This window comes from Oryx dammah, unplaced genomic scaffold, assembly GCF_014754425.2.
Source record: "Oryx dammah isolate SB20612 unplaced genomic scaffold, SCBI_Odam_1.1 HiC_scaffold_28, whole genome shotgun sequence".
Taxonomy (NCBI): domain Eukaryota; kingdom Metazoa; phylum Chordata; class Mammalia; order Artiodactyla; family Bovidae; genus Oryx; species Oryx dammah.
The window spans coordinates 40,811,341-40,955,519 of NW_024070212.1; the positions used below are offsets into that span (position 1 = coordinate 40,811,341).

The window sequence follows — 144,179 nt, forward strand, 5'->3', positions numbered from 1 at the left end:
AGGTGCTAAACTTCATATTAAAAGCATAATTCATCAATTTTTTCAATAAATTTTGATTGTTTAAACTGTGCCAGATGAGTATTGTCATACTATTTTTACTCCTGTTGGTTATAGGACTTTATTAAAACCTGAACTTCATGGTAAATTATCTTTAAAGTATAGAAGTACAGCTGGACGAGCTGACAGAGTATTTGAATGAGCTAGAATCCTATTAAAATGGTGTTTTTTCTCTTTTTCATGCAGAATGAAAAATAGTAAATTATTGTCGTTCTGTCTAATCTGTTAAACTTGCTTGCTTCTCCCTTTCTTTGCTGTTTCTATGGTCTAGAGTAATACAAAGTTTGCTTATTCCATATCATGAGTAATGAGGTTGAATAAGGAGGGAAAGAAAAGCATTACAAGTTGCTGAAATTATTCACAGGAATTTGTATTTGATGAACATTTAAGAGAGCCACTCAAGATTCCCGAGCTGAAGGAATTAAAAGTGGAAACTGGGTAGCTTACTTCATTAGTATAACACAAGTTGGCTTCTGGGGGAAGGAAGCAAAAACTCAAAGATTGGGTAATGAACTGTTATAGTAAATAATTTGCCTAAACATGTATGTAAACAGAAAGGGCTGCTCTAATGGGCTGTTGGCAGACCACTGTAGACTTCCCTTAGGCCAGAGGCTGATTCCAGAGAGCACAGGAAAGGCAGGACAGGGATCCCTGGCAGGTTGCTTCAGCTCTTGGAGGTCAAAGTCCACTATGCAAAATGGCCAGCAGAAGGTAGTCAGGAAACCAGGATGGGGAGATGTTTGAAAAGAACTTAGATAGGAGTCTGATTCAGCAGAAATTCCTTGTACTTCCCGGCTAAGGCCAGAATTGTTTTTGTGGTGTGTTGAGGGTGTTTGTGCATGTGTGCTGAAATGGAGGTGGCTAGAGTTGGACACTGAATAGGAGAGAAGTCAGACAATTCCACATTGTGACTCTGCACACAGCAATGAAGTACTAGACAGGGCAGTGGGAATGGAAAGGTGAGTTTAAAAGATTTCCAATAAATGAGGAAATTTTGATAGGAGATTCAGGAAATAGGAGGTGGCAAAGGCACTATTTAGATTTCTAAGAATTCTTTAAGGAATTCTGAACAGAAATGGTAGCTGAAGAGATTTGAGTGGGAAAAGTAAAATTAGAGATGCTATTAGTTCTGCCATGGCGTGGCAAGAAGTAAGCCATTGATGGCTTTTGATTAACTCTACAAACTAGGGAGGAGTGAAGCTGTATTACTAAGCGCTACAGAAATGGTTAGAGAGCAAGCAGAAGTGCATGTAGACACACATGAGATATTTGACAACATACACACTGAGGATAAAGCCCTCACTATATAGCACAGATTGATGGTAAGAAGAGACTGCTTTGATAAGAGTATGTTTGAGAAGATGGAATGAGTGGGATCTGGGGTTTTGCAAAGAAGTTATTTTAAAAAAGAATTTCTTCTGATTAGAGGGAAAAATTTGGAAGGATAATGGTCAGATGTTTTTGGTCTTCATTTCCTGTAGGCTGAGATGATAGAGAACAAGGTGAGAAAATAATCTGAGGTTAAATATCTGGAGATACTTTGAGATTTGTTTATGAGGTAAAATAATGAGTAGGAGGATTTACAGTGAGGATCTTCAGTGTCGAGACATTTCCAAGTCTCCTGCCATCTCCTCTCTCCTGATCAGTTTTGCTGTTCCTGGGCCCTGAGAATCATTCTTTCCCTTACATTCCGTAAGTCCTCCAGAATCTGTTCCAGTGACTTAAATTCACAGCGGTCTTTTCAGTTCATCAAACTAATAGACAATTCAGGTTGTTGTCAGTTGTGTCCAACTCTTTGCAATCCCTTGGACTGCAGCACATCAGGCTTCCTTGTCCTTCATCTCTCAGAGTTTCCTCAAACTCATGTCCATTGAGTTGATGATGCCATGCAATCATCTCATCCTCTGTTGCCCCCTTCTCCTCCCGCCCTCAATCTTTCCCAGCATCAGGGTCTTTTCCAATGAGTCAACTCCACATCAGGTGGCCAAAGTATTGGAGCTTCATCAAACGAATAGACAATTCAGGTAAAGACTTTTTAACAGAAATTTTATTGGAAGAATTTTGATAACAATCATTTATTATTCTTTTTAAATATATCTGAGGTTAAACAAAATACATGAATGTCTTCAAGTAGAAAAAAGTGAAATACACATTTGGAATTTGTTATGTTGTTCTTAGGCAAATCATAATTGCTCACTCTAGTATATTCAAACCAAATTACAATATAGTCTTTGACATTCCAACCTAGCCTTGTGCTCAAATGTTTATTTAGAAATGTTTTGATGATGTACTCTTCACCAAAGGAATCAAACCCAAATCAAACTTGGCCATATGTTTAAACCATTAAAGACAGGGAGGTAAAGTGTTGTAGGGATATTTAAAATATACCAAGAAGGGATTTGGCAGCTTTTCATTCACAGTATTTCTGATACAGAAGACTCATTCTATTTGTTGATCAGTCTCACAAATGTTGGGGCAAAATATCACTTGGGCAGATATGTCACTAAATTTGCTGCTGTTAGAGGAAGAGATGAGACTACACGACAAGCTCTTGACAGGATATGTCTAGTTCAAAACAGAATACTGAGTCTAATTGACATATGATACATAAAATTCAAATACTAACATTCAAAACAGATTTTTAAGAGAAGTTTTACACTGGCAGCAGTAATGAAAAGAGACAGAAAATAAGAAATAGAAGCTCTACTAAAATTTAGTATTTAGAAGGGAAAAAGAAGACATAAACTACCTTAGGAATATTTAAATCACTTAATGAATACATGTAGTATTGCTTTTATAGAAGCACTTTGAAGATAGACCTTTGAAAGAGTTTTGGATGAAAATGCATCTGGGATAAATGAAATAGAATGTTATACACAGGCCCTTAAAGTATTGGATAAAAGGAATATTGCAATTTCCTATAAAAAGAGAGACTGTGGTTTCTCATTCAAAATACACAAAATATAAAAACTCAGGTGATCCAGGTTCCACTGTCCCAGTTCTACCAAACTGCTGTCCTAACACAGCTTGCAAAATGGAAAACATCTCTGTATTTTCACTGTTCCTGTATTAAAATGAAGGAGTAGCTTACAGGGTGACTTTAAAAAAAAAATGGCCATAGTGAATATAAAGTCACTTATCTGTGCAAAATGCCAAAAAAAAGTTAAGATGTCTTCTGTAATAAACAGTAAATTACTGGTTTTACCTTACCTGTGTATCCACTGCTGACTACAATAGTTACTCACTGGTTAACCAAACATTTACTGAGCATGTAAGTGTAAATTCATGCTAAATTTGGTGATAATAGGATGTATGAGACAAAGACATTCTTTTTTTACAGACTTTCCACCATAATCAAAGTTACAAATATTAAAATTTTCAAAGCCATGGGAAGAGTTCACAGTTAAATATTAAGTTTAAGCATAGATTAATACTAATTATGAAATATATTTCTTCCTTTTGAAGAGCTATAAAGTCTATAAAATGTAATGTAAATCAAATTGTACACATCCCTCTCATGCAGTGCAAAATCATCTGTACTTCTTAGAAGACAACTTCCTACCAATTAATTTAATGTCTCTTGGCCAGGAAGTGTTTCTCTTCACTCACACTGGCACTGATAGTTGAGTTAGTCCCTTTTAAGCAGTTAACTCTGTATCAAGAAAACATTTTACATTTTTCCAAAAAAATGGTCTTAAAAGTGCTTAAAGGACCTCTGATTGTTCATTTTAGTCTGCAGAGTTTAAGTTAGTAAGGTAGTAAGCATAGGAGAGGATCCAAAGAAGGAATGAGTCTAAACAAACGTTATGTGCTGTGCTTACTCGCTCAGTCGTGTCCAACTCTTTGTGGCCCCATGGACTGTAGCCCACCAGGCTCCTCTGTCCATGCGATTTCCCAGGCAAAAATGCTGGAGTGGGTTGCCATTTCCTTCCCCAGGGATCAAACTTGCTCTCCTGCTTGGCAGGAGGATTTTTTACCACTGAGCCACCTAGGAAGCCTCATAATTTTATAGGAGAGTGTATTTAAGTCTAATATAACTTCCTGGATCTTTAAATCACTATAGGATGACATACAAAAACCAGAGTAGTTGTCACCAAAAAGTACTCGATCTAGAATCAGTGCTCTACTACTGGCCATTCCCCAGTCAGTTCATTTAATGCTCAGCAACATTCTTTTTTTTTTTAATGAAAATATAAGGATTTTACATGTGATAACATGAAAAAGGCCATACAAAGAGCCTGATACATAAATACTTAATAAAGGGTGTTCTTTCTGTAAAATTTGTAGTTATGAAATGGTGAAACATAAACCAAAGACACCTTCATCAAAGACACATTGATTTATAGTAAATAAAACTATACTTATCTGCAAATACTTTTTTGACATATTTTTCATTGTCTTGATTCTGTGGTAGAGATCTAGATCATGAAGACTTTTAAGGGATCATGTCTTCAAACAATCTTCTCTGAATAAAACTTTTATTGAATGTTCTTCGAAGAATAAAATCATTTCCTTTTTTTTTGGCCAAAGTTCTTGTGAATTGAAAAATAATTTGTTTTGAAGACAGTGACAAAAAGAAAAACAAAGTTTAACTTTCTCAAGGTAATGCTTTTAATGAAGAGTTGAATGTTGCAATTTAGCATTTGGGATTCTCTATAAGACTTCAAAATTCTACCCGGTTAAAATTTTTGTTTTGTTCTATACAATATTTAATGCCCAATTTCGTGTGGCTCTGAGAATAATGTTAAGAATTCAAGATCCCTCCAGTGGCTGAAAATTTAAAGTAATAAGAATGAAATGATATGATCTGTGAATTAGCCTGGTTTCTAAAAAGTTATCAATTCACAGAACATAAACAAAATAAACTAAGCAGGCCTTAAACTGGATTTAGTCTTGAGCAATAAACAGAAAAATTTACTCACAAGTTAAAAGTATCCAATGGAGAGATGTCACTATTAAAAAAAAAAAATCAGGAACTGGTTACACAAGAGTAGAAAAGTAAAAAAGTAAAAAATTAATTATATCTTTCATAAAGAATACTATGGAAATAATATTCTAAACCTCATAATTAGCTATGAAAAATAAGACAGTAAAACTCCATTTATAAAGTGCCTTAATGTACCAAAAATGGAGGTCAGATGTCTTTTATTTAAAAATGCTTCTTCATCACATTTACATGAAAGCAAATATTATTAGACTGGAGACACAGCACAGAAGAGTAGAAAGAACTCTTGACTTGGGAGTCAGAAAACCTAGATTCTGGTCTTGACTTTGCCACTATAATTATCTCTGTGACCTTGGGCAAATGACAGCATTTCTGGGCTTCAGTTTTCTCATCTGTATAATGAGAGGTAGAACAAGACTGCTTCTATGGACAGTCTCCTTGTATATAAAATTCTAAAATTCTATGTTCAGCGATGAATTATTTTTATTCTTAAGCCCCAGAATTATATGAGGATATGCTACCATATTAATAATATCTATTAAATTGATTATTCTGTAGGAGGTTAAAAAAAATTATAGAACTCTGATCAACTGCATCTGGAGTCAGTGATTTGGCTGTTAACAAAGGTGCACAGAAGTCACAGTATTTTGGCTACTGGTGTATACAAACAGGCTTTGAAGAATGCTGGAGCATTCCAGGTATACGGGAAACGCCAGTTACATCTGTTTCCACTTCCTCATGTCTCTGCAGAAGAGGCTGTGGGGATGTATGAGGAACACTGAGCTACAGATAAACTAGATACTGTCATTCAACAAAGCACACAAGGAGCCAGCAAAATAAAGGAGCTGTGAATAGGTTAAGCCCTTCATCTCGATCAATATATTCTTAGATGTAAAAACACAAAACTAGTCTAGGTATATTTCTATTTGGGGAAGTTTACTTGGCAAGGTAAACATTCCCTGAGCAATACAAATTTGTTCTCCAGAGTATATTTTGGTTCTTAAAATATTAGCAAAATTATATCTCAGATTTTTTTCCCCAAAAATTAGCCCAACATTAGAATCCCCAATAGAGACATTCTAAATGTATTTTATAAGAATAGTCAAGTAATATTTCTCAGTGAAATTATCTACTTTAGCAATACTCTGTGCTAAGAACACTGAGAAGACAAAAGTATTTCCTAAGGAAAAAAAAATGTTTTCCTGTTGTACACACAGGTTTTGGAACATTTAATTAAATCATAAATGTTAATGCCAATCTGTTAAATGATATGAATTGGAGATCTCTTATAACAGGTGCAAAATAAAGAGTTTCATCCTGGTCAAATGTCCTAAAAAACCACACTCATGCACTTGTGTACTGAGAGTGTAAAAGTTAAAGTGATGCATATTTTGACAGAAAACTTCACTTGGAATGGAGGACTCAGTGAAAGGCAGAAGTGGATCTTCAGTGTGCACTGGTAAATTTTATAGGCCCATGCAAATATTACCTCTGTGTGCAAAGTATCAGCAATTCACATAATTAGTTTTTAAAGGCACACATCAAAGTCCCTGCCTTCATGCAAATCTGTCAGTTTCCACAATATGCCAAAAACCTAAAGAATATCTCAGGCTTGGCAGTGGATGCAAACTTCCAAGTGACTACTTATACTTACAGTGAAAAAGTAGTACTGTTATCAGGACATTTCCTTTAATATATCCCTCTTGAAATATCTTAACAATTGTTTCAGTTAAAAGCATTCTGCTGACAGGAATTTTTAGCTTCAGAACTGCCTGGCAATATGTAAAAATACTTTGAAAATACTACATAATCTGCAGATAAAAGAGAATATCGATAGTTCATGGCAATCTGCAGTGGTTTAGAAAAGCATAAAGAAAGTAGTCTGTAGTTTACAATATATTTCATAAATTGTAGGTCAGAAATAGAGCAATAGGTACTCTGAAACTTAAGACAAAACCAACAGTGATTTCTGCCACATCAGTGAAAAAGTGCTTATTACTTCATTCTAAACATTCATTTCCATCCTGCAGGGTTCCCCCCCCCCAAAAAATTAAAATATTTTTAAACTTTTCCCTTTCAGTTAAAAGGGAATGTACATTATGAGAAAATGAAGTACAGTGGGAAAATATCTATGCAGATCAATTTCTTCATAAAACATAGAGAATATTTAAGTAGAGTGTTCAAGCACTTATCTCAAATTGCAATTTTATTTTTCAAATAAACAAGAACCTAGAAATCAACTTATTTATGAACTTCCAAGATACTTGTGTTAGGAGTTCTATATTACCACATTTACTCCATAACTTCAATACTTCAAACTCAGTAAAATGCCGCTTTAGGATTTCTAAAAGCAACTGTATTTTTGCAATGCTTGCATAGGAAAACAATTATAGGACTTGGCATTTGAAGAATGGAAAAGCAAAATAACATTGTCACAACCTTTTCTGCTTTCACTCTACATGCTTTTCCCTTTCATTAAGAGAATCTTTAAAAACAGCAAAGAGATATAGGAAAGTTTATCATAGACACAGTAGCTTTTTAGAAATTTGAAATTTAGCAGATGTGATAAGTCAAAACACCTGTCTGTATAACAGAAGCATCTGCAAAGTTCTGAAAACACAGTCCACAAAATAATTTAATAACTGAATTTGATTTAAAAAGCAAAATAACACCTTTTATTTTTTGATGAGAGAGCAATAAAAGGCAAAATTTTCTGTATCTAAACCTATGCTTGAAGTACACAAAAAGACATCTGTATGTTACTAACAAGAGTCTTATTTTGTACAGAATACCCATTTAAAAAACAAACAAACATATACATGACCTTTGATGGAACATTTCTATGCTGGCAAATACATTTTCTGATACAAAGGCACTTTGAAAACCCAATATGGTTTGGTTCATAAGTTTGCAAGGTACAAACAATTTCACAAACATACGATTATATTGAAAAACGTCAACTACTGTGACATTACATATAAAACAGATTTCCATTTCTTATTTCTTTTCCTTTTTTAAAATAACACTGGTTTTGTGGGAATGAAAGCAGTGGTTTCCAGCAGCTTCAGTGAAGACATTCCAGATGATTAGAGACCCACAGTCTGAATTTCTTACTGGCTAGCATGAGGGGTGGGAGTGAGGGCATTTGAAATTAAAAAAAAAAAAGGAAACAATACCAAGAAAACAATACCCTGGAACAAAACTAGAAACCTCAGAAATCAAAATGGTTTGGTGAGAAGAGCACAAAGACAAGACCAGAAGTCCAGGAGAGATCCTCTTACTTCTGACCCCTTAGTTGTAAACTCCCAGCAGAGCACGAACGGTGGACTCTACCTGGTCTACTTGGCGCTGGGGAGTTGTAGTGACGATTTCTCTTTTTAGAAAGCTAGGTACAATGTTTAGGATTGTACAGTACCAGAAAAATTAGGTCCCCTCAAAAAGCATGGTTTCTTTTCACTCATTACATGGCCGCAAAGTCAATCTGTACATAAAGCTGTCTCACTCCGGCCTGAAAAGTTTAAAAAAAAAAAAAAAAAGAGAACATTAAACAAATTATAACAGACTATATATTTCTGAAAAATAGTAGGAAACTTTTTTTTTCTTTCTTTTTGAAAAAGGGAAGAATTATTTTTCTCTTCTGTCTTTGGGAGAGAATTCCCCATTTTTCATCATAAAGTGCCAATAATTTTATTTTAGAAACAAATATGTTAATAAGTTGTAAAAACAAACAAAAATATTCCCCATATAGCTCTACAAAAGAAAGCTATGCTACTAATTACATGCCTTGCCCAAGTGAATTTTGGAAAAATGAGGTTACCCATCTACCTGTATTCTCCTAGAGAGAACACCACAGTGATTGACGAGTTGGCTATTAAAATCAGAAGTCAATGCCATCTATATCTTCCTATGATAAATGATTTGTAAACACTGAAATAAGTAAAACCATCTATTAGTTATTGATTCCATTACACTCCAACTCCTCCCTTCAATTTTGGATACAAACTTGCTATTCAAGGACACTGCTCTCAAAATTGCCCCCATCTCTTCTGTATCAATTTTTCTATATTTGCTGTCTATAATTCCTTTACTCTATTCTCTCTTGAACCCGTTTCAACCAAACTTTTGCTGCCAACCACTTCCTCTAAATTGGTCAGACCAGTGCTCAATTCTCAGTCCTCATCTTAGTAACTGATCTACACAGGGGATCAGTTCCTCCTGCTAAAACACTTTTCCCACTCTTAGCTTCCAAAGAATACTCACTGGTTGCCCTTTTACCTCACTTATCAGTCTTTCTCAGTCTCCTTTGCGGGTTCTGCCTCCTGTCTGAACACTAAACACTCAAATACCCAAAGACTCAATCCTCAGATCCCTTCTTTTTTGGTACTTCCCTCTAGGTGGTCTTACCCAATATTTAGACTTTCAGTACCGTCTAACATTCTCACACTTTTTGTAGGCTGAAACCTACCTACCACCTACTTGACAGTACTACTTAAGAATGTCTGAAAGCACCAAAACACAGCTAAGCTGATCACTATCTCCTCCCCTCAAACCTGCTGATCAGGTATCTTCTCCAGCTCAATTCCTCCCTCAATGTTGCAACCGCCTTTCTTTCTCTCACTCCCAACCCATTATTAGCAAAACCTGTTTGTTTGCCTTACCTCCAAAATAATGAAAATCTAGAGTTTGATCACTTTAGGCACCTCCACTGCTATCCCCTGGCCTGAGTCACTAGCATCTCTTACCGGTATTCTGTAATGGCCTGTGAACTAGTTTTCACCCTTTTACCATTGCACTCCTTTGGTCTGTTTCCAGCAGAGCAACTACGGTGCTGTCACTATCACTCAAACCCAACAACAGTTTAATCTCCTTTAGTCCTTTGGTCTGAGTCCTTACAGTGGCCTTAAAGCTCTCCCATGATCTGGTCCCTGATTCCCTCTCTTGTTTTATTTTGTACTCCTCTCCCTTTGGTCACTCTGTTCCAGCCACAACTGGCCCTTCTGCCAGGAACAATGGTCCTCAAGACTGCCATGTGACATATTCTCTCTCTTGTCACATCTCTACTCAGATGTCAGTAAGGCTTGCCCTGACCACCCCATACCAAATGCAGTCAATTCATTCATCCAACAAATACGTTTTGTGCATCTCTTAGATTCCTGGTACTGTTCTGTCCCCTGGGAATACAACAGCCCACAAAACAGGTATAAAATACCTTGTGCTCATGGAGTTTATAAGCTATTGGGAACTAGGAAGGAGAGGGAGATAATAAATAATCAAGTATATATAGTATGTCAGATGAGATGATGAGATAGATATCATCTATCTATACATCTATCCATCCATAAAGAAAACAACAACAACAAAAAGCTTGGTGCAAGAAATGGTAAATGCTTCAGCACCTCTGGTCTCCCTACTCTGCTCTCCTTATCTCTAACACTTATCACTTTCTAATATATCATAAAACTTCTTTGCTGTGATACTGTTTACTATCACTCTCCATTGATAATGGACTCTCTCTGAAATAAAAAGATTGTCTAGTTTTTCACTGCTGACTCCCAGAACCTCAAGTAGTGCCCATCACACAATAAGTGATTAACAAACATTTGTTGGATGAACTGAAATTCTACTAATTTCCTTCTTTCAAATAAACAACTTGAAAACCATTAAAGCATACAATCAGTTACAATAAGCACTCTGTCAGTAACACAAAATGAAAAGTAAATTAGAACATTTAAAAGAAAGGAAAATCCAGAGTTGGGGGGGATCCAATAATAATGCTACGTTTTCATAGGAATTTCTGGGCTCCTCAAAGCATTGCTTCCAGCATGGCTTTCTTTCCCTCTAAACATTCAAGCTGGAGGGCTCTGCCCAACACTATGAATGCCCAAAGAGGCAGGAGCTGCTCTAATGAAATAAAAAGCCCGATAAGACCCTAGTGCCTTTCCAGCACAGAAAAGATGTTAGCTTTTTTGTCTCATTAAAAAGGAAAAAAAAAAATCCTTGCTGTGGTAAAGTTAAAGTTCTCTGAAAATGCATTTAATAGCATGTACCTTAAAGAGGTCTGTGGCAGAAAAAAGATAGAACTTAATATCTTATGATTTTAAGCTAAAAACTGAAACAGAATCTCAGTTTTTCTAATTTTAAAATTGTGGATAAATATCAATCCTACCTGTCTCACAAAACTGTTGTATATTCATCCAGTATTTGACATTTAATAAATCCTTGTTACGTAACAGGCACTATTGTAAGAATCATGTGTGAATATATGAGAACGACTTTACATGCTATAAAAAACTTATGATTGATTATATTTGATTTACTCAACCCACATGGGCCCCAAAATAACTATACTTAGGAAACCCTTTTGCAAATTTCTTGTATATCTAACCTCAAGTTGTTTTTCAGTGGTCGTGTCTAACTCTTTATTGCCCAAATAAACTGGCTTAATTTCTTTTCAACAAACTTGTTAATGAAAGTTAAATGGACAAAATAAGTTGGTCTCCCATTATTATCTCTGCCACTTTCCTAAATCCTGGCCCAAATACAGTGAAGATGGTAATAAGAAATGAGGTAGCCCAAGGCAATAAAAAAAAAGGGGGGAGAAAAACAAAGAGGCTAGGTAAATTGATCTTTGCATAATTATGAGTTAATTACTCAAGCTGGTATTTTTCCCCTGAGGGCCCACTGCTTCATACAAAAGCTGTGTCTAACAGGAAAAGTGATGTGTTTCATCCATCTGGCTGGATGGGCACAGCTTTAAGTCTTCCAGGTTCCCATTTTCCTTTCTCAATTTCCTTCAAAGTAGAGAGAAAAGCGAAATTTTCAAAGACTCCTATAGTATGTCACCTACTTTCTGAACGCAAACTAGGTTTCCTATACAGTTTATTCTCATGACAAATACTCCAGGAGATCAAAACGGTGCTTTGTTCCCTTAAATATTCTACTATTGACATTAGCACTCAGAGGCCTGCTGAGGGTTGTCCTTCAAAAAACTGAAAACCATAGAATACTTGTATCTTATATCCTGAGAATCATGTACAAACTATAAAAAAATATCAGTTAAAACTTTTTAAAATGGGAAAGACAGTTATTTTTGACACCTATGCTTCTAAGAAAATAACTGTTAATGTGATGTCATAGACTTAGAATATTTGCCATAAATATTCATTGCTGTGGCAAGGAAAATAAATCAGCAATAAAAATTTAGGAAAATAAACAAGACTATGGCTATAGAAAATTACTGATTGTACTTCTCTCTCAATTCTCAAAAACTACAGAAACTTTCTACTTTAGTTTTTGACTGAATGTATTAATCTTTACCCCATAAAAATGAATTTTAAAAAAACTGCCTTAGTCTTTCATGTGAAAACAAAATCATCTAAGAATTCATGAAATAGTGACTGAATATGATGAAATTACAAGTTATGAACAATCACGTGGGTCTGGACTCCTTTTTCTATAAACTGGGGTTAATACCCCACCTGTCTTCTAAGGATAGACTACTACATTAAGTACCCATCACAGTGCTTGGCATGTGGAAGGCTCTCAATAAGGCTAGCTGCTGATGCTGTTGTTATTTCCACCATCATCAACAAATGAGCATTTAAACCCTGTGGATTAATGAGAAACAACCAATACTTACAAAAGATAACCACCACCACCACACCCCCCACCCCCCTGCCGCCCCACAAACAGGAAAGGGTGGAAAAAACAGCTCGCCACCTGGAAGGCTGGATAGCTTTTTCCTCCTTTCTACTCTCCCCTCCCAGGAGACACAACAAGGTGGGGTGATGTCTGCTGTCAGAAACACTGAAGGGATTATGCATGCAGGAGAGTAGTTGAGGTGGGAGATTCTCAATCTTGGGGAACTCTCAACTGGGCTAGTGAGGAGGCTCTTCAGCTTCCTTCTGGGTATCAGTGTTAACTTCTCTTTTGAGCCTAGAGACTGGAGCATAGAAGGCTGAAGCAGGAAGCTGAGGAGTTAGGACTTAACAGGCAGAAACAGGCCAGAAGAGAAGAAAAAATGGAAAATACCAAAATAGAGGTTCTATTGAAGAGTAAATAACATGCATTAAGTTAAATCATCTTTTCTGCTTTGTGGAGCTGAGAAGGGTTATGAACCCAAGCATATTCTAGATTTTTCTTCTAACATTAGTTCTAAACAAAAGTGTGTCTAAAAAATTAACAGATGATATCAGCCAGTTCAAAACAAGAAACATAAAACGATAAACTGCCTTCCTCATCCAGTTTCCCAAGTCCACATCCTGTTCAAATACTAAATGTAAATAATGTTTTCTAGTTCATCAATTCCCAAAAAATACATCATTTTTAAAAAGTTAGTGCATGCAGTGAGGAGAATGGACTTTTTCAATGTCAACAAAAGCCTTGTAGTTTAAAACGGGATTATCACTTAACTAATAATCCCAAAGAAATATAAGTACTGAAGAGACTTCTACCAATTCACTTGTGTTATTCTACATTTGTGACAGCAACCCAGTTGCCGTAACCATTCATGATTGATAACTATGGAAAATGAGAATAAAAGACATGCTTAATGCACAGTTCCAAAGAGTCACAAAGCTTATAGATTTATAAACAAAACAAAAAGCCATAGTTCTCAAATTTAATGTTAACCTCAAAGTTATCTCCATACAAATTTTAACAAGAACAACCTAAAAAAATTTTTTTTAAATCAATTTAAGATCAGCTCTAAGAAAAATACATTCAAGTATCATAGAAGTGCCAGGTATTGAAAAAATTCTTCTTTTGGTCTTTTGGAACTAAGGCCACCAGTATTTAAAGTCTTTCTACAAGAAAAGTACTTAAAGCATTAGTGTAATTTTTTTCTAAAAACTGAAGCTAAGTAAAATCTATGATTAAGATATAATTAAAATTTTTTTAAAATGTAAAAAAACTTAAATTTCAATTCACGAATTGAAAATGTTACTGCAAGCCCTAGGATATACTCATAGCATAATGAATATGCGTGATGAGGGCATAAGCAGAAAAGGGAAAAAAAAAAAAACCCTTCAATTTCACATATTTCAGAACCAAAATAACTATCACACATCAACTTACAATCATTAAATGTGTGAAATGAAAGTTATGAGTAGGGTGACTTTACTCTCCCCACTGGGAAAAATGTGTTGAACCATTTTCACTGCAATCTAAGACAGTCCCTGGTCTCTGCAAGGAAAGAACTCAAGTTGGTTTGACCTTAGCTGATAAAAAGGCTTAAATATGTTTTACAGCTGCAAATTTTCAAAACCCAAATACAGCTTCCAAAACCAAAGAAGCAGCTGAGTAAACTTTCAATTTCAGCCATTTTCAAAGCCAAGATTTCTACGGTTACCAGAAGAACCTCCCTCCACATACTTCAATTACAACTTCAGCAGTTCTTAGCACAGACACCACTGCTTGTGCATCTCTAAACCTGGAAGTCACACTCCTTTCTCAGAGGGAGAACTGTGATTTAAGTGCCAAAATTTTAGGACAGCACGAGATATTCTAGAGCTGGACAGACGCCCATGCTGTGAGGGTGGAAGGACACGGTATAACTAGGAGAAAATCAATAGACTGACGCAAAGAATCATGATCTAGAAATGGCAGTGGAAAGCAAGGTTGTTGAAGGCTACTGAAGGCTAGCTATGCTCTCCTTTTTGCCTCTGAAAAAGGGACGAGGTGTGAGGATTCTGACTTACTGTGAAGGTTTTTACATGCTGCATTATGAAACTCATAATAGTATAGATTTCTTACCGCATCTGCTAAGAAAAGACTTGGTTCTTAAAAGTCTAGGATAAATAAATGGTACTAGTATATTGTTTTGCAGTAGATAAGTCTTGCTGTTGCCTATGTTATAAGACCATTTCGTTAATTATTCCAAAGGAACATAACCATACATCTCTCTTTTATTAGACAAGAGAGATCATTTAATTTATGCTAAGGTACTGAATTCAAACTGTCCATCTGTCCCTCTCTCTTTCTCTCATTTGTATATGAGGCTTAGAAGGGTCTTTAAGGCTTTAGAGAGAAAGTAACAGTTGAATTGGACCTTTACATTAGAGTAGGATTTTTGTCTCATACAGATAAGTAGATAGAGTAGGACGTACATGGCAGTGAATAACAGCAGTAGAGAGGCTGAAAAGTTAATTGGGTCATGCTAGATAGTCTGGGCTTTATCCTGGTGGTAATGAGGAGCCACCGAAATTTTATTTTCTAACTTTTTATTTTGAAAAGACTTAAAGACAAAAGAAGAGCACAGTAAATACCTATCTACCCATCACTTATATAAACCAATCACTAACGTTTTGCCATATTTGCTTTTTTTTCTGTATGTGTATTTATTTGTAATCCTTTTCACTTTTGCTGAAGCACTGAAAAGTTAAGACATCCTGATGCTCTGGCACTAAAGCCTGTGGCATGTATCTCCTAAGAACATGAGTATTCTTCTATAGCCGCAATACCATATCATACCCAAGAAGTTTAACACCTACACAATTATGTGAACCATTACGTATTTATATTTCAATTTCCTGATTATCCAGCAGTTTCCTTTGTGATGTTTCTCCCCAGTTTAAGGTCCAATCAGGCACCACACACTGCATTTAATTGTGAAAGTGAGTGAAAGTGAGGTCACTCAGTCGTGTCCCACTCTTTGCAACCCCATGGACTGTAGCCTATCAGGCTCCTCCATCCATGGGATTTTCCAGGCAAGAGTGCTAGAGTGGATTCCCATTTCCTTCTCCACTTTAAAGTCTTCACTTTAATTGTGAGGTCTCCTCTAATTTAGAAAAAGCCCCTATAATTCCTTTTATTCCTTTCATGACACTTTTTAAGAATCCAGGGTGACAGGCCTCAAGCTAGGTTTGTCTGGTTGTTTACTAGTGACTGGATTTACATTAACCGTTTCTGACAAGAATACCACACAGGTCATGTATACTTCCCACTGCATCACATCAGGAGGTTTGGGTCAGTTTTTAAGCACAGATTTTTATGGCATCAGTGGAATCAGTTTCCACATTAGACATATGTGTTAGATAAATTTGGCAGCAGTGTCAACATCTACATTTTCTGACAAATATTTCCAGCAAACCAGACTCCTCCTCCAAAAAAAAATCTGTGGTCTCTCTCTCCTCAGATATTCTTGACATGATGTGCTTATTTTCCAGTAGGTTCAGAATAACCTAGTAATCACTTTTAGTTTATCAGTTACTATGTCAACTCATGATGGCATAAACATTACCTGATATAATTTGGTTGCAGCCATGAACTGACTAATTCATGATTCCATATATAGAATTAAGAAAAACTCAAGAGCATCTTAAGTCATTAAATCACAAAGAAGGAGCGGTGGCTTTGCTATTGACAAAAATATTAAGAGAGTTTGCTTTAAGTTAAAGTGACTGACCAGGCATTATTCTTATTCCAAATACTATCTTAGAATTCCTAGCTTCAAATAGCATTTAACATGTCTTATAAGGAGTATACAGTAAGGGAGAATCTACTTTTTCATAAAGGAGCTCAAATCAGCTCAATAATGAATAAACAGGACTATCTTCATTAACAGTATTCACTAAAGCAAGGATCTCCCAAAGTTGACTCTGTGATTGAAAAAATCTTTTATATGTACCCCACAGTATAAAATATATATATATTTAATATGTTAAATAGTAAATGTTTTTAAAACTAGTAGATACAATAAATTCTTAGACCCTTCAAAGAGGTTAGTAAAAATATCATACCTGAGTAAAAATGTTATGCGTTTGGCTTAAAATCCATCTGGCATCAGCATCAGGTGCTACTACTAATTTCAAGGTCCCAACATAAACATCAGAACATAAGGTCCAGAAATGCTGTTCTTGTAAACTGTAAACTCCTTGCAACTGCTGCACCTAAAATATGAAGAGCAGATATTAACATTAAATCAAATATAAGTGGATGCAACTTAAATCATTACACAACACATCAGTAAACATGGATTCTACCCTCTAAGGAAAAATGTGGGCCGGTGGCGTGGGTTCGAACTGATTAACAAATACCTATTGAGTACTTACTATGTGCTGGTACTATGACAGGTGTTCAGGAAATATAAAGGAACACATATCAAAATTTGTAGGGCATAGGTGAGAGAGTGCCTCGGGGAAATTTACATTTTCAAATACAGCTGACTGGAGAACAGTGCAGGGGAAGGGACGCCAGCCTGCCTCTCAGTCAAAAATCTGAGGATGCAACCAACCATGGATCGTGTAGTACTGTGGTATTTACTACTGAAAAAAAAAAAATTCCATGTATAAGTAGAACATGCAGTTCAAACCTGTGTTGTTCAAGAGTCAACCATACATCGATCAGAGGATAAACATAAATACAAATGAGCTAAGAAATTAGGAAAAGAACAACAAAGTCAACTTAAGAAATAAAAAGGAAAGAAATAAAGGATGGGAAGCAGAAATGTGGAAATGATGGAATTCTCAATGTCAAAACACTACTTCTTTGAAAAAATCAGTGAGCTAGAGAGTCAGTGTCTTATACACAGTGGGGGCATATTTTAGACAGGATGAGTCTTCATTGTGTACAACTGTCAGAAACTACAGGATCTTTGCACTCCCAGGACCCAGGAAACTAAATGCCAACATATACCCTTCCCCAGCTCATGTGACAACCAAAAACGGGAGGGATGGCTCTAAGTCTTTCCAATGGCTCCTTAAGTGTTTCTCACCCTGAGGTTGAGAACCAGTGACAAGACAAACTCTGATGGAGTTAAAAAAATAAATAAATATGTAATTAAAGTACAAAATGAAAAAGGAAAACTACCAATAATCGATTTAAAAAACCATAAAAGGGAATACTATATGAATGTATCAACATACGAGTATACAATATATCACAACCAAGTAGAATCCTATACTTCTCACCATCTCTACTGCTATCAGTCCAGTTAAAGCCACTCTAGTTTGATTAAGCGGTCTCCGTATTGCTAGCCTTGCACCTCTTCATCCAGTCTCAAAATAGGAGCCCAAGTGAGATTCTGTTGCTTTAAGTCAGATGCTTTCATTCTGCTCAAAATCCTCAGTAGATTCCCATCTTACTCTGAATCAAAGCCAATGCTTCCACAATAACTCACATGGACCCATGTGATGTGGCCACTGGTCATGCACCACATTTACGAGATGATCTCCTCCCCCCCCCGCCCCCCCCCGCCCCTTGCTTCCTCTTCCCCAGCTATAGCAGCATTCTCGCCAGTCCGTGAAGAGTCTGAAACACTCCTGTCTCAGGGTTTGCTATTCCCTTTGCTTGGAGTGTTCTTCCTTTCACAATAATGACTGGCCTACTTCATGTGGGCCTTTACTCAGACGCCAACTTCTCAGGAAGCCTTTCTACTGTTATCCTAGATAAAACGACGTTTTCATTTTTACATTTCTCTGCTTTGTTTTACTTTTCAGCAGCTAGTGACACACGCCACATTACTTATGTTATTTATATTGTTTATTGCTTGTCTACTCTGACAGAACTCAAGCTCAATAAGAGCAGGGATTTATTTTTGAGTTTCATGTTTGTATCCTGAACACCTAAAACTATAAGCATCTAAGCCTGGCCTGCAAGTAAGTGCTCAGTAAACAGTATATTTATGTATATAAAATGAATAAACACTCAATTTTGGTGTTAGCTTTGGCAGCACATATACCAAAATTAGAATGATACAGAGATTAACTTGGCCCTCGTCCAAGAATGACATGCAAATTTGTGAAGTGTTCCCAATTTTTGTGGTGATCATTTCACAGTGTACATGTGTATCAAAACATCAAATTGTACACTTTAAATATATATAATTTTAATTTATCAATTTTAGCTCACTAAACCTGGAAAAAAATAAATAATAAAATCAGAAAAACAACAAAAAACACAATTTTAAGAAACTAGACAAAAATGAATAAATTTTGGGAAATTATTTCAGAATATATAGAAAATCCTGTAATATAAGAAAAAAAAAACCCAGAAAATATGAAAGGACCATTAAAAATTGAAAAGGTAATAAAAGTTCTCTTTCATAAAGCCTCCTCAGCCCTGTCAAGTCCCAGAGGGAAAACTTTCAAGTAACTTAACCTCTTTAGTTTTGCCAGAAAATAAAAAAGAGGCGCTACCTCATTTAAGGAAAAATAATCTTGATCCCCAACCAGATAAAGACAGTAACATGTAAGCTGAATTCTCTTATGAATTAAGTAAGCTAAATCCAACAGTATATTAAAGAAACAACGTGTCATGACTAAGTTAGGTTTATCCCGAGAGGGAAACAATAAACAGAAACAGAAACATAAACAATAAACAGAAATTCTATTACTCTTATTCTTCAATTAACGAAGCAAAGGAGAAAAATCACACAATCATTTTAATAAAAGAATTGCAATTACTTAATAAAATTCAACCCCTATTTATGCTTAGAAGGACACTTCCTTAACTTACTAAAAGCTATCTACCAAAAATGTATAGAAAACACTTATGAAAAAAAACATTAGATGTATTCCATTGAAGATCAGGAAAATCTTTACAAAGATGCCCAAACTATTGGTATTGTTCAGTATCTCTGTAGATAGTAGATCTGGAAGAGATGAACTAAGATCAGAACACAGAAATTAAAAGAGGCTCAATGTAAAAAGATCTTTATAACAATTAGATCAACTTTAAATAGAAAGAGGTTACTCTGTGAAGAGATTAACCACTGGTTCCTGGAAATGGTCAAGAAGTTGGATGACCAACTAAATGTTGCAGAGGAAGTTCCTGCAACAGACAGAAGTCTGGACCAAGTGAATAATAAGATCTTTTCAAATTCTGAGATTCTCTGATTCTTAAGTAATCTATTTGAGATGTTAACTATGAAAAGGTTGAACTTTTTATCAAAATACTTATTTTTATCAGAATCTGATGCATATAGGATTACCTTCTATGAGCTCCAAGACTCCTGGTGGGAAATTGAGACAATACCCACTATGCTCATTTAAGAAAAAACAAAACTGCTTTTACTGGGGAAACAGAGCAAGGTGGACTTTCTCTTCCTCTTTCAGGACTCTGATGACAGAGCAGTTTGAAGTTGGATATCCTCTACATTTTTCTGAAGAGTATCCTCACGAATGGTGTGCTGCTGCTGCTGCTGCTAAGTCGCTTCAGTCATGTCCAACTCTGTGCGACCCCATAGATGGCAGCCCACCAGGCTCCGCCATCCCCGGGATTCTCCAGGCAAGAACACTGGAGTGGGTTGCCATTTCCTTCCCCAATGCATGAAAGTGAAAAGTGAAGTCGCTCAGTCATGTCCGACTCTTCGTGACCCCATGGACTGCAGCCTACCAGGCTCCTCCACCCATGGGATTTTCCAGGCAAGAATACTGGAGTGGGGTGCCATTACCTTCTCCCACGAATGGTGTAGTGAAACACCAATGCTGACTGAGAGATTTCTTCTACCTCCATAGAAATAGCAGTGTAAGTACATTCTTGCAAGTTATTCTAAAGCCTAAGTTAAGGAATGACTCTTACAGAAATTGGCATTAACTTTCCTCAAATTAAAAATGTGCAGAAAGTGTAGTTACAGATGAAAGTCTATGTTGCTCTTCTTGTTCTGACAGTGTGGTGTAACAAAAAGAGCAAGAGCTTCTAAAGCCAGAATTATATGGATTAGAAAGCTGATTCAGCTGCTACCATCTGTGATCTTTGAGTTATTTAAATCTTCTGAGCCTCAATTTTACTCAATTTTCCTGGGGAAAGGAATAGGAAACTTAGCCTGTATGGTTAATTTGAAGAACAGAAACAATGTATGTACATCACTTAGTACAGGGGCCAGCTTAGAGTACGCATTCACTAAATTGTCCCTTTCTCTTCCACAATTATGCTGACTGGTCCTCCCTTAAAATCATAAAACCACAAAAGTCAAACGGGCAGCATTTCACTTTCCCTATCTCAGAAGGAACTATTCTACACTTTCTCTTTTTTCCTCTGGTCTTCTCATTTCTCTGTATGATTATACTGCCCTGTAAGTCAAAGAGAAAATAGAGCCACACAGAAAAGCTCTTCTGACCCACCAAATCTACCAGTCAACCCTCATCTATTTCAGCATTCTCTGTCTTCCCTTGTGGGATACAGTACCCCTGGCTCCTAGCTACAATTAATTCCTCCATAACTCTTTGGATCCTATCCCTTCTCACTTTCTCAAGAACTTCATTTCTTCATTAAATTAACCTGCTTCACTACCATATCATCAATTTCTTCCTCTCAGTTGGCATGTTCCCATTAGCAACACACATGCTCCCAAACTGCACTGCACAATACAGAAGTCACTCAACACACGTGACTAAATACATGAAAATGTAATGAAATCAAAAAACTAGCTGCACTAGCTCAAAATCCTTAAGCTTCAAATGCTCAACAGCCACAGGTTCCTTGTGACTTCCATACTGGACAAGTAATTACTGAATACCTCCGTTACTGGGGAATGTTCTATGGGATGTTGTTTTAACAAATTCTCTTCCCCTTCTTACTATATCCATAGCCAAGCTTTCAGCTCATTTCTCTACTCCCTTTAACAACACTTCTTAAAAGAAGTGACTGTAACCACTATCTCTACTTCCCCCATTCATTTCCACCCTAACCTACTATATCAAACTTGCACAAAATCTACTGAAAATGTTTTTATCAAGGCTATTAATGCCATTCATGATGCCAGTCAATGGTCACTTCTTTGTTTCTATTAGAATTGCCTCACAGAAATATTTGGCACAGTTGATTACTTCCTCCTTCTTCAACTTCTTCTGGGTTTTCCAGCTCCCTTTCTACCTATGCTCTAAATCTTGAGAGTTGAAACTTGAGCTGAAGAACAGCGCTGAATGAATCCTTCCATGGTAATCTCATACAATCCTAATGTTTTAAAGGCTATTTATATGTTGATGAATCAAAACTCCTCCTAGTTCTCATCAGTCCCTAAAATTCCAGATTTGCACATCCAAGCACTTCAGTGACATTTCGCTTGCAAGTATAGTAGGCATTTCAGTCTTAACATATCCAAAATAGAACTCTTGATATGGGAGGATTTTCCACTCTCACACCTGCATCAACCTCAACAAATAGTATTAGGATCTAGCTAGTTGCAATTCAACACCTTTTCTCCCCTCTAAAAACTTACCCAAATTATCTACTTAGCTCCACTGTCACTGCTACCACTGTAGTCCAAGCCATAACTTCAAATTAAATGAGAATAGTTTCTTAATTGGTTTTCTTTGCTTTCATTCTTCCTAGAGTTTATTCTCTAATAGCAAGCAGAATAAGCTTTAAAATTTAAGTTCTATGACACTCTCCCTGCATAAAAGCTTTCTAATGCTTCCCACAGAATCAGAATTAAATGTAAACCTCTTAGTAAGACCAGCACTTCTGTATCATCTGTCCCGTCATTCTCTCCAGCCTTTCCAGCCACTCTTCCCTTTATCTATTATGCTTCAGCCACAATGGCTTTTCCTCACTGTTTTTCAAATACACTAAATTAATTCCAGCCATAGAACTTATTGTATTAGCATTTTCCTTTGCTTGGTCATATGTCTGGCTCCTTCTAATCAACAAGATTTCAGCTTTCTTGAATATGACATCCTCAATAAATCTGATGTAGCCATCCATGTCTACCACCTCACTTTGTTTCATTTCTATTATAGTAATCATCACTGGTATTTTCTTATTTATTTCTTGTTTAGTGCCTGCATTTCCCCACCAGACCATAAATACTTTGATAGACCTTGTCTATCCTGTTTACCATTACACCCCTAGGACCTTAGAAGAATATATGGCATAAAAGATGGGGGGCTCACAAAATATATGTTGAAGAAATGCTTATACCATCTGCTATTCATATTTATATTTTTAAAGAGCTGCTGGATTTCTAGACTACATGAGGACAATTTCTACCACATTTCTTTAGTGAAGCTCAATATTTTCCAGTGATTTTATTCTGGTTTAAGTGGCTTTCATGGTCAGCTTTTAATCTTGGAAGAAATACTAAATTGTATACACATGCTACCCATATTTATAAAAGTTGAAACCCCCAACAATTTGGAAACAACTAAAACCCAATGGTTTGGAAGCATTGAAACTTACCCTCTGATAGCACTGAGGTAAAGTATTTTCCAAAAGCGGAGGAGTTCTCTGCATTAATATTCCAACAGACTCTCTTAAGAGAGGAATAACACTATAGAAAAGGAAGACAACAAACTTATTAGAGCAACATTCTGATCATCCCATCCTGCAAGAAAGTAATAATATCCCTCCTGACAGCAGAATATAACAAAGATTTATCAGAATAATATGAGGAAAAAGAATCCAGTCACTGTTCCAAATTTTTCATGGGACAAAAAAGTTATTATTTAAGGTAAAAAGTAGAAGACTTAAATGAAATATATCAGAGTATCAAAAAAGAGTTAAATGAAATATTTCAGTGTATGAAATATTAGTATAATACTAATATTATACTACTGAATAGTACTGGAGCATCTAAAAATCTAAACACAAGCAGTCATTTAACTGCCATTTAAAATATGACTTCAAATGGCTAGAATCTTCCAAGATAATCTATAAAGCATATCATGGCCGCCTGGTCCTTAACATTTATCAAACATCTATATGCATTTATCTGAACAGTTCTGTAAAGGAAAATACAAAAAAAAATTAATATAGTATATTAGGTTCATTCATTCAATGTTTTTCCAATCCAATTATGTATCAATCTTCTTTGATTATTAAAAAAAAAAAAGAAGCCTGGATATCACCACATATCTAGTGAAGAATCAGCACCTCTAGTGACAGGGCCCAAAAGAGTGTATGAATTGGTGTAATTAGTCTGTAACTGGTATTTGGAAATTATAGCTTTAGGCTATTTAGATGGTTAAATGCACACAAAACAGTTAATGGTACAGGTGACTCTACTGCAACAGTCTTCTAAACTAGCCACACATCAAATTCACCTTAAGAGTGTGGTTTGTTTTCATTCCTAACATACTGAATGAGAATCTCTGAGGCAAAGGTGAAGTATCAATATTTTTAGAAAGCCCTCTAGGGGGAGTCCAGTAAGTCACTGAAGTGAGCAGACACTCACTGCTCTAGTGCTTCATGCTGACTGGAAGGCAAGGTCAGGAATAGCTTCATTACACTTAATAGCTGAAGCCAGTGCTTTGTTTTAAACTTATAGAATCTTAATGTTTCTAGAGAAAAACCCCTCCTGATTATAGCTAAAGGTATGTGTGCATGCTCAATGTTGTCCAACTTTTTGCAACTCCATGGACTGTAGCCCTCCAGGCCCCTCAATCCATGGAATTCTTTAAGCAAGAACACTGGAGTCAGTAGCCATTTCCTACTCCAGGGGATCTTCCCAACCCAGGGATCAAACTTGTGTCTCCTGAATTGGCAGGTGGGCTCTTTACAACTGAACCACTTGGGAAACCCCAGAAATCCAATAGCTATAGGAGATAAAGAGAAAACAAAACAAAACAAAACAGACACCTTTTAAGGAAGGTAGAAGGTGAAGTGGATAACTAAAAAGATTAGTGTTATTTCTGACAGACAGAAAGGAAAGAGACGATATTAATGATTAGAGGATTACGGACAATGCTTGTCTTGCTGTTATATTCCCAAGAAGGCCCAGTAAAGTGCAGTTCACAAAGTGGGCCTACAATACTTGCTGGTTAAATGAAACATAAATGTATCTAGCAATTAGATGTTTTAGAATCTAGATTTAAAAAGGAAAGGCCTCAGAGAAGAAATTAAGAAATTGTTCCCACACTTTGTGTACAGAGATAAGTAGCTGGGTAAGGAGGGTAAAAGTAGGAACAGAGACACATAGGAAAATTAAACAGACACTGAGAGATATTGAGATACTGAGAAACTGGAGTCCAGGGAAGCAACACCAAGGGCAAGTTTAGAAACCTAAAAGTGTGGCGAGAATAGCAGTAATGCATATAAAAGCTCAACATGGACAGGAGTTGAAGACACATTCAAGCGAAAATATTCTTCAGTTAGATAGTGATTTGCTAGTCAAAAACAATTAGATGCCACCTTTAATTGCTTCTTCTCCCTTAAAACCTTCATGCTCTAAATCACCAAGTTCTCATGACTTAACCTGCTAAGATTTCTTGCCTCCACCTGCCTCCTTCATTCTATTACTTACATCTACAATAATCTCTGTATCATTTCACTTGGATTATCAAATAGCCTCCTAAGTGGTCCCTTTGCCTCTAGTCTTATTTTCTTAAGTCCACTGTGACAGGCAGCTTCAAAGATGGATCCCAGAGACCCCTGCCTCCCTAGTGTGCGTGCTCTTGTGTCATCCCCTCCCCTTGAGTGGTCTGGATCCAGTGATTTGCTCCTAATGCATCAAGTATGGCAAGTGATGCTTCTAAAGTAAAAGACTCTGGCTTCCATCTTTTCCACCCTCCTTCTTGCTCTCTCGCTTGTTGAAAGCTGCCACACTGTGAGCTGCCCTAGGCAGAGGCCCAAGGCAAGGGGAATTAAGACATGCTTCTGGAGAGGAAACGAGACCCTCAGTCCAAGAGCCCCAAAGAAAACTCAATACTGTCAACAACCACTTCAGTGAGACTGGAAGTAGATTCTCCCCCAGACAAGCTTTAGCATGACTAGAGCCCTGGCTGACACCTTGACTGTCACCGTGTGAGGGAGCCTAAGCCAGAGAGCCCAGTTAGCCATGCTCAAGTTCCTGAACCAAGGCAAAGATAATAATGTGTGTCATTTTAGCTATGCTCTTTTTGTGTAAGTTGTTATCTTACCAAGGATAACTAATAGAACCATTCTGTATCAAGCTATTAGGCTAATCTAATTAAAATCAGAATCTGACTCTATACTTCCCTCAAAAAAAAAAAAAAAAAAAAAGGAAAATCCATTAGCAGCTCTCTACTGACTGGTGTGCTGCAGTCCACAGGGTTGCAAAGAGTCGGACACGACTGAGCAACTGAACTGCACTGAACTGCCTGGGGAATTAAATGTAAACTCTAGCTTCACCTCCTATCATTCTTGCTTCACATTTTAAGCTCTCTAAAACATAAACCTGCTTGTACTTCACTTTCTGCTGTTTCTTCCTTTCATGCTTTGTCTCATGCTGTAACCTCTCTAGATGTCCCTAAACTGTCCTTTAATCTGGCTTCTAGTCCTTCTTTAAAATCTCAAGTGTCGCCCCTTGTAGGGGATATTCCCTGATCCCAAACTGTCCTCCAAACTCTATGAAGTTCTTCTCTGTGCTCTTACAAAAAATCTGTGATATCTATAGTAAGGCTGGAGGAAAAATGGGTGGAAAGCAACTAGAATTGGGGTTAAGGATTTTGACAGTGAAAGAACAGTGGTTATCCTTTCATTCAACCTGAACAGTAATGTCTGTTGCTATCCACTGTGCTGTTATTAAAAAGGTGAAGGTTCCCTGGAATTACAAAAACGGCAAAGAAAAGCCTCATAGTCAAACAACAAGGCATAATTCAATTATGACATTCTTCTTTCCTCTCTCCATCCTCATTTCTCAGGAAAAAGAAAGGATCCATAACTAAATGCTTTTATACATCTAACTTAAACAATTTTTGTTTTCCTACTTTCCTTATTGTACTTCTCAGGAAATGAGGCATAAAAGTAGTTCCCCCAGAATAACTGTTTGACAATAAGAAAAAAGTATTTTTTTTCACGTGCCCATAAATTTAGCTATTTTGATCATTTCTTCTTCAATCTTTCTCTCAAGAAACTGCAAATAATGCCTGGAGATACCTGATGTGGAAAAATCACTCAAGTGTAAATCATACAACCTAGGTTCTAACTCTGCCATTAAACAGCTTTAGACAAATAGTATAACCTTCCAAAACATCCGTTTTCTCATCTATAAAATAAGGGAATAGATAAAATTTCTAGGTAATTTCTTCCATCTTTATTTTCATTCAGTAAGAAAAAAAATGGTCAAAGTACAAGGAATACTAGAGAAAGAATATATTGGAAATGAAATATAAGTTGCCTTTGTATACTAAAAAGCAACAACATGCCAGTATCAACTGAGATATACTTTGCAAACCAATCTAATCCATTACTAATTAGGTAAGTCTGCAAATAGATTTTATTATGCAATCAATACAAATAAGCAATAAGTACTACATGCTTTGCTTGGCATCAGATCTTCTAGAATCAGATGGAATCTTACTCTAGAGTTGTGGAAATGGAGACTTGGTGTACCAAAGCAACTTGCTTAAGGTTAAAGCTAGTAAATGGGAGAGCTAGAATAATAACAGGTCTTCTGACTCCAAAATCAATTTTGAACAGTTCAAGTCTACAAACATTTACTGCTTATTTACCATGTGCCAGGCATGTGCTAGGCACCAGAAATAAAAAGATAAATAATTCACAATGCCTTACTTCAAAGGAACTCAACAGTATTGAAAAAGCCTGTAGAGATCAATGGAAACTACACAACAAACATTTATTGGATTGACCCACCATTTGGAAAAAGATGCACATGAATACAAAACAACTGTAGATTAAAAGCCTGTATCCGTTTTCATTTCCCAAGAACTTCTGGCAAACAGTTTTTTAATTAGTATGTTGATAACTTACTCTTAAATATACCTTTAAAAATAAATAATACATCTTTCCGACTTTCCTGGTGGTGCAGTGGATAAGGATCTGCCTGCCAATGAAGGGAACATAGGTTTGACCCCTGATCTAGGAAGATTCCACATGCTTCAGAGCAACTAAGCCCATGCACCACAAATACTGAGCCTGAGTGCCACAGCTACTGAAGCCCCAGCACCTAGGGCCTGTGCTCCACAGCAAGAGAAGCCACGATAGAGACAGCCTGCCACAGCTAGAGATAGCCTGCACAAAGGCAGCAAAGGCCAGGTGCAGCCAAAAATTAATTTAAAAAACATATACCCTTCAAAACAACGTGAGGAAGAAAGGAACAGAAGAGAACATGGATTTTACTGTAACAAAAGGCATGCAATATGAGCAGTGATATTACTTAAATAAAATATAATCTTGTAAAAAACTTTTAAAATCTTTGTTTTAGTATACCTAAAGCTAGTTTAAGACTTTCCCCCAAAAGAGCTAAAGCACAATTAATACAAGAGAGATAAGTCCAATCTAGATTAATCCTTAAGGAAATCAGTTTTAAAACAGTAAAGACATTTCTTTAATACAGTCTCCTAATAAGTCACCAAATACATGCGCAAACAGTGACAGACTTTATTTGGGGGGGCTCCAAAATCACTCCAGATGGTGACTGCAGCCATGAAATTGAAAGATGCTTACTCCTTGGAAGAAAAGTTATGACCAACCTAGATAGCATATTCAAAAGCAGAGACATTACTTTGCCGACTAAGGTCCATCTAGTCATGGCTATGGTTTTTCCAGTGGTCATGTATGGACGTGAGAGTTGGACTGTGAAGAAAGCTGAGCACCGAAGAATTGATGCTTTTGAACTGTGGTGTTGGAGAAGACTCTTGAGAGTCCCTTGGACTGCAAGGAGATCCAACCAGTCCATTCTAAAGGAGATCAGTCCTGGGTGTTCTTTGGAAAGACTGATGCTAAAGCTGAAACTCCAATACTTTGGCCACCTGATGTGAAGAGTTGACTCACTGGAAAAGACTCTGATGCTGGGAGGGATTGGGGGCAGGAGGAGAAGGAGACGACCCAGGATGAAATGGCTGGATGGTATCACTGACTCGATGGACATGAGTTTGGGTGAACTCCAGGAGTTGGTGATGGACAGGGAGGCCTGGCATGCTGCAGTCCATGGGGTCGCAAAGAGTTGGACATGACTGAGCAACCGAACTGAACTTAATGTCACCAAGAACAACCATCTACAAATTTATCCAAATCTTTGTTCAAATGTTTATGTGTATAATCAATGGTGTTACCTCTCAAAGTCTGCTACTCTCTTTGTAAAAACAACAACAATGAACAACAACTAGTACTTCTCTTTTTCTCCTAAAATTTACTTTCATATGTGGCCCTTTGTTTGAGGATTCTAGAACTGGTAAAGCTCCATGATCACAGATAACACAATATTAGAATTAACGGAATTTAGAGATCCCCCATTTTAACACAATCCAAAAACCATAATGCAGAGAAATAGTTTAATAAAATTAATATTAGAAGCCAGCATCTATTTTAAAATAATTAAATGAAAGCTATAACTGATATAAGACAATAATATATAGAGAGACCAATGAGGTTTTTACTGACTCTGCTACACTATAAAATTTCAAATGGTTGTCTACTTAGGTAGAATTTTAATAAAATATTTACATTCAAGAGCAGCAAGCATTTCACCAAGGCACATGGAAACATCAGGCTAATTTTCTCCAATAATAATATTAAAATATTGTTAAGAATTTCAGCTGTAGGAGCTATAACTAGGTCATGAAACTGGGGTGGGGAAAAAAAGTACTTGCTAAATCAAGTGTGGTGATAAGCAATTTAAAATCAAAGTCAATTTCTATAATAATCTCAAAGGTTATAAAAATGTAAAAGAAACCTGCAGAAACTCTATTTTTGTTTTTTTAAAATTGTGTTTAGCTCAGGAGTTTGTGCCCATATTTTTCTGATTAACTACTGTAATAGGGAATCATAAAACAGATTTTAGCATGGACCTATCTAGCCATAATGAAAGGATATGGGGAAAAAGACAAACTTAGCAAATTCCTGACTGAGCTAAGACTTAGAGCAGCATCCAAACCCCAAAAGTAAGCATTTGGAAACAATTAGAGGTTCACTTCTGGTTGACTAACTCAATTCTAGCTTTAACAATGAAATACCATTTTCCTAGCATATATAAAAAGAATGACTCATTAGGTACGAGTTTACCAGTAAAACATGCTAATATTTTTATTCCTCAAAAGCTAAGTCAAATTTACAGTCATATAATCAGAAATTTACAATTAATATGAAAGTTTATATGATTGCAGATTAAATAAGCAACAATTAGCTATTACTCTTTATTACCAGTAACTCTGCAAATGAAAATTTTACTTCAAAAGCATTTAGTGAAAGTCTCACCATTTCAACAGTAAATAAAATTGTCTAGCAATAATTATAAATAAATCAAAGAAAAGGATGTACATTATGAAAACTTGAATAATAATCAGACTAGCAATAATCATAATCCTTAATAATAAAGAATTCCAGAGAGGAGAAACCATCACTTAAATCTGAGAACAAATACCTATTAATAATAATTAAAACATAATTACTGATTCAACGTTTTTGAACTGGCTAACAGACAAGTCTTCCTGCATATTATCAGTGGTTTTTATAATCCACAAACATAAACACAGCTGTACTTTATAAAAGAACCTATAAATTTGAAGTATTTTCTAGCATATGTCATATACTCAAAAATGTTTAGTGGACAAAAGAAGCCAAAGAAAATTGACCCTGAAAAGCAATGTATTCTATATTTAGGCATGGTGGTCCTGTTGATAAGCTGCAAATATACAGTCATATTTGCACAAATACAATTATTCCACTGTAAAAAACAATTACCTATAAACCCAGAATTTCATAAGCCTAATACAGAACAGAAAACCTAAAACCACAGGCATTGTGATTTACCTTATAATTATACTGAGTTTCTGAAATCTATTGTTTAAATCAGTGTATATTTACAGAGTACCTATTTTACTCAATAACAGAGACAGTATGATATCCTAAAATACCCCTAGAACTTAGAGCCAACATCATGAAAAAGTCACTCTTTTCTCTAAAGTTCTGGAACTTAGTTATAACACTTAATGCATCTGGTCTCTGGACCAAAAGCATTTGTAAATAACGTCACGTTAGCAGATAATAATGTCTTTGTTTAAACAAAACTTAATAGTTTCTTTAAGTACTATTAATTAAGTACTTTAAGTACTTTAATAATTTTTTTTTTCCAATTTGATCCTCACAACAATTTAAGTAGCTTTACGAAAATGTTGGAATAGGAGATACAGACAAGATCATAAGAGCTTATTTAGACCAACTCCCTCATTTTATAGAAGTGAAAACCATCTCAGAGAGATTAAGACAACTTGCTCTCTGTTACATATTGGTAAGCAACAGAACTAGAGGTAATAACTCCACACTAAAGCTTTCTTCTCTACACTGCAGTGTCTCATGAAGACTGAGTCCTCTGGGGTCAGAGACCAGGTTGTATTCCTTTTATTCCCAGTGCCACGTACAGTGCATGGAATATAATAAGTGCTGGGCACATGTCTGCTGAAGGTACAGTCTATTGTAAAATTTCAAACACTAGTGGAAGATTATTAAAATGTCAAACAGCCCTTGTTTGATATGGCTTTCAACACTTCACAATAACAGCTAAATAACAAAGCAGTAATAAGGCCCTTAAAAGAATCATTCCCCCAAAAGAATCTTTAATAAATAGAAGCAGAAGTATCTTATCCTCTACTCAAGTATAGGTGACAAAGAATTAATTATACTTAGGCAGGAGCAATCCGCATTCCCAACTCTTAACATCCAACTTGTTATCTTAAGATAAAGGCTTTTCATTCTCTTGAGAAAGAATATTCTCATGAATAAAAAACTAAAATCACACCAACAATATAAATAGAAAATAAAAGTGATAACATATGTATCCAGGAAGCACAAGGTGCAAATAAGTATGAAAAATGAATGAGAAGTCATGCTAATATCCTCTCAAGAGGGAGGGAAATGGGGAGACACAATGGAATAGAAGTAAGAGGGCAAAGAACACCACAAGATACAGTCTTGAGAGAAGACTGGAATAAATCTTATTATTCGTATTAAATATGGTAACATTTGCATCTAAAAGCTAATGAGAACTGGAGGCACCTCTCTACTCCCACTGTGACCCACTGAAAACGGTGGCTACGCTAACATGGACAAAGGCAGGAGATGAAGCTCTTTAAGGAAATCTGCCATTTAAAAAATGGTGAAGAAACAGGACTTTATTTCAAAAACCAGATGAGACGGCAAGAAATATTTATATCTTAATACTATAAAAACCAACTTATCATTAAATGGCTTCAGCAATTACAAGTTTTAACTCAAAACAAAAAGGCCTTAAGATCAGTGAGAAAAATTGATCAGGGTGCTGATCAATACCTAGGTTCAATAAGGCTATTAGTAATCTGAGTTAAACTGTGTCTAGCCACTTCCAGGTTAAGCAGTTAACACTTACACAATGCCTGCCAAGCGGCAGGTCTGGTGTAGACTTAGTATATCTTAACTTACTTAGTCCACATATAACAAGTTATGAGGTAAACGTAACTGTCATTTCCACTTTCAAGATTAAAAACTGAGGTTAAGTGACTTGCCCAAGGTCACACAGACAAAAGGTCGAAACAGGATTTGAACCCAGACAGCTATGCGCAGAAGTAAACACTCTTAACTGCTCAGTAAGACTTCTTCTAATTAAGTCATCAAGGTGGCTCTGTTAGTGCTCCCAAAGCACCTTTACCTAAAGGAGAGCTCTGACTTCATGTCAATCTATGCCAAAACCAATACAGAATTGTAAAGTAAAAATTAAAAATAAATAAATAAATAAATTTTAAAAATAAATAAGTAAATAAATAAAGTGAATTGAAGGCCTGGATCATAAAAAGAAATTTAAAAGCTCAGGAAAAGATGAACAGTAATAAAAATATGAAAGTCTTCTGCCATCTGAGAGGTGACTGGTACAGTCAAAACTTGAACAGAAGCAAACCCTGACACCTACTTTCTGTTTTGTGCCCATACTCAATGATAACTTTCAAAGTCAGATGTCTGTGGGAAGCAAACCTAACATAGGAAATGAAAAGCAAAGGAAAAAGTACCCTTATTTGCTTATCCAAATTAAACCTAAAATATCACCGTGGGAGTATATTTTTTATTAAATATCTCAAAGTAGATTTCTAATTGCTACACTGCTACACTGGAGGCTGACTACTTTAAAATATTTAGCTGATGAGGCAGGAGTAGAAATCATGTTTTCAAAGGATAAATAAAGCAAGAGAACAGACTAACTTAAGTGCAGGCTATACCTAGTGGTGGAGAATTTCAAAGTAATTACACGTGAATTAACAATGAACATTGAAAATGTATAATCAAAAGGTAGTAATATTTTTTCTTTTGGTAGGTATAAATTAAGAGTTGAAAAAACTCAATGTACTTTCAACCTTTTAAAATTTACTTTTTTAAAGGCTAAAAATGTCTATGATTCCAAAGTCAAAAGTATATTAAACATATAAGTCTCATTTCTAATCCCTTCCTCAGTCTAGAGGTAACTATGTTTATTATATTCGTTTTCAATTTGTTCTGTGAACATACAGATTATATATGCATCTTTCCTTATGGAAAAGATAAAGTGCTACTTCTTAACCTGTCTTATGCTGTACTCTTATATATCAGGTGCTATATATCAAATGCTATTTTGTTTTCTTAACAACATAGCTTGGAAACAATGCCTCATTACCAAAGCTAGTGGAGGCGATGGAATTCCTGTTGATCTATTGAAATCCTAAAAGATGATGCTGTGAAAGTGCTGCACTCAATATGCCAGCAAAGTTGGGAAACTCAGCAGTGGTAACAGGACAGGAAAAGGTCAGTTTTCATTCCAGTACCAAAGAAAGGCAATACCAAAGAATGCTCAAACTACCACAAACTGCACTCATCTTACAGGCTAGCAACGTAATGCTCAAAATTCTCCAAGCCAGGCTTCAACAATATGTGAACTGTGAACTTCCACACGTTCAAGCTGTATTCAGAAAAGGCAGAGGAACCAGATATCAAATTGCCAACATTCGCTGGATCATTGAAAAAGCAAGAGAGTTCCAGAAAAACAACTACTTCTGCTTTATGGACTATGCCAAACCCTGACTGTGTGGATCACAGCAAACTGGAAAATTCTTAAAAGAAATGGGACTACCAGACAACCTGACCTGCCTCTTGAGAAATCTGTATGCAGGTCAAGAAGCAACAGTTAGAACTGGACATGGAACAACAGACTGGTTCCAAGTAGGAAAAGGAGTACATCAAGGCTGTATACTGTCACGCTGCTTATTTAACTTATATGCAGAGTACACCATGCAAAATGCCAGGCTGGATGAAACACAAGCTGGAATCAAGACTGCCGGGAGAAATATCAATAACCTCAGATACACAGATGACATGACCCTTATGGCAGAAAGCAAAGAAGAATTAAAGAGCCTCTTGACTGAAAGTGAAAGAGGAGAGTGAAAAAGTTGCCTAAAACTCAGCATTCAGAAAACTAAGATCATGACATTCAGTCCAATCACTTCATGGCAAATAGATGGGGAAAACAGTGAGAGACTTATCTTTGGGCTCTAAAATCACTGCATATTGTGACTGCAGCCATGAAATTAAAAGATGCTTGCTCCTTAGAAGAAAAGCCAGACAGACCTAGACAGCATATTAAAAAGCAGACATTACTTTACCAACAAAGGTCCATCTAGTCAAAGCTATGGTTTTTCCAGTAGTCGTGTATGGATGTAAGAATTGGACTATAAAGAAAGCTGAGGAATTGATGCTTTTGAACTGTGGTGTTGGAGAAGACTCGAGAGTCTCTTGGACTGCAAGGAGATCCAACCAGTCCATCCTAAAGGAAATCAGCCATGAATATTCACTGGAAGGACTGATGTTGAAGCTGAAACTCCAAAACTTTAGCCATCTGATGCAAAGGACTGTCTCACTGGAAAAGACCTTGATGCTGGAAAAGATTGAAGGTGGGAGGAGAAGGGGACAGCAGAGGATGAGATGGTTGGATGGTATCATCTACTTGATGAACATGAGTTTGAACAAGCTCCGGGAGTTGGTGATGGACAGGGAAGCCTGGCATGCTGCAGTCCATGGGGTCTCAAAGAGTTGGACACAACTGAGAGACTGAACTGAACTGAATCATATAGAGATCTTCCTTATTCTTTTTTGTTATAGTAAAAAACATATTACACTAAATTTAAGAATGTATAATTCAGTAGTGTCAAGTAACACTGTTGTACAAAAGATCTCTAGAACTTTTTTTCATGTTGCAACACTAAAACTCTTTACCCATTAAACACTAAATTTCCCATCCCTCCTGCTCCTAACCCTTGGCAACATCCTCCTACTGTTTCCATACTTCTGACATACTTTACATGTCAATATGATTCGACTCATACAATATTTGCTCTTTGGGACTGGCTTATTTAGTATAATCTCCTGAAGTTTCATGACGAAGTGTATGATAGAATTTCCTTCTTTTTAAAGGCTGTATAATATTATACTACATGTATATACCACATTTTCTTTATACATTCATCTGCTGATGGAGATGTGGGTTACTTCTACCTCTTATCTATTGTGAATAATGCTGCAATGTACATGGGTATATGAATATCTCTTTGCAATCCTCTTCTGAGTTGTTTTGGACATGTACCCAGAAATGGAATTGCTAGGTTATATGATAACTCTACTTTTAACTTTCTGAGGAACATGGATACTAATTTCCACAATGGCTGCACCATTTTACATTCCTTCCAAAAGTAAACAAAGGCTCCAAATTCTCCACATCCTTGCCTACAGGTATTATTTATTCTTTTGATAGGGGACAACCTGATGGGTGGGCTTCCATGGCAGCTCAACTGGTAAAGAATCCACCTGCAATGCAGGAGACCCCAGTTTGATTCCTGGGTCAGGAAGATCCCCTGGACAAGGGATAGGCTACCCATTTCAGTTATTCATGGGTTTCCCTGGTGGCTCAGAAGGTAAAGAATCCACCTGCATTGTGGGAGAGAGACCTGGGTTGGGAAGATCCTCTAGAGGAAAACATGGCAACTCACTCTAGTATTCTTGCTTGGAGAATCCCCGTGGACTGTAGCCCAGCAGGGTCTGGACAGGACTGAGCAACTAAGCACAGCATGGCATCCTGATGGGTGTAAGGTGATGTCTTGTCATTTGGATTTGCATTTCCCTAGTTATTAGCAACGTTGAGCATCTTTTCATGTGCTTATTGGCAGGTATAAATCTTTATAGAGAAATGTCTATTAAAATCCTTTGCTTCTTTTCAAATTGGTTTATTTTGTTTTTGTTGTTCAGTTGTAGACCTTCTTATATAGTCTGAGTATTAACATCTTACAAGATATATGATTTGCAATTATTTGCTTCAATTCCATAAACTGACTTTTTTGACAGTTCCAAAAATTACTCTGCCAATTGTTTCTTTTGATGAGTAGAAGTTCTTAAGTTTGGTAAAGTCCAATTTGTCTATTTTTTATTTTGTTGCCTGTCTTCTTTGGTTTCCATAAAAAAGAAAAAAAATCACTCCAAACACCAATATCCTAAAACTTTTCTATGTTTTTGCCTAGGGTTTTAATAGCTTTAGATCATATGTTTAAAGTCTTCAATCCATTTTGAGTTAATTTTTATTGTGGTGTAAAGGTCCAATTTCATTTTTTGCATGTTGATATCCAGTTTTTCCAAAACCATTTGTTGAAAAGACTGCTTTATCCCCATTGTGTAGTCTAGGCACTCTTATCAAAAATCATTTGGCTATTTATATGCAAACATTTATTACTAGGCTCTCTATTCATCTTACTGCTCTCCATCTCTGTCTTTATGCCAGGACCACACCATCTCAATCACTGTTGCTTTGTTGTACATTTTGAATTCAGGGACTGGGAGGCCTCCACCTTTGTTCTTCTCTCTTGAGTTGTTATATATATTCATAGTCTCTTCATATTCCACACAAGTTTTAGGATTTTTTAAAAATCTATTTCTGCAAAAAGATGCCATTAGGATTTTGAATCTGTAGATCACTTTGGGCAGCATATACATTTTAACAATACTAAAGTCTTCTGATCCACAATCACGAGCTATTTTTTCATTTATTTATATCTGCTTTTATTTCTTTTAGCAATATTTTATAGTTTTCAAGGTATACATCTTTCACTTCCTTGGTGGAGTTATTCTTAACTTTTTTATCCTTTCTGGTGCTATGCTAAATGGCATTGTTTTTAAAATTTCTTCTGACTGGCTCTTGTTAGTGTTTAAGAATACAACTGGGTTTTGAGTGTTGGATTTACATTTTGCAACTTTGCTGAATTCTTTATTAGTTCTAACAGTTTGTGTATGTGTGTGTGTGTAGTCTTTAGGATTTTCTACATGTAAGATCATGTCATGTGTGAACAGGGATAATTTCTTATGATAATCCCTTGTATTTTAATTAATTTTTAAATTAAAGTATAATTGCTTCACAATGTTGTCTCAGCAGCCAGGACATGGAAGGAACCTAACTGTCCATGAATAGATGAATGAATAGAGGAGATGTGGTACATAAATACAATGGAATATTATTCAGCCATAAAAAGGAATGAAATTGGGTCATTTGCAGTGATGTGGATGAACTAGGGTCTGTCAAAGAGAGTGAGGTCAGAAACATAAAAACAAATATCGTATATTAATGCATACATATGGAATTTGGGCTTCTCTTGTGACTCAGCTGGTAAAGAATCACCTGCAATGCAGGAGACCTGGGTTTGATCTCTGGGTTGGGAAGATTCCCTGGAGAAGGGAAAGGCTACCCACTACAGCATTCTGTGCTAGAGAATTCCATGGACTGTACAGTCCATGGGGCTGCAAAGAGTCAGACACAACTGAGCAACTTTCACTTCTATATGGAATCTAGAAAACTGGTATTGAAGAACTTAATCTGAGGGAGAGGGTAGGATGAATTGAACAAGGATAATTGTAATTCTTCAATTCCAATTTGAGTGTCCTTTATATATTTTTCTTGTCTGATTGTTCTGGCTACAACATTCAGTATTTTGGTGAATAACAGTGGGAAAATCTTTTTTTTTTTTTTGGTGGGGGGGTGTTAGTTCTTGAAGGTCTTGTAGGTCTTCATAGAATCGTTCAACTTCAGCTTCTTCAGTTTTACTGGTTGGGGCATAGACTTGGATTACCATGATATTGAATGGTTTGCCTTGGAAACGAACAGAGATCATTCTGTCATTTTTGAGATTGCATCCAAGTGCTGCATTTCAGACTCTTTTGCTGACCATGACGGCTACTCCATTTTTCCTAAGGGATTTTTGCTCACAGTAGTAGATATAATGCTCATCTGAGTTCAATTCACCCATTCCAGTCCATTTTAGTTCGCTGATTCCGAGAATGTCAACGTTCACTCTTGCCATCTCCTGTTTGATCACTTCCAATTTGCCTTGATCCATGTACGCAATGTTGCTCTTTACAACATCGGACCTTGCTTTGATCACCAGTCACATCCACAACTGGGTACTGTTTTTCCCTTTGGCTCCATACCTTCATTCTTTCTGGAGTTATTTCTCCACTGATCTCCAGTAGCACATTGGGGACCTACCGACCTGGGGAGTTCCTCTTTCAATATCTTATCATTTTGCCTTTTCATACTGTTCATGGGGTTCTCAAGGCAAGAATACTGAAGTGGTTTGCCATTTCCTTCACCAGTGGACCATATTCTGTCAAGTAGGAAGTCAAGAAACACCTGGAGTAACAGGCAAATTTGCCCTTGGAGTACAGAATGAAGCAGGACAAAGGCTAATAGAGTTCTGTCAAGAGAACGCACTGGTCATAGCAAATACCCTCTTCCAACAACACAAGAGAAGACTCTACACATGGACATCACCAGATGGTCAACACCGAAATCAGATTGATTATATTCTTTGTAGCCAAAGATGGAGAAACTCTATACAGTCAGCAAAAACAAGACCGGGAGCTGACTGTGGCTCAGATCATGAACTCCTTATTGCCAAATTCAGACTTAAATTGAAGAAAGAAGGGAAAACCACTAGACCATTCAGGTATGACCTAAATCAAATCCCTTATGATTATACAGTGGAAGTGAGAAATAGATTTAAGGGACTAGATCTGATAGACAGAGTGCCTGGTGAACTATGGACAGAGATTCGTGACATTGTACAGGAGACAGGGATCAAGACTATCCCGATGGAAAAGAAATGCAAAAACGCAAAATGGCTGTCTGAAGAGGCCTTACAAATAGCTGTGAAAAGAAGAAAAGCGAAAAGCAAAGGAGAAAAGGAAAGATATAAGCATCTGAATGCAGGGTTCCAAAGAATAGCAAGGAGAGATAAGAAAGCCTTCCTCAGCGATCAATGCAAAGAAATAGAGGAAGACAACAGAATGGGAAAGACCAGAGATCTCTTCAAGAAAATTAGAGATACCACGGGAACATTTCATGCAAAGATGGGCTCAATAAAGGACACAAATGGTATGGACCTAACAGAAGCAGAAGATATTAAGAAGTGGTGGCAGGAATACACAGAAGAACTATACAAAAAAGATCTTCACGACCCAGATAATCATGATGGTGTGATCACTCACCTAGAGCCAGACATCCTGGAATGTGAAGTCAAGTGGGCCTTAGAAAGCATTGCTACAAACAAAGCTAGTGGAGCTGATGGAATTCCAGTTGAGCTGTTTCAAATCCTGAAAGAGGATGCTGTGAAAGTGCTGCACTCCATATGCCAGCAAATTTGGAAAACTTAGCAGTGGCCACAGGACTGGAAAAGGTCAGTTTTCATTCCAATCCCAAAGAAAGGCAATGCCAAAGAATGCTCAAACTACCGCACAATTGCACTCATCTCACATGCTAGTAAAGTAATGCTCAAAATTCTCCAAGCCAGGCTTCAGCAATACGTGAACCGTGAACTTCCTGATGTTCAAGCTGGTTTTAGAAAAGGCAGAGGAACCAGAGATCAAATTGCCAACATCTGCTGGGTCATCAAAAAAACAAGAGAGTTCCAGAAAAACATCTATTTTTGCTTTATTGACTATGCCAAAGCCTTTGACTGTGTGGATCACAATAAACTGTGGAAAATTCTTCAAGAGATGGGAATACCAGACCACCTGACCTGCCTCCCGAGAAACCTATATGCGGGTCAGGAAGCAACAGTTAGAAATGGACGGGGAACAACAGACTGGTTCCAAATAGGAAAAGGAGTACATCAAGGCTGTATATTGTCACCCTGCTTATTTAACTTATATGCAGAGTACATCATGAGAAATGCTGGGCTGGAAGAAACACAAGCTGGAATCAGATTGCCGGAAGAAATATCAATAACCTCAGATATGCAGATGACGCCACCCTTATGGTAGAAAGTGAAGAGGAACTAAAAAGCCTCTTGATGAAAATGAAAGAGGAGAGTGAAAAAGCTGGCTTAAAGCTCAACATGCAGGAAACTAAGATCATGGCATCTGGTCCCATCACTTCATGGGAAATAGATGGGCAAACAGTGTAAACAGTGTCAGACTTTATTTTTGGGGGTTCCAAAATCACTGCAGATGGTGACTGCAGCCATGAAATTAAAAGACGCTTACTCCTTGGAAGGAAAGTTATGACCTACCTATATAGCATATTCAAAAGCAGAGACATTACTTTGCCAACAAAGGTCCATCTAGTCAAGGCTATTGTTTTTCCAATGGTCATGTATGGATGTGAGAGTCAGACTGTGAAGAAAGCTGAGCACCAAAGAATTGATGCTTTTGAAGTGTGGTGTTGGAGAAGACTCTTGAGAGTCCCTTGGACTGCAAGGAGATCCAACCAGTCCATCCTAAAGGAGATCAATCCTGGGTGTTCATTGGAAAGACAGATGCTAAAGCTAAAACTCCAATACTTTGGCCACCTCATGCAAAGAGTTGACTCATTGGAAAAGACCGTGATGCTGGGAGGGATCGGGGGCCAGAGGAGAAGGGGACGACAGAGGGTGACACAGCTGGATGCCATCACCGACTTGATGGACATGAGTCTGAGTTAACTCCGGGAGTTGGTGATGGACAGGGAGGCCTGGAGTGCTGGGATTCCCATGAATCGCAAAGAGTCGGACACAACTGAGCGACTGAACTGACCACATGGGAAAATTGGGCATCCTTGCCTTGTTCATGATCTTAGAGGAAAAGTTTTCAGTTTTCCCCAGGTGTAGTTTCTCCTATATGGCTGTTATTACGTTGAGGTAATTTCCTTCTATTCTTGGTTTGCTGAGTGTTTTTAATCATGAAAAGGTGTTGACTTTTGTCACTTTTCTGCATTGTTTTGAAATAAATACATCCTTTCTTCCTTCATTCTACTCATGTGGTGTATTATACTGACTGATTTTCATGTGTTGAACCATCCCTATTTTCCAAATATAAATCTCCCCTAGTCGCGATGTATGATCCTTTTTATGTGCTGTTGAATTTGATTTGCCTACTGTTTTGCTTAGGATTTTTAAGTCAACACTCATCAAGGAGACTGGTCTATAGTTTTCTTGTTGTGTCTTATCTGAAATTGGTATCAGGTTAACACTGGCCTCATGAGTTTGGGAGCCTTCTCTTGTCTTCAAATCTTTGGAAGAGTGTCAAAAGAATTGGTGCTAGTATTTCTTTAAATTTTTGATAGAATTCACCAGTGAAACCATCTGATCATGGTCTTTTCTTTGTTGAAAGGTTTTTGATTACTGCTTTAATCTTCTCACTAGTAATATCTTTGTTCAGATTTTTAAAATTTCTTCATGATTCAGCCTTGGTAGGTTACATGCTTCTAGAAGTTTAGCAGTTTCCTATAGGTTATCCAATTTGTCTCCTACAATTCTTTCTATCTCTGTGATATCAGTTGTAATATCTCCTCTTTCTTATTTTAGGTAACTGGGTCTCTTTCTTTTTCTTAGTTGGTTTAGGAAAGTTTTGTCAATTTTCTTGATCTTTTCAAAAAATTAACTCTAGGTTTTGTTGACTTTTTCCTATTATTTTTCTATTCTCTATTTCATTTATCTCTGCTCTAACCTTATTGTTTCCTTCCTTCTGACTCCGAATTTAGTTTGTTCTTCTTTTTCTAGTTCCTTGAGTTGTAAGGTTTAAGGTTAGATTGTTGACTTGAGATCTTTTTATTTTTTTAATGTATGCGTTTATAGCTATGAACTTCTCTCTCTGTACTGGTTATGCTGAATTCCATACATTTTGGGATGTTGTGTTTTTCTTTTCATTTGTCTCCATGTATTTTCTGAATTCTCTTGTGATTTGTTCTTTGACCCATTGGTTGTTACAGAGTATGTTAATTTCCCCATATTTTTAAATGCTCTTGCTTTCCTTTTGCTATTGATTTCCAGTTTCATTCCACTTGTGGTCAGAGAAAATATTTCATATAGTTTCAACGTTCTACACTTTGTTACGACCTCTTTTGTGACACGATGTGTCGTACTTTTGGGGGTATGTTCCACATACACGTGAGAAGAATGTGTACTCTGCTGTAGTTAGGTTAGGCCCAACAACAACCTGTTAGTCCCAACTGGTCTGTAGTGTTCAAGTCTCCTCCTCGCTTATTGAGGCTCTAATGACTGACTGGTTTATTTCCTAGTTGCCCTAAGGTATTGAAGTTTCCTGCTATTACTATGTTACCATTATTTCTTCCCACCTCTTCACCAGTGTTCCATTTATATATTCATGAGATCTCATGTTAGCAGCATATGTACTCACAAATGTTGTATCTTCCTGGTGAACTGACCTTTTTATCCCTATCATTTTCTTCTTTCTCTCTTGTGACAGTTTTGGTTGTCTGTTCTGGCTAATATTAAGTATGGCTACCACTGCTCTCTTTAGACTCCTGTTTGTATAAAGTATCTTTTCCTATTTTTTCACTTTTAGTCTCGTTGAGTCCTTATATCTATAGTGAATCTCTTGTAGGCGGAATAAAGATGAATATTGTTTTTTAAAAAAATCCATTCATTCAGCCAGTCAATTCAGCCTTTGAGTTGATGTTTAATCCCTTTACATATAAGGTAATTACTGCCATGAAAGGACTTAATACTATCACTTTGTTCAGTTTTCTATCTTTAGCTTTTTCATCTCTTTCCCCTCTTTGCTGTCTTCCCTTGTGTTTCACTGATTTTTTTGTAGTGATATGTTTTGATTTCCTTCTCATTTCCCTTTGCATATATTTTATAAATATTTCCTTTGTGGTTATCATTGCATGTGACAAGTTGCTTTTCTCTTTCTGCTTTCAAGATCCTTACTTTATATGTAACCTCTGACAGTTTGATTATGATGTGTCTCAGTGTGGGCTTCTTTATTTTTATACTTATCCTAGTTCAAGTTCTTTACATTTCTTGAGTTTCTATATCCACTTTTCTTCTCAGATGTGGGGAAGTTTCAGCCACAGTTTCTTTAAATAGGTATTCTGCCCCCTTTTTTCTTTACTTTCTGGGACCCACAATCCACAAAGCATATGTTATTCTGCTTATCTGTAAACCCTCCAGGATTCCTCCCCACCCCGTTTTTTTTGCTTCTTTTTTATGTTCTTCTGCCTCAATAGTTTTTGTAAGTCCTGCCTTCAAATTCACTGATTCTATCTTTTGCTGGTCACATCTGCTCCTGAGGCCCTCCAGTAAAATTTTTAATTTGTTTCTTCTTTTGTTTAGCTCTTGTCCATTTCGGTCTCTTTGATGATATTCCCATTTTGTTCATGCACCATTTTCCTGATTTTGTTTAGTGTCTACCTGTGCTTTTTAAAAATTATCTGAGCATCTTTATGACAGTAATTTTGAATTCTTTACCTGGCAATTCATATGTCTCCTTTTCTTGAATCTGGTTTCCGGATATCTAATTGTTTCCATGGTTGGCTGTTTCTTTATATGTCTTATTTTTTATTGTTGGGATTTCAGCATCTGAAGAATCAGTCAACTCTCCAAACTTTGTGGTCAGATTTCACGCAGGAAGGACTTTCTCTGCATAATTTGGCTGGAGATTCTGAATTCTCAAGTGTTTTCTGGTATGTGCCCTCTCTGAGCTTGCGCATGTAATCTCCTATTTCAAAAAGTAGCTGGCTCCTACTCGTGAGTTCCTCCTGGTATCCATCTGTAATACTGCTGCCTCCTGGACTTGTAGTAAGGCACAGTCCTGGGGTTCCACCTAGTGTCTGTCTGTGGTACTGTATCCCCATCCTCCCAGGCAGCTCAGTGGTAAATGCTTGCCCAGCAGATTGGGTTGGCTCCTTGGATAGGGAAGATCCCCTGGAAAAGGAAATAGCAACCCATTCCAGTATTCTTGCCTGGTAAATACCATAGACAGAGAGCCTGGTGGGCTACAGTCCATGGTGTCAGAGAGAGTCAGACATGATTTAACAACTGAATAGTATCAACAGCAACCTAAGCAGGCACCCATTTTGGTCAGTACTTGAATACAAGCAAGGCAAACCTCTCAGGCAACTCTGCTAAAAGTCAGTTTATATTAAACTCCTTTCCCTGCCCTGGAAGAATATGGGGATTGTGGCCTACTTCCCAAACAGTCTACCACATGCAAGAAAGTAGGAAGTGCCATGAATTTCCAATCAAGCTTCCATATGGTTAGATTTCATTAGCCTAGTGTGCAGAAACCTGCGCATGCGTGTGTGTGTGTGTGCTGTGCTTAGTCACTCAGTCATGTCCAACTTTTTGCAACTCCATGGACTGTAGCCTGTGGGGATGCAGAGAATTCCCTTACTAATGTACATTTGTATTCTTTCCAACCCAAGCACATAAAGCCACAAAGAATGGCCTTAAAAATAAATCTTTATAGATTTTTGCCAATTTATCTTTAGGATACATTCCCAGAAGTAGGATTGGTTAATCAAAGGTAAACATCCATTATGAAAGATGTTTGTTAAAGTTCTCTCCACAGAGATAGTACCACTCTCACTTCTATCAGCAATGTATCAGAATACTTATTTTACCTATGCCCGTGCCAAATATTATGCAAGTTTCTGAATAATTGTTCATCTTATTGAGAGAGAAGTGACATTACAGTGAAGTTTTAGTATACATTTCTTTTTTTATGAGTGAGGCTAAACTACTTTTACACATTTAAAAGTCATTTGTATTTCTTTTCCTTTGAACTAAATGAATTTTTTTTACTTTTGCTCATTTTTCTTTCAGGCTTTTAAATTTTTAAATTTAAGAGCTCTGTCTATATTAGGGAGATTAGTCCTTTATGATCTAAGTGGCAATTATTCCAGTTTATTATGCTTTTTGACCTCCCTCATGGTGCTCTTTTTTCTTTTCCAATGTAACTCAATTCATCAATCTCTTCTCTCACTGATTCTAGGTTTTGAGTCATAGCTATTCCCCTAACACCCTCATGCTGTAAAAGTAATTCAGACGTTGAGTTTGTGTTTTACTTTTAGAACTCCAATCCATTTGGATTTATCTGGTATAGAGTATGAAGTACCGTTCCAATTTGTCTTTTCTACATCATTATCCAGTTATTAAAAAAGAGCCCATCTTTCCCCCACTGACTCAAAATGCTGCCTTTATCCCTATAAAATGTCTATCTGCAGATAAATCTACTATAATTCTAATCTGCTCCATCTCACTATTTTAATTATAAGGACTTCATATCTTTTCCAAGGTTTTCTTGGCTATTTCTGCTGCTTCTTTGTTTTCCCTTATAAACTTTAAAATCAACTTTTATTACCTCCTCTCTAAAAAAAATTTTTTGACTTTTCAAAAATACCAAGTTGTTGTTGTTGCTGTTGTTCAGTCACCTAAGTTGTGTCCAACTCTCTGTGACCCCATGGACTGCAGCATGCCAGGCCTCCCTGTCCCTCACTACCTCCCAGAGTTTGCCCAAGTTTGTGTTCACTGCATTGGTGATGCCATCTAGCCATCCCATCTTCTGACACCCTCTTCTCCTTCTGCCCTCAATCTTTCCCAGCAACAGGGACTTTTCCAATGAGTCATTCACATCAGATGACCAAAATACTAGCGCTTCAGCTTCAGCATCATTCCTTCCAGTGAATATTCTGGATTGATCTCCCTTAAGATTGACTGAGTTGATCTTGCTATCCGAGGGACTTTCAGGAGTCTTTCAGCACCACAATTCGAAGGCATCGATTTTTTGGCATCTGCCTTCTTCACAGTCCAGCTCTCGCAACCACTGGGAAGACCATAGCCTTGACTATATGAACCTTTGTCAGCAGAGTGATGTTTCTCTGCTTTTTAATACACTGTCTAGGTTTGTCATCGCTTTCCTGCCAAGAAGCAATCATCTTCTGTTTTCATGGCTGCAGTCAGTGTCTGCAGTGATTTTGGAGCCCAAGAAGAGGAAATATCACTACTTACACCTTTTCCCTTTCTATCTGCCATGCAATAATGGGGCTGGATGCCATGATCTTAGTTTTTTTTAATATTTAGTCTTAAGCCAGCTCTTTCATTCTCCTCTCCTCCACCCTCATCAAGAGGATCTTTATTTCCTCTTAGCTTTCTGCCATTAGAGTGGTATTATCTGCATATCTGAGGTTGTTGATGATTCTCCTGCCTATCTTGATTTCAGCTTATAACTCATCCAGCCTGGTATTTCTCATGATGTGCTCAGCATATAGGTTGAACAAACAGTGACAGCAGACAGCCCTGTCGTACTCCTTTCTTGATCTTGAAACAATCAGTTCCATGCAGGAAACTGCTCTTCTTGACCCGCATACAGGTTTCCTCGGAGACAGGTAAGATGGTCTGGTATTCCCATCTCTCTAAGAGCTTTCCACAGTTTGTCATGATCCACTCAAACGCTTTAGCATAGTTGATGAAACAGAAATAGATGCTTTTCTGAAATTCCCTTGCTTTCTCTATAATCCAGCAAATGTTGGCAATTTGATCTCTGGTTCCTCTTCCTTTTCTAAACCCAGCTGGGACAACTGGAAGTTCTCGGTTCACATAATGCTGAAGCCTAGCATGCAAGATTTTAAGCATGACCTTACTAGCATGAGAGATGAGTGCTATTGCCTGATGGTTAGCACATTCTTTGGTACTACCCTTCTTGGAAACTGGTATGAGGATTGACCTTTTCCAGTCCTGTGGCCGCTGCTGGGTCTTCCAGATTTGCTGACATAATGAATGCAAAATCTTGATAGCATCATCCTTTAAAGATCTGAATAATTCTGCTGGAATTTTATTGCATCCCCTAGCTTTATTAACAGTAGTGTTTCTTACAGCCCACCTACTTTGTGCTCCAGAGTGTCTGACTCAGGAAGACTAACCACACCATTGTAGCAATCTGGCTCATTAAGATCTTTTTTATACAGTTCTCCATGTATTCTTTCCATCTCTTCTTGCTCTCGTCAGCTAGGTCTCTACCATTTTTATCCTTTATTTTGCCCATCTTTGGGTGGAATGCTCCCTTGATATTTCCAATTTTCCTGAAGATATCTCAAGTCTTTCTCCTTTTGTTGTTTTCTTCTATTATTAAGCACCATTCATTGAAGGCCTTCTTGTCTCTTCTGGTTATTTTTTGGAACTCTGCATTTAATCTGTTGGTATTTCTATTAGAATAGTTTAAAATTTATAAATAACATAAGAATTAACATGTTCATAATGTTGCCTCTTCAAAAACACCATAACTGAACAAAAAAAGATTCTGAAGGTCTACCTTGGTGTTTTTCAGAAGTGTTTAAAATTTTTCTTCTACAAGCTTTATACATTTTATCTCTAGATTGTCTTTGTTATTGCTACTGAAAAGGTGTCTTCTCTTTAACTGTATCATTCAACTGGATTTTGCTTATATATATATATATCCCTGGGTTGGAAAGATCTTCCAGAGTAGGATACGGCAACCCACTCCAGTATTCTTGCCTGGAAAAGTCCATGGACAGTGGATAGTTATATATGACTGAGCACACACCAAGTGTACTAATTTGTACATTAATTTTGTATCTGTAACTTTACTAAACTGTCCATTTTTCCACTGATTCTTAGGAGGTTTAAATAAATGTATTTTACGTAAAAGAATAATCTCTTCTTCCTAGTTTTTCAGGCTCAAATACTTTCTCTTATCTAATGTTATTGGTTTATGATCATTAACACATTATCATACTTGCTCTATTCCGTCTAGTATTTCTAAGACTGTCTACCAGCCTTTCTTAATTAGGATTTCTCCTCTGAACCACTGAACACACAAAATGATTTGAGTGACTATTCTCAATTCCATCAAGTGTAGTACAAGGCTTCCCTGGTGGCTCAGTGGTAAAGCATCTGCCTGCAATGCAGGAGACATGGGTTTGATCCCTGGGTCAGGAAGATCCCCTAGAGAAGGAAATGGCAACCCACTCCAGTATTCTTGCCTGAGAAATCTCATAGACAGAGGAGCCTGCTGAGCTACAGTCTATGGGATCACCAAAAGTCCAACATGACTTAGCAACTAATGACAACATACTTCATATCCAGTACTTTCCTAGATGTGTAGGTGAAAAGTTAATAATAATTACATACAAATGGATACTTCAGGGCATTAGGGAATTCTCTGCAAAAATGCTGCATGAGAAAAGCTGTTAGATCAATCAGTATTTATAAATGCTCTATTGGTTTTACATATAATTAAAAAATACAATTACTATGCATTAATATTCCCATATGTTCGATTTTACAAAATGGATACTTTTTACTTGGGGAACTGTTTACCTTTATCTTAGCCTCCAAAAGTATGGTTCACAAATTATAACCACTTGAAAGACAAACCGCAAAGGAAATTGTTAGGCAACACCCAAAACCATTCTTGAAAAAAAAAATCTGTAATTTCTCATATATATTAAACTATTTGAGGATATGGTAGATACTTACCTGCTTTAAAAAAATGCTTATTAAATTTAATATAGGCTACAAATAATTACCTATTTGACCACAAGATCAACAAGCTTTATCAAAATTAGTATCTGATCCAAATCCTGTATTCATGTACAATGATAATCATCTAGCTAATCATTCAGAATTTTGAATTTATAAATTTAATTCATTATTGCATAATCTTTCCATTGCAGACCTCAATTTATGCCATTACTTGTCATTTCTAAGGCCTATACCTCAGTTTGCTTCTAAAAGTTGGGCTATTTTTTCTTCTATATAATAAATAAACATATTATTTGAAATACTTTTGCATCTAACAAAAAGACAATTTATTTTATTAAATAAGCTTTTCTTTGTATTTACAAATGATTACAGTGAAAGTCACAGAGCACCACGAGATAATAACTTTTGTTAATTGCAGAAAAATGATTTTGAGAAAAAAAATAAAAAAACAAAAAACTCCAGCAAGGCTTCAAAAATACCACACCAGTAACCAAGCTTTTTTCTGCATCCTGTTTATATATTTTTTCCCATAATGCACAGGTACCCCTTTTAGTTAAGTGAATCAAGCATAAAGCTACAGATTTATGTAGCCTTTAAATTAACATGGTTCTCTTGGCTAATGGAACTATAGAGAATTTTTTTTTCTTATTCTTTTTTATATTTTTACCAAGTTTATCAACATAACTACTTTCAAAATTTTAAAAAACTACTTCTGAACATGTGATTTCCATTAAATCATCGGTCTCTCCTCTGAACAGGCATAGCATGTTGCTACTCTACCTGAAAACTGGGTATCGCCTGAGGAAAATCTTCCCCACAGCATTTTCTCTTCCATACCTCCTGCACTACCGAGGCTTGTGGGGAGGTAAATGTCCTCCTCACTTATCACTACAACTGTTCCTCCTAAACCCCCCATCACAGTTCCTTTAAGGCCCACACCATCAGATTATTCCACCCTTTCTCATTCTCTCTTAGCGTGTGTGCTCAGCTGTGTCCAACTCTTTACAACCCTCTTTGCAGGCTCCTCTGTCCATGGAATTCTCCAGGCAAGAATACTACAATAGGTAGCCATTCCCTTCTCCAGGGGATATTCCCAACCCAGGAATTGAACCCAGGTCTCCTGCACTTCAGGCAAATACCTTACCATCTGAGCCACCAGGGAACCCCTACCCTCGACCCATCCTAATTAATAGAGATACAATTCTTTATAGCTTTCCTTCAGACATTCAAGAGTTTAGCAACAGGATTATTCTCTTTCCACCTCTATCCTTTTCATTACTCTATTAAATATCCATGTGAACAATGCATTCCAACATTTGGCTTTATATGATGATCCTTTGCTGAATCCACCCCTAAGATCAGACCTAGATCTTAAGATCTCAGTTTCAAGCATCTCACAAACCTTCCTACTTCTGGATTTCTTCCCCTAATCCATCCTCCCATCCAGTCCACTCCTATCACTTTTACCTTAAGAATCTATTATTACCTTTAAACCTTAAGTTTCCCACCCTGCCTTGCTCCTTTCTCACTCTGTCAGTACTCATCCAACAAAACCCAAAACCTTTTAAATCCAATTCTCTGCCTACGATTTACTTTTTACCCAGTAGCTAAACAAGAGTGGGCGAGGGGTGGGGAATACACCTGCTGGTTGTTTTCACTTTAAATTCATGACCACAAATCTCACAGTGAGATTTAGTGATCTCACAGTGAGACTTTAGTGTTGCCAGCAGTCACACTGCTCTGCTCCCCTTTACAGTAAAGAGCTTTGAAAAGCAGTTGACTACAGTTATACAGATACAGATATACAGTTATACAGATAACTACTACAGTTATCTCTGTTTCTTCTCTGCCAAGCTCTCTTAAAGCTACTCTGATCAGGCTTTCATTGTCATCACTCTTCTGGGCATCTTATCTAAGTTATCAATTATCAGCCCCACAGCATTTAACAAGGTTAATCATTCCCTCTTGTTTACAACACTTTCTTTACATGGCTCCTAAGCAAGGCATGCTCATGACTTTCTTCCCGCCTCACTGGCCACTCCACTTTACTCTCCTCTGCTGGAGTTGCTTCCTGTTCCCCATCTCCCCTACGGCTCAGTCTCAGGCTTCTTCTATCTATACTCATTCTCTGGGCAAACTCATCCAATCTCATGGCTTTAAATACCATACATAAACGGAGGACACCCAAATTTCTATCTTCTACCTCACCTCTTTCTCCAAACTCTAGATATACCTACCTGCCACCCCGATGCTGGAAAAGACTGAAGGCAGGAGGAGAAGGGGACGACAGAGGATGAGATGGTAGGATGGCATCACCAACTCAATGGACATGAATTTGAGCAAACTCCAGGAGCTGGTGACGGACAGGGAAGCCTGGCATGCTGCAGTCCACGGGGTCACAAAGAGTCGGACACAACTGAGGACTGAACTGAACTGAACTGAACCTGCCACTCTCTACCCTGCTCACTGCCCTCCCCTGTCACCGTTCCTCACATGCCAGCCCTGCTCCCATCTCAGTGTGTTTACTTCAAGTTCCCTCTATCTGGAATGTCCTTCTGACTAGTTGCAAGTTCCTCTCCTACAGTATTAAGGTCTCTGCTCAAATGTCACCTCATGCAGACTTTCCAAGTCCTTCTAAAATATAGCCTCTTCACCTACTTCACAGAATTTATCATCATGTGACATTACATTATCTACCTGCATGTTCATCTGTTTTATTGACTCTACCCTCCTTACAACGTAAGCTCCACTTCAGTTCAGTTCAGTTCAGTCGCTCAGTCGTGTCCGGCTCTTTGCGACCCCATGAATCACAGCACACCAGGCCTCCCTGTCCATTACCATCTCCCGGAGTTCACTCAGACTCACGTCCATCGAGTCAGTGATGCCATCCAGCCATCTCATCCTCTGTCATCCCCTTCTCCTCCGGCTCCCAATCCCTCCCAGCGTCAGAGTCTTTTCCAGTAAGTCAACTCTTCGCATGAGGTGCCCAAAGTACTGGAGTTTTAGCATCATTCCTGCCAAAGAAATCTCAGGGCTGATCTCTTTTAGAATGGACTGGTTGGATCTCCTTGCAGTCCAAGGGACTCTCAAGAGTCTTCTCCAACACCACAGTTCAAAAGCATCAATTCTTCAGCGCTCAGCTTTCTTCACAGTCCAACTCTCACGTCCATACATGACCACTAAGGTAAAGTATCTGCTACATTGTTTACCAACTAGCACAGAGTGGGCACTAAAACATTTGTCAAATCATTTAAAGATAGGGTAAAGCTGTCTGCTTTATCTCCAAGTGGTGGGATTAAGAAGATATTTCAATAGACAAGTTGTACATTTCAGTAACATACGAGTTTTTTACAATCAACATGTATTACTTTTGCTGACAGAAGAAAAGAACAAGTAAAAGAATAACAAAATGAAAAAGAATCAAATTATATGAATTTGAGACTATGTATTTTTGTAAACTACTGAGAAAAAGTTTTATAAACAGGTCCCTAAGGCTTACACAAGGACACATAGGTTTTATAGGTTCATCTTGAAAGCCAACTGTAGTTGATTGGTTGTGGCTGCCTGAAGAAGTACTCCCTGAAGCTAAACTGGGTTCAGCAGAAAAGATGGTGCCTTTCCAGGAAAATGGAAGTGGTAGGAATTGTGGTATTCATGCCACATAAATGGCACTCCATGACTTTATATGTGAACTACTGGGTTGGCCAAAAAGTTCATTCAGGAAAAACTTCAAATGAACTTTTTGGCCAACCCGGTATTTCCAATCTTTTATATTCAGCTGAGTGCTCCCAAGAATTCCGTACTTTTACTTGCATCACCTACCTGAGATCTCCATATAAATGTCTAACGAGAGATCTCAAATCAAGCAACAATCAAAACAGAACTTCTGATCAGCAATGCCTTTGAAACAGATAAACTCTTCCTCTAGTTTTCCCTCTTTATCAGTAGAGGCACCTTCATTCACTCAGTTGTTCACATAAAAACTCTAGGAAGTATCCTTAACTTCCCCTCTCACTCAACCCTTCACCTAAACATTTGTATCTATGAGCAAATCTTATCAGCTCTAGGCCCAAAGCATTTTCTAACTTTAGCTAGTCTTTCCAACTCCTCAATTATCAGTAGCTTAGACCAAGAAACACAGGCCTCTTATTTGTTCCACTATAACAGCTTTCTAGCCAATCTGCCTAGGTGCCCTCTTTCCCCCCTTTAATCCTATTATCTTCACAGCAGCCAAAATACATTTTTTCAAAATCATTTTTAATGATACAAATCAAATAATGTCACCCCTTATGGTTTCCTCCTCTACCTGAAATAAAAATCCAAACTCCTAACCCTGGCTCATTTTCCCAGGCCTGTCTCCCCAACTTTATTTCTTTTTTTTTTTTCCCCAACTTTATTTCAAAGCACTCTCCCCTCACTCCCTATGCTTCTGCCATACCGACTTCCTTTCAGTGCTAACATTCTTTTCACTACAGGGCTTTTACTCTAGATGTTCCTTAGGCTAGGGTGCCCTCTTAGACATTTTGACTCAAAACCCTCCCTCTTCAGAAGTCTTCCCTTATGACTCAAACTAAAGTGGTATCTCGAGGGGGCAGTCCTGAGATGGTGGAGAAACAGGACAGGGAGACCACTTTCTCCCCCAACAAATTCACCAAAAGATCATTTGAATGCTGAGCAACTACCACAAAACAACTTCTGAACACTGGCAGAGGACACCAGGCACCCAGAAAGGCAGCCCATTCTCTTCAAAAGGAGGTAGGACAAAATATAAAAGACAAAAGGAGAGACACAAGAGTTAGGGACAGAGACCCGTCCCGGGGAGGGAGTCGTGAAGGAGGAGAAGTTTCCAAACATCAGGAAACCCTCTCACCAGCAGATCTGTTGGGGGAGTTTTGGAATCTCAGAGGGCATCATAACTGGGAAGAAAAAAAAACACAGAATACGTGCCTAACTGCAACTCCCAATGGAGAAGTAGCCCAGACACTCGTGTTTGCCACCAGCAAGTGGGGCTGAACAGGGAGGCAATGGTTGCAATGCTTAGGGTAAGGACTGGGCCTGAATGCCCTGAGGACAATCTGAGGGTGCTAACAGGAGAGAGCAACCCAAACGTGGGATAGCCAGAGAGAGAGAGAGAAAAAGAGAGAGAACTTTCCCACGAAAAGCTCTAACCTAAGGCACAGCCTGACCTACTCACAGAACAAAGGATTGAGAGAATACCAAAGAAGAGCTAGCTGGCTGCAGACCAGCCCACCCTCCTGCTGGAGACAGAGAGGCAGGTGGGCAACAGCCAGAGCCAGTGGATGAGGGGCAATCTCGGCCCCAGAGATGGCATCCTCCACCAAACTGTAAGCAGACTCCCAGTTGCTAACTAAGTCTTCCTGGGATCTTGGAGGGTTGACCTCTGCCAGGAGGGGCGCAGCCAGAGATCAGCGCCCCAGAGGAAACACAGGGCACACCTGAGATGGCACTCTTATGGTGAACCCGGGAAACTGAGCAGCCAGGACCGGGGAGGTGATTAAGAAGCACAGCCCACCTGGGACAGTGCGCTCACCAAGCACCTGGTCGCCTGAGCTGCTCCGACCTGGGAAGGGTACAAAACGCACACCTAACCAAGTCTGTGCCTTTGTGGAGTACCCAAGAATCTGAACCTGAGCAGCTTAGATCCAGGAAGTGCATGAAACCTAGGGCCAGCTTTGGACAGTTCCCCTGCAGAGCAACCTGGAGCCTGAGCAGTGTAGACCAGGAAAGCACACAAGACATGAGCTGGCGCAAACCCAATGTGGTCCATACACTGTGAGCACTTCCCCCACACGCCAGTGATATTTGTAGTGTTCCTCCATCCCCAGAGCACAACTGAATAAGTGAGCTTAAATAAGTGACCACTTTTGCCCCATTGTGTCAGGATGGAAATTAGACACTGAAGAGCTTGCAAACAGAGAAAGAAGAGGGAACTGCTCTGGAAGTGACAGGTGCAACAGATTAAAAGCCTGTAGTTAGCACTGACTAAGCATTGGAAGGGGCCTATAGACCTTGAGAAGAAGTATAAGCTGGAACAAGGAACTATCTAAAACTGAACTGACCCCACACTGCCTACAACAGCTCCAGAGAACTCTCTAGATGTATTTTTACTACTATCATTTTTTAATTTTTTTTTTAAATTTTTAAGTTTTAAGTGCTTCTTCCAGCCCAGCATTTCTCATGATGTGCTCTGCATATAAGTTATAAGCAGGGTGACAATATACAGCCTTGATGTACTCCTTTTCCTATTTGGAACCAGTCTGTTGTTCCCCGTCCATTTCTAACTGTTGCTTCCTGACCTGCATACAGATTTCTCAAGAGGCAGGTCAGGTGGTCTGGTACCTATCTCTTTCAGAATTCTCCACAGGTTATTGTGATCCACACAGTCAAAGGCTTTGGCATAGTCAATAAAGCAGAAATAGACGTTTTTCTGGAACTCTCTTTCTTTTTCCATGATCCAGTGGATGTTGGCAATTTGATCTCTGGTTCCTCTGCCTTTTCGAAAACCAGCTTGAACATCTGGAAGTTCACGATTCACATATTGCTGAAGCCTGGCTTGGAGAATTTTGAGCATTACTTTACTAGCATGTGAGATGAGTGCAATTGTGCGGTAGTTTGAGCATTCTTTGGCATTGCCTTTCTTTGGGATTGGAATGAAAACTGACCTTTTCTAGTCCTGGGGCCACTGCTGAGTTTTCCAAATTTGCTGGCATATTGAGTGCAGCACTTTCACAGCATCATCTGTCAGGATTTGAAACAGCTCAACTGGAATTCCATCACCTCCACTAGCCATACCTGCACTGAAACCGAGCTGCACCCAAGAGCCAACAAGTTTCAGACTAAGACATACCATGCTAATTCTCCAGCAATGCAGAAACGTGGCCCTGAGCATTAAAATACCAGCTGCCCAAAGTCACACCAAAACCACAGACACCTCAAAATTCACTACTGGACACTTCATTGCACTCCAGAGAGAAGAGATCCAGCTCCCCCAACCAGAACACTAATACAAGCTTCCCTAACCAGGAAACCTTGTCAAGCCACTAGTCCAACCACGAAGCAACCTCCACAATAAAGAGAAAGCACAAACTTCCAGCATACAGAAAGGCCACCCCAAACACAGCAATCTAAACAAGATGAAAAGGCAGAGAAATATTCAGCAGGTAAAGGAACATGATAAATGCCCACCAAACCAAACAAAAGAAGAGGAGATAGGGAGTCTACCTGAAAAAGAATTCAGAATAATGATAATAAAGATGTTCCAAAATCTTGAAAACAAAATGGAGTTACAGGTAAATAGAGAAAAGAATTGAGAAGATGCAAGAAATGTTTAACAAGGACCTAGAAGAAATACAAAAGAGTCAATCAATAATGAATAATGCAATAACTGAGATCAAAGGCACCCTGGAGGGAACCAACAATAGAATAATTGAGGCAGAAGATAGGATAAGTGAGGTGGAAGGTAGAATGGTGGAAATAAATGAAGCAGAGAGGAAAAAAGAAAAAAGAATTAAAAGAAATGAGGACAACTCAAGAGCCCTCTGGGACAACGTTTTAAATGCCCCAACATCCGAATCACAGGAGTCCCAGAAGAAGACAAAAAGAAAGGCCATAGAAAATATTTGAGGAGATAATAGTTGAAAACTGCCCTAAACTGGGGAAGGAAATAGCCTCCCAAATCCAAGAAACCGAGAGTCCCAAACAGGATAAACCCAAGGCAAAACAGCCCAAAACACATATTAATCAAATTAACAAAGATCAAACACAAAGAGCAAATATTAAAAGCAGCAAGGGAAAAGCAACAACACACAAGGGGATTCCCATAATGATAACAGCTGATCTTTCAATAGAAACTCTTCAGGCCAGAAGGGAATGGCAGGACATACTTAAAATGATTAAAGAGAAAAACCTACAACAAATATGAAAGAGAAATCAAAAGCTTTACCGACAAGCAAAAGCTGAGAGAATTCAGCACCACCAAACCAGCTCTTCAACAAACGCTAAAGGATAATCTCTAGATGGGAAACACAGAAAAGGTTTATAAACTCAAATCCGAAACAACAAAGTAAATGGTTGGATCATACTTATCAATAATTACCTTAAACATAAATGGGTTGAATGCCCCAACCAAAGGACAAAGACTGGCTGAATGGATACAAAAACAAGACCCCTATATACGCTGTCTACACAAGACCCACCTCAAAACAAGGGACACATACAAACTGAAAGTGAAGGGCTTAAAATAGATATTTCACGCAAATGAAGACCAAAAGAAAGCAGGAGTAGCAATACTCATATCAGATAAAATAGACTTTGAAATAAAGGCCGTGAAAAGAAAGAAGGACACTACATAACGATCAAAGGATCAATCCAAGAAGATAACAATTATAAATATATATGCACCCAACATAGGAACACCACAATATGGAAGGCAAATGCTAACAAGGGAAAATTAACAGTAACACAACAGTAGTGGGAGACTTTAATACCCCACTCACACCTATGGATAGATCAACCAAACAGAAAATTAGCAAGGAAACACAAACTTTAAATGGTACAATGGACCACTTAGACCTAATTGATATCTATATGACATTTCACCCCAAAACAATTAATTTCACCTTTTTCTCAAATGCGCATGAAACATTCTCCAGGATAGATCACATCCTGGACCATAAATCCAGCCTTGATAAATTCGAAAAAACTGAAATCATTTCAAGCATCTGTTCTGATCACAATGTGGTAAGATTAGATGTCAACTACAGGAAAAAAATGATTAAAAATACAAACATATGGAGGCTAAACAACATGCTTCTGAATAACCAACAAATCACAGAAGAAATCAAAAAAGAAATCAAAATATGCATAGAAACAAATGAAAATGAAAAAACAACAACCCAAAACCTATTGGATTCAGTAAAAGCAGTGCTAAGGGGAAGGTCCATAGCAATACAAGCTTACCTCAAGAAACAAGAGAAAAATCAAATAAACAACCTAACTTTACACCTGAAGCAACTAGAAAAAGAAGAAATGAAGAACCCCAGGGTTAGTAGAAGGAAAGAAATTATAAAAATTAGGGCAGAAATAAATTAAAAAGAAACAAAGGAGACTATAGCAAAAATCAACAAAACTAAAAGCTGGTTCTTTGAGAAGATAAATAAAATAGAAAAACCATTAGCCTGACTCATCAAGAAAAAAAGGGAGAAGAATCAAATCCACAAAATTAGACATGAAAATGGAGAAATCACAACAGATAACACAGAAATACAAAGGATCATAAGAGACTCCTATCAGCAACTATATGCCAATAAAATGGACAACTTGGAAGAAATGGACGAATTGTTAGAAAAGCATAACTTTCCAAAACTAAACCAGGAAAAAATAGAAAATCTTAACAGACCCATCATGAGCACAGAAACTGAAACTGTAATCAAAAATCTTCCAACAAACAAAAGCCCAGGACCAGATGGCTTCATAGGTGAATTCTACCAAAATTTAGAGAAGAGCTAACACCTATCCTACTCAAACTCTTCCAGAAAATTGAAGAGGAAGGTAAACTGCCAAACTCATTCTGTGAGGCCACCATCACCATAATACCAAAACCAGATAAAGATGACACAAGAAAAGAAAACTACAGGCCAATATCACTGATGAACACAGATGAAAAAAATCCTCAACAAAATTCTAGCAAACAGAATCCAACAACATATTAAAAAGATCATACATCATGATCAAGTGGGCTTTATTCCAGGGATGCAAGGATTCTTCAATATTCACAAATCAATCAATGTGATATACTACATTAACAAACTGAAAGATAAAAACATATGATTATATCAACAGATGCAGAGAAAGCCTTTGACAAAATTCAACATCCATTTATGATAAAAATCCTCCAGAAAGCAAGAATAGAAGGAACATACTTCAACATAATAAAAGCCACATATGATAAACCCACAGGAAACATTATCCTCAATAGTGGAAAAAATGAAAGTATTTCCCCTAAAGTCAGGAACAAGACAAGGGTGCCGACTCTCACCACTACTATTCAACAGTTTTGGAAGTCTTAGCCACAGCAATCAGAGAAGAAAAAGGAATGCAAGGAATCCAGATTGGAAAAGAAGTAAGACTCTCACTGCAGATGACATGATCCTCTACATAGAAAACCCTAAAGACACCACCAGAAAATCACTAGAGCTAATCAATGAATACAGTAAAGTTGCAGGATATAAAATTAACACACAGAAATCCCTTGCACGCCTATACACTAACAATGAGAAAACAAAAAAAGAAATTAAGGAAACAATTCCATTCACCACTGCAATGAAAAAAATAAAATACTTAGGAATAAATCTACCTAAAGAAACAAAAGACCTAAATATAGAAAACTATAAAACACTGATGAAAGAAATCAAAGATGACATAAATAGACAGAGAAATATACCATGTTCATGGACCGGAAGACTCAATATAGTGAAAATGAGTATACTACCCCAAAGCAATCTATAGATTCAATGCAATCCCTATTAAGCTACCAACAGTATTTTTCAGAGAACTAGAACCAATAATTTCACAATTTGTATAGAAATACACAAAGCCTCGAACAGCCAAAGCAATCTTGAGAAAGAAGAATGGAACTGGAGAAATCAAACTGATTGATTTCAGACTATAATACAAAGCTACAGTCATCAAGACAGTATGATACTGGCACAAAGACAGAAATATAGATCAATGAAACAAGACAGAAAGTCCAGAGATAAATCCACGCACCTATGGACACCTTATCTTTGACAAAGGAGGCAAGAATATACAATGGAGAAAAGACAATCTCTTTAACAAGTGGTGCTGGGAAAACTGGTCAACCACTTGTAAAAGAATGAAACTAGAACAGTTTCTAACACCATACACAAAAATAAACTCAAAATGGATTAAAGATCTAAATGTAAGACCAGAAACTATCAAACTCCTAGAGGAGAACATAGGCAAAACACTCTCTGACATAAATAACAGCAGGATCCTCTATGACCCACCTCCCAGAGTAATGGAAATAAAAGCAAAAATAAACAAATGGGACCTAATTAAACTTAAAAGCTTTTGCACAACGAAGGCAACTATAAGCAAGGTGAAAAGACAGCCTTCAGAATGGGAGAAAATAATAGCAAACGAAGCAACTGATAAAGAATTAATCTCAAAAATATACAAGCAGCTCATGAAGCTCAATTCCAAAAAATTAAACGACCCAATGAAAATATGGGCCAAAGAACGAAACACATTTCTCCAAAGAAGACATACAGATGGTTAACAAACACATGAAAAGATGTTCAACATCACTCATTATCATAGAAATACAAATCAAAACCACAATGAGGTACCATCTCACCCTGGTCAGAATGGCTGCTATCAAAAAGTCTACAAACAATAAATGCTGGAGAGGGTGTGGAGAAAAGGGAACCCTCTTACACTGTTGGTAGAAATGCAAACTAGTACAGTCACTATGGAGAACAGTGTGGAGATTACTTAAAAAACTGGAAATAGAACTGCCATATGACCCAGCAATCCCACTGCTGGGCATACACACCGAAGAAACCAGAACTGAAAGAGGCATGTGTACCCCAACGTTCACTGTTTACAACAGCTAGGACATGGAAGCAATCTAGATGTCCATTGGCAGATGAATGGATAAGAAAGCTGTGGTACATATACACAATGGAATATTACTCAGCTATTAAAAAGAATGCTTTTGAATCAGTTCTAATGAGGTGGATGAAACTGGAGCCTATTATAGAGTAAAGTAAGTCAGAAAGAAAAACACCAATACTGTATATTAACGCATATATATGGAATTTAGAAATATGGTAACGATGACCCCTATATGCAAGACAGCAAGAGAGATCCAGATGTAAAGAACAGGCTTTTGGACTCTGTGGGAGAAGACAAGGGTGGGATGATTTGAGAGAGAGCATTGAAACACGTATATTACCAAATGTGAAATAGATGGTCAGACCAGGTTCGACCGATGCATGAGACAGGGCACTCAGGGCCGGTGCACTGGGACAACCCTGAGGGATGGGATGGGGAGGGAGGTGGAAGCGGGGTTTAGGATGGGGGACACATGTACACCCATGGCTGATTCATGTCAACACATGCCAAAAACCACTACAATATTGTAAAGTAATTAGCCTCCAAAAATTAATTAATTTGTATTAAAAAAAGTGGTATCTCAGTCACTACAACCCCATATTAACTCTCTGCACATAACTGCTTGATACTGGTTTATTGATTCATTTGTGTCTCTCTCTTCTGCTATAATGTAATATCAAAACAGTAAGTATCTTGTCCTTTCACTACCCTGGTAAGAAGTACTTACTTAATAAATATTTGCTGAAAATAACTTGTATAGCTTTTCAATGTGTTATATTTCAACAACAACAACAACAACAAGGTTTTCTTGTCTCGTGTGTGTTTATTTACTCATGCAACAACTGAATGGGACTAGAACTAAGTAAGAATTCCCCATTTAGGATTAGAGAAAGTCATTCTCTGAGACTGATTCAAATCAAAAAATGTATCAAGTTTTACCTGGCACAGTTATGTGCTGACTACAACCATGAAAAAAGAGTCTGCCCTCATGGAGCTTAAGGGAGAAAATAAGAGGCTCTAAGTAAATGCTGCAAGAAGAACAGCAGGTGGTGCTCCAGCTTTACCTAAACCCTCCTGAGATGCAGGGAATCAGGAAAGGCTTCTTCAACGAAGTGCCATTTAAACTGAAAGATCTATGCATTTGTGAAGGTGAATGGAAAGTGAGAAGAGCACTCAATGTAAGGGTAGTTTATTTTGCAGAGAGGAAAGATGAGAAAGCCCCAGAATCCAGACAGCTTTTAACATGTTTCCAGGGAACTGACAGTTACTTACTATGGCTGGAGAATAGATATAAATTGAGACAGTGTGAGAGAAAGACTGAAGAGATAAATGAATCCCAACATGAAGGTCTACTAAGGAATTCAGACTTTATCCTGAAGGCAAGAAAGCCACAGAAAGATTCAAAGCAAGATAATTTTTCCATGTACCATAATCTTTATTAAAGAAAGATCACTTTGCCCACAGTGTAGAAAATAAATTAGAAGGAGACAGAAAGGCCAACCTCTTCCAAGCAACAAATGATAGAATTAAGATATAAGATCGGAGACAAAGAAAAGTTGAGATTAAGATCCAACTCTAAGAAGTATTAGAAGCAACCAAGAATTATAACACAAAATAAAATGAACACTGAACATGCAAATAAAGAGGAACAGATATAAGAAACCGAATCTATCAGAAGTTAAGTTTCATAGAATGTGATATCTAAACTGAAGAACTTTCAAGGACGTATAGTAAGATTTCCAAAGATGCAGAAAAGAGATTCAAAGCTTTATAAAAGATTTTTACACAGCAGAGATGCTTCCTGGTACAAATAATTTAAATAAAATTTAAAAATAAGCTGCATGTTTAAAATGTATATCCTATCTTTTATGAAAAAACTTAAAAATCTACATTTATGACTAATTTATTATAATTTCATTGTAATTTTAAAAGTCTATTTTATTCAACTACAAGCTATAAAAATCACCATAGTCTACCCGCTAACAGGTTTTTGTTATCATTACAAAGACAGCTTTACTAACAGTAAAATCATATGGATAAACTAGACAAAATCAGTCCAATCAAGACATATCTATGTAAATAAGTCAAGACTGGAAAATAAAGGCACAACTGTTCCGTTTTTCTGATAAAAATTAAAATAATAAATTTAAAAGACATTTAACTTATATGCAGAGTACATAATGAGAAACGCTGGACTGGAAGAAACACAAGCTGGAATCAAGATTGCCGGGAGAAATATCAATAACCTCAGATATGCAGATAACACCACCCTTATGGCAGAAAGTGAAGAGGAGCTAAAAAGCCTCTTGATGAAAATGAAAGAGGAGAGCGAAAAAGTTGGCTTAAAGCTCAACATTCAGAAAACGAAGATCATGGTATCCGGTCCCATCACTTCATGGGAAATAGATGGGGAAACAGTGGAAACAGTGTCAGACTTTATTTTTGGGGGCTCCAGAATCACTGCACATGGTGACTGCAGCCATGAAATTAACAGATGCTTACTCCTTGGAAAAGTTATGACCAACCTAGACAGCATATTCAAGAGCAGAGACATTGCTTTGCCAACTAAGGTCTGTCTAGTCAAGGCTATGGTTTTTCCTGTGGTCATGTATGGATGTGAGAGTTGGACTGTGAAGAAGGCTGAGCGCCGAAGAATTGATGCTTTTGAACTGTGGTGATGGAGAAGACTCTTGAGAGTCCCTTGGACTGCAAGGAGATCCAACCAGTCCATTCTGAAGGAGATCAGCCCTGGGATTTCTTTGGAAGGAATTATGCTGAAGCTGAAACTCCAGTACTTTGGCCACCTCATGAGAAGAGTTGACTCATTGGAAAAGACTCTGATGCTGGGAGGGATTCGGGGCAGGAGGAGAAGGGGACGACAGAGGATGAGATGGCTGGATGGCATCACCGACTCGATGGACATGAATCTGAGTGAACTCCAGGAGTTGGTGATGGACAGGGAGGCCTGGAGTGCTGCGATTCATGGGGTGGCAAAGAGTCGGACATGACTGAGCGACTGAACTGACAGAGGTTAAAGCTTCTACCTCTAATACGGGAGACCTGGGTTCAATCCCTGGGTCGGGAAGATCCCCTGGAGAAGGAAATGGCAACCCACTCCAGTATTCTTGCCTGGAAAATCCCATGGATGGAGAAGCCTGGTAGGCTACAGTCCATGGGGTCGCAAAGAGTCGGACACGGCTGAGCTACTTATCTTCTAGTTCAGACAATACTTATTGAGAATTTATACACAATCACACTTTTACATAAACATTGGTACCATGACAGGCAACAGAGAGCCAAAGAGCTAAAAGACAGATCCTTCCTCAAGAATTTATAATCTCGATAGAGAAGAGGACATAAATATACTTCAATAAGCATTTTTATAAGACTTCTACAACAATAATGTGAATTTATAAATTAAAGCTAGTTCTAGAAGAGATTTTAGTATTCTTTTACACTTGATGGTATAAAATGCAGATGTCAAAGGAATAATATTCTAACATTAATACATTTTATATTTCCAATGTTCTACTCAAAAATATAGTGCTGGATTCAAGAAAATTACTACTGATTTGATTTACAAAAGATCAATCACTAAATACAAAAATGAAATATCAAACCTGAGGTAACACACAAACAAGTAAAATGAAAAGAGAAACAATCTATGTAGAAATCTGTTGAAGACCAAAAAACCCCCAACATAATAATAATTTAGATCTGTAATTTAAGTAAGATGTTTATCACCTCTCATTTTAGTATCTGAAAGTAACATACCAACACTTACCTTATAACTATGAGCATGGCTATCAGGATTGAACAAATGGGATCTGCTATCATCAGACCAAAATTCTGCATCATGATGGCAGAGGCAATTACACCAATACTCCCTAGTGTATCTGCTAGAATGTGTAAAAATACACCTAGAAATAAAGCATAATGAGAATCAAAATCATACTTTCTGATCAACTAAAAATGTAAATTTTTCTTAAAACTATATCTTGGTTTTATGTATTAAAAAACTAAATACCAATTTGAAAATCAGTATGAATGCTGATTCACTGTTTAGTAAAGAAGTAATAGTACCTCTGGGAATTAAAATAATCTTTGTTCTTAAAAAACAGGAGGAGCTAAAATATTTGACTTCTAAGTTATACTTGCTCTTCATGATTCTTAATATTTTGCTATAATATAAATGAAGAAGTGAAGAAATACTTAACTAAAAAAAAAGTCTTGTGCACATTCTTTTCTGGTTGAGTCCAGAAGTTAAGTAATAATTTGTTAGGAGAAAACTGGATTAGGCTGAAAGAATCAGTCAAGAAAACACTCTTTATAACTACAAATATATGTACACACAGAGCCCTCTGCTGGTAATTAAAATTATTACCTTTTGAGATTAAGATTTTATTATGGACCATAACTCTACTAATAAACTGGTAAACTAATCATCCTGAAGGTATTGTTAACTAAAGTTACATACTAAACTTAAACCTGATGTGAAAGAAAGTAACGGTCTGAATATTTTAAAGAGAATATAAATATATTTTTAACTTATAATAATTAAATATGACATTGAAAGTGAAAGCATTGATCACTCAGTCGTGTCCGACGCTTTGCGACCCTATAGACTATAGCACGCCAGGCTACTCTGTCCGTGGGATTTTCCAGGCAAGAATACTGGAGTGGGTTGCCATTTCCTTCTCCAAAAATATTACAATGGTAAGATACTAATACTCTAACTGCCCATGAATCTACATGTATGAACATTTAATAACTGATACTTGACAGGAAAACAATTTAAAAAGTCAAAAAATTCAGTTTAGTATACATATTTAAGAAAATTTTAACTAGTGAACAATTAAATAGATTAAGAAGCCTTGGGATCACTTTAAGTTTTAAAAATAAAACTTAAGGAAGATACACATGTAAGTGGATGAGGGTCCCTAACCTGCAAAACTCTGAAGTGATATGATAAAGACTTTAAATCTTTATATATTCTTTAATCAATGTTCTGGTAGGATCCAAATTGAAAACAGCTCTGACCACTGAAAGCAAAAGAAAAGAACCCTTTGCTCTTGATTTTCCTTTAAGTGGCAAGTCCCTGGCTACATCTTATTTGCTGACCTAAAAACCAGTTTCATTAGCAAATGTCCCTAACTAGATATGCCTTCTTACTTTACAGTAATCATTTCAAGAAGAAAGTTACTAAAGAAGAAATCTAAACTAGTATGTTTAACTCATATAAAAGCCAGAAGTCATACTGAAAATGCAGCAAATAACTGAAAATTTCAGTAAACTTGGTTTTCACCTGTGAGTATCTATGTGGAAAAGTGTTAGTATCCAGCAGTTATCCTATGGGCTGCTTCAGCCACTATAAATGGACACTCAGAAAATATTAGTTAATTTTTACAACAGCTTATATAAAAGGTAATTAGGAAGGCAAATCTGACCTCCTTTCCTCAGTTTGTGATGATTTCCATAACTAAAACTTAACTCTTATTATCAAGGCTAAATGTACAGTATTACATATGCATGATTACAAGTTATTTCAACAAATGCTGCCCTAAAACAATTCTCTATATTTCACAAAAGGAAAATTAGTGACTAGAAGGCACATTTAATCCTCGTGAAATGAGCTCCTCAGGATGAAGGAATACAGTCCCAGGGAAAAAATAAAAAAGCAAGAGCTATATCAAAAAATAGTGGAGAAAATAAAAATAAGCACAGTAGAAATAGGATCACAAGCTAGTGAGAAAGTCGGACTGTGGTCAAAAGTTAACAAACAAGACCTCCCTAGTAGTCCAGTGGTTAAGAAACTACCTTTCAAAGAAGAGGATGTGGGCTTGATCCCTGGTCTGGAACTAAGTTCCCACATGCCTCCGGGCAACTAAGCCCACACACCTCAACTAGAGAGCCCAAGTGCCGCAACGAAAGAGCCCAAGTGCCGCAACGAAAGATCCCGCATGCCACAACTAAGACCCGATGGAGCCAAAAAGAAATAAATAAGTATTTTTTTTAAATTAATAAAGACAGGAAGACAGGCAGCTGGAAATTAGGAACTTTGACAATGAAACCTATATAGAAATCCAGAGCCAAAGATCAGTTCACATCCCAAAAAAGAAACTGCCATAGTTCATGGACAAGACAGATTGTCTCTAACTTGTAAAATTTTGTAATGTATCATTTTACATAACCTGTAATCTCCTGTTTACGTTTTACCATTTGATGTTTATGTATATGCGAAAGATCTCCTTTGCATCACTTTTTTTTGAAAATATGACATTACTTTTGAGAGCAGTTTTAGGTTCACAGCAAAATAAGTGGCAGATACAGAGATTTCACTTATATCCACTGTTCCAACTCAGGCATAGTCCTTCTCAGTATCAACATCCCCCACCAGAATAGTGCATTTGTTACAAATGACATATCATTATGACCCAAAGTTCACAGTTCATATTTGGATTCACTCTTGGTGTTATACATTTTTTGAGTTTGGATGCATTACATTTTTAGCACTAAATTTTTCTACAACATAAATTTATACTGAATATTATTTTTAGAAAAATTATTTAACAATTCTACAAAGGCAAACATACTATTATGGTGTTACTAGAGTCAATGGCATCAGTATATATATTTAAACATTCTAGTTTCTGAATATTTTAATCTTCTTATTAAATGTTAAGAAAATAGCTCAGTGACAGTTAAAAGAACAACTGCTAACATACCTACTAGTACATATTAAAAAATCAACTAGGAAGGCTAACATTTTAAACACAAATACTATGTTATTCATTTTTCTTAAAGGAAAACTACAGTTAGCTCAAAACTATGAAGCCAGTTGCATAAAACTGAGAAATACACAAATAGCTTGTCATACCTTGTAAAATCTGTCTACTGGGTCCTGTTGTTTCTTTTAAGGAGGGGCCATCTGTAGAGAGTTAAGTTAAATTATTTTAAAACATGTCTTCAATTCCTGATTCAATTTTTGCAATTCAGAGTACTTTCCATTCAAAGGTATCATGAAGGATGCATGATTACATAGCCACATCAGACCTATAAAATTATTTTTTAAATTTAATATGGTAATTAAATGAAGATAGACATAGGAAATTTCAAAATGCATCAATAGTACAGAATATTTAGGAAATTATTATATTAGGCAATTTGGTTTAAAAAAACCCAGTAAATTAAAAACATTATGAATTTTCTAATATTCGTAGCATACTTTACAGAGTTCGCTACCTTAATTTACAGTCGGAAAATTCAGAAAAAACAAAACTACCCCTTGATATAAGAGGACCAAGAAATGAAACCAAGACATTTTCCAGGAAAACTGGACTATGGCAAACAGTTTCCCAATAGCTTCTAGATGAATGCAGCAAGATTTTCATACAGAAGAGATAAAAAGACTTTTTCATTTTGCTTTTTTGATGAAGAAATAAAATATACTGCAATTTTGATACTAAATAGTTGGAAGATCACTAATCAACATTAACGTCAAAGCAAAAATACAGGTAAACAATGTAAATCATCAACAGTATTTGTTGTAAGGGAGCATCAGGACCACTGATGAGCTTTCTGATTATGACTAACAGAGTCCTATTTCTTGGCCCACAGTAATGAAGAGTGGACCTACCCTTGTCTACTACAGCTTTGATGGAACACTATGACAATGCAATGCCAGAAGAATTATAAAAGCAGAAGGTTATGCAATGATTTTGGTCTAAATATGGTACTGCTGCATGGGGAGAAAGATGTAGTCATCTTAAAATCCTGAGAGCTAAAAGTGTAACTGTTCTAAATATCAGGCTCCTGATCAGGGCATGAGATTACTGTCTATACACAGTTAGTCCAGAAAAAGACAGTCATTTTTTTTTCTTTTCTATTATGGTTTATTATAAAACATTCCTGTGCCATACAGTAGGACCTATTTATTTTATATATAGTAGTTTGTATCTGCTAATCTGCTAGTATTTTAGATTTATAAGTGATAAATATCATATTGTATTTATCTTCCTCTTTCTGACTTACTTATTATGATAATCCCTAAATCTATTCCTGTTGCTGCAAATGGCATTATTTCATTCTTTCTTATGGCTGAATAGTATTCCATTGTGCATATATACAATATCTTTTTTATCTATTCATCTACTGATAGACATTTAGGTTGCTTCCATGTCTTGGCTATTTGGCTACTGTGCTGTGAATACTGGGGTGCATCTTTTTTAATTAGTTACACTCCAGGAGATGGTAAAGGGACAGAGATGCCTAGCATGCTGCAGTCCATGGGGTCAGAGTCAGACACAACTGCAGGACTGAACAATATTTTCCAGATATATGCCCAGGAGTGGGATTGCTAGATCATATGGCAACTCTATTTTAAACAGAACCTCCATACTGTTTTCCATAGTGGCTGCACCAATTCACATTCCTGTCAGAAATGTAGGAGGGTTCCCTTTTCTCCACATCCTCTCCAGCATTTATTTGTATACTTTTTCATGATGATCATTCTGACTGGTGTTAGGTGGTACCTCATTGTAGTTTTGATTTGCATTTCTCTAATAATTAGAGATGTTAAGCATCTTTTCATGTGCCTATTAGTCATCTGTATATCTTCTTTGGAGAAATGTCTATTTAGACCTTTTGCCCATTTTTTGACTGGGTTGTTTGTTTCTATGTTATTGAGTTGTATGAGCTGTTTGCGTATTTTGGAAATTAAGCCCTTTTCGGTAGCATCATTTTCAAATACTTCCTTCCAGTCAGTAGGTTTTCTTTTCAGTTTGTTTATGGTTTCCTTTGCTGTGCAAAAGCTGGTAAGTTTGATTAGGTCCCATTTGTTTATTTTTGTCTTTATTTCTATTGCCTTGGGAATCTGACCTAAGAAAACACTGGTATGATTTACGTCAGAGAATGCTTTGCCTATGTTCTCTTCTCGGAATTTTACGGTGTGATGTCCTGCACTTAAGTCTTTAAGCCACTTTGAGTTTAGTTTTATGTATGGTGTGAGAGTGTCATCTAACCCACTGATCTACATGCAGCTGTCCAGTTTTCCCAATATCAGTCACTGAAGAGAAACAACAGTCATTTTTGACATAATTATTTTAAAACGTATATTCAGCTATACTAATATAACAGTTGTATAAAATAACTCCCACCAATGTAAAATCTGACAGTCCTTTTGGATATAAACTTTGTTTTCTGTGGCAGACATTAGCTACCTCCTTACCAGACCCATTTCTTTTTCCTCTCTGATAAAACAACTAGATTTCCCAGGCTCCCTGAGTTAGGGATCACCTGAGTTAGGTGGTGTATGTGACTGAGTCGTAAACAAAGAAAATACAAGATGTAAATTATTTCCAGGCTCAGCTCATAGAATATCTTACGTGATCCTCTATATATTCTATCTCCAGCTAGATGCAAAGAATCCAGTGGTGGAATCCAAGGGTTAAGGATCCTAAAGATGGAAAGAGCCTGGATTCCTGAATGGCCATGAGGAACAAAGCCCCTACCCTCTACCCAATCAATCCAAGATATAAACTTTTACTGTTTAAGTCACTAAGATATGAGCACTTAAAACAAACAAAAACCCATCTAACTTCACTCCCAATGCAGCATTCCAATAAATACAAAGTTCACAGTACTGCATAGTGAGACTATAATGGTTCTTACAGGCAAAATGGAATAATGGCTCTCTTACTTTTGCATTCTCAGACTGTCCTATAAAATACTGAAGGCAGAGTAACAGTTAACAGCAGATTTTGAAGTCAGATTCCCTGTTTGAGGCCTGGCATTTCTATTTACTAGTTACTATAATTTCTTTGTGTCTTAAAGTCATTTCCAAATCTTTTCTTTTCCCATAGAAGGGCTAATTTTCAACTATCTAAAAGCTGATCACAGTGTATTCCCAAGAGCATAAGAAAAATTCTAGGACAACAAACAAGAGGTCAATTGTAAATGTTGGTGGCAGTGACTCTAAAGATTGGTTAGCAAATCCTTTTGTAAGTAACACGGTTTCTAATTCTTTGCTTCTAATAAAAAGTAGGGGTTAGCTAATAAAACTACCAATTAATAGATCATCAAAAATATTTGATGATACACTATGTAACTTCTGGAATATAATTCTGAAGGTAATCAAAGAAACGACAGAAACTGCTACAACAGAATTCCTTCTATTTAAGGTTTCTCAGAACTTACATTATAAAGATGGAAAACAGGAACAGAATTGATGTCAAAACCTATTTTATGCTAATAAGTTATTTATTCATAAACTAATTGAGAAAAAGAGTTTCAATCATCTCATTAAGATATGTATTTCAAATACAATGCTGCTTTTTAATGATTATATATGTATCAAAAATCAAAACATAATTATCTTAATTGACTTTATACTAGTAAAAGCTACAATAATTCCATCTGAAAGAAATGTTTAAATGCTGTCTTATGTTCCTAAAAGATAAAAGATTTTAATTAATATACCTATTTTATTGCCAAGAAATATTAACAGATGACCAATTAAACACAAGTATATTCTACTTTATAAAATTCTGGAAAGGAGGCAGAATAGAAATAAAAATTCAAGGAGAAAGGATGTTATAAAATTAACAACTGTTTAAATATTTTTAAATAAGTGACAGTGGGTCTCAAATCACTAAGGTATTTAGAGTCCACTGACTATGTTCAATAAAATAATATGGAAGTTTCATTCTAAAATATAAAGTATCAAATTATATTCTATGCAATTAAACAATAAATTTTTTTTAGAAATCATCCTAAGAATGTGAATATACAGTTTTTATCAAAATTATTTTGTGATGCGTGTGAGCAAAAAGCTTAGAAAAGCAAGGTGTTAAAGCAGACCAGTTTAATAAATAGTTTCAAAAGTATAGCAAATATTAGAGACTGAAAATATTAGGGGCTTAGTACTCAATCCCTAAGGCCCATTTCATCTTTTTGGATTGAAAGCTTTAGGATTCTGCCTTTGTGGCAAGCACAGACAATCTTTAGCATATAACTTATTTAAAGATTAATCAAACTGTATCACCCACGCAGCTTCTATTGGATTAATAATATTCTAAAATTTTGTGAATAAACTAAATATAATTTTAAAATAAAATGTTAAGTAAGTTGATAAATACCTTATAACTTAGTATCCAATACTATATAAGTTAACATAGAAAGATTTCTAAGGGAACTGGAGGTAAATATCAGGTGATATCTGTTAAAATTACAATAAAAATGTAGAAAATTGAAAACTGTTATATTTTTATAAGCCTATATATGGCACAAAAAGTCTTATCATAATTAAAAAAAAAAACTGCTGAAATGCAACAGCTCCCCATTCTCTGACACTCATTTAAAATAGTGGCATTTTATTATGATAAACTCACTGAAAAAAGCTACATTCACTACCTTATGCCAAGTTAATTTCATTTTATACTGAAAATAAACTAGTTTTAGAAACCATTTAGTCCAATTTATTAGAAAGAAACTTGACTGCAATATTTTTAACAGATTATTTCAACTTGAAAAATTAACCTATGCCATTTCTGTTTAAGAAACTGTCCATTTGAAAGTAATTTTGCTGTACTCACCATGAGAGTGAAAGTGTCCGTGTCCATGAGCATGATCGTGGCTATGTGCGGCACCATGTTTCAATTCATGACTATGGCAGTGATCTCCATGGCCATGTGTCTGGTCCAGAGCACCATTAAAGAAAGAATGACTGTGTCCATGGCCTAAAAACAAAGTGTTTAAGAACAAAAGGTATGTAAAAATGTATTACTTAATGGTTACAATAATACTGACATTAGTGAAAAGAATTAGTGCTAAAACCAGATTCAGTTCAATAAACATTTATTTGTAGAAAGTGCTAAAATGATGATGCTCAGTTGCTCAGCTGTGTCCAACTCTTTGCGACCCCATGGATTGTAGCCTGCGAGGCTCCTCTGTCCTCGGGATTTTCCAGGCAAGAACACTGGAGTGGGTTGCCATTTCCTATTCCAGGGGATCTTCTTGACCCAGGGGTCAAACCCATGTCTCAGACATCTCCTGCATTGGCAGGCGTTTTCTTTACCACTGAGCCACCTACAAAGCCCCATAGATTCATTAAAACAATACTGAGTTCTTAGGATAGAGTTCAGGAAGGAAATAAAAGCACCGTAAGAAGTGGCAGACTCTACTGGTGATAAAAATAAGTGAGAAATACACAGAAGGATTTAAAGAAATTAGATAATGTCACTCATTCATTCAAGAAGTACTCAGTTGGAACACATTATGTTACAGTACCATCCCAGGCACTGGGGATAAAACAATAAACACGGACAAAACTCTTGGCCAAAACTTCGTCAAGTGCTATCATACATACTGAAGAAGGAAATGGCATTAATACTAACAAATTTAAAATAATATATGAATATGGTTGCATTAAGGCAGAGGCAGGGAAATGGCTACATTTGGTAAAAGGACCAGTAAAATTAAAGCAGGTAGAATCCTTAGGGGAAAAAAGGCACAAAACAGTGGGGAATCATTTCTCCATAGCAAACCTAAAAACTACCTAACCATCATAGAAACATCTTCTACAAACTATTTCAAAATATAGAAAATGACTGAATGCTACCTAATTAAAAAATATCACTTATATTTATAAAAATCCTAAATACCCTAAAATCAAACTCACTAGTGCATTATATGAAAAATTATGAACAGGGAGATCAACTTCCAGAATGGTAGACAGAGGTTGTTGGCAAGCTAGCTCTCCCAAAACAACAAAAATATGGGAAACACAAAAACTTTCAAAAAGTTTGATAATTAACCAAAACCACAAAAGGAACTGAAAACCATCTATCCAAGAAACTACCAAATCTCAGTAAGACAGCAGAGTCTTGATGTTCTAACTTGGGGTTAGTTACATTCCACTTCCTGCCTAAGCTCAATTGAAATTAGCCGAGTCAGCAGCTTTGCAGACACTGGAGAGATCTGATTTCTTCTGAGGCTCTGGTAAAAGCAACATGTACAGATCACAGTCAATATTTTGTCCAAACTTGGCAGTTCTCTGAAAAAAAAATCTTTATTCTCAATGTGGTAACTATCAGATTCAGAGCTCAGCTTCAAGAATTCAATGGACATATATTGCAGGACATGAATCAATACAAGGAAATCATGCAGTAGGATAAATAACTATAATAATATCAGGAACAACAAACTTTGAGAGGAGACGGTGAATTAATCTGAGGACTTCCCTGGTGGCTCAGATGGTAAAGCGTCTGTCTACAATGCGGGAGACCAGGCTCGAGCCCTGAATTGGGAAGATCCCCTGGAGAAGGAAATGGCAATCCACTCTAGTACTATTGCCTGGAAAATCCCATGGACAGAGAAGACTGGTACACTACCGTCTATGGGGTCACAGAGTTGGACACGACTGAGCAACTTCACTTTCACTTTCAATGTCATTTTGGAGAAGGGGACGACAGAGGATAAGATGATTGAATGGCATCACGGACTCAATGGATATGAGTTTGAGTAAACTCCTGGAGTTGGTAATGGACAGGGAGGCCTGGCGTGCTGCAGTCCATGGGGTCGCAAAGAGTTGGACACGACGAAGCAACTGAACTGATACTGAATGTCATTTTAATATTAAAGGTCCAGTTTTCAATAAACAATTAGTAAGATATTCAAAGAAAGAGAAAAATATGCCATATACATAGGAGAAAAACCAGCCAACAGAAAATGTTCCTGAAGGGGACTCAGATTTTTGACTTTATAGACAAAAACTTGGGGGCAGAAGGAGAAGGGGATGACCAAGGATGAGATGGCTGGATGGCATCATGGACTCGATGGACGTGAGTCTGAGTGAACTCCAGGAGTCGGTGATGAACAGGGAGGCCTGGCATGCTGCGATTCATGGGGTCGCAAAGAGTCGGACACGACTGAGCGACTGAACTGAACTGAACTGAACTACAAATACAATCAAAGAAAGAAATCATGTCTAAAGAATCAAAGTACAATAATGATTACTCATCAAGTAGAGAATATTAATAAAGAGATAGAAGTTAATAAAGAACCAAACAGAAACTTTGGAATTAAAAAAACATTATAACTGAAACAAAACATCCACTTTAGAAGGGCTCAACCACAGATCTGGGCTGCAATAACAGTAAGCTTGAAGATAGTGGAAAAATGAAAATCAAGAAAAATGAATCTCAGAGACCTATGAAAACATCAAGTCTACCAAATTAATTATAAATAAAGTCTCAAAGAGAAAAGAGGGAGAAAAAGAAATATAAAAAATACCTGAAGAAATAATAGATGGCAATTCCCCAAATTTGACAAAAAATATTATCTACATATTCAAGAAGTTCAAGAAACTCCAAGTAGAATAAACTCAAATAGAACTATATGTAAAGACATCGTAGTCAAATCGAACATCAAAGAGAAATCTTAAAAATTGTACAGCAAGATGTACAAGGGATCTTGAATAAGATTAAATGCTGACTTCACAACAAAAATCAGAGAGGTCAAAAGACAATGGGATAACAAATTTAAAATAGAAGATGACTCAATCAAGAATTCTAAATTCAACTAAAGTCTCCTTTAAATATAAAGGAAAAATCAGACACTTCCACATAAACAAAAGTATTTCCTACAAATGAAATGAAACACTAAATAGTAATTTAAATCCACATAAAGAAATAAAGAGCACCAGTAACAGTGATTTTGCAAGAGAAGATAAATGTATTTTTAAATTTGCAACTTGTTTCTTCTGTATGTTTTAGAAGACAATTGCAGAAAGCAATAATTACAAAACTGTACTGATGGGCTTATAACATAAAAATATGTAATTTGACAACGGTAGTATAAATAAGGGAGGTAGGAATAGAGGTATATCTGAGCAAAGTTTTTGTATATTATTAAATTATTATTAATCTAAACTATTAAATTACTATTAATCTGCTTTAAATTAAGATGATGCTTGTAATCCCCAGGGCAACAATTAAGAAAAGAACTAAAAAAAATATACAGTAAAAGAAACAAGAGAATTAAAAAGGTATACTAGAAAATATCTATTTAATTTAAAAGAAGCATCAAGGATCAGAGTAACAAAAAGGACAAAAGATTCAGACAACAAATATCAAAATGGCAGATGTAAATTCTACCTTAGTAGTAATTAAATGAAATGTAAATTGTTTTAAACCTCTAGTCAAAAGGCAGAGACTGTAAAAAATGGACTAAAAACAATGATTCAGCTATATTCTGTCTATAAGGGGCAAATTATAGATTCAAAGACATAAATAAGTTGCAAGTAAAATGACGGAAAAATATACCAATGCCATGCAAGCAGTTAAAAAAGACAGAGACAGAGAGAGCCAGAATGGCTATCATAATACTATAAGCCAGAAATTACTGTGAGAAAAAAAGAACATGTTATTAGCAAGTTCTATGCCTCAGGAAGATATCCATGATTACAGAAATAAATGAACTGAACAACACAGCTCCAAAATACATGAAGCAAAAACTTTAAAAAATCAACTGGAAAACTTACAACAATATTACTTGAAGATTTCAATACCCTACTTTCAGTAATGGATAGACAAGGAGGCAGAAGATCACAAAGCAACAGAAGACAGAACAACTATGAACAAACTATACCTAACAGACAGCTATAGAACATCCCACCCAACAGCAGCAGGATACACATTCTTCTCACATGCATGTGGAAGATTCTTTAAATGTGCATTAAAATATGAAATGACAAAATAAAATTTTTTTTAATTTTAAATAACAAAAGGCATGTCATCTTATCACAATGGAATTAAATCAGAAATCATAAACTGAAGAAAATTAGGGAAATTCACAAATACGAGAAAATCAAAAAGGATACCACTAAATAACTAATGGGTCAAAGAAGAAATCACAAGGGAAATTTAAAAATACTTTGAGATAAACAAAACTGCAAACATGACATACTCAAACTTACATTACAGCAATGCTTAGACAAATATTTATAGCTATTAAGCCTCTGCTAAAAGGAAAAAAAATTCAAATCAATAATCTAACTTTCCACCTTAAAATATTAGAAAAAAAAAGAAAAAATTAAATCCAAAAGCAAGGAAAAGAGTGTATAATAAACATTACAGCAGAAATGAAATAAAGATAAGAAAAGCAATAGAGAAAAACCAAAAGGAAAAAATAATTTGACCACAAAAAAAAGTAAAAATTACTAAAATCACTGCTGACCTTATGAGAAAAAGAAAAGACATACTTTTTAATACATATCTAAAACCATTAGTAAGTCATTTAGATGAAACAGACAAATTCCTAGAAATACATAAACTGGTGAAATGACTCATTAGGAAACAGAAATCAGATAGACCTATAACAAGCAAAAAAACTGAATTAATAATTTTAAAACTGTCAACAATGAAACACTTGGTCTTTACAAGCAAATTCTGCCAAACATTTAAAAAGAATCAAGACTTCACTAGATATCCCTCATCTATGCCCCCTAAAAAACAGAAGAGAAGGGAATACTTCCCAACTCATTATACAAGGCCAATGTTACCCTGATATCAGCACCAGCCAACGATACTAAAAGAAAACTGCAGACAAATATCCCTTAGGAATATAAACACAACAAGTGTGGAAAGTGTTAGTCACTCAGTTTTGTCTGACTCTTTGTGATCCCATGGACCTCCAGACTCCTCTGTCCATGGGATTTTCCAGGCAAGAATACTGGAGTGGGTTGCCATTTCAAGGGGATCTTCCCAATGCAGAAACGAACCTGGGTCTCCTACATTGCAGGCAGACTCTTTACCATCTGAACCACCAGGGAAGTATAAAAGTCTTCTATAAACACACAAGTCTTCAACAAAATACTAGCAAACCAAATCCAGTAATATGTCAAAAGGATCACAAACCATGGCCAAATGGGATTTATCCTAAGAATGCAAAGGTGGTTTAATATCTAAAAACCAAGCAATGTAACACACTATATGAATAGAATAAAAGAACCAACTGATTACCTTTAAAAATGAAGGAAAAAATCATTAAAAAATCCAATACCCTTTCATGATGAAAACACCCAATGAACTAGGAATAAAAAGAAAATTCCTTAATCTGATAAGGAGCATTTCTGAAAAACCCATAGCTAACACAGCTAAAATCATATTTAATGAGGAAATATTGAATGCTTTCACCCTAAAATCAGGAAAAAGAAAAGAATGTCCACTCTCACTACTTCTATTTAACTGTAGGATCTAGCCAGGGCATTTAGATTTGTTTGATGCAAGCAGCTGCCACAAACCTCCAATTTGTAAAAAATGCAGAACCTGCAAAGCTCAATAAAATAAGGTATGCTTGTATATAGAAAATTCTAAACACTCCACTAAAAGCCTGTTAGAATAATAAACTACTTCAGCAATGTGGCAGGATACAATATCAATATACTATATATATATAATATCAATATACTCTCTCTATATATATATATATATATCAATATGAGCTATATTCCTATACTAGCAATGAGCAATCCATATATGAAACTAAGAAAACAATCCTGCTTATAATGGCAGCCAAAAAAAGAAACCTCTACTGGTAAAGTTAACAAAAGAAGTGTGAGATAGTTACTCTAACAACTACAAAACACTGTTGCAAGAGACTAAAGAAGCTAAAAATAAATGGAAGGGCATCTCATGTTCACAGATCAGGAGACTTAAGATGTTAAGATGACAATAATTCCCAAATTGATCTACAGATTCAATACAGTTTCTATCAAAGCCCGAGCTGCCCTTTTTGGGCAGATATTGACAAACTGATCCTAAAGTTTATATGGAAATACAAGAAGCGACCCAGGATAACTAAAGTAACCTTAAAAAAGAATAAAGTTGGACAATTCAAATGTTTTAATTTCAAAACATACCCAAAAGCTACATTAATCAAAACTGCAAGCAATGGCATAAGGACAGACATACAGATCCACGAAATAGAATTGAGAATCCAGAACTAAACTCTCAATTGATTGTTGACAAGGGTGCCAAGACAATTCAATGGGGAAAAACAATCCTTTAAAAAAATTCTGTTCAGACAGCCACACATTTATATACAAGAAAATGACATTCGACTATACCTAATACCATATACAAAAATTGACATAAAATGGATCACAGACCTAAGTTTTAACTCTCAAATTAAAAGATGGTTTCTCATGAGAAAAATCTTATCAACGTAATTACCAACTTTAACAAAAGCAGGAAAAAAAAAAATGATTACTTCAATAGATGCAGGGAAAAAAAAAATTATTAACTTGGTAAAACAGTTTTATCAGAAACAGACCACAAACATCAGACTCATTGGTAAAACTTCAGTAGCATTTTTTAAATAGCAATGGTTCTGAACCTTTATTGCACATTAAAGCTGACTGGAGAGCTTCAAAACATGCTGATGTTGGGGTCTCTTCGTCCAGAGATTCTGATGTAAATATTCTGGGATTAAATCTGGGCATCAACATTTCTTAAAATTACCCAGGTGATTATACAGGTTGACACAATGATATAAGCTATAATTATTTCTAAATACTGTGATAGAGATTCTGGCTATGTAATTAAGACAAATAGGAAAAATAGTTTTCATTCTTAATAGAAAAAACTTTTCAAATACCTAAAAATGAACCAAAGTGACTAAGACAATTTCAAAATTTAAGATGTTAATTCCCCAGAATTAAACATAAAGGCAATGCATTCCCAATCAAATCACAAAAAGATTTTTCATAAAACCTGACAAGGTGATTAAAAATACCAAATGAGCAAGACAGACCTAAACAACTCTGGAGGAAAAAAAAGAGAGAAAGATGAGACTAACCCTTCCAGATGTTAAAACATAAAGTTTATAGCAATTATTCCCATGTGATTCTGAAGAGGCCAAAAATAATCTGATATTTAAGGTAATTTAGGCTAAATGTGTCCTTTTTATCAGTGAGGTAATGAGCAAATTAATAAATGGTGCTTGGAAAACTGCTTATTCATACTGAGAAAAAAAGTCCTAACTCTTCATTACAAAAATATATATAAATGAAGGACCACATAGTTGGGACAAAAACCAAAATTTTCATGGTATTAAATAATAAGACTATTTTTAAGACTCAGGGATAGAAACTCCTTTAAAAAAAAAAGGCAGAAAACATACCACAAAGTATATAAGACAAAAAAGAAAAAGAAACTAGACTATATCCAAATTAAAAACCCCTAAATAAAAGTTTAAACAGAGAAGCCACAGACTGGGAAAAGATATCTGTAACACATAAAACAAAGAATTATTATACAAAATACATAAACAAAAGCTTGTAAATGGATTAATAATAAGACAATAGAAAAATGGGGTGTTAAGGGGGGAAGGGACAATTCCAGAAGAGGAAAAAATCTGAATGATGACCTAAAAACATACAGAAAGATTTTCAACCTCACTACTAGTCAAAAAAAAACCAAATAAAATGAGATATCATTTTTATTAAAATATCAGCAAAATGGTTTTAAACCCATAATAGTAAGTTCTGATATGGGTGAAAGAATCCTAGTACTTACATTTTATGCTGGGGTAAATGTAAATGAGTCATTTGGAGGGTAAACTACTAATGTCCATTGAAACTAAACATTATATATCCTGTGTTCCAGCAATTCTATTCATATTCGAGAAACTCTCAATTCAAAGAACCTTCTGTGATGATGGAAATTGTCTATATTTGCTATCCAATATGGTAACCCTATGTATCTACTGAGCACTTGAAATGTCATTAACTGAATTCTTAATTTTATTAAATTTCATTAACCATAATTTAAACATAAATAGTCACATGCGACTAACAACTACTATATAGGACAGCACAGCTCTGGAAAAACGTTTGCATGTGTTCATAAAAATATGCTTCATATGGAAGTATGACAATCCATAGAAGACTATTTAAATAAACCACAGTAACCCACACCATGCAGTTTTATGTGTCTGTGAACAAGAGAAGGTGCACTGATGGACACCAGGTGGAAGGATCTCAAAGCCAGATTGTATTATAAATTTCATACCCCCATACACTGATTTTTAATATCTAAATTTATATTGTCATTTTGGTATTTGGTTTATATAAATGTTATCGTACCAAACAGATGAGCTACAGAGGTCTTGAAGCAGCTACACCAAACTGATACTGTAACTCTGAGAAGCCACAAAAGGGGAAGGTTCAGGAAGACATTAACATGAGTCAATTAACATATTGTTCTTGTTATTAAAAATCAATATAGAGTTAGACTTTAAAAATCATCAATTTTCAAAAGTGAATAATTATGACAGAAACCAGAAATGAAGAAACAAAGGGTTCTAACCATCATACCAGAGCCATGAGAATGTCCATGACCTCCATGCTTGAAAACAAATATTCCTACTAGGTTTACCACAAACCCAAGAATTGAAACAAGAAGCAGTCTCTCATGATGTACATCTGGAGGGGCTAATGCTCTCTAGAAAACACAGAATACAAACAAACTGTATTGATATATTTTCAGACTAATCAACTGATAAAAATAAAAAGCAATTAAAAAAAATTTTTTATTTTCAGAATTAAAACCACTCCAAAATTGTCTGCCAAAACAGTTAACAGAAATAAAACCATGGCTCACATATTTCAGAAAAGGTAACAATCGTTATTTTTAAGTAAGTACACTTAAAGGCATGAATATTTGGACTAAAACCATCCTTCTTTGGAATCTTAAAATACTGTAATTAATTTTAAGTTGATTAACTTTTAAATTTTTACTTGTCTTAAACATTGAAATATTGAAGATTCATTGGCAAAATCCTCAGATTCTATCTTAAGAACTATTTCCAACAGAACTCACCACTAGGATTGTTGTGTGTTTACCTTTCAGTGTCAGAACATCATTCACAGCTTACAAAGCACTACTATTTGTTTTCAAGTAGTTTCACATAAAATTTTCCAATTATTTTATAAGCTCCTCTTGTATACACATAATACTTTATTCAACCCAAGACTGGCCTCAGTAAATACTCAATGATAGTGTGAAAAAACAGCTCTATTACATGTATCTTTAGTTAATAAACATTTTCATTACAGAAATGTAATTTACTGGCTCTAATTATTATCTACTATACCTCAACTCCTTCTGAGAAAATAAAAAAAGCAGTGAAGATCAAAAACAGGCCATTGACAAAGCCAGCCAGAACCTCCGCTCTAACATACCTAGAGAAGAGCAAAGTAAACAACTGAATTAAGTTATTTCTTTAAAAGAAAACCAAATCATAAATTTACATATATTCAGAGGTACTAAACCATACTATACAGTTATATGTAGCCAACAAAGTCCCAGTGTTTATAGTATAGCATTTTTATTGTACATGTCATAAAATTGAGAAAATAAATTTAATTACTATGAGTTATGTTTAAAGAAGAATGCCATAAAATACAGAGATATCTACAAGCCAACCAAAAGACCTTTTTAGAGTAAGCAGTTTTCAAGAGACCTTTCAGAGAAATGTAAATCTCAAGCTGCAACTGGAGAAGGAAGAATAGGACCAGATAAGTGGGCAAAGAAGGAAGGATACAAAGATAAAAAGTTGAGGAAGAGAGCTTGAAAAAGGGTATTTGTAACTTATGAATTCCTTCTTTTCTAAGAACTCCTTATGCTTTTTGCTTTGTATCTTTCAGCTTTCAAATCTCTGGCAAGTAGAGCTTTGATTTGAAGGAAAAATAAAATTAGTTCAGAATTATCCCAGAGACAACTTGAGATTTATATTTCTATCACTCTCCTTCTAAAGATGAATAAATTTAAGAAAAAATCTTCGATTACCTAAATTTTAGAATCAATTCTAGTTCCACATAATTTGAATTAAACTATTTTTAAAATACCTGTCTTTTGTTCCATGGACTTCTGAAGCTTTCTGCTTCCTACCTGTGTGAAGCATTGGGGAAAGATTTTATTTTTTCATGAGCTATATTTGGCTTAGTTAAAGTTATCAGAAACAACTTTAACTTGGCAGTTTAACATGTTCAGACATTATTCAAAGGGTTCTAACAGCAGTTAATCACTCTGGTCCTTAAACAATGTAATAGGAGCATCAAAAATATGATTTTTTTCAAGCTTTCTATGTTAATTTCTAGATAACACAATTTTTACTGCAAAAATATTTTAAAGTAAATAGAACAAACTCTTTAAAATATATTCCATACAGTTATGCCGGAGTTTGCCCTAAAAAGCACATTTCAAAGTAGTATATATATATCAATACTCAGAAATAAAGCATATGTCTACCTTCTAATACATATAAGTGAATTAATATATTATTTGTCATAGCATATACTTTTTTTATTATTAAACTCAAAGAATTTACTGCCTGCTTTCCACAATCCACACTAGGAATTTATCTGTATCAGCAGGGTTACTTCTCCAAAATAAAAAAGCACTTTCTTTTAACCCACTCTTCTAATCTCATAGCTAACACATGATTTAAAGCCTTTTGTCCTTGAGTTCCACTAGATTTCAAGATCAAAGGCAAGATCAGTTTTTAGGTATCTCTTTGTCCCTAATGCTTAGTAGGTGTTCCATAAATTCTGATAAATAGTTGGGTTAAAGTGATTTAATTGGGTTTAATATATTTGCTAAACTTGATTGCTGGATTAAAATGAAAAACTTGTAAAGTACAGACACACTTGCTTTTACAATTGACTGTGTTTACCTGAACACTGTCTGGGAATTGAAATGTATGGTCCATTAATGTAATATTACCTATTTAAGAATGATTGCACCTGTATTCCTTAGCCAAAGCAAAAAATATACAAGTATATGTACAAATGTATATTAGCATGTACATATGCATCCACCTATCTATCACATGTATTACCTTTATTCTGGCTTTACTCTTTCAAAATTAGGAGTGTAACCAGACACAATGGTGACATCACATAAAAAAGTACTGAAAAGCTTTTGCTGCCTCTGAGATTCCTCCTATTGTTTCTTCTATTGCACTCAGTCTGCTACTGTGATCATAATGAATTGGAAATTTGGGGATTCATCACTGGCTTAGCCTGTTCAGTGACATTCTGATATACTGGCAAAACAGCAGTATATTTCTACTCTTGTTACTTACTACTATAGCAATTACTAACAGTTTCAAATGTTACATCAGCTTTTATTCCCTAATTTTTCCCTTCTCAAAAGAAAAAAAGAGCAAAGAAGAAGAAGACAGGATAAACAAATTAAAAGGTGGCAAGAATATTACTCTCATATATTTTAGTTAAAGGTGAATTAGTAAAACCTGCTATGGTACTGAAGGTATTCAAAGCCATTTCTAAAAACCATCTTATACCAGGAGATTATGTATTCTAAATAGAAAACACAGGTTTTCTATTTCTTAGGGTTTTCATACCCTAAGAATTAAGAATTTTTACTTACTGTCTATCCAGAAATGTTGCTTAATAAGACATTCTAATTTGATTTCTTATATAAAATATGTATGAATTACTAATTTTCCAACACAAAATTATAATTTCACACACAACCTTTCTTTAGTAATTCAAAATATACTTAAGAATCTTTGATTATATAGTGACATGGAATAGGTTCTTTTCTGAGTTTTCAAGCTTTTTGGATTTGTAAACAGGATCTCTTGCTCTATACTATAAAAACAATATAATTTGTTTTTTGTCTCACTTTTTGTAACTTTATAAGTAACCACATCACCTGGGTTATACTCCAGATCAGAAAGTTCTGTCACAGAATTTCACATATCTCTCTTTTAGCACTTGTCACACAATGTATAGTTATTACAGTATTTTTACAGAACTGTTTCCCCACCAGACTACAAGTTCCTCTGAGGCAGAAGTCATACCTTATTCCTTTTGATATCATTAGAAGTAACATAGTATTCAAATCATAGTGGATCCTCAATAAACATTTGAAGAGAGCAAAAGCTCATGCAAGCAGTATGTGCTCACTCAACAACAAAAAAGCTAGAAAGAAAGAGGAAGCAGTGGAGGACTACGAGTAGAAGAGATACAAGAGGCAGTTCATGTAAGAAGGTGGATGTGAATGGGAGAGGGAGCGAATGAGAGAAACTGCACAAGAAAGGGAGTTCTCAGGGAAGAGAAACCTGTGAAAGAAGGAAAGAGAGCCTGGGAAAAAAAAAAAAAAAAAACTACAGCTGAAGAGGTTAAGGGGTGGGAAAGAAAGAAAGAACCTAAGGGGTACAGTGGTATAGTACAGAGGGACAGAATAGAAGAAAGGAAAAAATAGGAGAAAAGATGTGACAGAAGGAGAAAGAATGAGAGTAGAAGGGAGAGGAAGAAAAAAAACCTGAACACAGACCCAAGTAACTAGAAAGAAAGAACAGCAAAGGAGAAAAGGGAATTTAGGAGAAACAAAAGGGAGAGAATGAGTAGGAGGATGGGGACAAGAATGAGAGATGGAATGAAACAGGAAAGACAGCAAAGAAAGGCGAGAATGTGAGACAGCACCCAAAAAAAAGAGGGGAAAAGACTTAGGGCAACTGAACAAACAAGCAGGTGAGAGGGAAGAAGGAACAAGGAAGTAGGTGGAAGAGAGACAAAGCGTGAGTGCTGCCAATACACAAATATAATTACATTGTAAAATATTCTGGACTCAAAAAAAAAAAAAGAAAGAAAACACTCAGGCAGTATAAATCAAATAATGGAAACCCCATTGTTTGCCCCAGTCAGAGATGGCATAAAGAAAGCTCTGACTCTAAGGTTACTAGGCTCAGAAGTGAGACCAGATGTTCAGAGCAAGTCCCTTCAGCATAATAACACTTTCCTAATATTTGATTAATCATCTGAATTCAGCAAAAGTAAGAGAAATATTCTACATAAAGGCACAGCTGAAGACAATACGTAAACAAAATATCAACCAAAAATGAAAAATAAAGAAGCATGATCATATTCATATTCTGAAACTTTTTCTTTTTCCTCTTCTCTCAAACAAAAAAAAAAGAAAAGGTTAAAAGCTGGGAAATTGCCCTATCTAGTAACAATCTCACCTGAAATTCTCTGGTAAAATCAAGATGCAAAAGAACTTAGATGCAAAAAAAATTTACATATTATAGATTCTAATTATATATTGTCCAAAAACAGGCAAAACTAACCCATCAAATCAGGAAAGTGGAAGGTGAGTGGGGGGCGGTTTCAAGGGTTCAAGTTACATAAGTGCGTTCAACTGTGAAAATTAAGAGAGCTTGAGATTCATATATTATTTTCTATATTTCTTATACTTCAATAAAAATGTTTTTAAAAAGGTCTTACCCATAAGAGAAAGCATCATTATCTCTCCATTTTGAAATAACAGATGCTGCCAATCCAGCCAAAATGGCAGTGCTATCGAAAAACATGTGAAAAGAGTCGGAAATCAAACCTAAGCTGGAAAAAAACAAACACATTGGCATATTACAATAATAATCAAATAGCAGTCATCCTCTAAAAATCTAAGATTCAGCCTCTGCTTATCAGGAACTAATCTTATAAAAGGACAACACTGAAATATGATATATTGAAAAATATCTAAGATAATTTTCAAGTGTCTAAGAAGACACCCTCACACCCCCTACCCAAGGAAGAGCCCAGCTGCTACTGCTGAAAGAAAGGTAGGAATACGCCCACCCTCTAGTGACTAGCAAAGGTCAACTAGAAAGAGAAACAGAAAAAATAGCTATTTGTTACTGGGGCCAAGGCTGAGGCCAGCTTGGGCTCAAGACCTTATTACACTGATACAAAGCAAAGGTCTGCTATCAGAAAAGCAGCAAGGCCCTTTCTTCTTTTTTTGATACAACTCTGGCAAGAGGGATGAGAAATGGGGCGGGAACATTAACAACACTCACTCCTACACTCAGGGGTACAGGGCCTCAGTATTCTGAGGCTGCAAAAGGAGAACCAAATACCCATCCCCCCACTTCTCCAACCAAAGCCTTGCCTAAAGCAAAAGACAACAGCAATCTACCTCTGAGAGTCAAGAGCGAGCAGAGACTCCTCCCTTATGGTGCAGGGATGCAGGACTTGCTGAAACCTGAGAATGTTAACTAGTAATACCAAAACACAATAGCCTAGCTCAAATATTGAACAGATAGGTTCAAAACTCCCACACTAATGGCCTGACCAAAAGAAGGAAAAAAAGAAAAAGATGTGCACACCTGTGGTCATAAATACTACTAACCTCAGTCTCTACTGTTCTTTTAGACATAACATACAGCACTCAATAAATATTTATAAGGCATATTAACAAGATCGAGGAAAAAAAATAAGACCTACTGTCAAAAGCTACAACAGTCAAAAGAAGCTGAATCTGAAAAGTCCCAGAGATTATATATAATAGGAACTATAAAATGTGATTAATATGTTAAAGGATATCTTACAAAGCTGGGGAAAATTTATGATCAGAAATAGAAACTAGAAAATAATCAAATGGAAATGAGAAAAAAATTTTTAATATCATAATATTGAAGATTAAAAATAATATACACGGACTTCTGAGCAGACAGGACAGAGAGAGAAAGAATCAGTGAGATCAAACTACATTATCCTGAGTAAAACACAAGAAAAGGAATGCAAAAACAAGAACAGAAAATTCAAAATCTGTCAAAGCATCAGACAGACATGTATTTGGATTCTCAGCTATGGAGAGGGAAGAATAAGGTAGAAAAAGTATTTAAAGAGAAAATGATTAGAGTTTTCCAAAATTAATGGAAAAAACAAACAAACCAACAACAACAACAAAAAAAAAAAACAAATTCCATATCCAAGAAGCTTAATGAGATCCTAGCAAGGCAAAACCCTGCAACTCACAAATTGCTGAATACCAAACAGAAAGAGAAAATTCTGAAAACAGTCAAAAAAAAAGAAAGAAACACTGGATACATAAAAGCAAAGCTAAAGATTAACAGCATATTTTGCATCAGAAACTAGTCAAGGCAGAATGCAATGAAATAATATCTTTATTGAAAAACAAAAAATGTGTCAACTAAAATTCTATATTGTATATAATATCTTTCAAAAATGAAGGCAAAACAGACTTTTTCAGACTACCGAAACTAAGAGAATTCACTGCTAGCAGGTCTGAACTACAATAAAGTTATTTAAGTACAAATATGATACCACATGGAAACTTAGATTTGTATGATAAAGATCACTGAAAATGATAAACAGGTGGGGAAACATTAAATATAATTTTTCTAACTTTTAGTACCTTTAAAAGATACTTTTAAAAGTAACTTTAAAACAGAAAAGGTACCTTTAAAACAGAAAAAAGGAGGATAAAACAATAAAGTTGGTTCTTTGAAAATATCAGTAAAATTCACAACCTTTAACTAAAGTGACCAAGAACAAACAGAAAGGGCTCATTATCACCAAAATCAGCAATGAAAGTGACACACTACTACTGACTTTAGGGAAAATAAAGATTATAAGAAATTACTATGAACAACTAAATATAAGCCAACTTATATGATATATACAAACTCCTAAACAATCTTCTAGCAAAATTGAGTCAAAAAGAAGTCTAAACAGATTTATAGAAAGTAAGCAGATTACATTAATGCTTTTAAAACTTTCAACAACAAAAAAAGCCTAGGCCCAGATGGCTTCACTGGTAAATCCTACTAAACATTTAAAGAACAATAAATACCAATTCCTAGAAGAAGAAGGAATACTTCCCAATTTATTGTATAAGTCTGATCCCCAAATCAGACGAAAGACATCACAGGAAACTAGAGACCTGTAGTTTTTGCAAACACACACACAAAAGAATCTTCAACAAAACACTAGCAAATCAAATTCACCAAAAAAAAGGAGAGTACAGACCACAACCCACAACCCACAACCCACAACCCCAACAATGCAAGGTTGGTTAACTACATGAAAATCAATAAATATAATACATCATATCAATGGAATGAGAGACAAAAACCACACTATCATCTTAATAGAGGCAGGAAAGTATTTGACAAAACCCAACATTTTTATGATGAAAACATTCAACAAACTTGCAGTAGAGGGAACTTCCTGAACTGATAAATAGCATCTACAAAAAACCCACAGCTAACATCAGCATCATTATAATGGCCAAAGATTGAATGTGTGAGTGTGTGCTCAGTCATGTTCAACTATATGCGACCCTTTGGACTGTAACCTGTGAGGCTCCTCTGTCCGTGGGATTTTTTCAGGGGGTGGGTTGCCATTTCCGCCTCCAGGGGATCTTCCTGACCCAGGGATCCAATCCACGTCTCCTGTGTCTCTTGCATTGCAGGCAGACTCTTTACCACTGAGCCATCCAGGAAGCCCCAGAGTGAATGCTTTCCTCTCAGATCAGGAACAAGATAAAAATGTCCCCTCACCACTTCTATTTAACGCTGTACTAGAGAGTATAACAAGGCAGGAAATGAAATAAAAAGCACCTAGACTGGAAGGGAAGGAGTACAAACTATTTCTATTTGCAAGTGGCATGATCTTATATATGCAAAATCTTAAGGACAATTTAAAAAACTGTTAGAACTAATAAATTAATTTGGCAAGGTTGAAGGCTACAAGATCAATATATAAAAATGAGTTATATTTTATGCATTAGTGATGCACAAAATGCAATTTAAAAAATTTCCATTTATAATAGCATCAAAAAATACTAAAGAATAAATTTAGCAAAAAAAAAGTGCAAAACCTACACTCTGGAAACTATAAATATTGTTTTAAAAAAATAAACAAGACCTAAATAAATGGAAAGATATCCATGTTTACGGATAAGACAATACTGTTAAGATGTCAATACTTCCCCAATTGATCCACAGATTCAATTTATTCTCTATTAAAATCCCAGCTGACCTCTTTGGAGAAACTGACAAGTTGATCTTAAAATTCATATGGAAACGCAGGAAATCTAGAATAGCCAAAACAATACTCAAAAGGAAAAGCAAAGTTGGAGAACTCACACTTCCCAATTTCAAAACTTATTATAAAGTTACAGTAATAAAGACAATATGGTACTAGGATAAGAATAAACACAGAGAACATTGGAATATAATTTAGAGTGTCCAACAAATGATGCTGAAACCACTGGATGTCCACATGCAAAAAAAATTATTTTTGACCCTTTCTTCATATTATACACAATAACTAACCTAAAATGGATCAAAAACCTAAACATAAAAGCTAAACTAGCAGTCTCAACCTTTTTGGCACCAGGGACTGGTTTCACGGAAGACAATTTTTCCACAGATGGGAAAAGGGTAGGCATGGTTTAGGTGGTAATGAGAGCAATGGGGCAGAAGATTCAGGCAGTAATGCGAGTGAAGAGGAGCCCAGGGAGCTGCTCATCTCCTGCTCTGAGCCTGGTTTCTAACAGTCCATGGCCCAGAACAAGTCCAGTGGTTGGGGAATTCTGAGCTAAAGCATTCACAACCTCAGGTTAGGCAACGGTTTCTTAAATATGACATCAGAAGCATAAGCAATAAAAGAAAAAAAGAGGAACACAGACTGAACATCATTGAAATTTTAAAACTTTCATGCTTCAAAGGACAATATCAAGAAAGTGAAATGACAATGTCCAAGTGGGAGAAAATATCTGCCAATCATATATCTGACAAAAGGCTTGTATCCAGAATATATGAAGAATTCTTAAAACTCTTCAAAGACAGAAAATATCCATTTTTTAAAAATAAAGGATCTGAATAGACATTTCTCCAAAGAAGATATACAAATGGCCATCAGCACTAGAAAAGTTACTCAACATCATTAAACACAAATCAAAATGATGATAAGTAACAACTTCACATCCACTATGACCACCAGAATAAAAAAGTCCTTATATACCTATGGCTGATTCATGTGGACGGATGGCAGAAATCAACACAATATTGTAATTATCCTTCAATTAAAAGTAAATAAATTAAGAAAAAGAAGTCCAATAACTACACGTGTTGGTGGAGAAACTGGAATTCTTTCATACTGCTGAAATATTATTTGGCAATAAAAATAAATATACTGATACACGCAGAACATGGAAGACCCTGGAAGCCATATGCTAAGTGAAATAAACCATCACAAAGGATCATACACAAATTATTCCATTTATATAAAATGTTCAGAACAGGCAAATATATAGAGACAGAAAATAGATTAGTGATCACCTAGAATTGGGACGTATCAGGGGACAAGGGAATTGGAGGGTGATAGCTAGGGCTTTAAAGTTTCCTTCTGGAATAATAAAAGTGTTCCAAAATGGATTTTACAACTCTATAAATACATTAAAAGCCATTCACCAGTACAACATAAATGGGAGAATTTTAAGGTATTTGAATTGTATCTCAATAAAGCTATTTTTAAAAAAGATATGTGACAATCTAAGGCAAGGTCAGCAAGCTATAGGCCACAGACTAAATCTGGACCACCATCTATTTTTGTAAATAAAGTTTTGCTGAAACACAGTTATGCTCATTTGTTTATATATTGTCTATGGCTATTTCTGTGCTGTTACAGTAGAATCGAGAAACTGTGACAGAGATTTTATGACCCTTAAGGCCTAAAATATTTACTATCTGCTGTCAAGAGGAAAGGTTTATTTATTAACCTCAGGTATAAAGTGAAAAGAACACTATATTGTGGGGTTTACATAAAAGTGAAATGTATGACAGTTAAAGCACAAAAGATAGAATGAAATGGAAGTGTATTATTATAAAGTTCTTATAAGATACATGAAGTGATATATTATCTGTGATGTTAAAGATATATATTATACAAACTTTTAAGAAAGACACTGAAACAGGAGGGTAGGGCAGGAAACACTTTTGGGCAGAGGATTCTGTACCAACACAAAGCAGATGTTCTGCTAGCAAGAAACTCACTTTCACCCAAGACTATCCTCATATATGTGACAGACTTTCACTGTCATGAAGGGAAGAGTAAAAATGTAAAAACAAAAACCATCAAATGAAAAGCACACCCTCAAGGCCCAGGCTCAAAGGGCCTGCCTAAGACTGAGGCTTTGTCAAGATAATGAATGCCCTCTGCCCTCACCACAAACCTCACACAGAGTAACGACAGATAACCATCTATAGCTTGGCAGGTGAAGGGCACCATGAGCACAGACAGAGAGCTTCTGTGACACACACGTACAAGAATACTGGAAGTGAAAGGCCTAACCAACTAATAGACTGACAGAGGACACATACCTATTCCTAGTAATAAATACTATTACCTCAGTGTCTACTGCTCTTTACTTGTAAGGTCCAGCTTTTGATCAAAAATCTCAAGAAACACAAATAACAGGATGAAAAATAACTCGTAAAGAGATAATGCAGTTAACAGAACCAGATAACAATATTGACCCAGATACAGGAACTATCAAAACTGTAAGTAAGAAAGGATCTATGGGAAAAGTGAAGTCACTCAGTCGTGTCCGACTCTTTGCGACCCCATGGACTGTAGCCCACCAGGCTCCTCCGTCCATGGGATTCTCCAGGCAAGAGTACTGGAGTGGGGTGCCAAAGGTGAGGAAAAAAATGCATGAATCAGTAAGAAATTTCAGCAAAATGGGAAGTACCAAAAAAAAAATTTAACAAAAAATAAGGTGTCAGAGATGAAGAATTCTTCCAACTGGCTTAACCACAGACTGGAAAGAGCTGAGCATCATCAGGGAACTTAAGATAGGTCAACAGAAACATTCTGAAAGCAAGCACATCAGCAGTTCAATCTTTAAAAATAAGAAGTAGCAGAATGGTTAAGAGCACTACTTTTGAAGTCAGAGTATCTGGGTTCAAATTCCAGGTCTACCATTTACTAGTTCTGTGACTGTCAACTTGCTTAACTACTTATTTAGCACTATTTAAACAGGTAACAGTAAAAAGTGTCATAATTGTTAAAACTGAATTATAGTTATGCAACATATCACAGTGCTTGTCACACTAAACCCATATCGATATTCCCATTATTTCTACTATTATTAATAAATCGCTGCATTATTACTAATACCTAGTAGTAATATTAGTATTAATATCTAATATTCCCAGCATGATCCATAGCTCTTAATATCTGGATATATGTCAGAGTTTTCTTCAGTTGTAACTGCTACAAACTAAAAGTCAAAAACCTTCTTCACTGAAGTAGAAAAAGCAGTTTTTTAATTTCATTGTAATTTAGGATAATTATAAACTTAGAAACTGAAGTAAAGCATTACTCACCCACATAGAAAAGAACAAAAATTTTCAAGTTTCTCAAAAATCATTTTGAAAAATGTCTTAAATTTTATCATTAACCTTGTATATTTTATTCAAATATACAGAGATGCATAAAATAGTTTTAAGTGCTGTCTACACTTACCTGAAACCCAACTCAAAGCAGAACAAGAATGAGTGAACAAATGAAAAGGCTGAATGAGAAAATCAATAACTGAGGAGGACAAAGTAAGGTTCTTGCCAATCAAGTAAGCCTCTAAGATTTATAGTTATTTTAAGATTTTCCCTTGAACAGATCACTTAAAACTACACACTTGACCCTTAACACTAAAATAATAATTTAAATTTTGTGGTACAAAGACCCATTTGAAGAAAATCTTTGTAATGTGTTATAGAACCAATAAAGATTGTTTATGATTTTGTTTTCTTTGTTCTGATATGATACAGTAAGTTATTTTTAAAATGTGGTTTCAAAAAACTCTCTATTCTGATAAAACAATACAGATGACAATGAGAATTTTTACCCACTCTGCCTTGATTTCATGAGATTTTATAACTAAATTCAAAAGTTAATTTCAGTAACAACAGTAGTCTACATATTTAACTTCCCTGGTGGCTCAGACGGTAAAGCGTCTGCCTACAATGTGGAGACCCAGGTTCAATCCCTGGGTGGGGAATATCCTCTGGAGAAGGAAATGGCAACCTACTCCAGTACTCTTGCCTGGAAAATTCCATGGGAAGAGCCTGGTAGGCTACAGTCCATGTGGTCGCAAAGAATCAGACATGACTAAGCGACTTCACTTCACATATTTAACAGGTTTATTTTTACTCTGTATATAGTTTTAAATGTTTTTATTTCTTAATTGGAGGGTTTCATTGTACATATGACTTTTATTCTAAATAACTGTAAATTAGTTATAGAAGAAGGCAAGGTATTTATGCTAAATAAATATAAACTTTAAAATTCACTGATTTATTGATCTACATATATAGTTACTAAAATCTTGTTATGGGTTGAACTATCAGTTCAGTTCAGTCACTTAGTCGTGTCCAACTCTTTGACCCCATGAATCGCAGCACACCAGGCCTCCCTGGCATGCTGCGTCCCTGGCATCCATCACCAACTCCCGGAGTTCACTGAGACTCACGTCCATCGAGTCCGTGATGCCATCCAGCCATCTCATCCTCTGTCTTCCCCTTCTCCTCCTGCCCCCAATCCCTCCCAGCATCAGAGTCTTTTCCAATGAGTCAACTCTTCGCATGAGGTGGCCAAAGTATTGGAGTTTCAGCTTCAGCATCATTCCTTCCAAAGAAATCCCAGGGCTGATCTCCTTTAGAGTGGACTGGTTGGATCTCCTTGCAGTCCAAGGGACTCTCAAGAGTCTTCTCCAACACCACAGTTCAAAAGCATCAATTCTTTGGCACTCAGCTTTCTTCACAGTCCAACTCTCAATCCATACATGACCACTGGAAAAACCATAGCCTTGACTAGACGGACCTTAGTTGGCAAAGTAATGTCTCTGCTTTTTAACATGCTATCTAGGTTGGTCATAATTTTTCTTCTGAGGAGTAAACGTCTTAATTTCATGGCTGCAGTCACCATCTGCAGTGATTCTGGAGCCCCAAAAATAAAGTCAGCCACTGTTTCCACTGTTTTCCCATCTATTTCCCATGAAGTGATGGGACCAGATGCCATGATCTTCGTTTTCTGAATGTTGAGCTTTAAGCCAACTTTTTCGCTCTCCACTTTCACTATCATCAAGAGGCTTCCTCCCCCAATTTCTAAGTTGAAGTCTTACATCTCCAGTAACTCAGAATGTGACTTTATTTGGAAATAGGATCACTGCAGACATAATTTGTAGAGATTAAGTCAGTCAGGTGGGCCCAAATCCAGTGTCTGCTCTCCTTATAAAAAAGGATATCTGAAGACAGACATGTACACAGGGAGACAGCCAAGTAAAGATAAAGCAGAGATCAGGTGATGCTTCGACAAGCCAAGGAACACAAAAGACTGCCAGCAAAGCAACCGCTCTCATAGACCTCAGAAGGAACTAATCCTGACAGTACTTTAATCTCTTGACTTTTAGGCTCCAGAACTCCAAATTTTTGTTGTTTAAGTCACCCAGCCTGTGGTACTTTGTTACAGCTGCCCTAGAAAATCAATATACACCATCTCTTTTATAACAGATTTATTTATATTTGGTGTCAATAGACACCAAAGACTGCTTTAATAGTGGGAAAAAAATGATAAACCTCTTCTGTATAAAGGAGGAATACAGATTCTTTTAGATTCCTCTGATAGAGGAATCAGATTCTTTTCTAACAATTAAATGTAGCGTGGCAATTTTAATACTCATCAAAATGATATTTTAATTTTATTTAAATTTTAAATAAATTTGTCATTAAAATGTTTTTTTTTCCCCAACATTTCATAAAATATGATTCTACCAAAAAAAAAGAATATACTCCCTCTTTGGGGGTGGCAGAACATGATGTTCTCTTAAAAGCACTGTGATTATGAGAGCATGAACCCCGCATCATGATTTGAAAATTACTTAGTTGCATCTATGTAGGCAAACTCATGTGAAATAGTCTGCTTCTAGTTCTCTGCTCACCTATCATATATCAAAACAGTGTTCATGAGGAATGTCAATTTTACTGCTTATCTTCAATCAGCAAATGTTTCTGATTATGAATTATCACTTAAACTACCTGGCACAAAATCCTTAGAAAATAAAGGTAGCATAGAGAATTCTTAAGGCTATATGATTTACACACAAAATGTAACTTGATTTAAAAAACTGGTTGCTAAAAGCAGGGTACTTGTTTTTGGCTCTGATCTTTAAACACTAAATATTAAAGTGTATTTTTATACTTCGTTCTACAGGTATTTTAATAAAGAAAACTTCTTAGGATATAAAAATGGAAACATGATCACTAAAGGAAAATATAACAAATGTGAACAGAACATCTGGCCAAAGAAACTTATGAAAGGGATTTTATCTAAGGTCTACTGAAGGAAAGACAAAGAAAGAAAGAACCGATAAACTGAGACTTAAGAGACATATCAATCAAATACCATAGATCTTGTTTAAATTCTGATTTGTAAAACCAACTTCAAACAGAATTTATGAGACAATAAGGGACATATGAACACTCACTCACTGGACATTTGATATTAATAAATTAATATTTTTATAGGTAAGAATAGCACTGAAGTGAAGTGCAAGTTGCTCAGTGTGTCCGACTCTTTGTGAACCCATGGACTGTAACCCACCAGGCTCCTCTGTCCATGGAATTCTCCAGGCCAGAATACTGGAGTAGGTAGCCATTCCCGTCTCCAGGGAATCTTCCCAACCCAGGGACTGAATGCAGGTCTCCTGCAATGCATGTGGATTCTTTACCATCTGAGCCACTAGGGAAGTCCAAGAATACTGGAGTGGGTAACCTATCTCTTCTCCAGCTGATCTTCCAACCCAGGAATCGAACTGGGGTCTTCTACATGGCAGGTGGATTCTTTACCAGCTGAGCTACCAGGAAGTCCAAGAATAGCATTTGCTAACTCACTTCAGTCGTGTCCGACTCTGTGCGACCCCACAGATGGCAGCCCACCAGGCTCCCCCGTCCCTGGGATTCTCCAGGCAAGAACACTGGAGTGGGTTGCCATTTCCTTCTCCAGTGCATGAAAGTGAAAAGTGAAAGTGAAGTCGCTCAGTTGTGTCTGACTCTTCATGACCCCATGGACTGCAGCCCACCAGGCTCCTCCGTCCATGGGATTTTCCAGGCAAGAGTACTGGAGTGGGGTGCCATAGCATTGGATTATAGTAAAAATGAGGACTCTTATCTTTTAGACACAACTGAAGTAGTTATTGATATGTAAGAAATCATACTGTAGCTGGTATCCACATTGAAACAATTCAATGGTGACCGATATAACAGATGAAACAAAATAGGCCACATGTTAATAAACATTAAAGGTGGGTGACAGAGACATGAGGTCCCACTGAACGCTCTACTTTTACATACATTTTCCATAGTAAAAAAATTTAAAGGTCTATAGGTAACTAAGCTAACAGCATATTTATAGTGGCAGTTAGAGATTAATTTGAAATTGAACACAGGGAATCATCAACTTGAGTTCCATGAGATGGAAAGGGGGAAACTATTTACTATCAATTAATTAGCAAGAAAATAGAAAATCCTTAGAATCCTGATATTTGTGTAAGTTGTTAAACTAATGAGAGTTATGGTGAAAAACCCACAACTCCTTCCATATAACCCCTTCCTGTAAGGTAGAATTCTCAGCAAAATGGAATAGGAATCTATGTTTTTAAAGTTAAAAAAAAAAAAGAAAAGCAATTATGTCTTTTCAGAAGGGAAAAGCTGATAAAAATTCAAGATATTTAAAATCTTTAATGCCATAGAAAAAATGTTACTAGTGGAAGCATTTTTCTTTACCAAGGAATTACTTTACAAACATAAGCTGTGATGTATTATACAGAAGTAGGACAAAAGCACTGACTAGTCGGACCTAAAACATTTCTTGAACAAGTAATTACTTTGCTAATACAAAGACATTTATCTTTAGAGTTAGATGAGTTTCCGCTATGCCTAAGAGGAAAATGGTTGTTAACAGTTCTGATAGGAAATATCATTGAAAATTAAAAATTCTAACAGTGAGGTAAACAAAAAATAGAAGAGCATTAAAACAAAAAAAAACCAAACTATATTAAGATACTAGGAGAAAAAAAAAAATCACTGTATAGTAGAAAATACTTGGGTAATTGATGTGTCCAAGCTCTTCTACTACTCTGCAAAGTAGGAAACTCCCTGGGCCTTTTATACTATTCCACCTGTAGAAGAGTTCCCACTTTCTGAGCCTACATATTTCATCATTGGTAAAAAAAATTCAGGACTTTCAGAATACCTGGTTGACTGGAAAAAGATGGCATTTGCAACTAGACATGAACAATGCAATAAAGGTTTAGCCACTGAAATACTGGTGAAGAGTGCTGTATGCTGGTATCCAAACAAGCCTCCTTAAAAGACACTGTACATACTTTTTATCTCTTTTTGTCTCCATTCTGGATATTCTGCTGCTAGGGATGGCTGGAACTGTAATAGCCATTTTGGAAATAAAGTTTTATTTTGCTCAGGCAATTACTAATTTGGGGTTTTCCTAAAACTGAAGAAAGAATTTAAACCTAGATGGTATAAAACCACATTGTTATATATACTATACTATCTCAAGATTACTCAACAATAAATAAATAAATGAAAATAAAATGCTAGAAAGAAAAGAACCATAGAAGAAAAGATCACATATGGTATTCCTACCATTTTGCTACCAATAATAGAGAAAGAAGAGGCTTAATGTCCTTCCCCGTAACCCTGTCCCAAACAGCGTAGTTAGCAGGGTTAGTACTGGTGGACTAAATCCATATATTCATTATTCCTTTGTTCTTTCATTCAGCAAACATGTATTAAACATATTATGTGCCATGTACTAAGGTGCCTGAATAAGATAGAAAAGATTCCACTTTAATAACATTTACATTCTAGTGGAAAGGTAAAAAGTAGTAGATATTTAATAAGGGAAAATATACAAAGAGCTTAGCTATTCTCCACTGATGACACAGTCTCATCATCAAAAATACAAATCAACTAAAATTAAGTTCTTATTTAAAATGAAGGTGCTGAATCAGAACCAAAACTATTTAACATTCATTCCAATGAGGTCAAATGTTTCTAGGAACCTTTATTCATGAAGAGAAAGTGTGTTTTATCTATCTTTTAATTCCATAATGGAAAAAACTCTTGATATCTCATAACATCTTGAAACTACTTTTACAGAACACAAAGGAACATAGAAATGACTATGACAAAAACAGAAAACAAGTTTTGGTAAGGAATTTACTCAAGGAACTTAAAATCTAATCGAACCTTCAGGAACAGAGATAATTTAGTCATGTAAAGAAACTGCTAATCAGTCTACAAAGGGTCTCCAAATTTGTGGTGTCTAAGTAAGACAAAAAGTCAGATTATGAAAAGGCCCAAGCAACTTCTAGGTCCACCAAGGCTTCAACAGAAACATATTTGTACTCCCCATCAACTGATAAAAATTAGCATTGGGGTAAAAATAAATGATTGTGGGTGTGGAGGTTATCATAGTAATGCATACCTTCTAATTAATCTAGGCATGACAGACAGTAGTTCAGAGCTAGATTGCAAAGATTTAACACAAAGAAAGGGAGTAAACTGGAGAAGAGGCCTAAAGTCAAAAGAACAAGCCACGTGAAGGCAGAACAAGCCATGCACTATTGATGTTTTCTTTATATCCTGATGAATACTGACTAATCACTTAGAAAACAATGGTCTCAGTGATTTCCTCAACAGAGCTCTATAGATGAAAAGAATTACTATATACCTAACTTTCCATAGACAGGTGGTTTAGGTACTTCAACTATTAATCACTTGAACAAGACATCTTACTTAGTAATTTATGCAATGGAAGGCCACAGTGAAATGTACTGTAATATAACATAACTATAGCAAAACTGTACACAGGCAAACCAAGATAGAGCCTTGACAATAGTCAGCACATATGCCACAATATGGCATAACTTAGGAAGAGGAAAATGTAAAACATAAATATTGCATATTTATATGTAAAAGAATATATTTATTACACTGTATATTATATGTAATATTACATATTTATAATAAAGTACAGTTATTTCAATACAAACTAAGACAATATAATGCTTTTAACATTTACAACATATCAAAGGGTATTAATATTAAAGGACACATATATCTGACCCTCAAATGATTAAAAACAGTTATTACATACATTGAGATTTTATTATGTTTCAATATGCCTTTTACATTTGAGTGGTGACTAAACCAATAACTGGCATAATCTGCTGAGTAGTTCTGATAAAACTAAATTGACATCTGAATTTAAAAGTCTACCTTTTCATATAAAAGTATACATGTCACAAAAACTGGTGGTATCACCTAATGTCATTGTTCAATCTCAGTAAAGACCGAAAACAACAATTCTCTCTGAAAATGGACCTTAAAGGACAGAGACTTAGTTTATTAAATTAATAGAAAATAAAGCATAGATGGCATAGGTTCTTAAATTTGGGGTCCAAGATCTATTTCAAGGAATCCAAGAAAAAAACTAAAATTTTATATAAAAATTTGAAGTGTTGGCTATTATAAGACAGGTATGATATTTAAAGAGGAATCAATACACCTAGATGTGAGATGATGTTTTCCTTAGCTCAACAATTTTACTAGACCTTAAGAATTCAACTGCACACACCTGGATAACGTTACTGCATTTCCACAGAGTTACACTGGATAGACCTCTTCCCAAAGCAGTTAAAAACAAAAACGAAAAGAATCAAAGGTGACACCAAAAACCACCAACTCAAGAGATGAAAACCTTTTAGAAAACTATGTGGGATCTTTTAGCACAGTCAAGACCAGAAGAAAACCTTGAGAGTTTCAGCATAAAAGAGAATGAGACATGTTTCTCCAGATATCCCCTTTATAAACTTTTCCCTCGTTTCAAGACCCAGTATCCAATTAAGTATAAGATCTCAGGTATTCTCTCCCACAATTTTAATGGGCAATTCCTAATACCACTACCCTACAAAACGGGAAGAAAAGGATTTCTCCCAATTCCAAGAAAGTGGGCAGGGCTAAGGTGTGCAAAAGCAAAAGACTCTCTCCATCTGTCAAAATGAGGAGGGGACTCGTCACCCTGGTTTGAAGGAGGCGGGGGTGGGGGTGCTTGGCGAAGGAGGCGGGGACCTAAATCTTAACTGCTGCACGTGATGGCCTCGGCTCTTAAGAAATGTAACCGTGCCAGACTGGCGTGGATATGAAAAAGCAACTGAGTAGCATAGGTGCTGGCAAAGGCAAGACCTGAGCCTCCGGGTGAGGTGCTACGTGGCACTAAGCAAACAGAGCTTCGTCTCCCCCACCCCCTGCTTCCGCCCCAACCCTTTTCCCCTTTGGTTACCAGTTGCTCCAGATGCCGTAGAGTAGTTCAACAAAAGCGAAAGAGAGGTTCAGGCACAGGAAGAAAAACAGGTTCCGAGACGTCTTGTCCGACAGGATAGACCTAGGCGTAATACACGGGGGGAAGAACCGGGAAAGTCAAAGGAGTGCCAGACACGGAGGCCGGGTCCCCTTTCAAGACCCTCCCAGTCCACACGTTCTTTGCCTCACACGAACGAGGATGTCCCAGACGCTCCCTCCCTGGACCTCGGGCCATCTTTAGATTTGGGCCTTCTCCCCTTGTGCCGGGCACCCACTTCCCGCAAACACAGTTCCCCGCACCTAAACCAGCCTGAGATCTTGCGGAACAGATTGAACTTGGGTGGTTTGTATTCATCGTCCTTGATGGACAGAGGCAACATCTTCTCTGCCCGGCGAAGGGCCGGGTCTACTCCCCTCTAGTAGTGGCTCCGTGGGAGATGGTAGTGACACGGGTGACGCTTCAGATATGAATCCCCAGTGCCTGTCCCGGGCCGCGCGCCGCTTCCAGACACAGACTCAGACACACACCCGGGAACCCGGCGACTTCCGGCCCGGGCCGCGCAACGCGTCCTGGGACGGGAAAGGGGGGAGGCGGGGCCGAGGGCGGGATTTGCGCGGTGGGGCGGGGCTTAAGGCGAGGGCGGAGTTGCGAGTTTCACAGTAGCGGGAGAGAGGTGGCATCCTGTAGGTGGTCTAAAGGGCCGACTAGGAGTGAAGTCCCTCCACCTGTACTCAGGAAGAAAATCCTGGGGTAGCAATCCTGAAGTGGCCACCCGCGAATTGGGCTGGCCAGAAGGTTGAGAGCCCGCTCACGTCCACTCCGACTACCTATCACTGCGGTTCTCAGATGCGCTGGCATCCTGCGCCTACCCTTTCGCCATTGCCCTATTAGCATCAAATCCCGGTTTGTTCGGTAGCAGTGCTTAAGAATCCAGTCTGCAGGAAGCGCAAATGATGATGGTTTTGCTGGGTGAACTCTATGGGTACCCAAATCCTAGTAATTCCCGCGCCCCTAAACAGCCCCGCGCCCCTAAACAGCGCCTGACCTTTCTGTCCTGTCACGCAGGAGGCAAATACCTTCCGAAAAAATGTTAAATGTATTTTAAAAGAGTTCTTTTTGAAAGGAGTGCCTACGAGACCGTGTTGAAATTGAGATTTGGCTAAGGATGGACTGATTCCCCAACCATCTCAATACGCTGTTAACCCCAAACTCGAATTCGTACACGTCCCCTTTACTTCCAGGTCATCCCAGAGGCCGGAGCTGCGGCTCTGATTCTCGTGAGAACCCCATTGCCCATTTCAGGGGAGCTCAAGGAAAATTGACTCTGTGGTGGGACACGAGGGCTTGCGGAGCGCGGAGGGGCGAGCCTGCGGACCAATCTTGGGCCTCACGGTCGCCGGAACTCCTCTTCGATGTCTTTCCGGGAAGCTGTTTGGGTAGGGTCAGGTGGTCCATCACCTGAATGATTAAAAGTTGTTACGTTGAGAGAGAAATGGGGGGAAAGACTGGCTTTTGGAAGTGAGCTAGAAACTACAAAACCGAGCTTCTTGGGAACAGCCTTTTAATCTAACAGGAAGTGGAGCATCACTGAAAGGGAGGGGCGGCCACCCGATACTGTCCCTAGCTTTAGGCTGTCTCTTTGTGGACAGCGTTTCATCCAGGTTTTCAATCCAGTGAATGACGCCGGGTGAATGCAAATGCTGGGTTTGAAGAAACAGCAAAAAATGAGTAAGCGAGACGCCCCTTGCGTTTTATGATAACCAAGCTGCAAGCAAATAAATTGCTTAGGTCTCACTGCAGTCTTTTCTGCACAAGAGGTAAGGAAATAGCAAAAATGCTCTCTGGTTAAAAAAATTTTAAACAATGAGGATATTTCTGTTTTGCTCTCTTTCTTGGAGCTTTATGAGTTTGTGGGGTAGTGATTCTGTGTTTTTATTTTTGAAAATATAATGTATGTATTCTACAATTTTAAAAAATGTTCATGTTAATTAAAACTGCTGTGTAAAAACAGCTAGATTCCAGAAATTAAGTTTGGACAGAGTATTTTGTCTTTGCCTTTCTTGGCCTATATTTCATTATTTTAATTTAAACAGAAAAACATAGAAATATTTTCAGTTAGTAGCATTTATTTACATTTTTAGGAAGCTTTTATATTAGCCAGAGACTAAATTTTGCTCAATCGCACTCCTGGGGAAAGGTTAAAGGGGTACAAATTAGGTTAATATTTAAATATTATAAATATTTCGACTGCAGTTGAGTTTTTTCTCCAAAGCTGCTTTATTTCAATATGATGTAACTGGGGACAGGGGTTTGGGTGGGAGGGTGGTTCAGATGTGTATATGGAAATACCTAAATTTCAGCAACTCATTTCCAGCATTCTCTTAACTCATCCAGGTCAGCTGCAATTTGACCCTGTGTTTTTATATTCTGCCTTTGAAAATAAATTCTTCATTTTGCCTGTATTGCTACAGATGAGAAATTGTTCAGTTGGTTTACGGAGAAGTCTGCGACACCGTTTTTCAAATAGTTTTGAAATAAGTTGGAGAAACTGAAATTTTAATTTCAGTTACATTGGTTCTGGAACTCCTAAATTCCTACACTGCTTACTCCCAAAAACGTAAGATAGCTATTCCTGCAAAGAACTTCTTTTAAAAAATTGCAGTGCCACTTCACATTCTTTGATGGCATAATTACCAACTTCAGTTGTAAATATTTTCTCAGAAATATAATTGTTTATATCAATTTCCAATTTAGAAATATAAATTGGACACTAAATCAGGAGTTCTATGAGTGGAAAATGACATCTGGTTTGTTTTGTCATCTTGAAATGATGTTTATCCCATATATGTTAACCAATATATGTTGTCATATCGAAGTTACAGTTACTTTCTTTCATTCATTCAACAATCATTTAATATGTCTACTATGTGCTAGGCTCTGTGCTAAGCAGAGAGTTAAAGTTCCTGGAGGAATTTTATGGGAAGAGGAAGTAGATGTGAGGACAAGGCAGATCAGTCCAGGATTTTAGAACTATGTGATGCTAAGATGTGCATAAGGGGTGCTTTTGGTATAGAGAGGAGAAACAAGTATCACCTGATGAGTCTAGATACAGGCTAGCCACCCCTTTGTCCCTTCAGTAACTGTATCATGAAAGAATATGAGTTTGAAAAATCAAAAATAATTCTTCAGCGCTATTCACATGGTCATTATAGATGCAGTATCTTGCAAGTCTAATCAGCTCTGAATTCCTTCATATTTTATGAGTTTATAAGATTTATAAAATAGGTAGATATACTCATGACCATTTTTAAACTAATGAATGAATTTCTGCCCTGAACTTTTATATAGTTATTTAGATCATTGACTAATTAATTGTATTAGGTTAACTGTGTGGACTCCATGGGGGGGGAAAGCTCTAACTTCTTAGACATGTAATTGAGGACTGTGAGAAATGAAGGCCGAGAGGAGTACGGGGCAGAAGGTCAGCTCCAGCCAAAGTTCTGGCCCCCTTTGGGCAATAGTAAAGAATAGGAAGGATGCCATCTGTCATTCTTCAGGAATATAATTAATCCTGACCTTTACCTGCAGCTCTATTTTAAACCCTGTGTTTTTCTTTTAGTACTTCAAATTGAATGCCATATGAACCTTAAGTGAAAAAAGAGTTCTGATGATAGAAAAAACTACAGACTCTTAAAAGTCTAGAAATTCAGTACAAGTGCAGGTTGCTGTGTCTGGAGGCCTTTCTGCATGGCATATATGTTCTGGTTTCAAATGAGTAAACATTAGATCATCAGGATGATATGGATTTACTGTTTCTGGATACTTAAGGGAAAGATGAAAACAAAAATATAGCAATGTTTGCACAAACCTCAGGAAGATATCATCTACCTAGTCACCTACATATACTTTTTAGAACACAGTATAGGAAATTTTAAGTTCTAAAAATAATTCAAAGTCTATGGACCATGGCATTAAAGCATTTTTTAAAAATTCCTCCTGATTGACAAAAACATCACAGGAAATTCTTTGATTTCCCTTAATAGTGCCAAGAGAGCCTGTTCCTATCAATTACTGAAGCCATAAGGAAAAATTTTTCAAAAATTAAAACTTTACCATAATGAGGTAAGTACCAGTATTTTCTTTTTACTTTTTAAAAATTGTGGTAAAATACACAAATCTGCCTTCTTAACGATTTTTAAGTGTGTAGCTCAGTAGTGTTAAGTGTGTTGACTTTGTTGAGCAGTCAATCTCAAGAACTTTTTCATCCTGCAAAACTGAAAATCCACAACGATTAAACAACTCTCCGTTTCTCTGTTCCCCCCCGGGTCCCCGGCAGCCACCCTTCTACTTTTCTATTTCTTTGAATTTGACTATTCTAGATCCCTCATGTAAGTGAAATCATATAGTATTTGTCCTTTTGTACTGGCTTATTTCACTGAGCATGATGTCCTCAAGGTTCATCCATGCTGTGACATGTGTCAGAATTTCCTTCATTTTAAAGGCTGAATAAGATTTCATTGTATGTCTATACCACATTTGTCTATCCATTCATCTGTCAATGGACATTTGGGTTGCTTCCACCTTTTGGCTCTTGTGAATAATGCTACTATGAACATAGGTGAAGTACCAGTATTTTTATCTGAGAAAAAAATGTTTCCCATAGAGGTACTTTTGTTTCCTTGGAAATAAAGACTTTTTACTTGAGCCAGGATCTGTTAGAAAATACTGCATTGCCTATTTTAGATCTTATCCATTGAAATACTATTCCAGACTATAACATAAAGTCAATGAAAAGTTTATTCCTGTAAACTAGAACAAAGCTGAAAACAGAGACTACACAGAAAACGCTGAAAATACAAGGTGGGACACGTGGGAGGTGGGAGTTTGTTCAGACCTTCTACTCTTTCTGTGGCTCAGGAAACATCATTTAATATGCTCAGGCTCAGCTATCCTATCTACAAAATGGAGTGGATGTATTTTAATCCCCGTGTCTCTTAAAGATTTGAGATGTTAAATAACACACAGAGGAAAGAGGTCTGACAAATTTTGTTACTACTGGTAAGCTCTGTGAGGGCAGGAATTGGAGGTCTTACTCATTATCAACCCTAGTGTCTGACAGTGCTGGGCTGGGTAAGCACCTAGGAATGTTTGTTTGTGGACTACCATGGATATCCTGACCTTCCTCTAATAAAGTTAGGAAGCTCACATGAATTTGGATTGCACTGATTTTAGATATGATATCTAAAGCTATTTACAAATTATAATTCATACATATAAAATCTGTTTCTCTTCGAGAAATGATTTTGGAATGTGCGTTTATTGCTGAAAACCAGTATTGTGTAAAAAGTAAGAGGATTCTGTAGAACATTCCAAGGATCTGTCGCCCAGCAATCTTGCCTCCCCTCCACTTTCCTGTGACTAAAACAGAGAAGTTCAAATGAAAAGCTTCAGTATTCTGGAATGGTAAAAATAATGTATTTGCAAATAGACGTGGTTTCTTTTTGACCCATTTCTTGAACTAATTTTGCATGACACTGTGCTGAGCTAAAAATGCTTTTCTATTTCTAGGCTTTCTTCTTAGGATGCATTGACTCCTTGGATCCTTATAAGTAGTGGATATTCCTCATAGGAATAAGGCCATACCTTCTCCTGCTCTGATAGATGTCCATAAGTTTGAACATCTTCAAACATCATCATCATAATTATCATCATAATAGCTACAGTTAGTTAGCAATTCCAAGAGGAAGATGCAAGGCTGGAAGAAACTTTCATCTAGCATAACTGAGACCTGTGCACTTTGAGGGCAGAGAAGGCTTCTGCCTCAGTAACAAATGGCTGGATTGATGGAGGCAGTGTTTTAGGAAGACTTTCTACACAATATTTATATGTTATTTCCTCTTTAATCAATGATGAGAAAGCCAATCTAGTTAATTGAGAGTAGCTGCCTAAAGAAGTATTGAGAAGCAATTTGATGATTTGTACAGGATGCCTTAGGAAGGGACAAAAATGCCAGGATTGACAAGCAGACTTTGCTACTGATAATAGGGCGAGACTGGGGAGGAAAGTGGAGACACAGGTACTTGGTGTCTGCTATCTGTGTTTTATGGGCTTCCCAGGTAGCTCAATGGTAAAGAATCTTCTTGCAATGTAGGAGACCCAGTTTCAATCGCTGGCTCAGGAAGATCCCCTGTAGGAAGAAATGGCAACCCACTCCAGTATTCTTGTCTTGGAAATCCCAGTACAGTCCATGGGATTGTGAAGAATCAGACACTGCCTAGCAAATGAACAAGCATGTGCACACACACATACACACACACACACACGTTTTTTAGAGTTCATTTGAAACTGATATACCTGTAGGGGAATGGCTCATTCAACCTGGCTGCCAGGAGGAGGACTTGCTTTTTAATGTGATCAATACAGAAATTCTTTCCTACAGCTTGCAATGAGAAATGACCTGTGGCAGCAACTTCTGTTTTTCAAATGGGATATTATAGTAAATGCAGCTATTTACCAGTATGTTTTAGCAATTCTGTTTCAGAACTGTAGACTCAAAAGGGCAGGAAAGGTCAATCTTAAGCCTTCTAAATGACAGAACTTAAATTGGCTATCAGTGATCCTATATATGTTGTAGTGAGTTATTCTGTTGATAAAAAAAGATGAATCACTTTAACCCTAAGAGCCAGTTCATGACACAGTAGATCCAGATTGTAGGTATCTAAATCATCCATTCAGATCACTGTACAGTTGGTTGTAAACACAGCAAAACCACAAGGTAAATCTGTGATACTATGTGGATTCTTTTATTATTTATTACTTTAAGTCTATTCATATTTCTTATTGCTTTCTTATTCCTATATAAATAACATCATAATCAAAATAACTTATTTTGATTATTTGGACTCGTGAAAAAAAGTAATGAGAGTTAAGACTCCCTGAAGGGAGTTAGGAAATTCTCTGGTGGTCCAGTGATTAAAATTTCATCTTCCAATACAGGGGACGCAGGTTCGATCCCTAGTCAGGGAGCTAAGATCCCACATGCCTCATGGCCAAAAACCCAAAACATAAAACAGAAGCAATATTTTAACAAATTCAATAAAGACTTTAAAAAAATATAGCTTATGTATTAAGAAAGGTGTTTCTTAAAAAGAAGAAGAACCATAAAAAAAAAAAAAAAGGGTTCCTTAGAAGGAAAACTGAGGGAAAATCATTTAGGAATGAGAGGATATCATCGGTTGAAAATGAGAAAGCTGAATGGCATTTATAAAATACAATGAAAAGAATGAATTTCCTGAATAGGGGGAAATACAAAGGTAAAAGCTCTTCTTAGAATACTCTCTAGCACCTGGAAAAGACTCATAAAGAACAGTAACCTTTCATGTACTATTTCTGGCATTCTGGATTTTGCAGTGAAATAAATTCTAGTGTGTGCTGCTAAAAACTAATGGAAGAGGCTTACTCTAAGCAATAATGAACTGACTTATGTGGTGTTCTGACTTAGTTTTCTGTTTCTGCCAATTGTCCTGAAGTCTCTCTAGGTTTTTTTCCGTTTCTAAACAAAAATTAAATTTTCATTTCTCAACTAGCCAAGACTTTATTGTCTCTTTGTTTAAGTCATGTATGCTGCCAGATTAAGGATACAGCTTCTGGTTATTGTTATCAGAATTTACAAGGAGGATATTATCTAATAAGTGATGGTTTTCTCCCAAGGCAATTCAGCTTATTCTCCAAGAACTTCCATAGAAATAGGGATGTTCAAAAGTATTTTAATGCAGAATACCTTTGAAAAAATCAGAGTTCTAGGACATCTTCTATAAAGTAGTTTTGGCCACAGAACTTAAAGTAGACAGGTGACTTGTGTGGCTTGAGCTTTAAACTACATGTCATGCCCTAGTCCCCAGATGGGGGATAACCCAGGTCTTTTATCGAGGGAATGGTTTCTTAAGTCTTGACTCAATCTTAATTTGCATTTAACTTGAATTTATTTTTTTTAAATTTCAGGTGTTTTTTATTCATTGTGAAGTTTGTTGTTGTTATTTAGTCATTGTGTCTGACTCTTTGCAACCCCACGAATTACAGACTACCAGGTTCCTCTGTCTGTGGGATTTCCCAGACAGGAACACTGGAGTGGGTTGCCATTTCCTTCTCCAGGGGATCTTTCCAACCCAGGGACCGAACCCGCATCTCCTGCTTTAGCAGGTGGATTCTTTACCACCAAGCCACAGGGAAGCCCCATGGTGAAGTGTAAGACTGTTTAAATATAGATTCCCTCGCTTTTTTCAACCACAGAGCATTGGGGAACCTTGCTCAAAAAATGGCCAGGCACTGTTCTGGACTGCAGAGCCTGACAGAAAGGGCCCTCAATACAGTCGGAGTCAAAAAGGAGGCTCAGTCAATAGTTGTAATACCTGGAAACAAAGTCCGGTAGCACTGCATTCCCCGTCCAGAGGATCACTGAGGATGGAGACTGGTAAGAGAAACACTCACAGGGGAGGGGATGTTTGAAAGAGTCTTGCCCGTAGAAGGGCAGGGTGTAGGAGTCTGGTGCGCAGGGAGAATGGGTTTTGTAGTGGAAAAAAGCATGTACAATATGTGGAGTCATGGTCAGCCTGCTGGCTCTAGGTACCGTAAGAGGAAAGTCCTCTTGGAACTGGATGCCACATGTGCCTTTGCCTCAGTTGGAACGATGTGTGTCCCCTGCATGCTGTAAACCTGGCCGGAAACTGCTCATCAGGTGTACGCTGATGTCTTCTGATTCTTCTTTCATGTTCACAGAAGGGAACCCCGGGTTCTAAATTAGCCTCTGTGTCTTGGAATGTTTTTATCTCGTGGCAGTGAAGGGCCCCTTTCTGAGCATCTATATGCTATAATCATCAGTTTTTTTGGCAAGTGCGTATTTTGGAGGATGAGCCAGAGGAGAAAGAAATCTGTACAATATGAGGCAAATCTCATAGTGAAGTGGCAGAATAGTTACTATTCTTCCACCATCTGTGGCATTAAAAGGAAAATGACAGCTTCTCAGTGTATGACGTGACGCTGCTCATTGCTTTTCTATCTTGTGAGTCAGAGGACATAACTAATCTTCATTCATGCCACGCTCTGGCTAAACTAGTCTTTGTTCATGCTATGCTCTGGCTATTTGTTTTCAGCTTTTGTCTAGATGATTGTTGCTTTTTAACCCCAAAGAACTAGCCTGGAGTAAAGAATTCATCTTTCAGTAGTGTTCTTCCTGAGGAACTCTGGTAGAAGATGTAGTAAATAACTGAATAGCAGGTCTTCGAAAATTCAGATTGCCTCATTCATTTAAAGACAAACACTAGAGAATTTGTAATTGTTGCTTCATTGTATTATTTACTTTCCTACTCTGTCTTATGTCCACATTTAAGAAAATTTCTTAAAATTTCAAATAATGGTTTTCTAAAAGCTACCTCACTTTTCAAATATTTAAAAATTCTGATATAATGACCTGGTCATTCCACTCCCAGGTACATGCCCAAAAGAAATGAAAACATGTTCACAAAAAAACATGTACATGATTATTTATAACAGCAATATTCATAATAGCAAAATGAGGAAGCAACCCAAATGTCCAGCAACTGTTAACACAAACAAAATGTGGTATATCTGTACAGTAGAATGTTATTTGGGGATAAAAAAGAATTAAGTATGGATATATATTATGACATGGGTGAAACTTGAAAACATTTATGCTAAGTGAAAAAAGCCAGACACATAGGCCATATATTGTATGATCTCTTTTTAGGAAATGTCCAGAATAGGCAAACTATGGAGATAGAAAGTGGATCAGTGTTTGCTTGGTGCTGGGGTGGAGAATGAGGGGAAATGGGGATGAGGAGCAACTGCTAATGAGTAGGTCTTGGGTTTCTTTTTAGAGTGTTAAAAATGTTATAAAATTAGATTTGGTTGCATAATTCTGTGTAGATACTAAAAGCTACTGAACTGTGTAATTTATATGGGTGAAGCTTATGATATGTGAAATAAATATTAATAAAGTTGTAAAAACAGTCAACATACCAATATTAATATTTATATTATCATACAGGTACCTTAGTGACAGTCTCATAGACTAATTTATGACACATCCTTGCAGAATTTACCACAACACCATGGAAAGAGTCATGGACTGTGCCATCAGGGACCTCGGTCCTTTCTGGAATGAAGCAGGGTTTCAGAAAATACAGACAGATATCATTTTAAATTTTATTCTTTATTATTTTTGGCTGCCCTGAGTCTTCACTGCTGTGCAGGGGCTTTCTCTAGTTGCAGTGAGTGGGGACTGCTCTCTAGTTGTGGAGCACAGGCTTCTCATTGCCATCGCTTCCCTGGTTGTGGAGCACGGGTTCTAAGGCACTCAAGTTTCAGCAGTGTGGCTCCCGGGCTCTGCAGCACAGGCTCAGTAGTTGTGGTAAATGGGCTTAGTTGCTCCCCGGCACGTGGGATCTTTCCAGACCAGGGATCGAACCCATGTCACCTGCATTGGTAAGCAGATTCTTAACCACTGGACCAGCAGGGAGGTTTACAGATATACTTTCAAATTAAATCATTTTAATTCTTGATTTTTTCTAAGATGAAGTCTATCCAGGTGTATTCTTTCTCTTATTCCCCATTCAAAACTCAAAGTTGTGAATTAGATGATACATTCTTCTCTAGACAATGAACAGAAGAAAGCTATACACTGAAATCCAAATAGCTGATGAAGTCATCACTCTCCAATCTGTTCTAAGGCTGTTTCCAGTGCATCTACAATAAAGTCCCAGACTTCAGCTGTTCTCAAAGTACAGAGATGCCACTTGCACTGCAGTCTATATAGTTCTTACTTTTCTATACAGACTACACATTTTACATAACTTTATCAGTCTGTATAACTGCATTAAATATTTGCATTGTCTTTCCAAAGATATAAATTATTCATAACTCTCAAAACATTTTTGATACAAGGAAAATAGGGGGTTAGAAGCTACCTGACAGAGGAAATTTCTATGATGGATATGGAGGAAAACTCCCACTTAAAAGTATATTATTGGTAAAAGTGAAACAGTCATTCATGAATTCTCCTTGACAATGTCTATTTATAGTAGGCTATAGAGATGAATCTTCGTTACTCTTTCTCCACTAAACTGGCAGGTAGTTACCAGAATCTGCTTTATAGACTAGAGACACTGCTGTAAAGATTTTAAAATATGTTATTCCTACTCTGCTGTAGAAAATGAACATTAAGATCTCAATCAGGGTATACTTTAATGTGGTTGTCAGATGAATCTTAACTCTGAGTGCTTATAACCAGCCATTTTTATCCAGAACTGAAAATATGTTTTATGAGACTTGCTTTTGATTCAGTGATAGAAGGATTATCAAGGTCTTTGAATCAAGACTATTAATTTATAATGGTTTCTGTTTGGTTTATCACATTAACAGTATGTGTTGTTTTAGGGAGAGGTTATATACAATGAAGACATTTGTACTCTCAAACCTTAAATTGCCCATCCTTGAAAAATAATCATAGTAAAGCTGAGGTTACCTAAAAAATAATCCATTTTATTCATTTCTTAGAGTGACACCAAGATGAAAGGGGAAACACAAAATTGCTTTTCCTAACAGAACAGGCTGCAGACAAAGTCCAGGAGAGAATATCCTTGAAAGCTCTCTGAAAAGATTACTACAAGGGAACATTGCTTTTCAAATCTGGACTTTTGAAAAGTGAGAGTCGCTGAGTGACATTGACCATTCGTTTGTCCTTATGAATAAGTTCTTCCTTTGCTTGCACAGCCCTCAGTGCAAGCACAGTATGGGGTGTGTTCTCTTTCCATCTTTGCAATTCTCCAGTACCTGCTCTTGTGAACTTTAAAAGATGTTAAAGGCATGGTCTATATGACCTCTCTACGTCCTTGTTGACCTATATAGAGAAACACTATTTCTACAGCGACACCGCACACCTCACAACATGAAACAAGATCAGGGGAACTGTTGCCAAGTTTCCTCAGTAAAAAACAGAACAGTAGTTGCACATCATTTGAATAGTGAAGTGAGATTTCGTTTGGAATCTAATGCCTCCAGAATGATGGCCCAGCTACAAGTGCCCAGCTGAAACCACAAGGTGTCCTTCTGATGTATTCTCTTCATTGCCACTCTCCTAAATTAACTTTGAGTTTATTTACTTTATCTGTCTCTCCCTACTATTTCCTCTGCTATGAACAGCAGAGACATCGTCTATCTTATTCATTGCTATACGCACAGAACCTAAAATAGTGCTCGGTAATTATTTAATTTATTGAGTAAATAAGCAAATACTATGGCATGCAAAGCACAGAGTACAGGATCTAATAAGTAATAAACCATTATAATTGTTTGCTGCTGCTGCTCCTACCACTGTTATCTGATTCATATATTAGGATTCTGCATATGATTTCATTTGGAAACAAGTTTGCTGCCAAAGTTAAGTTTAAATTTAGTATACTGAAATGTTTATATATGTGTGTGTGTGTGTGTATCTATGTATAAGAATAAGTTGTACACCTTAAATATATATAATTTTATGTGTCAATGATATCTCAGTAAAGCCATTTAAATAATTAGTATACTACAAAGAGATATATATACTAATTATTTAAATAGTTACTAAGAGAAATATAGGGCTTCCCAGGTGGCTCAGTGGTAAAGAATCTGCTGGCCAGTGTAGATGTGGGTTCGATCCCTGGGTTGGGAAGATCCCCTGGAGAAGGAAATGGCAATCCACTCCACTCCAGTATTCTTGCCTGGGAAATCCCATGGACAGAGGAGCCTGGTGGGCTACAATCCATAGAATCACAAAAGAGATATGACTGAGTGACTAAACAACAACAAAAGAGAAATATAATCCAATTTGAAAATAATAATCTCATTTCCAAATTTTTAGTAGCAAAATGAGGGAAAATTTTAAAATATGCTGCTTAATTCTTCCTGTGTATAGATGTTCTTTTGTCTGCAACTGCAAAGCAGTCACGGAAGGGAAGGTTTATTCACTTCGCTTTTTGTCTTAGGCCAAATCAAAAAGTCAGGAGGAACTGAACTTGAATAACTAAATGGTGATTAACCTTTCTCTCCTTAAAAAAGCAGAGGCAAAACCATGGTAACTAGTAAGAATGCTAAGATTCTGCATTTTACTTCCATTTCTACCCCAGGTGTTGCCACATCTGCAAGCTCCCAGGAAGAGTGATGGGAATTCGCGTGCTTCGTCTCTCTTTGGTGGTCATCCTTGTATTATTGCTGGTAGCTGGGGCTTTAACCACTTTACTCCCTAATATCAAAGAAGACAAGATGCTCACTTTGCGTAGGGAAATAAAATCTCAGGGCAAGCCCACCCAGGATTCCTTTACTCTGATAATGCAAACATACAACAGAACAGATCTCTTATTGAGACTTTTAAATCATTATCAGGCAGTTCCATATCTGCATAAAGTAATTGTGGTATGGAACAATGTTGGGGAGAAGGGACCAGAGGAGTTATGGAACTCCCTAGGGCCTCACCCTGTCCCCGTGAACTTCAAAGCACAGACCACAAACAGGATGAAAAATCGACTCCAGGTCTTTCCTGAAGTGGAAACCAAAGGTGAGTTGCAGCTGAGTTTTTAGTCTGACAGGGCTGCAGTTAACCAGAACTGGGGACTCATGTGTGGCTTTGGGGCCTCCTACTTACCTTAATTGTCCGGAGAAAATAGGGAAATTTAATCATGAGAAAGTATTTTGAAAAACTTAAGAGGCAGTTTTCCAGATGTCAAGAAGCAGTCTCCTGGGGAGAAATCACATATATCTTGCAACAGTGATAAAGAGGTTAATTAATATTGTAAAAGAAGACATGCTATGATTACATCTTATTGCATCACAGAAGTTAGTAAAATGCTGTTTAACTTATGCTTGATGTGTTTTGCCACCTTCTTTTCCTCCCACTCACAGCAGTTACATGAGCTTGTAATTTGCTTAAAAGAACCTTGGTTTTATTTATTTATAGGTTCATTAGTTTATAGGATAATGGATGATAAGTACATGATAATCTCTCCCTTTGGAAATTATAAAATCAATTATAGTTCAAGTAAAACTTTCTGCTAGGTAAATCTTTAAGAATACATTTTTTATTTACTGATTTCATTCAGAAAATACTTCATCTGAATGATCTATAAAGATACCACTGTGTCTTACAACTTCTGTCTTCACTTCCAAACTGTTTGATTTAAATTTTTTTTCTTTCATTTCAGCGGTGTTAATGGTAGATGATGACTTGCTAATTAGTGCCCAGGACCTTGTTTTCGCTTTTTCTGTGTGGCAGGTAATGTTGCTATAAGCTTTATGAAATCATCATATAAAGTCTGATCTAGTGTTTAACCAGAGCAACATGGTTTAATGTGGGGGTTACCCAGATTAGTGTAGACAGTATTTATCTAAAAAGGAGATTACTTTGTCATAAAGTACAATGGCACCCCACTCCAGTACTCTTGCCTGGAAAATCCCATGGGCGGAGGAGCCTGGTGGGGTGCAGTCCATGGGGTCGCTAAGAGTCAAACACGACTGAACGACTTCACTTTCACTTTTCACTTTCATGCATTGGAGAAGGAAATGGCAACCCACTCCAGGGTTCTTGCCTGGAGAATCCCAGGGACGGGGGAACCTGGTGGGCTGCCGTCTGTGGGGTCACACAGAGTCGGACATGACTGAAGCGACTTAGCAGCAGCAGCAGCAGCAATCAGATTTCCTGAGCTCAGTTAAGCTAACTGACAGTTATGGTACCTTTTATCTATACTTGATTTGTATTTGATATATTGGGGAGAAGAGCTAGAATTGCCTTCCAGAGAATGAGGAGATTATCTGGTATAAGACAGAGCAAAGACTAAAATCCTGAGACACTTTCCACAAGGCCACAGACCAGTATCTCAAATGAGAAGTGTATTTGTGTATTAATGCTGCATAGAGCTTCCTTTGAAAGAAATAATTATATCCACAAAATTTAATTATGAGACCATTGTTTAAAAATTAATATTATAATAATTCTACATGCACCACTGTGGTGGTAGACTTTTCCCCCCTTAAATCCCAGCTGGTATAAATAGGCATTAATTGCCTGGTATTCTATAAAAACATATTTTTCCTGTTGAATATTTGTTCATAGTAGCCAGCTTTTTACAAGTTTCACTACAAGTACCTGAAAGCAGAATTGCATACAAATACTCTGAAGCCTGTCCAATAATTAAACACTGTGCTACCCAATAAATGGTCTAATTTGCACTGTAGGAACTCTCCTTGATTAGCAACTTGAGATGTGACAACATTAGGTTTTAATGGTAAGCGGCCACAGTACTCTACAGATACCAACATTTTCAAAACTTCAGTTTTCAGCTTCATGCCTAGCGTACTGATCAACACATTTTTTCCATATCAGCAATTTTACTAGCCCCATAAATAAAAGCTTCCCAGGAAAAAATTTCTAATGTAATACTCCAGCTGTGAGATTTCTATTACAGATGAAAAAATCAATTTTCTGAAAATGTCAGGTTTGGGGGCATATGAGAACTATGGTTAATTAGAACAAGTAAATCATGATTAAAGATGGATAAATATAATTTTAAGTTTCATCCATAAAACTGTCAAGAACAGTTTCAATCCATTGCCCAAGATAATCTGACTCCTAAAGTTCAGTCCCATTGGTACCCTATGGAGTATAGAGATTTGGGGCATAGAGACAAGAAGGATCAGAATAGACACACGTCTGTGCCCTTGCACTTAACCGTGACCTCCACTTGCAGTCCTCCTTTTCCTGCTCTAGCCATCTGTGAAATCTCTGTCGTCCTCCTAGGTTATGTAAGTGCTGCCTTGTCTCTGAGGCCTCCCAGCGTTTATGCTCCCAGCCTCTGACATTCCCCTGTACCTCACTGCATCCTCAGTGCTGTCCTGAGAATCCCTCCGCTGCATTACAGCTTCCTCAACAGTGTGGTCATTCCTAACACCTATCTGTATCACACTCTCCCTAGACTATGCATTCTTTAACATGGGATTAAATCCAGACCGATTTGTGTGTGTGTCCCTAGTTTAGCGTCTGTTGGTAAATGAGTGAAACTCAAGTTATTTATGAGATTGAACTAAACCTTTTTCAGTTCATATTTCTTTTCCATGACTCACTGCTTTTCTTTGTTTGCTGATTTTTGTTTTATTTTTAGTCATTTTCATCCTACTATTATTGCTTTAATACCATCCTTTCTTCATAGATCCTGACACATCTTTTCATACATATGTGTATATATATATACAAGCACATATATATATGACTTCCCCCGTGGCTAAGCGGCAAAGAATCCACCTGCAGGATAGAAGACGCAGAAGACACCGATTTGGTCCCTGGATCAGGAAGATCCCCTGGAGGAGGAAATAGCAACCTACTCCAGTATTCTTCTGGGAAAATCCCATGGGCAAAAGAGCGAGCCAGCTATGGTACATGGGGTCGCAAAGAGTCAGACATAACTGAAGTGACTATATACATATATATATATAATGTATAGGTGTGTATATATATACACACATCCATACATATTGACCTTTGAACAACACAAGCTTGAAGCATACAGGTCCACTTATACTCAGATATTTTCAATAAATATGTACCATATTACTACATGATGCGTGGTTGGTTGAATCTATAGATGCAGAACCATTGATATTGAAGGCTGTCTGTAAAGTTATACATGAATTTTCCATTATACTGTCAGTTGGCACCCTTAACTCCTGCATTGTTTAAGGGTCAACTGTATATATATATATATATATGTGTGTGTGTGTGTGTGTGTGTGTGTATGTATGAATATTTTTTTTAAAAAGGGATAAAAATAAAACATTGTTTAAAACCAACAGTGACTTTCAAAAACATTGAAATCAACATGGAAAAGCAGTAAAATGATATATGTACATCCATAATTTTATTTATTCCTAAGAGATTAAAAGTTTTCCAAAATAATCACATATCTTCTTAATCTCCTATAATAAGCATTGTTCATATAATCAACTTCTTTTACAGTAAACTCTGAAAAACCAGACTCTTGGTGACTAGAATTTATTAATATCAGATAATATGTGAATTGGGAGACTATTTGAGAGGTCAGAAATTTTTTAAAGAGATTTGGGTTATGATAGAATTTGAACTTTAAACTTACCAGGACATAGATTTATGAAGTTGTCTGGAGTAAAAGGAAATTGAGATGTAGAAGCCAGGAATAAAATAACACTGACAAATCAGTTTAATTCTTTCTGTAATAAATCATTGCCTTTTTCAACATTTTAGCTCTAAAGAAATGCCACACTGAATTATTATTTTTTTTATCTTTTCAGCAATTTCCTGATCAAATTGTAGGATTTGTTCCCAGAAAGCATGTGTCTACTTCCTCTGGTATCTACAGCTATGGAGGTTTTGAACTGCAGACAACAGGGTTTGGAAATGGTGATCATTACTCCCTGGTCCTGATTGGAGCCTCGTTCTTCCACAGCAAATACCTGGAACTCTTTCAGAAGCAGCCTGCAGCCGTCCATGCTTTGTTAGATGAGACACAGAACTGTGATGACATTGCCATGAATTTTATCATCGCCAAGCACACTGGGAAGACTTCAGGGGTATTTGTGAAACCTGTAAACATAGCCAATTTAGAAAAAGAAACTACTGGTGGCTATTCTGGAATGTGGCATCGAGCTGAGCACTTTCTGCAGAGGTCTTATTGTATAAATAAGCTTGTTAACATCTATGACAGCATGCCCTTAAAATACTCCAACATTATGATTTCTCAGTTTGGTTTTCCATATGCCAATCACAAAAGCAAAATGTGAGAGTGAAACAAACAAAAACAAACCTCAGAACTGCTTGTTATTTAAGTAGCTTCTTCATGCTCTGGTTGGTCTTTTTATTTATTTATTTTTAAGCAACATCACGGACTTTTTTCCTACTCCAGAAGTCTCTACAAAGGGGAAGAATGCATGGGGCTTCTAGGATGTACAATTTACATGTGCTTCAAAACCCAAGAAGCTGATATTTTCCAGATAGGTCTTGTGATAAGTCTTCATTCATGGATATATTCCTTGGTCTACAATTTTATTGTTTACATGCTCAGACTGTTTGACAATTTTTTTAAATTGAAGTATAGTTGATTTACAGTGTCATGATAATGCCCTACAATTTTGTTTTTTGACTCCTGGCATTTGCCTTAAGGACCTTTAGCAAGCCGTTTCCAGGATCAAAATCTCCAGAGAAGTATTTCTCAGCTTTTTCATTCAAAGATGATTATTTTCATCTGAAGCCTGAAATGCCTCTTTCTCAAAAGACTGTGGTGTAGGGAAAAGCCATGTGAGGAGAGAATAGTCTCACTCCCATATAAAAGCAAGTGGAGATTTTGTGACAAGCAGGGTTTCTCTTCTGGTTCTTCCAACCAGCCCTTTCTAGGACTAGCTCGTCCCAGCATGGTTTCGATGCAACCATCAGTGCTTTCTGTGGTTAAGTCTGTTGTGACTGGTTGGGTTAATTTTAGTAGCTGAATGATGTCTAGTTGTTTGCTTGACTTTTGTGAACATTTACTGCATGGATCCCAAAAAAGTGCAGCCTGTCTTTCTTATAAGCAGCTTCTATGCAGCAAGGAGTTAATGTGTTACTAGATTCAGGTCCTGCATTTTGGCACTGAATCTGACTTTGAGATTGTACATTAATTTTTAGATTTTATATAAAAGATGTATGCGTAAAATAACCCTTCTGACAGAGTGATTCAATAAGACCAGGCAGAAATTAAAACCCTTACTATCAGATGATCTTTATTGTTATAAAAGCATAAATTATCTCATGGATACTAAAATGTTGTGTGTGTTACACACAAAGTCAGTCTCTTGGATTCTGAATTCCCCCTCCAAGCCCCTGCTGCCAAAAGATTCAGAGATCATGATGAAATTTGAATTACATAGATGTAGAAAAAAATAAAAGACCTGACTCATATCAGAGAAATTCCACAGAGAGCCTGCATCAGTTCATTGTTAAGTTGCCCACTCTCTGTTACATGAATTAGTGTCTGTTCCACACTGTCTGTGTTCGGTCCTTAATTCACTAAAGGAATACTTAATTAAGCCTCTTTCCACCACATTCTCCTCTTCCTATTCCCCCTCCTTCTCCCATATTCCATAATGATCTCAAAATGGCACAGCTATGAAAATAATCATGGTTAATGTTCCAACAATGGGATCTCTTGTGCAGTTAGCTCAGTGTATATTGTTCCTTTACATGGGCATGTTGTATGTGTCTTAATGCCATCTGAGAAAACCAGTAGAACTTGAAGCCTCAGTAAAAATCTATAGTGTTAATTATCTGCTTTGTCAAAACTTGGTAGTGATTTTTTTTTTTTTTTTTGCCTCTTGAGATTGACAGGTAAATAAAATAAACTTTTACCATCCAGGTGTTTTTGTTAATTAAGCAGATTCATGCTTTTGTTTTCTGGATTCACACAAATTTCCAAATATTCTCATATTGCTTAGGGGATATCTGCTACATTCCCCATGAGAAAAATTTCCAGTGGGAAAATATTCTCAGATTTTTTTCATCTTCTATTCTTAAACATCTATTCTTCAGCATCACTTAATTTGCTCATATTTTTCAGACGTTGTAGAGCAAATATGAAAACAAAGTGAAGTTCAATCTGTATTACAAAGACGCTTCCATTGATTGGGACTAAACTTCTACACAGGTGGCACTAATGGTAAAGAACCCGCCTGCCGACGCAGGAGACATGAGACACAGATTCTATTCCTGTGTTGGGAATATCCCCTGGAGGAGGGCATGGCAACCCACTCCAGTATTCTTGCCTGGAGAATCCCATGGACAGAGGAGCCTGGCAGGCTACAGTCCATAGGATCACAAAGAGTTGGACATGACTGAGGCAACTTAGCACACGTGTACAATTTTCCCTTCATGCCTCTTATTCTTACTCCAGATGATCTGGAGCAAAGATGATGCTCAGGCTTAAAACTACATAGGAAAAGCAACATAGTTTAGAGGTTAAGTGTGCCAGTAGAGTACTTGGGCTCAAATCCTTCCTGTATCTCATACTTACTTAACCTCCTGGAGCTTCAGTTTCCTCATCTGCAAAAGTGAGAATATCTACATAGGGGTTTGTTTTAAGGAATAAAGGAGATAGCTTGTATAAATATAAGCACAGAGACTTGCCCATTTTAAAATAGTCAATAAAGGAAAGCTGTTGGGATGTGTATGGACAATGAGTGTATGCTTAGTCATGTCTGACTTTTGGGACCTCATGGGCTATAGCCTGCCAGGCTTCTCTGTGGGATTATCCCGGCAGAAATACCAGAGTGGGTTGCTATTTTCTCCTCAAGGGAATCTTCCCGACCCAGAGATTGAACCTGCATCTCCTGCATTGCAGGTGGATTCTTTACCACTGAGCCACCAGGGAACCCCATCATTGACAATAAGGGCAGTTAATTCCATGTTATCAGAAAGGCCCCTGAATCCACCAGGTGAGATATTCAGGAAATTGTTTCTACATAACAGTGTTCTACATAACCATGGCAGCTTTCATCTCATTTTCTTTATTTCAAATGCCCCTCTTCTTATTAAGACAGTACATACTCATTCTAGCAATTTTGGCATATTCAGAATGGGATAAAGAAGAAATTAAAAGCCTACCACATTAACAATTATTAAACATTTTTGTGTCTATTCCTTCTGACTTTTCTAGGCATACGTTTTAATAGCATGATTTGTTTGGTATTTCATTGGATGGATAAACCATAGTTTATATAATCAATCATATTGCTGTTCTGTTACATAATATCTTATTATTCTAACATTTGGGCAAGCATCCTTGCCTTGAACAAATACCTTTGAGCATACCTATAATGATTTCTTTAAAATCAAGTCTAAAAAGTCCAATGCCTGGATCCATTTAGTAGTTGTATTTTAAGGTTTTTAATACATATATATGCCCCCAGAAGCATTCCCATAGCTACAGTATTTCTGCATCCGAGAGCACCTGTTTCTCATCAGACTTCCCAACATTGCATATTATTTAAAATATTCTTAATTTCATTTTCCATGCACAAAATACTCAAATGTTGCAGAATTTGGAAAGACTTTGGCTATGTTAAGAACTCGATGTTGAGAAGGCTGAAAAACAGGCAATCAACTGTCAGATGAAATATTCCAGGGCAGTATAAACTTTGGGAATCTTCTGAAGTGCTTCCAAAAATTCTTTGCTCCCAGGATGGAGTATAGGCAATGAATTGTTGGCTCTTTGCTGGTCCCAGGAATCAAAAACTTGGAAGCAGCAACAACAAAAAAAATACACTGGTTCCTCTTAAACAGACCTAGGGCTTTGACCACAAGGTCAGGAGTGGATAAGTGAGTGTGTGTATGCATGTGTGTGTGTGTGTTGTGTGTGTGTGCATGTGCACATGCGCACACAGGCCTACACACACACACCTACATGCACACGTGTGGTGGCAGTGGGCAGGGTAGGAGGCAGGAGTGGCAAGGAGGGGGAATGGAGTGGAGGACAATGCTGTCATGGACGAGGAAGAGAGAGGTGCCCAATCCCATTGGCCCCAGGAGGGCATGATGGTGAGATCTGATCATCCTCTTTCCCATGCTATTTCTTAAGCCAGTTTTTGTTTTTCTGCTAAGGTTCCCCCAACTTTCTCCCCTTCCACCTCTTCTCCTTTTATGAAGGTTCTGTCAATATAAAACCCAATTTTTTTTTTTTTTTAGTTTCTTACTTTTATTATTCTTTCGTGCTTTCTCTCTGGGAGAAAAAATAATAAGCCGCCACCTCTGCACATTTCAAGCCTGTACCTTCTTTTTTTAAAATTTTTTATTGGAGTATAGTTGCTTAACAGTGTTGTATTAATTTCTATTGTACAACGAAGTGAATCAGCTATACATATACATATATCCCCTCTTTTGGGGGGGTTTCCTTCCGGTGGCCATTTCCTTCTCCAATGCATGAAGGTGAAAAGTGAAAGTGAAGTCACCGAGTCACGTCCAGCTCTCAGTCACCCCATGGACTGCAGCCCACCAGGCTCCTCCGTCTATGGGATTTTCCAGGCAAGAGGACTGGAGTGGGGTGCCACTGCCTTCTCCATTTAGGTCTCCACAGAGTAGCAAGTGGAGTTTCTTGTGCTTTACAGTAGGTTCTCATTAGCCATCCACTTTGTACATAGTAGTGTATATGTCAATCCCAATCTCCCAATTCATCCCACCCACCTTGGTGGCCACACATTAGTTCTCTTTGCCCGTTTATATGCATATGTCAATCCCAATCTCCCAATTCATCCCACCCACCTTCTTTCCTCTTGGTGGCCACACATTAGTTCTCTTTGCCTGTGTCTCTGTTTCTGCTTTGCAAATAGGGTCATCTCTACATTTTTCTAGATTCCACATATATGCATTTATATAAGATACATGTTTTTCTCTTTCTGACTTCACTCTGCAATATTTAAAAAATATACCTATTGTGGATGAAACACAAAGAACATTTGATTCATTGGAAATGTGCACCGAGTCCTGGACCCACTAAATTTCCTCATGTGCTGAATGAGGCTGAAAACACTTGCCCTAAAATCTCACCAATGGCCTTTGGTTTCAAAGAGCACAGTGGGTAGGAAGAACTTTAAAGTATCAAGAAAATGAAAGAATTTTTGAAACATCATTACAGATAAAGAGCAGCTTAATAGAGAATGAAAGAAACTTGTTTGGGAATTACCAGCAGTGTCAAAATTATACCTTAGAGCATAAAAAAGCAAAAATAAATATGCAGGCATCAAAAACAATTTAAGAAACCCTTTTTATTAGCTCTGGGTCAGAATAAAGTATTTAAATGAAGTATTTAAACTAGAAATCACATGAGGCTCTTTCGTATTTCACATGTCAACATTTCTTTTATTCGGAAATAAAAAGGATCAAATTTTTGACTGGAATGCTTTTAAGTAGTTTAAAAAAAATAAATTTGAAGGAAACAGCTTTAATTTACAGCAGTGGTTCTTCATTTTGGCTCGTTTCCTCCGTAGGGGTCATTAACCGTGTCTGAAGACACATTTGGTTGTCAGAAATGGGAGCAGCCTACTGGGGTGTAAGAAGGATGCTGCAGCCCTCTCTCCACAAGAATTAGCCATCCCCAAATATCAGTGTTAAAGTTGAGGAAAAAATGTACATGCCTCATATTATAGAATATTTGGTGATTTTTATATATGACACTTTTATGACAATGGAAGTTGCATTGCTAAAATTTTATATAACGGTGCCTATTAGAACAAAATTAAGGGGGGAAACATGTTTATATTAGAGAGTTCCAGAAAAACATCTACTTCTGCTTTATTGACTATTCCAAAGCCTTTGACAAACTGTGGGAAATTCTTAAAGAGATGGGAATACCAAACCACCTGGCCTACCTCCTGGGAAATACGTATGCAGGTCAGGAAGCAACAGTTAGAACTGGACATGGAACAACAGACTGGTTCTAAATAGGGAAAGGAGTACTTTAAGGCTGTATATTGTCACCCTGCTTATTTAACTTATATGCAGAGTACATCATGAGAAATGCTGGGCTGGATGAAGCACAAGCTGGAATCAAGATTGCCGGGAGAAATATCAGTAACCTCAGATATGCAGATTATACCACCGTTATAGCAGAAACAGAAGAAGAACTAAAGAGCCTCTTGAAATTGAAAGAGAAAAGTAAAACAGTTGGCTTAAAACTCAACATTCAGAAAACTAAGATCATGGCATCACTTCATGGAAAATAGATGGGGAAGCAATGGAAATAGTGACAGACTTTATTTATTGGAGATCCAAAATCACTGTATATGGTGACTTCAGCCATGAAACTAAAAGACGCTTGCTCCTTGGAAGAAAAGTTATGACCAACCTAGACAGCATATTAAAAAGCAGAAATATTACTTTGACAGCAAAGGTCCCCATAGTCAGAACTATGGTTTTTCCAGTAGTCATGTATGGATGTGAGGGTTGGACTATAAAGAAAGCTGAGCGCCAAAGAATTGATGCTTTTGAACTGTGGTGTTGGAGAAGACTCTTGAGAGTCCCTTGGACTACAAGGAGATCCAACAAGTCTATCTTAAAGGAAATCAGTCCTGAATATTCATTGGAAGGACTAATGCTGAAGCTGAAATTCCAATACTTTGGCCACCTGATGGGAAGTACTGACTCATTGGAAAAGACCCTGATGCTGGGAAAGATTGAGGCGGGAGGAGAAGGGGATGAGAGAGGATGAGATGATTGGATGACATCACTGCCTCAAAGGACATGAGTTTGAGTAAGCTCTGGGAGTTGGTGATGGACAGGGAGACCTGGAGTGCTGCAGTCCGTGGGGTGCAAAGAGTTGGACACGACTAAGCACCCGAACTGAATAGAATTGAAGACATCTGCTGCATGGTTGTGTGACCCCAAATCTGAACAAAGAGCCAGAAGTTTCCATGATTAAGGTGTATTTTTGATTCTATTTTTTTTTAATCCACTTGCCTTTTTCTTTTTTCACATTTGAAGGAACAGACAGTGGAGCTTCAGTTTCTAGGAAGAAGTTATGAATACATATACATTTGTGAAGAACTACAAAACAATATTACATAATACAGTATGTATTTTCATAATACATAGTTAGAGAAAATAAACTAAGCACAAATTTTCAAATAATCATATTTGTGTATGTTCAAGCATTTTTGGTTTCAACAAACAATAAACAACTAGTCAAGACAATTTATATAGGAAAGAATCCTGGAATGAGAGAATTAAGAAACATTTTTCTCATATAGCTAGGTAATGAATTACGTAAATTTATCTGGGGCTCATTTTCCACATCTACGAAAGACATGGGTGAATTAAGTGATTAGGAAATTTCTTTCCATTTATAAAATTCTGTGACCCTGAATCATTGTTGAATTGGTATGTTTTAAAAGAATCATGTAATACTTCCTGACAAGAAAACAAACCCCTAAAGTTTAGCTCTGCTGTAGCTTACAACCTTCTCTACACCATAAGCCTATTTTCCTAGGGATTCTTTCTCAAAGCGAAAATTAACTTAGTAAATATCACTACTGTTGTACTGCTTTCAGATCAAAAGAAATCATCATGATGATGGGATGAAAAAGAAGTTGATGATGTAATTGTTCAGTGATAAATACTGACTGGAAGAATTTATGACTTAAAAGATATTTTACTTCGTAACTAAGCATCTGTTGCTACGTCCTTTAGGAAGATTCCCTCAAAATTTACAACAGGTTGGCAAACCACGAATCAAATTGAAGTATGAATCAGATATACAGCCGTTAAATTGTTAAACACAGAATGCAAATACAAGTTTTTTTTTAATTTTACTTTACAATACTGTATTGGTTTTGCCATACATTGACATGAATCCGCCACGGGTGTACATGAGTTCCCAATCCTGAACCCCCCTCCCACTTCGCTCCCCAAAGACTAAAGTAAACTATCTGATTCCTTTGAAATTAATGAAACATGATTTTAATGAAATTTTCTGTTTTACCACCAGATGTCAGTGCAACCTAATTAACTGAGTAACTTTTTTTTTTTTTTTTAGCAGATTAAATACCTGCCAGTAAACTGAGTGAGAACAGTCTTAAAATAGCAGTTAAAAAAACCTACTGTCAATGTGTTTGATTAAGAATATCTTCCTAGGTGGAGCTATAGAGAAAAAACCAATCTTTAAAAAGATATGAAGTTAAAACGGGCCCTTGCCTAGGTAAATCATATTACATAAGTTATAACACATTGTTATTATCATCATAATTTTCATGTGACATTAACCTTTCTCAGTGACATATAAAGACATGATCTTAATTAAGTACAAAATGCTAATCTGTAAAGCATAAGAATGTGTATGTGTTAGTCTCTCAGCCGTGTTCAACTCTTTGTGACCCCGTGAACAGTAGCTTGCCAGGTTCCTCTGTCCATAGGATTCTCCAAGCAAGAATACTAGGGTGGGTAGCCATTCCTTTCTCCAGGGATTTTCCCAACTCAGGGGTCAAACCCCAGGTCTCCCACAGTCAGTGCAGGCAAACTCTTTACCATCTGAGCCACCAGGGAAGCTCCAAAACATAAGAATAACAGTATTTTAAAACCCACATGCCACAGACACTAGAGCCAAGGAAACTCATTTGTCTCTGGGTGACATTTTTACAGCTCCTGAAGAAACACATTAATTCCTAATGAAACCTAAAATATATATTGTGTGATACCATCTGTTTTCTAGAATGTAGCTTGTAGCAAAAGTTGTTAATCTAATGGCAGTAACAGCAATGTCTATGATGCATGTATGCATCTTTGTAACAGCCTGAACTTAAATACCTGTATCACTCACCTTTCAGGATTCAACAGCTGTTGTTCCAGGAGGTTAGTTAATTTGCCTAATAAAGAAAAGTTATGCAGAAAGTCAGTGACAGACCTTAGATGATTCCAAGGCTATATCCTTTCCGTTATGCAATTCTCCACTCTTCTAAAAATGCTATTTCATGACACTGTGTAAAAAGAGGCTTCTTGTTGCCTTTTTGTCACACATGGAACTCAAGCTATATTTTGTACAAAAGATTCTACAACAAATCTACAACAAAGTCGTGTCATTTGGGACATGACTAAAATAAAGCTAAAACAAGGATAAAGTAAAGAAATACATGTAAAACCACTTTTATAAAGCAAAAGTCAGTTTTTTTAAATAAAATAAATGTGCAGTTACCATGTAATCTAGCAATTCCATGCCTGAGTATTTACCCAATAAATATGAAAATATGTATTTACACAAAGACATGCATAAAACTTTATCACAATTTAATCATAATCATTGAAAGCAGGAAACAACTCAAATTTCCATCAGTTAGTTAAAGGATAAATATACTGTGGTTTACCCATGAGACAGAATTCTTAGTAATAAATAGGAACCAAAGACTGATACATGCAACAACATGGTAGAATATCAAACCACTAAGCCAAGTGAAGGAAGACCGACACAAAGCTATATACTCTATGATTTCGTGTATACGAAAACGCAAAGACCTTCTGGAAGAGACAAAACTGTAGAGATAGAAAACAGATCACTGGGTGCCAGAGCCTGGGAGTGGCGAAGAGGTTGACTATAAAAGAGCATGAGGACAATTTGGGGGATGATAAAAATATTCTAGATCTTGATGGTGACAGTGTTAATGGTACTATGTACACTTATCAAAACTTAAAATTGGTGAATTTTATGTAAATTTTACCTCAATAAACCAGACTTTTTTAAAAATTAAAAAGCATTGAGCACATACAATGTCTTAATAATTTCATAAATAGTAAACTTTCTGAAGAGTTGAGTCAAATAACAAGAGACAGAGAAGTTATCGACCTGAACCTCGCCTTGGAATAGTTTGCCTAGTCTGGGAATGTAGGAGAACAGAAACCAGGGTGTTAGTGTTAGCTGGCCAAACCACTTGTGTGTGATCTCAAGTGCCGACCGCTGCTGCATGGTTGCTGAGTCCTGTCTGACTCTTTGTGACCCCATGGACTGTAGTCTGCCAGGCTCCTCTGTCCATGAGATTTCCCAGGCAAGAATACTGGAGTGGGTTGCCATTTGCTCCTCCAGGGGATCTTCCTGACCTCGGGATCAAACTTACATCTCCTGTTTGGAAGGAGGATTCTTTACCTCTGAGCCACCTGGAAAGCCCTGAGTAGGATTACTTTTCTCCAAATTTCATTTAACTTACAGTGAAAGACATTGAATTAAATAAAAATTTTAAACCTCTTGAGCTCAAGACAAAAACAAAACAAAACAAAACAAAAAAAAAGGACTAGATTCACCATTCCAAAAAAATCTTCCACTTGCTGATTAAGGATGATTAGAGGAAATCTAATATATGAACCCTAAGCAGGGAAGCAGTGTTAATCAACTTTATTACTCTCCCTTCCCTTGGAGAGGGAAATTATATAATTTGGCCAGCAGGTGTCATGCACTCATCTATGAAAAACTGACAACTCTTCATATCAAAATTCTTTCTTAATATTTTCCTGCTGCCTTCATTTGTAATGGTTATGAACATTTTTTCCTCTCTCTCTATATATATACACATATCCTTAAAAGGAGGAGTATGTTTGAAATATTCAATCTTTTCCTCCTTTTTTTCTCAGCTCTAATCAAGTATGATAATTAAATGTACATATTAAAATAGAAAAGAAATCACTCTTATTTCATTATGTTTAATGTTTCAAAGTTTTTTTTTAAATGGAGTGACAGCTTCACAAAAATTATTTGCATAGTTTTGGCAAACTCAGTCTTTTAATGGCATTCTCTTTATTGTTAATGTCATCTCTTGGGTGAAGCCTTCCTCTGGGATCTCATATACCATAAAATGTTCCATGATCTACATAAAGCAATCGCCATGTTGTCTTGTAACTGTTTATGTAAAAGGTCTATCTCTCTTCTCTTTTGATCACTCCCCAAACTAGGAGTGTATGAGCGCTGCATCTCCAAGTATGTAACACAGTACCTTGTACTCAAAAATGTTTGTTGGTGGTAAGCAAGTAAGTGATTAAACCCTTGAATCAATTTTGCCATTTCCAAGACAGTGGTTTTTCAATAACCAGGTGAAAAGTTAAAGGACCAATAGTTAGTTGAATCAATAGGAAAGTACATAGAGGCAAATGGCTATTTTCCCTGGAGGAACATTTAGGACAAGCGTGGCTTGCTGAAAAAACGGCAGCAGCGTATAGAATCCAAAAACAGGATAATGGAGCAGTAGATGGCTTCTGTGATGGACTAGCAGGAAGGCTTAACTTTTTTTTAAAAATTGAAGATATTTTTACTGCCTCTTTAAAATACCACAATGGAGTCCATAGAACCATCTGGCATCTTGCTGTTTCTGTAGCCGGACCACTCAGATCTTATTAGTCAGCCTGCTGAATTGTTCCTTTTTAAGAAACGTAGATGCCATCCAAAAATTTTCTGAAATCGTTGTTTTTAACTTTTGGTGGTGGCTTGCTGAATCAAAGCACCTGAATTTGACACAAGTTCAATGACATTTCTTTCAAGAATCAACCCATCTTCCTGGACTTGAGATACTGAACAAGCAGCCCCTGGCCTCATCCGAATCCTACGGATGTATTTTTCATCCCCAAAATAGCATCTCAACAAGGGAACCATTCTCCTGAATAACAAAGTTGATGGGGAAGTGGGCATACACAGACCTCATCTTGTAATGGAAACCCAGTGTAACACCCTTGATCATGCTCTGTACATGACTGCAGATCGTGTGAACAGTTGCCTGTTCCTTTCTGTTTCCCCTCCATTTGTCAACCTGGAGCCTCTGTTTTTTTTTTCCAAAGAGACTCAGTTCTACATTGATGTGATTGAAGTCCCTCTACAGGGTGCCCCTGGGGTCCTTCACAATAACTGTCCATCCCTTCAGAGTAACATTGACATTTTTCTGCAACGTCAACAGTCTGATTGCTGAGAAAAGTCTTCATTCTCACAGTAGATGTGACAAAGAGCAGTCTTAACTTTTTAGTACCAAAAATTCTTTGACACCTGGGGAAGACTACAGATCCCTTCTTGGAAAAATGTTTTTAAAGAACATAAAACAAAACACGTAAGATTACAAAGGAAACTAATTACATATAAATACAGTTTTCAAAATAGGCTTAAACAATTTATTAATAAGATTTAGCAGTAGGCTTGATGACTACCATAATTTCTTAAAAGTAGTGAGTATAAATGATATTTTAAGAAATTTGTGACAACTGTAATATGATATGAAAATATATTTTTGACAGTCACAGGAACTGCTAATCTTTTGTAGTTTTTGCCTACATTCATAGTTGATGAAAATGCTAAATTTCAGGCTAGTAAAAGTAAAGTCATAATTTTTTTCTCCTTTTTAAATACATAGGCCCCTTAAATTCTATTCATAAACCACCTGAAGGGGTCTATGGACCCGAGTTTAAAACCTCTGGATAGGGCTTCCCTGGTGGCTCAGTGATAAAGAATCCACCTGCCAATGCAGGAGACATGGGTTCAATCCCTGATCCCAGAAGATCCCACATGCTGCAGAGAAACTAAGCCTGTGTGCCACAACTATTGAGTCTGTGCCATGCCCAGCATAGACAAAATAAAATAAATAAAATTATATTAAATAAGAATCTCTGGATGAAAGGGAAGTTTGGGTGATGGAAAATAGGGAATTATGAGGGAAGAAGAAGCAAAAGGAGTTTCCTTCTGCAGGTAGCCTTCTCTCTTTTCCTTCAGAAAGCTCCCAGTATTCACTTCCTAGCCTCTCATTTGTTCTCTGCCCCATTACAGTGAGGTTTGTACCCCCATCCTTCCACAAAACCATCCTTCCCCAAGTCACGTCTGGCGTCCAGGCAGGACTCTGACCTGAGTGTGCCTCGGTCCTTACTTCATTTGGTTTCTCTTTGGCTGTTGTACTGTTGACTACTCTCTTTTTAAAGCTTCTTTTCTCCTTTGGCCTCTTTCTTTTCCTCGTGCCTTTTTGGTTCCTTTTCAGCCTCCCATCCTACTTCATCTCATGTCTATGGATGGGTCCCTGGTGTTCTAACTACCCTGTATATCTGGTCTCCTTCTGCGTTCTTTCTCTGGATAGTCTTGCCAATCTAATCTACATCTTTAGCTGAAGGCTTTTTCCTGATCCTAAGTCCCTATGTTCAGCTATCCACAACTCTTCTTAAATATACTAGGGATCCCTCAGACTCAATATATCCCCCAATTAAATTTATTCTCTTCCCCTCTCTGCTTTTTCTCTTATGTTCCCCATTTGAGTGAACGACACTGCAATCCAAATCTCCCCAAATTAAAGCTCCCAAACATAAAAACAACTGCCAAACTTTCCAGAGTAACTATCCTGAAGACTGCTCAAGTTTGTCCCTTTTTTTCCATTTTACTATGATTGCCTTAGACATTATTAACAATTCATGTTTACACTTGGTACCCTGCCAAGTGTTTTGCATAAACTGTTTATTTAATCCTCATATCACCTCACCAGATAAAAATGATTATGCCTTAAATTACACATGAGGAAATAGAAGAAAAGGGAGAGAAGGAATTTCCCAAGTTTACAAGGTTTTTAAATGGCAGAGCCAGGATCGGAACATTGGTCTGTTGGATTCCAGAACCATATGCCCTGCTGTGGAGAAGGCAATGGCACCCCACTCCAGAACTCTTGCCTGGAAAATCCCATGGATGGAGGAGCCTAGTGGGCTGCAGTCCATGGGGTCGCTAAGAGTCGAACATGACTGAGCGACTTCACTTTCACTTTTCACTTTCATGCACTGGAGAAGGCAATGGCAACCCACTCCAGTGTTCTTGCCTGGAGAATCCCAGGGACTAGGGAGCCTGGTGGGCTGCCAACTATGGGGTCACACAGAGTCTGACACGACAGAAGTGACTTCGCAGCAGCAGCAGCAGCATGCCCTGCTGTTGCTCGTAGGGTCTCCAGGATTGCTCTAGTAAATTTTATTTATTATGGCACCACCTAAGTTCTCTCTCTTAGAGGCAACTCTTATTTGGCTGTCTAGGCTTTTCCGTGTTCCCAAGACCCTCCCCCATGCAGCTCAATTGCTCAGCTAGGCTCCAAGAACTCACCCTGCTTATGTCTCTGACCTCTTTTGCAGCCACCTAGCTTCCATTCCACACCCAGATGCTTTTCTTCCCAGGGGCTTTTCTGCCTGAGCCCCTGATCAGTTTACTAAGGTAGTCATAATGATGTACCACGGACTGGGTGACTTGAACAACGGGGATACATTTTATCACAGTTTCAGAGGCTGAAAGTCAGAGATCACAGTGTCGGCAGGGCTGTTTCTTTTGAAGTCTCTCTCCTTGACTTGCAGATGGCCGTCTTCTCATTGTGTTCTCATATCATCCTCCCTCTGTGCTCATGCATCCCTGGTGTCTTTCTGAGTGTCCACGTTTTCTCTTCTTTCTTAGAAGGACATCAGTAAGATTGGATTAATGGCTCTACCTAATAGCCTCATTTTGACTTAATTACCCTGTTAAAGGTCCAGGGGGTATGACATTACCAAATAAAATCCTGGGAGGACACTATTCAGTCCACAACACCCGCTCACAAAGCTCATTTTGACTCATCCTTTTCAACTCATTCTTTCATGCCACCCTCTCTGGGAAGTCTTCTCTGGCTGCCTCAGGCCTGAGTTAAACACTTCTGACATTAATTCTGTTACAATCCTTGAACTTCTTCCTGTTATATTCTGTATTGCAATTATTTTATTTCTCTGACACCCCCATTGGACCAAGCTCCTTGAAGGCAGGAACTGTAACTCATTTTTCATTTTTCTAGCCAAAGCCCAAAACCCAGTACCTGGATCATATGTGTATTTAATCAGTCAATTAGTTAACAATTTGATAGTTAATATTTTCCAAAAGCTTATTTTAGTCAGATACTTTTCAAGAAATTAAGGACACAGTGGTGAGCAAGACCAAAGAAAATTCCTCCTCTCATGGAATTGACATTTAGCTAGCAGTCAATAAATAGGTGAAAATAAATGAACAGTATAATTCTGGTACTGAAAAAGAAAATAAAATGGAGTAATTTGGTAGAGAGAAGCTTTTGTTGTTGTTTAGTTGCTAAGTCATGTCCAACTTTTTACAACTCCCGTGGACTGTAACCACCTTTGCTGACAAAGGTATGTATAGTCAAAGCTATAGTTTTTCCAGTAGTCATGTATGGATTGTGAGAGCTGGACCATAAAGAAAGCTGAGCACTGAAGAATTGATGCTTTTGAATTGTAGTGTTGGAGAAAACTCTTGAGAGTCCTTTGGACTGCAAGGAGATCAAACCAGTCAATCCTAAAGGAAACCAGTCCTGAATATTCATTAGAAGACTGATTGCTGAAGCTGAAACTCCAATACTTTGGCCACGTGATGTGAAGAACTGGCTCACTGGCAAAGACCCTGGTGCTGGGAAAGACTGAAGGCAGGAGAAGGGGATGACAGAGGATGAGATGGTTGGATGGCTTCGCCGACTCGATGGACATGAGTTTGAGCAAACTCTGGGAGTTGGTGATGGACAGGGAAGTCTGGCGTGCTACAGTCCATGGGGTTGCAAAGAGTTGAAAATGACTGAGCAACTGAACTGACTGACTGACTGACTGGACTGTAACTCACCCAGCTCCTCTGTCCATGGAATTTCCCAGGCAAGAATACTGGAGTGGGTTGCCATTTCCTTCTCCAGGGGATCTTCCTGACCCAGGGATCAAACTTGCATCTCCTGCACTGCAGGTAGATTCTTTATCTCTGAGCCACCAGGGAAGCCCTAAAAGGCAGTGTTAGGGGACTTCTTTCATCGGGGGTCCAGGGAAAGCTGGAAAAGACATTTGAGATATTGCTTGAATGATGAGATGTAACCATGTATGATCTATAAGAAGAGAGTTTCAAGCAGGAAACATCACAGGCGAAGACCCTGAGATGGGAATTAACTTGGCAAGTTTGAGGGACAGTAAGAAGTCCAGAGTGACTTTAGATCAGTGACTGATGGTGAGAGCAGAAGATGATGTCAGAACCTCGAGCTGCTTTCTAAGTACAGAGGAAGCCACTGAACTGTGTTGAACCAGGGCTGGATATGATATGATTGGTGACCTTAATAACATTCCTCTGGCTGCTGTGTGTAGTGTATATTTTAGAAGGACGATGGTGGAACTGGGAGTCTAGTGAAGAGAGTGCTGTCAATAATAGAACAATGGTCTCAGTTGGGAGTGCTCTTGTACCCCCAAGCTCTCAAAGGGCATTTGGCAATGCTGGAGGGATTTTTGGTTTTCATAGCTGCAGGGCTGGAGTGCTACCACAGTATAGTAGGTAGAGGCCAAGAATGTTGCTAAACAGCCTCTAATGCACAGGACAGCCCCCAGGGCAAAGAATTATTTGCTCAAAATGTTAGTAGTGCTGAGACTGAAAAACTCTGATTTAGAGAGAAATGACAGTGGTTTGATCCCAGTGGTACCAGTGGAGGTTGTAGGAAGTTCTTAGACTTAAGATATATTTGGAGGTAGCTGGTAAACTATACAGGACTTGTAGACAGATCAGTTGTAGGCTCTTAGGTTTGGGACCTGAGAAACGAGGTGGGAGTTGGTCATGTTTACTGAGAAGAGGAACACTGGGGGTTAGTCATTAGAGCATAGATGATATATAAACCATGAGACTGCGTGAACTCATTCAGGTAGATAATGTAGAGAAGGAAAGAGGCCTCAGACACTTCAGCACTGGAAATCCTCTTAGAGGAAGTGTAGCCAACGCAGGAGACAAGAATGAGGTCCTCAGAAGGCCAGAGAGGATGGGCTCCAAACTCAGGGAGGGTCACCCGAGAAGCAGGAACACTTCTTCCACTAAAAATGGGAGGAAGGTAAAGTTCATGAATGGCTTCTCAGATGTCTCAGTGGTAAAGAATTGCCTGCCAACACAGGAAGCACAGGAGATATGAGTTTAATCTCTGGGTCAGGAAGATCCCCTGGAAGAGGAAGTGGCAACTCCCTCCAATATTCTTGCCTGGGAAATCCCATGGACAGTGGAGCCTGGCTGGCTATAGTCCATGGGGTCACAAAGAGTCAGACATGACCTAATGACTAAGCATGCACAAAGTTCATGAATAGGTGTATAGGCAGGTGAGTGGATTTGGTAGCAATAAGGAGGGTAGCTGTAATTGCATTTATTGTTTTTATTAGACTGAGCGACTAAGCATGTACATATTGTCTTATGAACTAAGGTCTGAGTGTGAGTATCAGTTGAGTGTGAGTGTGAATGTGTGTGTAGCAGGGGGAGATATTTGAGATTTGAGAAGGGAGAATGTTATTTGATAGCAAAATTGGAGAGAGGGAGAATGAAATAACCATGGAAATGAGATAGAATTCTCAGAGTTTTGAGCCATTTGAGCTTTGTAGTTAAAATTTAAAATGAGTCCAGTCAGTATAATCTCTGAATTAATAATTAATTAATAACTTGTATTGAATAAATAAAATGTCATAGTAACAATAATGTCAACACCTACCATTTCTTGACATTTGTAATGTAGCATGCTTCAATCTTTACAGAATACTCTTATTTTAATACTCTCAAATAACCCCCATGAGATAGGCAACATTATACTGAACTAACTTCTAAGGAAACTAAAGCTCAGAGATATTAAGTGATTTGTTCAAGCCCACACAGTAAAGAAGAGAATCCAAAACTGGTTCCATCAAACCAGAGCTCATATTCTTCACTAGCATTTTATACCCTCCTCAGGCTGTTGTTGTTATTGCTGTTTAGTGGCTAAGTTGTGTGCAACTCTTTGTGACCCCATAGACTGTAGCCTGCCAGGCTCCTCTGTTAATGGAATTTTCCAGGTAGGAATACTGGAGTGGGTAGCCATTCCCTTCTCTAGGGGATCTTCCCAACCCAGGGATCAAACCCATGTCTCCTGCATTTGCAGGCAGATTCTTTATCATCTGAGCCACCAGGGAAGCCTTCCTCAGGCTATGCTTAATGACAATCACTGCCCTGAGCAAGGCTTTGTCATTTCTCTACCTTTCTAAAGGCCAAAAATGCTAATAACTCCAAGAGAAGGGGGTGGGGGTAAAGGGAGGCAGTGCTGAAAAAAATCACCAGTTTTCTTAAAAAACTGATACTATGATATACATATCATAGTATGATATACATACATATAACTGATACTATGATATACTTTGTTGTGATGTGTCTTTCTCAAGATTCTTCTTGAGACTTAAGGTAAACCCAAGTGTCCTGTTTACCCACATGGGTTCAGTAAGGCCTGTGGAGAGGAAACAAGACACCAGAGAGGGAACAGGCACAGGGTGTGATTTGCCCTCAGTCTCCAACCTCCCACAGGACAGTCTTGAGTACCGAAGAGCGACTAAGATGACTTCTATCAAGGAAACATTCCACTTTCCCCCATGCCTCCACCTTTGGTTGGAAGAAGATGTGAGGGTTGAGAAAGAGGTTATCTAAAACCTCAAGACAGTCTCTGAAGAGAATGGAGATTTTCCTTTGTAATTTGACTTCTGCTGCACACCCAGCTCACCCCACATTCTTGACAGCGATGTGGTTCACTTAGAGATTTAATGCAAAATATGACAGATCCTTTCATTCAAAACCACGAAAACAAAATGATGCATTGAGTTTCCCTCATTTTAAATCGCTGTCAGCCATACTCTTTATTTCCCTCCTTTCAACAATTAAAATGTTTTAGGGCTCTTTTATTTTTAGGGCTCCTTTCTGCCAGAGGAGATAAGGATAGAAGTGGACAATTGCTAAATCTGATGAATTTCCATATAGCATTATTGATATAAATGTATATCCCATTAAATTTGGATTTATTCTCTCTGTTCCTGTCGTATTTACCTACCACTTGCCATTAACTATGCCAATGTGGCCCTATTATTAAAAAGTTGTTTCTAAAAGATCAACTTTTTTGATACCTTTGTTTAAATACTTATGAAAGACCGGTTAAAACTCAACATTTGTTTATTTATAGAGCTATTTCTTTTTTTTCTCTGAGCCTTGTTTCAACAATTAGTGTATTTTGACTACATCCTTTCTCACCTGTCAGTCATGATGAAACATATTGGCTAAGTTGGGGTACCCTACATGACACTGGGAGCGTTCCCATCTCTCACGTGTGTGTGAGGTTAAGCCCTGATGCAGCTGCTTCTTCCTCTCCAGGAAAAAGTTTAAGTGATCTTTTAGCATTCCACAAATATTGATTATACACCTACTGCCTAGCACCCTGTTAGGTGCTTGAGATACGAAGAAGGGTAAGACCCAGTCATTGTTTTCAAGGAACAGAAAGAGACAAGTACATCAACTGTTACTGAGAATATAAAAGCTTCATCTGAAGGACAGAGTAGAAGAAAAGAAAGAAACACACAACCTGCAGAATGTTCTGGCGTTTCTATCCTAAGATGAAGCCATTGACCATCTCTCACTCTCCAGCTCCCTCATGATTAAGAGAGCTCTGTTGTGAAGTGAAGTGAAGTGAAAGTCGCTCAGTCGTGTCTGACTTTTTGTGACCCCATGGACTATACGGTCCATAGAATTCTCCCGGCCAGAATATCGGAGTGGGTAGCCAGGGATTGAACCCAGGTCTCCCACGTTGCAGGCGGATTCTTTAGCAACAGAGCCACAAGGGAAGCCCAAGAGAGCTCTGGAGAGAGATTATCAGCTGGTACCACCCACCACCAGAAGACTGGGCTTAGGAGTCAGATAGACCTCGTTCAAATTACATATCCATCCATCACTTAAGAAGGTGTGAATCTGGCAACTTTTTTAACCTCATTGAGCCCAAATTTCTTTATCCACAAAGTCAGGCTTATTGTAAGGTGTGCAATGTTGTGACGTGCCTAAGAGGTAAAGGTTTGCAGCTAGGCTGCCTTGATTGAGCCAGAGGACCTTGGACAATTAATTGAATCTCTCAGATTTACAAGTAAATGATTATCCTAAACTTTTGCGAACTCTTTGTTGCTTTCATTTGTAAAATGGGGACAATAATGCCATGTATCTCTTTGGTTTGGGGTGGATTAAATGATTAAAGTGCATAGAATAGTGCATAGTACATTGTAACTGGTCAATAAATGTTAACTATCATTATTATTAGATCTGCCTTACAAAGCAGTTGAAAATTAAATGAAACAGTGTGTCACAATAGCTAGCACAGTTCCTAACCCTAATACTCCCTTACTAAATTCAACAGATGAAACTAAGTGAACTAAATGTGGCTTTCTCACTTTTCTTTCGTCAAGTCTCTGACCATGACTTCAACAGAGGGAGCTTTTAAAAAGTTAAATCAGTCCTATCACAGTTCTCGCAGTTCTCCAGGGGTTTCCTGCCTCACTCAAAATAAAAGGCGAAGTCCTTAGCTGCTGCTGCTGCTAAGTCGCTTCAGTCATGTCCGACTCTGTGCAACCCCATAGACGGCAGCCCACCAGGCTCCCCCGTCCCTGAGATCCCCCAGGCAAGAACACTGGAGTGGGTTGCCATTTCTTTCTCCAATGCATGAAAGTGGAAAGTGAAAAGTGAAATTGAAGTCGCTCAGTCGTGTCCAACTCTTTGCAACCCCATGGACTGTAGCCCACCAGACTCCTCCATCCATGGGATTTCCAGGCAAGAGGACTGGAGTGGGGTGCCATTGCCTTCTCCAAAGTCCTTAGAGCAACCTACACATCCAAAAACAACCTGGTCCCACCCTGCCTCCCTGACCTCCCAGCCTCCGCCTCCAGGCCTCACTCACTGCCTTAGCCACAGGGGATCTGGGTTGTTCTTTGTACATGCCAAGCAGATTCTTATCTCCCACCCTGGCTGTTTCCTTTCCCTGAAAGGGCGCAGCGGGCATCCTCTCATTCCTCAGGTTGTCTCCCCAGTGAGGCCATCCTTTACCCTGCTATTCTCTTGCGTGTGTGCACGCTCAGTCACTTCTGTGGAGTCTGACTCTCCGCACCCCTGTGGACTGTAGCCTGCCAGGCTGCTCTGTCCGTGGAACTCTCCAGGCAAGAACACTGGAGTGGGGTGCCATTTCCTTCTCTAGGGGATCTTCGGGACCCAGGGATGGAAACTTTCTTTGTCTCTTATGTCTCCTGCCCTGGCAGGCAGGTTCTTTACCACTAACGCCGCCTGGTAAGACTTCTTAGCTTTGTATGTCTGCTTAGGACACGGTTATCTGCTGTACCATATATCTTACCTGTCTATTTATCTAGTTCTGTCTTCCTTCACTAGAAGGTAAAGTATTCTTAACTTTGATATAAAAAGTCTAAATTTGATAGACATATCTGTTCAAATACTTATCAGGGCTTATTTACAAAAACTGACTACAATCTGGGTCTTGTGGCAAAGCTTCACAAATTTCAAATTGTTCTCAAAGCATGTTCTCTAAACATAACTTAAAATAAAAAATAAACAATGAAAGACATGCAAAAAATTTCATATACTTGGAAAGAAGTTAAATTGTATATTACAAACATTTATAACTAAAAATATTAAAATTATTACATATTAAAATATGAGCAAACCAGCAAAAGTAGTTTTTAGAAAAAAATATGTAGCCTTAAATGTTTATATTAGGAAAGAATAAATGAGCTGTACTTGCAAGCTTAGAAAAAAAATATTTAAGGAGGAATAAAAGTTAAAAACAAATTAATGTTTTAGAAAATAGAAAATGTAATAGGATTTACAAAGTCTTTTTATTCTTTGAAAAGACTACTAAAATGCATAAACTGCTAGCAAGGTTGATAAAGAACATTAAAGATGGCACAAATAAACAATGTTATCAATGGAAAAATAAAATTATTTCATATTCAGGAAAATTTATAAAACATAATTTTGATTAATTTTATGCCAATAAGTTTGAAAATTTAGAGAAAAATATACAAACTTTAGAAGTAGTTCAACAACCTATTAAGAACACTGAGAAAGAAATTGAATGTTTTCCCATCAAGGAAAACATCAAATCTCAGATAGTTTTATTGATGCAGTCAACAAAATTTGCAAAGAAAAGTTTATTCTAATCTTTTGAAATCTCTTTCAGAAAATAGAAAAAAAGAGCGAATATCCCTTACCATACTCTGTGGGTTTAATATAATCATGATGGCAACCAGACAAGAATTGTATAAGAAAAATAATTGCAGGCCAACTTTACTTATGAATATAAATTTAAGAATTCTAAATAAATATTAGATACATCACGATCAAGTTGGATTATCTCAAGAATTCAAGACTGATGTAACTTTAGAAAATTCTAGAATGCTATTCATTAGAAGAATAGATTAAAGGAGGTATAACCTATATATTTTTTCTCGAATATTTGGTGTTATTCCAAGGAATATTTGAAAAAACAAAAAATAGTGAGTTGTTTGGATTTAAAACTGAAGTTTCTAAGTTTCCCTGGCTCTGACTAAACTGTTCTTTCATCAGCTTGCAGAATGAAGGAGTTAAAAAAAGAAAGAAAATTAGACTTTCATATCTGAGTTTTGTCCTTAAAATATCCTATTTAATAAGCCTGCCCCTGGAATGGCTTTATTTTCTTATACTGTGAATTTTTCCATTCAAATTCATGCAAAGTATACAAGAAAAATCTTATGAGGAACCATCTTATTACTAAGTTTGGTGAGCAGCGTCTCCTCCATTCTTCTATCGTGATTCATAATTTTAAAATTTAAAAATTGTTAATTGTGTAGCATGACTTGTGATTGATTTTTTAATGACTAGAATAGTTTGTAATCAAATTTCTTTTGCCAGATTAAAATAGGAATAAAGTAAAGTTACATATTTACTGAGCTTAACATGCTCTATAGACATTGACTTGTAAACTCCTATGAGGTTACTGATGCTTGAAGAAGTGAGGAAACTGGCCAACATTCCCTGTTTCTAGCAGAGTGTTATTGGAACTTAAGCAGAGTTTATTTGACTTTAGAGATCAGCCTCCATCTGCCAGACTTGGGAGGAAAAATGACATACTGAGACAGTTTTCTTGATAATTAGAGAAAATTTTCACTTTCACAGTTTTTTTTTTTTTTTTTTCTTTTTTACTTTGGTGCTTTCAGTATGGGAACCTTAACCAAATCATTTCTGTAATTGTGCTGGATTCTCTATTTGTATATCAAAGTTTTTATTAAGTTTTATATAGATTCCCATTTTGATAAGCTCATTACAAACTGTAGTAAAGGTAGTAGGAATTTAGTTTGATATCCAAAGGCACTGGTAAGTTTTTGTACTAGAGGAAATGTATTTGACTTCTATGTTTGATCTAGGAAAAGACTAAAAGGTAAGAGAATTTTTGTTTGACTTCATAGCATCTTCCAGGTTTCTTTATGGCTCCCCTCATTGTATTGCATTCTACTCTTTTTCTCTTCACTTTTCACTCTCAATCTATCATTAATCATTTAAAAAAGACTCAATAACTCGTGCAACTCCTCTGCCTCTTTACCATGAATCCACCCACCTGAGGATGGACAAGGAAATGGCAGCCCCTCAAGAATTCTTGCCTGGAAAATTCAGGGGACAGAGGAGCCTGGAGGGCCACACGGCATGGGGTAGTAAAGAGTTGGACACAACTGAACACAATGCCGCCGGACTTCTGCCCCAAGCCTGGAAACCCTAAAAAAATCCTGCTGCTGCTATTATGTTCTGGCAGCTAAATTCTAAAGAAGTTTCCCAATCATACAGGTGTTCTCACTGAAAATTTATGTTCTGTAAATTTGGTGAGCACTCAATACTGCTTACCAAATTATTTCTTATTGAAGCTACAATTAGCTATCTTAGTCTTCTTGCACAAGGCCCGATAGCTTCATTTTTCTATTTAAGACGTCAGTGTGTTTGCCTTTATCTTTTTTTTTTTTGGAAAATATTGAGACCATTAGGTTATCATTCAGTTCAGTTGAGTTCAGTCACTCAGTCATGTCCGACTCTTTGCGACCCATGTTTTTAAAGATCTAGTTTGTTCATGCGTCCATCCTGGTTAGCTACTTATATTTACTTTTGTTTTCAGAGACATTGCCCAAATACAACACCATCCATGGAAGAATGTAACTTAGTTACTACCAAAGATGTTTTCTTTTTTTTTCTGGAAGCTGTGCTATTGTTTCTAATAATTTGCATTAATTCCAGTTCTCAATGATTCTTCAAAACTCATTTTAAATGAATTAGTTAATATGTACACAAAGCCCTTAAGTATATTACAATTACAAGCAGGTAGATTGGTGGATCTGGCTATATCCTCATTGTTTTATTTACTATTGCTTTATACTGTTTAGAAAATATTATTTTTTAAGTGTTTATTAACTAATATGTTTGCTTGTAAGTACAGGCAAATGTTTAACCATTTATTATAATTGACATGATTCTTTTAAAAAAATCATATTGAATAGGTCCAAAATAAATAATTCAGTGAATCTCAGTTGCTGTAACTAACTGTTCTATTCAGCTTTATATTGGGACCTATGTGAGTTTTATCTCATGAACATCATTAAAATGGCCTCAGGTAATCACAACAATGGAAATTTCAGACATCAGAATGACTACATGCATGCACACACACACATCTTTTAAAGGTAAACTAAATCTATAATGTAGTTTAAATTGTGAGCTGGACTAGTGAATATATCTTGTGTTTTATTGTATGATTAGAGGGCCTAATGTAGGCCTGTGAACAGAGTACATACTCAGTACTTGGATAAATGAGTAAAAGGACCTGTGGTCATCAGTAATGCATCTAGACACTGAAGCCAGTTGCTTACACACATACTCTAGCTCCATTGCTCCACAACTGTGTGATGTTAAGCAAATGATATGCATTCTCTGAATCCCAGTTTCTCAGTCATTAACTGTAGATAATCAATATATCTGCCTCAAAAAAAATTTTTGAGCATTAAATGAATTAATAATACCCTACAGATAATAAGCATTCAGTTGGTATTAACTATTACTGTTTGGTACAGTTACACTAAAATGGATCCTTGTCTTTAATATGTTGTATGCAGATATGCTTTTTTTTAATTCATAGAACTTAAAAAAATTTTTTTTATTTTATATCTGGGTATAACCAATTAACAATGTTGTGATAGTTTTGGGTCAACTGCAAAGGGACTCAGCTATACAAATGCTTCATATGTAGATATTTTCTAAAACTATTACCCCAACAAGATCTGGACAGAATAATTGTTCAGTGAGGTTCTTGCTGCTGTGTGGGTTCAGTTCAGTTCAGTAGCTCAGTCCTGTCTGACCCTTTGCCAACCCGTAGACTGCAGCACGCCAGGCCTCCCTGTCCATCACCAACTCCCAGTGTTTACTCAAACTCATGTTCATTGTGTCAGTGATGCCATCCAACCACCTTATCCTCTGTCATCCCCTTCTCCTCCCACCTTCTCTCAATCTTTCCCAGCATCAGGGTCCTTTCAAATGAGTCAGTTCTTTGCATCATGTGGCCAAAGTATTAGAGTTTCAGCTTCATCAGTCCTTCCAATGAATATTCAGGACTGATTTCCTTTAGGATGGACTGGTTGGATCTCCTTACAGTCCGATGGACTCTCAAGAGTCTTCTCCAACACCATAGTTCAAAAGCATCAATTCTTCAGCGCTCAGCTTTCTTCACAGTCCAACTCTCACGTCCATACAAGTCTATGGGAAAAACCACATCCTTGACTAGATGGATCTTTGTTGACAAAGTAATGTCTCTGCTTTTTAACATGTTGTCTAGATTGGTCATAACTTTCCTTTCAAGGAGCAAGCGTCTTTTAATTTCATGGCTGCAATCACCATCTGCAGTGATTTTGGAGCCCCCCAAAATAAAGTCTGCCACTATTTCCACTGTTTTCCCATCTATTGAAGTGATGGGACTGGATGCCATGATCTTAGTTTTCTGAATGTTGAGCTTTAAACAAACTTTTTCACTCTCCTCTTTCACTTTCATCAAGAGGCCCTTTAGTTCTTCTTGACTTTCTGCCATAAGGGTGGTGTCATCTGCATATCTGAGGTTATTGATATTTCTCCCAGCAATCTTGATTCCAGTTGTGCTTCATCCAGCCTGGCACTTTGAATGATTTATTCTGCATATAAGTTAA

General features: G+C 37.0%; 2 protein-coding genes, 1 long non-coding RNA gene, 1 other non-coding gene and 1 pseudogene across 6 annotated transcripts; 3 read left to right on the plus strand and 2 right to left on the minus strand.

Moving 5' to 3' along the window:
* Nucleotides 1-2,086: 2,086 nt before the first annotated feature.
* SLC30A7 (solute carrier family 30 member 7) lies at nt 2,087-101,129 on the minus strand. The gene is made up of 11 exons (XM_040232205.1): nt 100,846-101,129; nt 100,526-100,627; nt 85,580-85,693; nt 81,421-81,508; nt 80,642-80,768; nt 71,859-72,002; nt 67,145-67,195; nt 64,052-64,187; nt 23,120-23,210; nt 16,741-16,890; nt 2,087-8,510 (listed from the first exon to the last, which is right to left on the minus strand). The coding sequence occupies exons 1-11, from the start codon at nt 100,923-100,925 to the stop codon at nt 8,463-8,465; spliced, it is 1,131 nt and encodes a 376-aa protein (XP_040088139.1). The 5' UTR covers nt 100,926-101,129; the 3' UTR covers nt 2,087-8,462.
* On the plus strand, nt 18,656-18,759 carry LOC120857101. Its single transcript, XR_005719582.1, has one exon. It is a non-coding gene; the product is annotated as a U6 spliceosomal RNA (small nuclear RNA).
* LOC120856791 lies at nt 43,626-59,965 on the plus strand. Its single transcript, XR_005719484.1, has 4 exons — nt 43,626-43,636; nt 43,917-43,923; nt 52,082-52,093; nt 59,843-59,965. It is a non-coding gene; the product is annotated as an uncharacterized LOC120856791 (long non-coding RNA).
* A 685-nt stretch (nt 101,130-101,814) lies between the features above and the next one.
* Nucleotides 101,815-120,003, plus strand: EXTL2 (exostosin like glycosyltransferase 2). Of its 3 annotated transcripts, none has more exons than XM_040232207.1 (5): nt 101,815-102,363; nt 104,565-104,668; nt 113,725-114,152; nt 114,796-114,866; nt 117,911-120,003. In XM_040232207.1, the coding sequence occupies exons 2-5, from the start codon at nt 104,664-104,666 to the stop codon at nt 118,397-118,399; spliced, it is 993 nt and encodes a 330-aa protein (XP_040088141.1). In that variant the 5' UTR covers nt 101,815-102,363; nt 104,565-104,663; the 3' UTR covers nt 118,400-120,003. The 3 variants fall into 3 exon arrangements, with proteins under 3 accessions (XP_040088141.1, XP_040088140.1, XP_040088142.1); XM_040232206.1 differs by having other exon boundaries at nt 104,590-104,668; XM_040232208.1 differs by lacking the exon at nt 104,565-104,668.
* A 9,427-nt stretch (nt 120,004-129,430) lies between these two features.
* LOC120856793 lies at nt 129,431-130,079 on the minus strand (annotated as a pseudogene).
* Between the last annotated feature and the right edge of the window lie 14,100 nt (nt 130,080-144,179).

Bases quoted from the DNA above. Each gene is read 5' to 3' on its own strand.
- SLC30A7 (XM_040232205.1), bottom strand. From the start codon at position 100,925: ATGTTGCCTCTGTCCATCAAGGACGATGAATACAAACCACCCAAGTTC. The intron at 100,628-100,845 runs GTGCGGGGAACT...TATTACGCCTAG, and splicing joins AAGATCTCAGGCTGGTTTAG to GTCTATCCTGTCGGACAAGA. The intron at 80,769-81,420 runs GTATAGTAGATA...TGTGTTTTCTAG, and splicing joins TTTTCTCAGAAGGAGTTGAG to AGAGCATTAGCCCCTCCAGA.
- EXTL2 (XM_040232207.1), top strand. The intron at 114,153-114,795 runs GTGAGTTGCAGC...CTTTCATTTCAG, and splicing joins TCCTGAAGTGGAAACCAAAG to CGGTGTTAATGGTAGATGAT. The intron at 114,867-117,910 runs GTAATGTTGCTA...TTATCTTTTCAG, and splicing joins TCGCTTTTTCTGTGTGGCAG to CAATTTCCTGATCAAATTGT.